At 43.5% G+C, this 115463-nt stretch overlaps 5 protein-coding genes across 6 annotated transcripts; 1 reads left to right on the plus strand and 4 right to left on the minus strand.

Moving 5' to 3' along the window:
- Positions 1-16514: 16514 nt before the first annotated feature.
- ATP5MG (ATP synthase membrane subunit g) lies at positions 16515-23791 on the minus strand. The gene is made up of 3 exons (XM_045894934.3): positions 23481-23791; positions 18003-18163; positions 16515-16717 (listed from the first exon to the last, which is right to left on the minus strand). Exons 1-3 carry the CDS (start codon positions 23530-23532, stop codon positions 16619-16621), a joined length of 312 nt encoding a protein of 103 aa, XP_045750890.1. The 5' UTR covers positions 23533-23791; the 3' UTR covers positions 16515-16618.
- Positions 23792-26418: 2627 nt separating this feature from the next.
- UBE4A (ubiquitination factor E4A) lies at positions 26419-61612 on the minus strand. 2 transcript variants are annotated; one of them, XM_045894920.3, is made up of 20 exons: positions 61466-61612; positions 55983-56146; positions 51646-51819; positions 50943-51055; positions 49791-49943; positions 49112-49271; positions 48245-48447; positions 47858-48049; positions 46627-46960; positions 45545-45665; positions 43226-43530; positions 41790-41922; positions 40579-40766; positions 38642-38742; positions 38413-38526; positions 35739-35913; positions 32239-32419; positions 31651-31798; positions 29831-29988; positions 26419-28659 (listed from the first exon to the last, which is right to left on the minus strand). In XM_045894920.3, the coding sequence occupies exons 2-20, from the start codon at positions 56101-56103 to the stop codon at positions 28530-28532; spliced, it is 3204 nt and encodes a 1067-aa protein (XP_045750876.1). In that variant the 5' UTR covers positions 56104-56146; positions 61466-61612; the 3' UTR covers positions 26419-28529. The 2 variants fall into 2 exon arrangements, with proteins under 2 accessions (XP_045750876.1, XP_054368238.1); XM_054512263.2 differs by lacking the exons at positions 50943-51055; positions 55983-56146; positions 61466-61612 and having other exon boundaries at positions 51646-51783.
- A 2956-nt stretch (positions 61613-64568) lies between these two features.
- On the minus strand, positions 64569-74350 carry LOC123857766 (T-cell surface glycoprotein CD3 gamma chain). Its single transcript, XM_045894932.2, has 7 exons — positions 74262-74350; positions 69823-69846; positions 69106-69333; positions 68379-68510; positions 67714-67757; positions 67233-67316; positions 64569-66592 (listed from the first exon to the last, which is right to left on the minus strand). Exons 1-6 carry the CDS (start codon positions 74314-74316, stop codon positions 67251-67253), a joined length of 549 nt encoding a protein of 182 aa, XP_045750888.1. The 5' UTR covers positions 74317-74350; the 3' UTR covers positions 64569-66592; positions 67233-67250.
- Positions 74351-76061: 1711 nt separating this feature from the next.
- LOC123856581 (T-cell surface glycoprotein CD3 delta chain) lies at positions 76062-79630 on the plus strand. Its single transcript, XM_064577379.1, has 5 exons — positions 76062-76235; positions 78071-78289; positions 78741-78872; positions 79166-79209; positions 79413-79630. The coding sequence occupies exons 1-5, from the start codon at positions 76181-76183 to the stop codon at positions 79476-79478; spliced, it is 516 nt and encodes a 171-aa protein (XP_064433449.1). The 5' UTR covers positions 76062-76180; the 3' UTR covers positions 79479-79630.
- Positions 79631-85395: 5765 nt separating this feature from the next.
- LOC123857765 (T-cell surface glycoprotein CD3 epsilon chain) lies at positions 85396-97370 on the minus strand. Its single transcript, XM_045894931.1, has 9 exons — positions 97300-97370; positions 97077-97188; positions 94987-95007; positions 93305-93322; positions 89511-89540; positions 88878-89093; positions 87533-87700; positions 86934-86980; positions 85396-86047 (listed from the first exon to the last, which is right to left on the minus strand). The coding sequence occupies exons 2-9, from the start codon at positions 97123-97125 to the stop codon at positions 85991-85993; spliced, it is 606 nt and encodes a 201-aa protein (XP_045750887.1). The 5' UTR covers positions 97126-97188; positions 97300-97370; the 3' UTR covers positions 85396-85990.
- Between the last annotated feature and the right edge of the window lie 18093 nt (positions 97371-115463).

Below are 115463 nucleotides of genomic sequence, written 5' to 3' on the forward strand. Positions count from 1 at the left end.
TTGCAGTTCCTGGAACACACCGGGCACACTCACAACTTAAGGCCTCTGCACGTGCTGTTCCCTCTGCCTGGAATGTTCTTCCCCCAGATATCCTCTTGGCTCCCTCTCTCACTTCCTTCAGATCTCTACTTACTTGTCCCCTCCTCCGAGAGGCCACCACCTGTCATTCACGAAGCCTTACCCTACTTCATTTGTCTTCACGGCCCTTATTGTCTGTTTTTATTTTATTATTTTAAAGTACGCTCCACGCCCAGCGTGGGGCTTGAACTCATGACCCTGAGATCAAGAGTGGCGTGCTCCACCAACGAAGCCCGCCAGGACCCCCAAGCGCTTGGTGTCTGTCATGCCTCAGCTGACTTGTTCAGTGGCTGTCTCCCCCCACGAGGATGTGAGCTCCATGAAGAGAGGGACCCTGTCTGCCTTACAACTCTACATCCAGAGCCTAGAATACCTGACGCTTAGTAGGTACTCAGTAAAATAGGAACGAAATAGAGCCAGCCTAGTATGGTACGATGGGTAACCACATAGTGTTGAAGACTGCTTGGGTTCTGATCTTCTTAGTAGGTGTGTGCGCTTGGGCGGGTGAATCCGTTTTCTCAGTAAGATAGGGTCTTACTAGCGCCTCACTCCCCGGGTTTGATGTGTGAATATATGAAACATGCTTTGAGCAGGAGCAGACGCGTAGTGAGTTGTGAGGAACGGTCCTGGCTTGATCATTAGCAGTATTCTGCAAAGTTCTAGAAGCACCAACATCGGGCTCATTCTTCTAGCTCTTCTTCACGGCTTTGATTACTATTATTCCTTCTTGGCCTCCTTTCTCTGACCTTCACCCCTTAAACACCAGTGTCTCCTGAGTGCTTTTCATTTCTTACATTCTCTTCAGGTGAACTCATGGTTTTAACTACTACCCAGGCTGAACAGAGTGCCCCCAACCGCACTGTTCCCCGGGGCCTCAGACTCTCTCGCATCTAACTGCTTTGAGCATTTCCATTCTAATTACTTGTTAGGTTATATGACTCACTGAAGTGTGGGTTCCTCAAGGGCAGGGAGAGTTTTCTTGGTTATCTTTATCTCCACTTCTGCAGAGGAGGTGCTCTTGGAAGGCAGACTTTGTAGGTGTTCATGGTCTAGTGAAGGGAAACAGACAATTAATAAATGACTCTAATAGGTCAGTGGGTGACAAGTGCTACTGAACAGGACAAAGAGAAGAGAGAGCTGGGAGAGGCCGAGGTGCGATCGTTTATAAAGGACGGCCAGGGAAGACCTCTGGATATTTGAGCAGAGTGCTGAAGGACTGATGATGTCTGAGGAAAGAGTGTAAACCAGCAAATGCAGAAGGCCTGAGGTGGAGTGTGTTCAGGGCACAAGGGGGCCGGTGCGGCTGGTGTGAAGGTGGCTGAGGGGAACAGTGGTTGGAGATGAGGTGAGCAAAGTAATGGGGGGAGGGTGTTTCAGATAATACAGGGACTTGAAATGAGATGACAGGTTATTGGAGGGTTCTAAAGAGAAGACTGACAAAATATGACTTAGTATTTGGAAGCGTGATTCAGGCTGCTGGTATAACAATAGGCAAGAGGGAGGAGCGCCTGGCTGGCTCGGTCAGTTGGGCATGCGACTCTTGTTGGGGTTGTGAGTTCAAACCCCGTGTTGGTGTAGAGATTTTGCAAAAATAAAATCTTAAAAAGAAAAAGAAAAAGAATAGACGAGGGAGGCAAAAGGTAAAAGCAGGGACGTCTGTGGAAGGTTACTACACGGGTTCTGGTGACAAGATGATGGGGTCTTGACCTTGGTTGGCAGTGTGGAGGTGATGAGAAATGGTCAGATTCAAGATATATTATGAAGATCAAGTGAGAATTTGCCGATGTATTAAGGGTAGGGCTTGAGAGAAAGAGAAGTGAGGATGAATGGATAAGTAAATGAGTAAGTGAATTGGATGGATATATATATATGCATTAGAGAGTGATGGCTTACAAGGGCTGCCTACGTCAGAAAATAAATAAATGGGAAATATTGCCTAATGACGATGCAGCCAAGTTTCTGAAAAGAATGTCTACATTCACAGCCTCCGGTTCCTTACCATCTTGCCTATATGCTTCAAACCACTGTCATCTGCCTGCCACCCCCATTGAAACTGCTGACACCAAAAACCTCAGTGACTTTCAGGTTGCTAAAACTAATGGAGACTTTTGAGTTCTCTTGTTCTTGGTCTTTTTGCAGCGTTGTTGAACTTCTGGAAGTTCTCCCGCCTCCGTGCTTGTGACCCCACTCTTTCCTTCCTGCTTTTCCTCCTACCTTTCTCAACTTTCTTTCTCAAACCCCTGCACTGGCTTCTTGTCACGTATCCATCCCTCAATGTTGGTGTTTCTCAGAGTTATGTTCTTAGCCCTCTTTTCTTTTGAGTATTTCATTCATTTATTTAAATACTTACTGAATGCCACCTGTCACATTGTGTGTCAACTATACTTAAAAAAAAAAAAAGAAAGAAAAACAACTACTGATTGCTTACTAAATTCCAGGTACAGTTCTAGGTGCTGGGGAAATAGGAATAAATAATGGAAAAGTGCCTGCCTTTTCCCCATGGAGCTCACCCACAAGCAACCTCACCCCCTACTCAAGTCCCCAGCCACCCTCTATGTGCCTGTGACTTCCAAATTTATATCTCCAGCACGATGCTCTTTTAATTTGTATTTATTTATTTTTAAGTTTTTATTTGAATTCCACTTAACATACAGCATAATATTAATTTAATTTTAAAATTTCAGACACACCTTCATTTGTATGTCCTTATTTTTTTAAATGTTCTTTTAAAAAAGATTTTTATTTATTTATTTGACAGAGAGAGAGAGAGAGTACAAGCAGGGGGAGCGGCAGGCAGAGGAAGAGGGATAAGCAGGCTCCCCACTGAGCAGGGAGCCCAACTTAGGATCAATCCCAGGATCCTGGGATCACGACCCAACCGACTGAGCCACCCCGGTGCCCCGTCAGGATTCCTCTTTACAGTGAAGTTTGCCTCTTTCTGTGTCACTTCTAATGGCACCACCATGCACCCTCAATTGCTCATTTTTCTTCAGGATTCCTGCCATAGTTCCCAGTCTAATCATCCTCTGCTACAAGGCTGAACTTCCTAAAATGCAAATTAGACCATACTTTCATAAATAACTAAAATACTTTAATAATTCCTTATCATCTTCAAGATCCTTTATTATTTGGTCCAACTCTTCCTTCACCTCTTACCTCCAAACATACCTCTGATTCCTTGTGTCCTTGCCTTACTGAACTTGAATTTTCTTGTATGGTTGCGCTTTGGTGTATGTCATTCCCTCTGTTTAAAATGTCCTTCTTGGGGCGCCTGGGTGGCTCAGTCGTTAAGCGTCTGCCTTCGGCTCAGGTCATGATCCCAGGGTCCTGGGATCGAGCCCCGCATCGGGCTCCCTGCTCGGCGGGAAGCCTGCTTCTCCCTCTCCCACTCCCCCTGCTTGTGTTCCCTCTCTCGCTGTCTCTCTCTCTCTGTCAAATAAATAAATAAAATCTTTAAAATAAAATAAAATAAAATAAAATGTCCTTCTTTCCCCACTTGTCCTGTTGGCTAACTTCTAGACCCACCTCATGTGTTATGCCCTCCACCCCAGCCTTCTTCCACCTCTCCCGTGTATACCACTGTAGCATAATATGCAGACTTCTGTTGTGGATATTTACATGCTGTATCGTCATTGTGTGGTTTGTGATCATTTATTCTGCAACCTCTTCTACTAGACTACGAGTCCTGTGAAGGTAGGTAAGATGTCTTTTACTTCAGTGTCCCAAGAACTTAATATGACCTATAACAAGAGTATAATAAATGTTTGTTGAACCAATACATGAACACATAAAAAATGGAGAATGGATAGGGAGAGATGACTGAAGAGTAGAAAGGAAGAGAATCAAGAGCAAATATAGAAGGATAGTTTTGGAAAAAACATCCTAAATGTCTGCCTCTAGGACAGGAGAATGGACGGAAAGGGATAGTTAGAAGCAGATCAGTTTGAGGTGAAGGGTAAGAAATTGAAGGAGTCTATGCTGGACAGTTTCTACTTTCTCCTTAACGTAGTAGGTAAGGCGTAGCTCTTACCTGGAAGACTTGTGTGTGTGTGAAGCATCGTGACAGCTTCTTTGAATCTCACCTTTCACACCTGCAAAACACTCGATTCTATTCTCTATTCGTAAACCTTATCTCTTGCAAAGTTGTAAGAACCAAGGAGATCATATAGGATTGGGCTTTGAGCTCTTTAGATAAGTAGCAACGGACCTACTGATGATCATTACTTAAATATGACTTTAAGTCCATGCAGGTGAAACCTGCTAAATTCCAAAGCCCCTCCCATTTGATCACCCCTTTTCATTCTTTCTATGTATTGTCAATGCTGCAGTTCCTAGAATTGGAGATATTGCTTGCCTCCAAATTACTCTGAAAAAATTCACTAGACCTAACATTACCAAGCGATTTCTTTTTCTTCTTTCTCTTTGTTTCTTTCTTTTTCTTTCTTTCTTCTTTCTCTTTCTTTCTTTCTTTCTTTCTTTCTTTCTTTCTTTCTTTCTTTCTTTCTTTCTTTTTCTTTCCTTCTTTCTCTCTTCCTTTCTTTCTTTCTTTTTTACTAAAGGGAGAAAAAGGGTAATATTATCCTCTCACTGAGATGTCTAGCTTTTTTTTGAGTTATGCTTAGAGTCTAACTAAATGGTCTAAAATTGGTTTAGGATTCCTTTCAGCCACCAATGCCAACTTATCTTAGGCTAACAGGACTAGAGTTCAGTTGATCTAATTTAGAACAAATTTTTATCCGTAGACGATGGAAAATCTAGGTGAGGATTAAGGTCATGGCCAAGGTACAAAAGGAGGAGGAAGTCTGAGTTAATTATAACCTAGGTTCTGCAGTCTTAATTCCAGGAAGCTGTCCCTTAGCTAGGTGGACAACTTGTTGATTGAGAATATTCTCAGAGGAACTAGATGCTACCAGCTCCTGCATTCTGAGATGAAATTTCCCACAAGTGAGGGTGTTAGTATTGAAAGACTAGAACTCCTTGTCAGTTGAAGAAGCCCTTTGAGTAATGAGCAACCATGACTGGCCTGGAAGATTTCCCAAAGGTTATCTTTTTCAAGGCCAGTTGGGTACGATTGCTTTGACATGTTTTTGAATCTACATTACAATGCACGCATTGTGTTTCGTTGTTTATTCCTATACTCTTTTGGTAGATAACTAAAGTAAAAAAACAAAACCCCCAAAACCCATGAGAATATGACCATAAATGCACATGGCAAATGCCTTATAATCTCTGATGCAAAACGCAAGCCTGAATTAAAAGCTACATTTATTTATTTATTTATTTATTTATTTATTTATTTATTTATTTTAAGATTTTATTTATGGGGCACCTGGGTGGCTCACTCAGTTGGGCGTCTGCCTTCTGCTGGGGTCATGATCTCAGGGTCCTGGGATCGAGCCCAGCATTGGGTTCCCTGCTCAGTGGGGAGTCTGTTTCTTCCTCTCCCTCTGCTCCCACCCAGCTTATGCTTGCTCTCTCTCTCTCACTTGCTTTCTCTCAAATAAATAAATAAATAAATAAAATCTTAAAAAGAGAGAGAGTGCACCACACTTGCACATCACGAGCTGGGGGAGGGGCAGAGAGGGAGGGAGAGGGAATCTCAAGTGGACTCCTCACTGAGCGTGGAGCTCTACCCGGGGCTCGATCCCATGACCCCAGCCGAAATCAAGAGTTGGATGCTCAACTGACTGAGCCACCCAGGCACCCCTACAAGCTACATTTATTAAGGTCTCTCATATTTGAAGTCATCTGAGCTTCTGAGATCAAGTTTAAAAACTGAGAACTTATTTTGAAACATTATGGGGTAGAGACTGGGTGATTAATTATGATCACTGGTTAATTTAACTTTTAAGGTGTTTAGGATTAGGTTTTAGCCTCTCCTCTTTAACCTTATTCTTCTCTATTTTGAGCCTTATTCACACCTAGCCAATTCTATTGCTTAAGACACAGGAAAAATCGTCCTGTCCGACGCAAATTATACATTAGGAATCATCACTGACTCCTGCTAGAGTGTGTCTTACATGTGGGTTAGAGGTCAGATGTCAGTAAGTTTCTAAATAAAAACATAAAAAGCAAACCATCCCCTTCCCACCCCTGCCCCTCACAGTGCAAAAAGCAACTTAAATATCCCAGTGTAGGGAGGATGTAGTTAGGGTTAGGAAACCAGAAATCAAGTCCTGCATTCCAGTCCTCTGCTCCTGACTCACTCACCTCAGGCAAATGGTTCTATTTCATCTCATTTTGGGGGGTGGAAAGTGAGGAGAGTAACATTTTGTTTCAAATCTTCTAGGACGGGTGGCTTCTGTTAACCTGCAGGAGGTCTTTGCTGTCTCCGAGATGGATAAATAAGGAAAACGTGCAGCGACAGATACCGTCTTTTTTTTTAATTTTTATTTATTTATTTGAGAGAGGGACAGAGAGAGTGAGCGAGCGAGAGAGAGAGAGCACGAGCAGGGTGAGGGGCAGAGGGAGAAGCAGACTCCCCCCTGAGCGGGGAGCCCGATGCAGGACTCGATCCCAGGACTCCGGGATCATGACCTGAGCTGAAGGCAGATGCTTAACCCACTGAGCCACCCAGGGGCCCCTGATAGATATCGTCTTAAGAGAGATAAGAGATGGGTTTTGTCGCCAATTTGTGTTCTTTGCACCGATAACTTTGCGAGGTTATTACTGAGTCTTTATTGGCAGCTTTCTTCTGGGATGGAGAGTCAGATGGTGATGGTAGAGCAAACAAAGTCCCAAATCAAGGGCCATTTGGCTTCGGTATGTAGCCTCAGTGCAGTGGGGGTGAAATCTGGAGCCTTGGGTGAAGTGGATAATAGTTTCCCCCACGTAGTAGTAACGCGGGCGTCCCGTAATAAAGCATGCTTCTTTCTACTGGCATAGTCAGGCAGACAAAACCCTCACAGGGTCCAAGGTCAAGCAGTGATGACCAAAACACCACTTCTGACTTAATATGCATTTGGCTGATATGACTTGTTTGTTTGTTTAACCCATCCTGGGCTTACGTGGCTTTCATTCCGTTACTCCACTGGAAGGTCACTAAAATTGGTAACTAATTTCCTATCATCACCTTAGAATTCACTGTTATCTCAGAACTATATTTATTCACTTGTTCTATTAAGTTCCCTACCCCCTTGAGACCCAGAGTGAGATGACATCAAGGTAAAAATGCAGGCTGTCCTTAGGGGAAACAATAGCTATTTTAACAAGTAGGTTATAATTCAAAACCACACAACAGCGTTTTAATTGCTTTTGGATTTGACAACATTGGAATGCATTAAAACTGAGAGCTGTAAAGATCACCTTTCCTACTTTGTGTAAGCATCCAACATATAATTCTTTTTTTTTTTTTTTAAGATTTTATTTATCCACTTGAGAGAGGGAATGAGAGACAGACAGCAGGAGAGGGAGAAGGGTCAGAGGGAGAAGCAGACCCCCCGCTGAGCAGGGAGCCCGATGCGGGACTCGATCCCAGGACTCCAGGATCATGACCCGAGCCGAAGGCAGTCGCTTAACCAACTGAGCCACCCAGGCGCCCCCAACATATAATTCTTACAAAAACCCATCCATAGGTCGCATGTGTAAATCCAAGGAGGAAAAGTGTGGGGTTATAAACCTGCATATGATGTGCTTCTTTCAGTTCTACTACAGATATAAATCCTGAAATGCAGGCTTGGCAAAGGAAGAGGGAGTTAAGATGGTCAGTTCCTAAGGAATTTCTGGGGTTTTCAGATTTCAAGCGAGGTCTTCTACAAAAGCTCGTCTGCTGCCCACCGGCTCATTCTTCCCTCCCAGGCCTTATGCAGTGGCAGCCCCACACTCACTTTGTACAGGAAAGGGCTGTTAATCAGGGATCCCAATCTCTATTTCAGAGTTTCAGGCTGAGCTGTCGGAGTGACTCAGCTGCCATGAGCTCTGGAGCAGTCCCAGCCTGCAGGCCTCCAGGAAATGAGTCCCCCAGGCCTGCATCTCCCTCTGTGGCAAACTGCCACCAGACTCTGCTGTGTACCAACCCCGTACCAAACACAGTAAGGGCAGTTGGTTGCTTTATTGTTTGAAAACCTACTATATACAAGCTGGATAGATTATGTGATAGGCTAGGATTGCCAAGGTGAGTTAGGTATTGTCCCTTCCTTAAAAAGCTTACAGTTTAGTAAGGGAAAGAAACAAATGTAAATGTATCATTAGAGTACAATGAGAGGTGTTAGAAGAGGCCCAACAGAAGGGCAAAAGAAAGCAGTTTAGGAAAATCGCAAGAGTCTTCTCCAAAGGAACAGGGGTGTGCCAGGTAGATGCAGCTAGCCAGGATGAAGGCAGAGGGAACAGCAGTTTATAAAGGTATGAAATCATTAAAGGGCAGTTTATTCATCATATCTGTACTGAGTAACTTCTAGGTGCTTGGAGCTTGGAATATATCAGGGAACAAAACAGATTTTTTAAAAACTATTTTATTTATTTATTTGTCAGAGAGAGAGAGAGAGCACATGTAGGAGCGCGGCAGGCAGAGGGAGAGGGAGAAGCAGGCTCCCCGCTGAACAAGGAGCCTGATGCAGGACTCGATCCCAGGACCCTGGGATCATGACCTGAGCCGAAGACAGACACTTAACCAACTGAGCCACCCAGGCATCCCACAAAACAGATTTTAAGACATTTCTGCCTTTGGGGGCATTGCGTTTATTTTAGTAAGGTAAAACGATTAAACAATAATCAGTAAATCATATAGAATGTTAGAAGTTGATTTTGGGAAATTTGGGGGGAAAAAGCAGAAAAAAAAAAAGTATTTGGAGAGAGGTTTCTTGGAATTGCAGTTAGGGTGGTTCGGGAAGCCCACAGTGAAAACCCTGAATGAAGGGAGGCACCAGCCCCGGGGATGTGGCAGGGAAGAGCATTTCAAGCCTAGGGACCAGCCAGTGCTGAGGCAGGGGGGTTTGAAGAAGAGTAAGGGGAACCATGAAGCAGGAGGAGAAAGGGAGGGGAAGAGTGTGGGAAGGTGATGTCACACATAAAATAGAAAGCCAGATCTTGTTGGGCCTTGTAGTCCACTGTAAAGATTTTAGCTTTGAATTTGAGTAAGGTGAGAGCCACTGAAGGCTTCTGAGCAGAGGACTGACATGGTCTGACTTAAATTTTGATGGGATCGCTCTGAAGGACTGTAGACAGGCAAGCTTGTTTTTTGTTTTTTGTTTTTTTTAAGATTTTATTTATTTATTTGACCAGCGAGCGAGAGAGAGAGACAGTGAGAGAGGGAACACAAGCAGGGGGAGTGGGAGAAGGAGAAGCAGGCTTCCAGCCAAACAGGGAGCCCGATGTGGGGCTCGATCCCAGGACCCTGGGATCATGACCTGAGCTGAAGGCAGACGCTTAACGACTGAGCCACCCAGGCGCCCCGACAGGCAAGCTTGTAAGCAGGAGGCCATTTAAGAGATCATTCCAGCAATCCCGGTGAGAGATGGTAGTGCCTTGGTGTTAGGGGAGGTGATAAAAAAAAAAAAAAAGGGTCAGATTCTGGATATATTTTGAAGGTAGAACCAACAGGACTTCTTGATGGATTGATATAGGAGACTAGGAGTCAAGAATGACTCCAAAGGTTTTTAGCTTGAGCAATTGGAAGGATGGAGTTGCCAACAGCTGAGAGGGAGAAAGCTGTGGAATGGGTTTCTGGTGGGGTTGTGGAAGAAAATCAAGGGTTCGATCTTGGACGTGTTAAGTCTGAGATGTCTATTAAAGAAGTGCAGGAGGGGCGCCTGGGTGGCCCAGTCAGTGAAGTGACTGCCTTTGGCTCAGGTCTCAATACCAGGGTCCTGGGATTGAGCCCCGCATCGGGCTCCCTGCTCAGCCGGGGGTCTGCTTCTCCCTCTGCCCTTCCCCCTGCTCATGATCACTAGCTCTCTCTCAAATAAATAAATAAAATCTTAAGAAAAAAAAAAAGAAGGGACACCTGGGTGGCTCAGTCAGTTAAGCGTCTGCCTTCGGCTTAGGTCGTGATCCCAGAGTCCTGGGATCGAGTCCCTCATCAGGCTCCCTGCTCCGCGGGGAGCCTACTTCTCCCTCTGCCTCTGTCTCTCTCTCTCTGTCTCTCATGAATAAATAAATAAAATCTTAAAAAAAAAAAAAAGAAGTGCAGGTTGTGGAGATATCAAAGGGGAAGTTGCATATATGTTTAGAGTTCAGGGGTGAGGTAGGAACTGGAGATAAATTTGAGAGTCATCAGTGCATCGATATTATTTAAAACCACGAGGCTGGATGAGATCACCCATGGAATGAATACAGATAGAGGAAGGACTGAGCCTTATCTCTGATATTCCAAAGATAGGAAGCCAGAGAAAGGAGGAACCAGAACAGGAATCTGAGAAGTGAAAAAAACTAAGGAAGAAGGAAGGCCACAGGAAAGCTCTGGAAGTCAAGTGTATCATAAAGCGCATCAAGCAGGAAGAGATATTCAGGGGAGTCAGATACTGCTGAAAAGTTCACACAAAATGAGGATTGAGAACGGACTCTTGCATTTCATGTGCAAGGAGAGCAGTTCCAGTGAAGTAGTAGGAATGAGCACCTGACTCGAGTGGGTTCAAGAGAGAACAGGAATTGCAGACAGTGAGTATTGGTAACTTCTTAAAATTTTATTTTATTAGTTTTTAAAAAGATTTTTATTTATTTATTTGAGAGAGAGAGAGCGTGTGCACACAAGTGGGGGAGGGGCAGAGGGAGAGTCTTTTAAAACATTTAAAAAATTTACTATTATTATTTTTTAAGATTTTATTTACTTATCTAAGAGAGAAGAGGGGGGCAGAGGGGGAGGGAGAGGGAAAGGGAGAGAATCCGAAGCAGACTGTGCTGAGTGGGGAGCCCAACTTGGGGCTCCATCTCAGAACCCTGAGATCACAACCTGAGCCAAAACCACTACCCAGGTGTCCCGAGTATTGGTAACTTTTTTTTTTTTTTAAAGATTTTATTTATTTGACAGAGAGAGACGCAGCGAGAGAGGGAACACAAGCAGGGGGGAGTGGGAGAGGGAGAAGCAGGCTTCCCGCTGAGCAGGGAGCCCAATGTGGGGCTTGATCCCAGGACCCTGGGACCATGACCTGAGCTGAAGGCAGACGCTTAACGACTGAGCCACCCAGGCGCCCCCTGAGTATTGGTAACTTTTGAGGTGTTTTGCTGCAAAAGGGAACTGGTTTAGTAAAAGATGGGCTAGGTAATAGCAGGTGCATACACTCATAGGAACAATAGAGTAGGGAAGAAAAGTAATGGTGTAGGAAAGGGGAGAAATCATGGCACAAAGACACTGAGTGGAGAGAATGGCTTTAAAAAGGAGAATGAACAGGGTGACTGGCCGGCTCAGTCCACGGAGCATGCAAGTCATGATCTTGGAGTTGTGAGTTCGAGCTCCATGTGGGGTGTAGAGATAACTTGAAAATAAAATCTTTAAAGTGTAGAGATTACTTGAAAAGAAAATATTTAAATAAATAAATAAATAAAAAGGAGCAATGAACAACCCAGTATTGGCAAGATGGAGTATACACGTGGGTGCAGATAGTGGTGAGTAGATGATGTTGTGGGAGTCAATGGAAGTTCTCCAAAAGTAGGAGGAAAGGTCATCTGTTGACAGAAATAATCATGGCTCGAAGAAATAAAAATATGCTTGTCAGGTAGCATTAAATGCTTTCTTAAGGTTCTGATCAAGAATTTCTATTATTGCAGTGAGACTAACCAACTTATTCTTTTTTTTTTTTTTAAAGATTTTATTTTTATTATTTATTTGACAGAGAGACACAGCGAGAGAGGGAACACAAGCAGGGGGAGTGGGAGAGGGAGAAGCAGGCTCCCCGCAGAGTGGGGAGCCCGACGCGGGACTCGATCCCAGGACCCCGGGATCATGACCTGAGCCGAAGGCAGTCGCTTAACCGACTGAGCCACCCAGGCGCCCCCAACTTATTCTGTCCAACTACACGGGTCCAAGTGCAGAGCACGTAGACTTAGCCAAGGATGTGGTTTGGCAAATGAGCACAACAAAGTGAGTGAGAGGCAAGGATGTTGGGGCTATATTCACAAGAGTGAATGACTGAACATGGAATATAAGTAAGTCGGGTAAGGAAGGAAAGGAGGACATCAGGGTGGTGAGGGAGATGGTAGAGTCCATTTATTGATGGTCACAGTGACTCCAAATTAATGTATTAGAGGAAATGGGTGGGCAAGATATAGGCAGTCAGAGAGAGGGAGGCATGAAATTCGATCTATGGAGTGGTTGAAAAGACTGGTAATGAATGGGAATGAGTGCCCAAGGAAGGTGAAAGATCTAATCAATGGACTTTAACAGGAACCAAGAGGTTCATTTGTTGGATCATTTGTGTCAGTGGTTTTCAAACTTTAGCATGTGTCAGAATCACATGGAGAGCCAGTTAAAACACAGATTGCCGGATCCTACCTCCAGAGTTTGTAGCTCTGAGTCTGCGAATTTTCATTTCTAAGTTTCCTAGTGATGCTGCTGCTGTGGTCCAGGAACCACACTTGGAAAACCACTGATCCATGTGTATGTTGAAATTGCCAATTATTAAGATGTAAGTAGTTTTGTAGAGTGACAGTGAGCTGGGAGAAAAAAATTGTCAAGAAATAAAAGAATGGTGACGCCTGGGTGGCTCAGTCGGTTAAGCATCTTGCCTTCGGCTCGAGTCACGATCCCAGGGTCCTGGGATCGAGCCCCGCATCGGGATCCCTGCTCAGTGGGGAGCCTGCTTCTCCCTCTCCCACTCCCCCTGCTTGTGTTCCCTCTCTGTCAAATGAATAAATAAAATCTTAAAAAAAGAAAGAAAGAAAGAATGGTTGGGGCGCCTGGGTGGCTCAGTTTGATAAAGTGTCCAACTCTTGTTCTTGGCTCAGGTCATGGTCTCAGGGGTCCTGAGATTGAGCCCTGACAGGGAGTCGGGCTCTGCTCTCAGCGGAGAGTCTGCTTGAAGATTCCCTCCCTCTGCCGTGCCCCCTCCCCCACTGCCTATGTGAGCTCGCTCAAATAAATCTTTTTTTGTTTTAAAGATTTTAGTTATTTATTTGACAGAGAGAGACACAGCAAGAGAGGGAACACAAGCAGGGCGAGCGGGAGAGGGAGAAGCAGGCTTCCCACCGAGCAGGGAGCCCAACGCGGGGCTCGATCCCAGGACCCCCGGACCATGACCTGAGCCGAAGGCAGACGCTCAATGACTGAGCCACCCAGGCGCCCCTCAAATAAATAAAATCTTAAGAAAAAACGAAATAAAGAATGCTTTGGTGACTGATGAACTGCAACAATCAGGGATAGTGGGTAATAATGCGATGAGTTTAAAGCTGGCTTTTATGGGGACTGGTTGGAAATTGTGTGTCTGGAGCAAAGGCTGATAGCAGCATGAGGTGAAGGCAAGGCTGCAGGCAGATCGTCAAGGGTCTTCCATGGCAATATTTTCGTAGTAGTAGCTACGAGGGTCAGTGTGAGTTCCCTGCTACAGGAATCTCTGGTGGAACTGCACTGTGGTTATCTTGGGTGATCACAACCGGGCCCATTCATTTCTGGTAGAAGTAAAAACTACACTACTTAGGAAACACTAAGTCTCACAGAGCTAGATACCACTTTACGAAAGATTAGGTGGGATGACATCGGATGCAACAATAAAGCTTTAGTAGCTTGGTAGTAGGGCAAAATAGGCGTGAGAATAGACAGAACATTAATATAGAAACTATGAAAATGCAATAGAGGATCTAGCATACAGTCAGGGCACAGACTACAACATGGGGTCATTACCTGGGCCCAATTTGGGGTGCCACTTATTACTCATGGGATCCTCGCCAAATCATTTAATGTTTCTTGCTGCTTAATTCCTGTTAAATGGGTCTATCATTTACACCACATACCTCAGGGGAGTCGAGGGCGAAATGAGATAGTGCAAGTGCTTTGAAGATGTGAAGTGCCATACAAATATGAAATATGAAGAAAGTAAATTGCATTGAGCTATCCTTAGAAATCAGGGCAGAAGAAACTTAGGTAAGAAAGGAGTGGAAAAGAAAGGAGAAACTGTTATCCAAGGAGTGTGGTGTATAGAATAATTAAGTGTACAATGTGGACAGTTTCACATTCAATGTGATCTTAAAATGAAAGCCTCATAAAAACTCTGAATGTTTATTTTAAAAAAGATTTTATTTATTTGAGGGAGAAAGAGCAAGCTCAACCGGGGGGATCAGCAGAGGCAGAGGGAGAAGCAGGCTCCCCGCTGAGCAGGGAGCCTGACGTGGGGCTCAATCCGAGGATCCTGGGCTCATGACCTGAGCCGAAGGCAGACGCTTAACCGACTGAGCCTCAGGTGCCCGAGTAACAGCCTTTACACAGGCTGTTCTACCTGCCCAGTGTACCATGTCCCATTCTTGGCTACCCCTTACTTTTCTGGTTTACTTTGGATATTGGTTCCTCTGACAGCCTCCCCCCTTGAACCCCCTTCTCAAGTCTGGGTTAGACTCTTTCAAGCATACCTTCCACTTCCCTCATTGTAACACTTCTCACGGTGTTTTAACTGCATGCTTAATTATGTGTCTCAGCAGACCAAACCCCGGAACAGGTAGCGTTCAGTCTGTTCACGAGTGTGTCTAATATTTAGCGTAGTGCCTGGTTTTAGGAGGCACGCAGAGTATCTGAGGGATGCTGAAGTTGTCACTGGCAGACACTTGGTACCCACAAATTCAGTGAAAGCCAGTCTCAACAGTTCTTCACTAGGAGACAAAGACATTTGGGGGTCAGGAGGGCAAAAGGTAACTGGCTAGTGAGCCAGTTGCCACTTCAAGAAGCCCACTGCTCTTTTAACCTAAGAAAATACTGTACATGCACTATGAGGCACCACACATTGGAGGTGTGCTGGATGGCCGAGAAGGAAGTTGCAGTGAAGTGAGTAGTAAATGTTTATTTTGAGGACCTTCTGGGGGTGACCAGATGGTTACAAAAAAAAAATTTACATGTCATGAATCAACTAGGCCTCATAGGTTATTAGTGCTAGCTGATCTCATACCTTTAAATTTGTTAATTTTATTTATTTTTTTAAAGATTTTATTTATTTTGACAGAGAGACAGAGAGAGGGAATACAAGCAGGGGGAGTGGGAGAGGGAGAAGCAGGCTTCGCATGGAGCAGGGAGCCCGATGCGGGGCTCGATCCCAGGACCCTGGGACCATGACCCGAGCCAAAGGCAGACGCTTAATGACTGAGCCACCCAGGCGCCCCTAAATTTAATTTTAATACTCACTGTATGAAATGGAAAAACTCCCAAAGATCACCATTACTGTAGTAGTCAGTAATTTTCAGTCTTTTTCTATGCGTATTTTAAGTTACCAAATGCCTTTTGAAGGGGTAGTTTCAGTTTTGACCACCTGTGATTACTGCGAGAAGCAGTAAGTTAGGCATGACTTCATTTCAGAAGAGCAGCAGTCTCTGTGGAGACTTTCCTGCTGATCATGTAGGAAAACTGCCCTTGACTAAGCTAAAGCAGTGGTTTTCCAAGTGCAGTGGATAAATTTGGGACTGACCGGATAAATATTCAGTTCTACTGAAGGATTAATACTCTACTGTGAGCCATGACGCTTTTCCAATATGCAGTTAGCTTCTGGTTATCATCAGCTGGTAATGCATGTTTTGCAATAGCTGCAGGAGCTACAATGTATCTAGAAATATACCAATAAACCATTCAAAGATGGTAAAATCCCCAGAAAAGCCAACGAATGATTAAGTCTCTCCTACATCCTCAATAAAACAGCTCAAGAAGACAGACTGATCACAAGCATTTCTGTTTATTTCAGGACATAAAGGTACTATTTAGAACCACGGAGGATACTAAATTTATAACTATTTAAATATCCATAGGGTATTTTATTTTTGTAAAGATAGGCTCTAAAAATCATAAACTGAATAGATTAATAATATAACACACATCAAAATTATATTTAAAAAGGAGGTGGTGGCTCTCAGTAGCTCTGTCCTGGTGTTAAAGACAGTATAAAGATATTTACTTAGAATACCACCAAGTACTCTAACATTTGTAAATGCAGGTGTTACCAAAGTCTATCTCTGATTCTAGCAAAGAGAAACCATCCAAATTTTATTCTTTATATTACGGACATGACTTAACCGTATCATTTTGGCATGTGGTATTACTATTTTTTCCTACTGTAGCAAATCCTAGTTTTCCTAAGACCTTTCCCCTGACTATTCTGGAAATCAAATAAATTTATCATGTATTTCAAATCTTCAAATGAGAATGTTATCCTCATAAATGTATTTGCCAGGTTGGTATATTCACATATATCCTTTCCAGTTTTAGGCTAAGCAAAAAACATGCCCTTAGAGCTTTATTAATGTATTAAAGGAAGACAACCCATCTTATTATCAAGAGAAACTGTGATCCATGTAGTGTCTGATAGAGAAAACATTGATTTTGATACATTATCTTCTTTTATTCAAATACCAGTCTGATCACACATGGTCCAAGAACACTCAAATAATAAGTCACATATAAACAGATGTTAAAGATTGGTCTTCAAACATTATAGCCAATGAGGCCACGCTTGCCTATGATCTCGCCGACATAAAACCACATCCACACCTCGGTGGCCACCAAACCATTCAGCAGAGCTTCCTGAAAAAAGCAGCACAAATTTTAATGTACATTTTTTTTTCTTACATATTTAAAAGTATTCTTCTCCAGGATTAAGTAACAGAGAATATAAGGATGCTATTCATTTAGAGAGCAGTTTTAGCCAAAGTCAAGATTTACTGATGTTAACTTTGTTCAACTGCTGAGAACACTTGAACTTTCAATTATGTAAGCTAAGTAGTCCAGAGCTTATAAATTCTTTCAAAGCATTCTTTAAAGACCTGAACTGACTTAACCCTTTCATTATTAGTTTATGAGACACTTTAGGAGCCTGACAACAACCCACATCCTGGAAAGAGCTGACACATTTGGACAGGGCATTCATGTGAAAGGATAGCTATAGGAAGGTAAGTCTCTGAATAGACATTTCTGTCTGACCAAAGAGAATTTGTTGAGAGATGAAGAGCTCTGTCTTCCCCTTTATTCATTTATTATGTGGTTTAACTCTTTCCAAGTATTCAATAATGACTCAGTTTCACAGATCAATATTTTATTGCCCTGAGAGAAAAAGCACATGATTGGTTCCAAAAAAGCAATGTTGCATCCAAGTGCAACTATGGATCTTGAAACTCTAGTTGAAAACAGTACCCCTCTACAACAAAACTGGGCCTTTTCCTTTTAGCACCTGGATGTGAATTTTAATTTTCCCCTTTAAACTAGAATAACTATATTTTCCAGGGTGTAGATTCTAAAGTCAGCAACAATTTAGTTTATTTAGGCTTTTTGTATCCTGTGTTTGACTCAAGCAAGCAAACATAAAATCCAAGTTCCAATTCTTACAGTCTTTAGATTTTATCTTAATGCGATTCAGTAACCCTTCATATTACATGATATGCTTGCTAGATTTTGGTATTTTTATCTTCATGTGTTAGCCGCCTGATAGTCCAAGAGATCTTTTGGCTAAACTGGGAGTATTTCCAGGCCTACAGATGAAAAAAAGTATAGAATCAGCAAAGTAAGCCATCCTCTTTTAGTATACTAACCAAAATAGGAGAGGAAAAAAAAAAAAAGCTGCCCAGTAAAAATGCTCCTTTCTTTGTTATAAGACTAATAGGAAATGAAGACATAAAATAGCTGAATTATTTCAACCTCGATGACAAAATTAGAAAGGTAAATATTTTTCTCAGCAGTCAAGAAAGAGATGATCTCTCATTATGTAGGTTTCAGCCTCACTGGAAAATACATATATTAATCAAAACAATCAGAAAAATCCCAAGGGAAGACATTTTCTGTTATGCACATACGTTTTCATTTAGCCCATAGTTACCTTAACTGTGAGCTGTTTGAAGCTACCGGTTTGAGCACTCTTGACTATTTTTTTCAAGCTCTGAATAGCTGTAGGGATCTCAGCAGGGGTTGGCGGAACCAGCTCAACCTTGGCATAGTGCCAAAATGTGGCCAGTCGAGGCTTTGAGTAAGTCACAGCAGCTGGAAAACAAAACAAAACAAAACAAAACAAAACAAAAAACCAGGATGAACTCACTAGAGACCGAAAGAAGCAGATGTGTGGGCTGGACACAAATATTTATTCATGCATCACATTCATTCACTGCTTGTACCAAATGTGCACCCGGTGTGAAAAGTCAAAGCTGCTCCCTGGTAACAAGAGGCTTTTAAAGATGCAGAACACCTGTGTCACAGGGCGGTTCAATCAGGCAGGAAGCTATAAGCACATTCAATTATGTCAGGACTTCACTAGTGGCCAGCTAGTACTGTTACTTCATTTATGAATGGCAAATCTAGTTAACTGCTAAAGTTGCGAGAAGTTGGATTCAGAAGCAAGAAAACAGCAGCAATGTAACCAAATTTTCTTGGTACAGAGAGCAGAAAATTTGGAGGCAAAGAGTGCAGAAGGGGAGGGAAGGAGCTACATAGAAAGGCATCCTTAAGAATAAGATTAAAACTTGTCACATTGTTGGCTACAAATCCAGATGGAATTATACCAATTAAGGGCCCATTTTTGGTATCCTCATCAATATGTGAATTAAATCTTTCTTTAACAAAAGCCCAGCTGCTCCTCCTTCAAAACAACACAAATAATAATAATAAAACCTACATGTATTGTTCAGAGCAGCCAAACTCAAATCTATTCCTATGCTGAAATTCCTCAACGTAGTTACTATTTCAGAGAAAAAAAAAATTCTTAATAACCAGGGTAGATGTAAGATTATGGTAGTGATTTCAGCAAGAGAAAAGCATTTTATTTTTTTTAATTTTTAAAAAAGATTTTATTTATTTATTTGACAGAGAGCAAGAGAGCACAAGCAGGGGGAGCAGCAGAGGGAGAGGGAGAAGCAGATTCCCTGCTGAGCAAGGAGCCAGATGTGGGACTTGATCCCAGGACCCTGGGATCATGACCTGAGCTGAAGGCAGATGGCTTAACCGACTGAGCCACCCAGGCATCCTGAGAAAGGCATTTTATAAAAAAAGCTACAAGACAAACATAATAAAAACAGCACACTTGCATGAACATCCATAAACCGCCTACTATTCGAAGATGGGGGGTACCTGGGTGGCTCATGCGGCTAAGCGTCTGCCTCCGGCTCAGGTGGTTCTGGGATCCTGCATTGGGCTCCCTGCTCAGCGGGGAGTCTGCTTCTCCCTCTGCCCCTCCCCCCTGCTCATGCTTGTGCCCGCTCTCTCTGACTACTCTTAGAATTACTATCTGCATCATCCTTTGTGCTTAGGGCCATGGGTAAATCTTTAAGCAGACACAAGGCTTTCACAGATAGTTCTACATAGAACTGACAGTGCCTGTAAGATGGGGCTATCACAGAGTACAAAATCTTGTGTAACTGTCTTTACAATTATCTTCAACACAGATATTTCATCCTTTTTTTTAAAAAAAATCAGTACACTGTACACAAACACTATACTTTAGTTGGCAAATTTGTTTTCCAGGGAGTACAGGCTAAAAAGTTTGAAACTGCTTTACATATATACAAGGGATGAATAAAACATAAGTAAATGAATGGTGGATGATGGGAGCCAGGTTTCTCACTGTAGGAGAGGGAAGTTACAAACAGGCAAGAAAAGAAGCAAAAATAAATCCCATGGTACTGGATTAGAGTTGGAGACATTCATATGAACTCATGTGTAGTTTACTATATATACAGATGGATAAAAAACCCACCATGTATATGCATATATACACAAGGGTTACTATATACACACCCCCCCCTTTTTTTAAAAGATTTTATTTATTTATTTGAGAGAGAGAGAGAGCACATGAGAGGGGGGGAGGGTCAGAGGGAGAAGCAGACTCCCTGCCGAGCAGGGAGCCCGATGCTGGACTCGATCCCAGGACTCCAGGATCATGACCTGAGCCGAAGGCAGTCGCTTAACCAACTGAGCCACCCAGGCGCCCCAACACGCACACCCTTTTTAAAAAAAGATTTTATTTATTTACTTCAGAGACAAAGTGAGGGAGAGAGAGTACAGGAGCAGGGGCAGAGGGAGAGGGAGAAGCAGACTCCACTGCTGAGCAGGGAGCCTGATGCGGGGCTCGACCTCCGGACCCTGGGATCATGACCTGAGCCGAGGGCAAATGCCCAACCAACTGAGCCACCCAGGTGCCCCCCCCCCCCCCCTTAAGAGAGCCTAGAAGCAATGATATTCTAGCAGTCTAGTAGCAGGAAAGATATTCAGTGCCTAGATCTTAGTTTCAAAGTACCACTGTCCACCAAAAGAAACTAGGGCTCCTTGGAGAAATGGCTGATTCTAAGGCTGGGGCAGGGAAAATGTAACATGAGTTTGAAGATTTTGTAGTACAAGAAAGGGGGTAGGTCAATGGACAGAGGCGCCAACCTGAAAGAGTTCTCAATGGCCAAGGCTGCAACGATCTGAACAAAATAAGTAACATACTATTGGAGGTAAGAAGTAGGAAATAAATGTCCATGAATCCATACAATACATGACTGAATAAACAAACAGGGAAGAACTAATCTTTCTCATAGAATCCCATTTAATTATATGTAAATACTCCTTCCTACAGGAGATGGAATCCCTGCTGTGGGCAGCTGCTCCCCGCCCCCTCAACACACAGGGCAGACTAGACTTAGGTACTTGCGTCTGGAGAACAGATGATGCGAAGGGACAAACAGTAACTTTACAGTGAGCAACCTACCAACACTACCATAACCAAATGATGAAAGCTAATTTCACCAGTGATGTTATATGGGTATCATGTACATCCTGATATGTAATTATAGCACTTCACTTTTGTGGTATTCTTTCTCAAATCCCATAGCTCCAGACTAATCTTGAGAAAAACACCAGACAAATCCAGACTGGAGAACATCTTTATAGGATACCTAGAGAGGTACCTACATAGATACTTTAAAAACTGACAAAGTCGTGGAAAGTAAGAAAAACTGCCACTGAAGTGTTACACATCAGAGGAAACTAGGGAGATTAACAACTCAATACAATGTGGAACCTGGATGGGCTCCTGGAACAGAAAGAGATTAATGGAAAGACTGGTAAAATCCCAATAATGTCTCAAGTTTAGTAAACAGGAAAAAAATTAGACTCTGTGACTTCTCTGGGGAAATCTAATGATAAAGTTACTTATTTCTTTAACCTTCTTTGTGCCCCCAGGGGAATGAACAGACACAGTAATTTTTGTTTAAAGTAAACTCTATATTAAAAAAAAACAAAACAAAAAACCTCTATGCCGAACATGGGGCTCGAAATCACGACCCAGAGATCAAGAGTCATGCTCTACAGACTGAGCCAGCCAGGTGCTCCTATAGCCAGTTTTTAAGAGATTTATTTATTTGACACAGAGAGAGAGAGAGAGAGAGCACACGAGCACACAGGCAGGGGGAGCAGCAGGGAGAGGGAGAAGCCAGCTTCCCGCGGAGCAGGGAGCCCGATACGGGCCTCATCGATCCCAGGACCCTGAGATCATGACCTGAGCCGAAGGCAGATGCTTAACTGACTGAGCCACCCAGGTGCCCCATTAGTAATTTTTTAAAAAAGAATTTATTTTTAAGTAATCTCTACACCCAATGTGGGGCTTAAACCCACAACCCAAGATCAAGAGTTGCATGTTCCATTGACTGAGCTAGCCAGGTGTCCCAATTTTTATTAGATACTTAACATTCACATTTAATACACTGAATTATGTTACAAAGCAAAATATATTTCACATTTAACAGTCTGGCCCTAGCTGAGATCTTTTTTGAGTAGTTTTGGAAGAATAACAACTGTTATGTTTTAATAACTCAAAATAATATAGGAAAGAGTTTGTTTCTTAATAAAATTTTCTTTTAGTATTACTCTTCTTTTTGGATTTTATTACTAAAATTAGTTTGCAATCCCACCACCTGAAAGATGTGAAAGCCATGCTCAGGGCAAAAAAAAAATCCACCTCTAACTTAGAAAGTTGCTTCAAGTCACCCACAAAGTCCAAAGGATGAAGCCACGATTCCGTCTCTTTTTATTCATGTAAAATTGTAGAGCTTTACCACAACAGGTACCGTGATGCTCTTACTAACACTGCAAACTTAAGCTCTTTGGGAAAATGTGTAAATTAGTTGACTGTGGGGTTGTATAGGAGAGACTCAAGCATTACTGTATTTATTGTAACTCACTGGCTGCTGATGGGAGCAAAGGAAGGAGATGAATAAACCAATCACAGTAAAACAGGTTCAAAAATATTACACGTATTTAGCAAATTCTTTGCATCCCCATTTCAGAATCAAACCTGGGTGAAAGCTATCTAGAGATCTGTGCTTCAACCGCTCACGAGAATATCGCACATCCAGTGAAGCCGCTTCCCTCACTTTATTTCATCTCACTCGGGAAACAAAATGGAATAGCTTGCTACCTAGCAGACAACCGCAATATTTCCTGACAGAAGAGGCCACTACTCAGGGCTGTGACTATTCAGGGTTGTTCTGAGGTACAGCGGTCTGCCAGTAAGACTTCGGTTTTTTCAAACTGAAAAGCTCCATGAATATCAAGCTAGAATGATAAAGATCAGTTTACATACATCCCTTTCTATGTTTGTGGGAGCAGGCATACTCGTCCACAAAGTCCAATTCCACCGGGCGCCTGGGTGGCTCAGTCGGTTAAGCGACTGCCTTCGGCTCAGGTCATGATCCTGGAGTCCCGGGATCGGGTCCCGCATCGGGCTCCCTGCTCGGCGGGGAGTCTGCTTCTCCCTCTGCCCTTCCCCCCTCGCATGCTCTCTCTCTAATAAATAAATAAATAAATAAATCTTAAAAAAAAAAAAAAGGTCCAATTCCACCTAAAACTTCCATTAGATAATCTGGCCAGGCCAGAAGGCAAAGTCAACGTTCAAAAGCACCCCCCCCCCAAAAATGCATGTAGACTTCCAGATACCCCGTTTGCGACCCAGACAACCTGATGCGGCCGAATTGACGGTACTTTCACTCGCCTCTGCCCTCCCTTTCCCTCGCTCGGCCGCAAGGCCATACCCTCCACATCCCCACTCCTCGACATCTGAGGGGGCGTCATGGCGGGCGACCGCAGCCTTCCCGCACATCCCTCCCTTCCTTCGCTGTCGCGGTCCGAATTCCGAGCTTCTAGGGTGTACAGAGAAGCCAAGCTGCAGGCCAGGCGGGCGGAACGGCTAGCGAACAGTCGCAGACCGGCCCCTCCTCCCCCTAACCCCCCACCGGCCGTCCCGCCCCGGCTCCCGCGGGGCCCTCGAGGTGCCACCGCCCGCGTCCTCCTCTCAGGCCCTCCCGCCCCGGCAGTCCGCCGCCGCACTCACCGTTCACCAGCGCCGGGGCCCTCTCCGCGAGGTTACGGACAAACTGGGCCATGGTTCCAAGCTGCCAGGTCCGCCGCCCCGGACGGCCGCTGAATGTCACCCCCCGGAAGGACCCGCCGCAGGACCCCGTTCCCCGCCCAAGGTCAGGCCTCCTCTTTCCGCGCCGGTCCAAGGTATTTAGGTGTCCTGTTATCTTTCCGGAATCTAGCAGGCCGAATTATTCTCTTCAGTCGCAGAGGAGAAAGTGGAGATGAAAAGGTGAGGTCAGAGAACACGCGGAGAGCGGTGGGCTTCGGCGGAGGCACAGGCATCTCTTGGGGCAGCCGCTCACGGAGGTCCGGAAGGCCGACGGGCGGTGGATGGGCGCATGCGCTCTGGGCCTCCCGTGCTTGCAGCGGCGCGGACCCGCTGTTCTGCGACAGGTGTTGGCGATTTTCTGAGAGAACGTGGGAAGTTAGGACTGGAAGGCATCTCTAAGGTGTTATAGACATACTCTGTAGATACTTAACATTAGGTCAGGACGATCGTCTTATAAAGGCAGACAGGAGCCTAGGCTAAACATGAAAAGTTATGGGCAGAGCAGGCGCCACATAACCTGTCATGTGATCCAGTCCTTTGCCTCTCTTTAGCTGATCTTTCCTAATTCCGATCTCCCCCGCATCTTGTAGCGGGATCGGAGTCCAGTTCCCCTAATACCCTGTGAGTCGCAAGGAATTACGCAGATGGGAGCAACAAATAATTTACGGAGGGCCTCCAGTATGCCAGGCATTTTGGAATTTAAAGAAAGCCTGTGTTAGGCAGTGTCCCCCATTTAAGAATGGGATTGATAAATGGTCTCCTAGCTAGTGAGTGGCAGAGTTGGGATCTGAAGATGTTGCAGTGTAAACAGGGAAGGGGCCTATGGGATTAGGAGTGGTGGTGATCTGGAAAGATTTCTAGAGAAGATGTGTAACAGAACACCTCTGTACTACAGGGTTGAAACTTTAATATGACTGGAAGAAAAGATTTATCGAGGGAAGTGGCATTTGATGTGAAAAACATAATTACAAGTAATGTACCCTGGAGAAGCCTGAGCAAATCTGATGGGATAGTCAGGTGGAAAGAAAAATTAGGGGTGATATCAAGGATCCAAGAGCATCGTTTCAGTGGAATGATTCAGCTGCCAAGTACTCCAGAGAAGTCAAATTAAGGCTGGGAAAGTTAACTTACCAATATGGAAATATTAGCTGCAGCAGTTTCAGAAAATTAGGATAGAAGCCAGAGTAAGTGAGTATGTTTATAAAGGAATGTGTCAGAAAACCAAATAAGGGGTCGCTCGTGTGGCTCAGTCCTTAGGCATTTGACTTGATTTCACCCCAGGTTATGATCTCAGGGTTGTGAAATGAGCCCAGCATTGGGCTCCACCTGGGTGGAGCCTGCTTAAGATTCTTTCCTTCTCCCTCTGCGCGCCCCCTTGCCCCCCATAAAATAAAACCAAATAAGGGTGTGGAACTTAAGGTAGACACTGAAGATAGAGAAGGGGGATTGATAAAATATCTGAAGAGACAGGAAAGAAGATTGGGGGGATTAGCCTTGGAACCTTGGGGCCTTTTCACGGATGGGATGATGGGAGAGAAGTTTCAAAGTGGAAATTCTGAAGTCTCTATTATCTTTCCAGTAAAGTGGAAGGCAAGATCTTCAGTGAAGGTTAAGTGGGAGGGTCAGAAAGATTGGTGGAAAAAGGATAAAGTTTGGATTGGTGTTGAATTTCTGGACACACAGAAAGGTTGTTGGGCACTGTTAGCAACCACTGATTTGTGGTCACAGCACTCTAAAGTTTGTGTCATTTTTCTCCAGCAGTGGTCTGTAGCTTGGATACTGGAACAGAGAGGAATGACTGGGTCAGTCTACACTGAGGTCTTACAGGGCAGGGGTATAGAAACTAGGGGCAAGACAGGAATGTGACAGTGAATGATTAAAATGAAAGATCTGGGGTTTAGGCCAGATAAAGAAAAGTGAAGTCGGAAGTGAACTGATGAGGAAAAAACATGCCCTAAGACTCCTCTGGATGACTCCAGGGTCCAGAAGTCTGGTAAGGGGGTTAGCTTAGCCAGGTGACCCACATCTGATACCATCTTAAAGAGAAGTGAAGGTCAGAGTCCTCTAAAATTTCAGAGGGATTTCTAAACTGCCACTAGCTTTTCATACTGTAATGAAGGAAGTGATAACAAAGGTTGTAACTCAGGTGTTCATTTATTAAATACAAGCTTTGAACAAACACCCCCAGGCAAGTTTGACAAGAAGTAACCTTCCTGGAATGTTTCAAAATACAGTTATGTAGATCAAATTTTATTTCAATCAATCTTTTTGTTTTTATTTTTTACTTTTTATTTATTTACTTTGTCTAGGTTTTCCTGTGTAGCAGTTAGAGCATGTGCATTATTTCCTCACATGACATCAAGAGTGCAGCATCAGCCTCTCTGGCTTGTAAAGGCACCCAGTAGACTTATGCTCTGGGCATCGGCTGCTTAGCAACCAGCATCAAATAAAGTAATGAAGCTTTTGTAGACTGTGATACCAAATAGCAACTGGCACCTTCACCTGCACCATTAAAAAACCTTTAATGTTTCTTTGTTTTTACATATCCATTACAAACTATATTAAAAAAAAAAACAAACCAAGATTGCTTGATAAACCCTACTTAAATAATTTTCCAAGTTTAGTTATTACCCTCTTGGTAAGCAATACTAGAGCTGATAAAGAGTCTTCATTTTCCTATCATACTCCAGCAAAGCCAACACACAAAACTAGGTATATCAGAAAGTCTGCTCTAATAGATTTAGAGCTGTTTCTGAGTTCCAGATAACAAAACACCTCTTTAAGCTTCCAAGCACATATACACACCATGGTGTACACCAAGATGATAATTTTTTAGTCTCATTTTTGGGATGTTATTAAATTACTTCAAGGAAAGAAAAAAAGGCACAGAGGACACTTGGTTTCCTTACCAACAGTGGCCTTAAGCTATACACTTGCCTTTGTGATGAGTTTAAAGATACTCAGCAGCATTAATGGTGCCGTAGCTGTTCATAAAAAGTTTCAGGAAAAGAAAAAAAAAAAAAAGCTTGCCAGAAGAGGCTCACAATCTGAAGACCACAGAAGTAGAATACAGACACAGATACAAGAGGCAGCATAGAGGTTGTTAACTAGAAAGCTGCTGGGAACAGCTGCCTTCTGAGGTTTTGTGCCCATTTTTCCTCCAATTTTCTCCTAAAAACTCTGGTCTTTTCCCCACTTTTTAAGAAAATGAAAACATCCCATTAGATTGGGTTTGGAAGATAACTGCGAGTAGGTAGCTTATTTTATACACAGTTCATTCTCAGAGAAGTAAAGGAGGATAATAAATATGAAATGAAGCTCATTTTAAGAAAATAAACAAATCCTGTTAACCCAAGCCTTAAAGGCCCAGGTTGCACACTGAATTAATATCTTACATTCTGGCATTTCTAAGAGTCCTAGACTCCTTTTTTCATTTATAAGCACAGCAGTAGGCAACATCTACTTTATACCTAGTGTGGGATGCCCTCTGATGTGAGGTTTTCCAAGTGATGTCATCAAAAGCACATTAAGGACTGCTTATAGCAACTCGTGCTGGAATACCCTAAAACTACCATCTTACTTGAAAGAGGCCATGGTTAAAAATGAAACAGCAACGCCTGTTTCTAGATCATATCACTTGTCACTTACGGTATCTTCAGGCTCACCTAGTGACATAGTCCATAGGAGAATGTACCTCACTTAGCATGTTAAGCTGCGCAACTGAGTAGGGAGCACAAGCTCAACTTGCAAAAGTGGGGCTCGTCCGCCTACTAACTACATGGGGCTATGTGGATATTTAAAATGGCTGTGGACAAGGTTGTGCTCAAATTCCTACTCTGTTAATTGATGACCTAAGGCTGAATTAGAAGCAGCTCTTGGAGGTTAGGTCACAAGCCCAAACAAACATTAACTATATACATGTTATAGTCTCAGAATTTTGTCTAGAGTGTCAGTAAACATGGCCACACACTGCATACATCTTACCGTGGAAGAGACAATATAAAGTGGACTCAGTTTACACTAGACCAATATAAAAATGCACATGGTGTCTATATATACTGAAATATACTGTTGATAATAGTGTCTTAAAATGGCATCTTTTATGGTTATAATATTTGTTCCCTAACTTTTCCTCTCAAGCCTAGTCCTTGTAGCAACAGATTTCCATAAGATAAAGAGGGCCTAACAGCCTCCTTTTTTCTTTCACCTCAGAATTTTCTAAATAAAGTTTAAAAATTCACGTTTGTCCTACCAATCCTCCTAACAAAATATTATGAGGCTGTTTTTTGTGGTGATGATAGCCCCAGGGGAGAGTGTCCTCCATCAGATCTCTGAGTGACAAGATAATGCAAAATTAAGAACTACCAACAGAAACTGCACAAGATTCCTTTTTGAAAATCTCATCTATTCTATTCAAAAGCCCACTCAAACATCAAGGTATCTGTTTTTGTGTGAAAGGTTATTCTGTAGTATAGCAGAACTGTAACAAGAAAAGGGCTGACATCTGCGTCATGAAGACCAGTAAATACCTCAATGACACAGGACTTTCTGATGGTGTCAGCTGTCACTTAAATATGTGACATCATATATTTAAAAGCTGGGCTCACCAAAGGTATTTGAGCAGTTCTTGACAGAGCAACAGTAAGGTGGCAGGAAGTTTTAGTAGTTGAAGTTAATATAACTTAAGGTAGGAAAAGGATGAAGTGTAGGAAAAGAGAACAAAGGGTACAAATGAATGATCATTTCTAAACTTGGTGCTGCTATAATAAGCATAATTTCCTGCAAGCCAAGAGAGCATTGTAAAATTCTTAGGAATAAATCTAAATTGTCATAATTTCAGCAAGAATAGTTCTCTAATTTAGTGAAAGAAAGAAAGAAAGAAAGAGGAACAGAATCAAAAAGAGAAACCACAAACAATTGTTTATCTACATTCTGGAGTTGGTTGTTTTTGGTTTGTTTAGTTCACAGTATTTATTCAAGTTGCTCCTTTTGTTGTTGTTTCCTCTCTGCGAGCCACCGTTGGATTTTTTCTTTTAGTTCTGTGTTTGGCCGGATCTGGTCCATGGTGAGGGGACTACGGTTAAAGGGATCGGTTTGGTCACTGGGACAAAGAGAGAAAGGGAAAGTGGTTATTTCTGTAAGTTCTAACAGCCAAAGCCCAAGCTAGAAAAGCGGGCCCATCTCCCTCTGAGAGTGAAGCCAGACACACTGTAAGTCTGAGTCAGGCGCTGACGTGAGGTTAGAAAGGAGGAGATGAGAGAAAGAGTGATTCAGGAGGTTTCTGGGTTTTCTGCAGATTATTTAGCTACTTGGTCTCTCTGCTCCTTAATAAACCTTATTTCCACATTTCTATTCAGATGATACTTGATTTGATTTTCCTAAGGCAGATAGCCTGCACACTCACGTCAGCATACAGAGCTGCTGGTCGTTTTAGTGACAGGCTCTCGAAATAGTCTAAGGTGTTAGGGGATAAAGCCTTATAGATTGACACCTGATTTAGTTAGCTGTGTGCTACATAAGTAAACGCAGATTATGGATTCCTGACAGGTAAGAAGGTTTATAATATACTTTAAGGGCTGATATACCTTCTGTCTGTATCCTGAGGCCACAATAAAATATAAATTTTCACTGACACTTTGGAAAAGACAGACTGCCTACTACAGCATTATGTGTATAGTGAATGCTTAATACCAGATAGCACAAAGTAGAAAATCCCCTTTTGCAGTGTTTAATAAATAGTATTCCCTTAAATCTGGGTCAACTTATAGAACTTCATTTTAAACAGGAAGAGTTACTCAGTACCCATTTCTGACTAATGCAGCAGGTCCTGCCTGCAGGTTCGGCGGGACCCGTGGCCACCGTGGCCGAGTACGACAGCAGGAGCGGACGGTGGCTGAACCTATATGCGATGGCTACAGCGTCAAACCAGACTTAAACAAACAAAACAAACTTGTCATTTATGTTTTTACAACTTAATACAATTAGAACACGTTCAAGTCTTCAGGTTGACATTATTTATAACATCTGGTAGAAATGATTTCCTCAAGGAAGGAACAGGTAAGGGGTTAGAGCCAGCATTTCTCAACGGAGTGTTTTGTTTTGGATGTTTAAATCCTTAACAATCAAGTGATACACCTCTCTTGAAATCTTATTTCATAAACCAACAATATAGAGCACCTACTGGGTGCATAGTACTGTATTAGGAAACTGGGGGAAAAGGACAGCAAACACACACACATCTGTTGTTTGGCTGCTCTCTGGGGCTAGCATACCTGAGCAAATGTCTGGCAATGGTGGATCTATCCACAGTGACTCTGGAGGATGGCAGCACCACAGGGTCAGACATGAGTGTGCTCATGATGGGATCCAGGAACTCATCACAGGCATCTGCATAGGTCTCTTCCTCCTGTTGTTGGAGGTCTGCTAGAGACTAAGCACAAACACCTGGTTGTTAAGGTGAATTCACAGAGCAGCTGAATCCCAAATATTCAGTGACTATAATCTTAAAAGGTCACTGAGGACCCTTTAGAGCGACAGTGACAATCTCAGCTTTATTTTCTAAACGAGCCAAGAAGGATCTTATAAAAGTGAGTTTAGCATTCAACCCCAACTCCCAAACTTCAGTGTGGCCCAGCTGCCGGCAGTCATGACTAAAGATGGGCTTAAGTGTTAACAAAAAAAGAAACGCATCACATATAAGATCCTCCTGGCAGCAGTCCTACTGTAAATGTCATCACTGAAAAGGGGACGGTGGTAGGAGAGTTATTTGCAGAGTCACTCATGTAGTCAGTGTATGAAAAGCAGTTTCTGATTTTATGTACAAACAGGTATAGGAGGAGTTTAAAAGTAGCTTCAACATTTGATCCCTAACTATGACTCTAGTTCCTCAGGAACCTATCTGGCTAAGCTCTAGGCAAGATGGAGCCCAACTCAATAAAAAAAGTAGTTCAATGAAGGGAACATGCATGTCAACAAGGAAGGTTTTCTTTTCTTTTTTTAAATGAGGAAGGTTTTCTATTAGAGTCTGTGCCATGATTTTTCCTTCTTTGTAACTAACGGAGCTCTGTCAAACTCCAACCAAAGGGATTAGCTAAATATAAGATAGTATTTTCATCTACAAATATAGGACTATGCCCATATAAGCCAACTACTAACTACAAATATAATGAACAGAGAAAATCTATACAAATCAAATGACTAAAAACGACTGATCTTGAATCCTATTTGAAAAAGTTCTGCGTTAGCAATGTAGGTTTTCAAGTCTATTGGTAACACTGTGCAGAAAAGATTTCATAGAAAGTCTACAGAAGTCTGTGCATTCTTCTCTTCCAGTAGAAGCTTCTTTCTTCCTTCCTTCCTTCCTTCCTTCCTTCTTTCTTTCTTTGAGAGAGAGAGACAGCGAGAGAGGGAACACAAGCAGAGGGAGTGGGAGAGGGAGAAGCTGGCTTCCCACAGAGCAGGGAGCCTGATGCAGGGCTAGATCCCAGAACCCTGGGATCATGACCTGAGCCGAAGGCAGATGCTTAACGACGGAGCCACCCAGGCACCCCTAGTAGAAGCTGTTTTTTTTTTTTTTTTAAAGATTTTATTTATTTGAGAGAGAGAGTGAGAGACAGCACAAGAGGGAAGAGGGTCAGAGGGAGAAGCAGACCCCCTGCTGAGCAGGGAGCCCGATGCGGGACTCCAGGATCATGACCTGAGCCGAAGGCAGTCGCTTAACCAACTGAGCCACCCAGGCGCCCCCTAGTAGAAGCTTCTTAAATCAATTTTCTGTTCTTCCCTCTTATGTTGAAAAGAGAATTAAGGATATGGTAGTGATGATAAGATGATATGATATGGTGCTGTATGGAATTCTTTACTGTATTGTATACCCGAAACTAACACTGTATGTTAGCTAATTGGAATAAAAATAAAAACTTAAAAACAAAAACACCCAAAAAAGGCAGTTCTAGTTATTCACTGACCAGGAAGAATCATCTGTTTATATTTTCTCAAGGCAATACCCTTGAAATTAGGGTAACCAGCAGAACAGTTGAGTCAACACAGTGACTTCTATTGAATATGTTAATAAACAAGTCCTCCTCCCCCTCACCTTGATTCTCTCTGCTAAGTTGCTGAAAGCCACAATCATATTCCCGGGCTTATTTATTTTCTTCAGGACTCGGACTGTCTGTGCAAAGAGAGTTGGGGAATAGGAACGTCCATCCTTCGGCACCGTGGCACAGAAGTTCTCCTCGTCCCTGGAAGGTCAGCATCAGAAAGAAACTGAGCATCAGAGGGCAGGTCAGTGAGGGAGAGAACAGCTGGGTTGAGGAACAAGGTTCCCCATCACTTACATGCCATCAATGTTCTTTGGATATAGAAAGATTTCTTCTAATTTTTAGGGAGAAGATCTATCAAGTATCCTGTAACCTTAAAAAGAATACTGCTTTTCTAAACATTGGTTACAACTAGTAAAGTTTATCTTTGCACAGATGAAGGCAGAATGTTGAAAATTTTAAACAGTGTCCCGAAGGTCGGACAAAATTTCATGATTAAAACTACGTAAAATTCCTTCATCAACCAATAGAAATGAACCATTTCTTTTCTATTTCCACGTAATTACCAGTCATTCCATTATCAAAACCCCAAATTAAAACATCAGCATTCCCTCTGGCTTGCCCAATTAAATCTCAGGTACCCAAGATTTAAGTAGATTGTGCAGATATCTGATACGAGTTGCTGGGGTTTGAAGTCAAATTCACTGAAGTCCTTGACTTTTAAGGCCCCCATCTTGGGGCCAACCAGGTGCTGCAGGAAGTAGTTCAACATGGAGATGATGCGCTCAGCCAGGAAAGGATGCACAAAGAGTGATTTGATCTCTAGAAGAAAAGGCAGTCTGTGAAAACTCAACCCGTAAGCCATCTTTTACTTATTATGTCTTAAGAGTTTCACTTGGAGACCTCTGGGGAGTATTTTAAAAATTATATAAGTAATACATTTTCATTGCAGGAATGTTAGAAAACACTGGTAAGCAAAACAAAATATAAAACTACCACCCAGAAATAAACACTGTTAACATTTTGAAATACATCCTTCTAGCTTTTCTGTCCATATTTACAAACATACACATTTTTAAAACGAAATGATGATCATGTGTACCTATTCTGTAACTTACTTTTTCAGTAACTATATCATAACTATCTCACCATTTTGGTAAATATATGTCCCTGTGTTGTCCAACATGGTAGCCACTGGCTGGCCTGATGTGTCTATTTAAATTAGTTTAAAAATTCAGTTCCTCAGTCACACTGACCTCACATCTCAAGTGTTCAATAGCCACACGTGGCTAGTATCTATAGTACGAGTCCAGATTTATAGAGCATTTCCATCAGAGAAAGTTCTGTAGGATAGTGATGATTTGCACTCTTTTTAATGGCCACATAATTTTCCAGTGTGTGACTGTACCTGAAGTTATTTATCCTTATTGCTAGACATTATTTTTACTGCCAGACATTCTATTACAAACATTTCGTATCTATCTATTTAAAAAAAAAAGACTTTAGGGGCACCTGGGTGGCTAGTTGGTTAAGCGACTGCCTTCGGCTCAGGTCATGATCCTGTGAGTCCTGGGATCGAGTCCCGCATCGGGCTCCCTGCTTGGCAGGGAGCCTGCTTCTGCCTCTGACCCTCCCCCCTCTCATTCTGTCTGTCTCAAATAAATAAATAAAATCTTTAAAAAAAGAAAAAAAAGACTTTAAGTAATCTCCACACCCAGCATGGGGCTCAAACTCACAACCCTGAGGCCAAGAATCGCATGTTTCACTGACTGAACCAGCCAGGTGCCCCACCATTTCACTTATTAACTTCACTGTTTCAGTAAGTTATATTTTTAGTCAGTCTATTGACTCCACGACTGATGAGAGTTTAGCTCTTACTTCCTATCCTTCTCTTCCAAATACAAATCCCAGTATATAATCAAATCTTTATGTCACGAAGATTGTAAAAATCATTCACAGCAGAGCCATATAGTGTCCTAATGATTACATACATAAAGTAATATATATACTTAAAAAAAAAGGTATATCTATTTGAGAGAGAGAGAGAGAGCGGGTGCGTGAGTGGGGGGAGGGACAGAGGCAGAGACTCTTCAAGCCGGCTCCCCACTGAGCACTGAACCCAATGTGGGGCTCGATCCCACAACCCTGAGATCATGACTTGAGCCGAAACCAGAGTTGGACACTCAACCGATTGAGCCATCCAGGTGTCCCAGTGATATATATAGTTTTTAATATAACTTTGTAAAAATTAGTTTGCTTATTTTCAGAGTACCAATCACTAAATCTTTCTAAACTCTCCACCAGAAATGTAAAACTCTCGATAGGATCATTTCTAGCAGTTCTGTATTTTTTGGAAATGCTCCTTCTGGAAGCTCCCATCTGTCACTCCAATCTGGACTCCTTGCTCTATAAGCCTGCTGCGTGGTGGTCACACAAGCTCCTTTTACCACAATCCTGGACACTTCCTTTGTCTCCCTCTTATGGGATTCCACCTTCCTCCTCTGGATTTACTCTTTCACTTTGATGGAGTAAATCTTTTTGTAGCTTCTCAAGAAACGGTACACTGGAAGTAAATCTGATACCTTCACCCTCAAACAGAAATGACAGTGTGGCTGGCTATAGCATTCTGGGCTGAAAAGCTATTTTCCACGAGGAGTGTGCTCCAGCTTCCAATGTCACTGTTGTGAAAATCAAAGACATTTTATACTTAAACCACTGTAGATCACCTGACTTTCCTCTGGGACCTTTGAGGGTCTTCTCTTTACCTTGATCTCCTGAAATGTCACAATGTCACCTTAGTGTGAGAATTTAAAAGGTCCTTGTGCTGGGCACATTGTGGCCCTTTCAAGTTAGAGGCTTTTAGTCTTTGAGAATTTTTGGTATTATTTCTCTGATAATTTCCTCTACTCCATTTTTCTCTTTTGAGACTTTTTGGATTGATCCTTTGTTTTCTTATCCTTTTCATTCTAATTTCCATCTCTTTTTCTTTCTGTTCTACTTTCATGGAAGAGCTCCTTAATGTGATCTTCTAACCCTTCTGACAAGTAAAAATTACTTGTATTTTCAATATCCAAGTGCTCTTTCTTGTTCTTTGAATAATACTTATTGCCTCTTTGTTCTTGTTTTATGGATGCTATCTTCTCTTATTCCTCTGAGATTATAAAGATTTTTTAAAAAGTTTTCATCCAATATCTCTGTTTCATGTTGGAGGATTTCCTCAAATGTTTGGTGATCCTTGGTTATCGTTTCGTATGTAATCAGTATAAAATTATTAATAAAATATTTTACTTTAAAAAAAATACTAAGTTTTGAGATGTGTATTTTATAGTTCTAGCACATCTCAATTCAGACTAGTCACATTTAAAATGCCTGATAGCTATTATGTGGCAAATGGCTACTGAATTGGACACTTAGCTTGAGAGGGAGTGGAGATAAGTGTCTTTGATCTACCACATTTAACCAGAGTTCAAAAATGGTTTTCAGGTTAACATATACACAAACTCGGGGCGCCTGGGTGGCTCAGTTGGTTAAGCGACTGCCTTCGGCTCAGGTCATGATCCTGGAGTCCCGGGATCGAGTCCCGCATCGGGCTCCCTGCTCAGCGGGGAGTCTGCTTCTCCCTCTAACCCTCCTCCCTCTCATGCTCTCTGTCTCTCATTCTCTCTCTCAAATAAATAAATAAAATCTTTAAAAAAAAAACAACAAAAAACATATACACAAACTCCCCAGATACATTTATATGGCTAACTTGTTCTCCAGAAAAATTATACCAACTTACGTTTTCTGGCAGCCGTGTGAGGGTGAATGTTTCCCACATCAACAATAGGCATCATTTTTTTTTTAAGGAGGTTCCATGCCCAGTGTGGAGCCCAACGCGGCACCTAACACGGGGCTTGAACTCCCGACCCTGAGATCAAGACCTGAGCTGTGTGATCAAGAGTTGGATGCCTAACTGACTGAGCCACCTAGGTGCCCTGGGCATCATCCTTCTTGAAGCTTCTCTAGTAATTCATTTCCCTCTCAGACTGTGGAGGGTACTATTGCCAGAGTCTGAGTTCATAGTTTCAACTGGGCTGACCCCTCAAATGAAGCAGATCTTGACCACTGGAATTTTTGGGAATATGGTGCTTTGTGTCCTTACCTGATGTCAGAAAGGCAAGGGTACCAATTGTTTCATTGGACATGATGTTATGGAAACGTGCTAGCTGTCCAAACATCTGTAGGCCAGCCTCCTTCTCTCGGCGGGCTTCTGGAGTCAGACTATCCCATTCACCTCGGTCTTTCTCAATCTGTTGAATCTTTATCTTGCTCAAATACTACAGAAACCAGAGGTGAAATGTATCAGAGAAGAAAGTGCAGTTGAAGGGAAGATGATAATTAAGCGGTTCTATTTATTTTTAAAATTTATTTATTTGAGAGAGCGTGAGAACAGGTGGAGGGACAGAGGCAGAGGGAGAAAGGATCTCAAAGATTCTGTGCTGAATGCAGAGCCTGATGCGGGGCTTGATCCTACCACCTTGAGATCACAACCTGAGACGAAATCAAGAGTTGGATGCTCAACCAACTAAGTCACCTAGGTGCCCCTTAAGCGGTTCTATTTAAAATCTAGTTTGTTTTTATTTTATTTTTCTAAAAAAGATTTTATTTGTCAGAGAGAGAGAGAGAGAGCGCGCGCGCAAGCATGCACAAACAGGGGAGCGGCAGGCAGAGGGAGAGGCAAGCTCCCTGCTGAGCAAGGAGCCCGATGTGGGACTCCATCCCAGGACCCTGGGATCATGACTTGAGCTGAAGGCAGATGCTAAACCAACTGAACCACCCAAGCGTCCCTAAAATCTAGTTTAGTAACCCGGGAAAACCAGGGACTATGTAAGAAACGTGAGCCTTTATTTCTCAGCATAGGGCTGAAGCTCCATAGATTTGTTTTAGCCTGGGAGGACTTGTGGGTAGTTCCCATATGTGTATTATAGTCTCTGAAATAGAAAGGAGAATAAGTAGTATCATGTTTGAAACCTAGGCAAAAATAAATAGGCTAAAGTGAAAAAAGGGACAAATCCTTCTTAAAAAATGAAAACAAAACAAAAACAAAAACAAAACCCCAAAAAACAAAAAACAAAACCAAACCCAAAACTGCCTATCAAAAAACAAAGCTCTATCAAATATGCAAGATGTCTGGAAGGAGAAGCATAAATATTAAAAACCGTCTACTTCTCATCATTCTTGCAGTCCTATGACAATGCCATCTGGTGTCATTCTTTGTATCACAGAGCTCTTGCATAGAAGGGTCTGTTTATTACAGGACTTGTTCTTGTTTTCTACGAAAACCTATCTAAAATCTAAAAGTACGGGATTATGAAAAAAGCAGGAACTCTCCTCACAGATTAAATACAAGTTACTGGGGGACTGCTAATCAATATGAGGAGCGTGTGGCTGTCTAACAGGCCGCCTTCACGACTTACCTGCCTCATCTCCCCTTGGGCCCCAGCCTTAGCTTTCTTACACTTGTCACAGATAAGGGAAGGTTGTTTTTTTTTTTTTTAAGATTTTATTTCTTTATTTGACAGACACACAGCGAGAGAGGGAACACAAGCAAGGGGAGAGGGAGAGGGAGAAGCAGGCTTCCCGCTGAGCAGGGAGCCCGATGTGGGGCTCAATCCCAGGACTCTGGGACCCTGACCTGAGCCGAAGGCAGACGCTTAACGACTGAGCCACCCAGGTGCCCCGATAACGGAAGTTTTTAATAGGAGCAAGAAGCAGCTCCATGAAGGATGAGTAAGGACATGATGATGCACTGAAGTTGCTGACAAGCACCCGGTGTAGACTTTGGGACACTCGTGTTTCAAATGTAAAGATTTGGGAGGCTGCGGATAGGTGGCGAGTACTGGTAACTTGCAGCGTTTATATGAAAAAATAACCCAAACCAGAGATTTTTTTCTTCAAGGAGTGGTGCAAAAATCAGACTCTTTCAGGAAGGGGATAAGAATCATTGCCTTAGTGAGTCACTGTTATTGATGCGTTGGGATGGAAAATGGTTGAAAGTCATTGACCAAATGCGAGGTCCTCGGATTTCTTTCTGTGCTGCTGGCCTGATTAATCCTGCCAGTGTATCTTAGTTTAGCTTCATCACCCTTTCTTTACCACTCTCTGCCAAAATATCATCCTAGTTTATGAGGCTTCAATGACCCTTATCTTGGTCTCTAATGGAATAATACCTATTAAGCTCTGTAATGGCAAGGCTCATGGTATACTACTACTCATAAATTTTTGGTGTCCCAATTGGTACTATGGGCATAAAGACTGCTCTACTGTAATTTGAAGGTAAAAAGTATGTACTTATCATTATTTGATAAGGGCAGTTAAATCTGTTTTTTTTTGAAGATTTTATTTATTTATTTGACAGAGAGAAATACAGTGAGAGCAGGAACACAAGCAGGGGGAGTGGGAGAGGGAGAAGCAGGCTTCCCGCCGAGTAGGGAGCCCGATGCGGGGCTCGATCCCAGGACCCTGGGATCATGACCTGAGCCAAAGGCTGACACTTAACGACTGAGCCACCCAGGAGCCCCAGTTACATCTGTTCTAAAAAATTTTTATTTAAAGATTTTTGAGAGAGAGAGAGAGAGAGCGCGCGCACGCACAAGCAGGGGGACTGGCAGGCAGAGGGAAAAAGCAGGCTCCTTGCTGAGCAGGGAGCCCGACGTAGGACTTGATCCCAGGACCTGATCCCAGGACCCTGGGATCATGACCTGAGCTGAAGGCAGACGCTTAACCAACTGAACCACCCAGGCGTCCCCCAAAAATTTTTATATACTTATTCTTACCTGTATGGCTTCATCCAGGAGGAAGATGGCATCGTTCATTAGCAGGTTAAGAAAGCGGAGGAAAAGTGGGGGATTCATGGCTTCTAAATTCTTAGAGGCATAGTCAGCCAAATCCTGTAAGTCCCAGCCCAAGACAAAACCATTTTAGTCCTGAACCACAACTCACTGGGGCTTATCTGAAGTAAAACTCAAGAGAATTCAGCTTTGGCTTCACCAAAAACTCGCTCACCTTAATGCTCTCTCGATAGGTATCTGTTCCCCACATGTACCTTAGGATGGGATACATGGGACGTCGGTAATTAAACTTCTGTTCAAATTGATGCGGGTCTCCTGGAATAGGGTAAGAGCAAAAACCCAGCAAAGGTGGTGCTACTAGAGGAAGAGTAAGAGCTTCTGCCTGTGGAGCCATTTTCTTGGATTCTGAATGTTGTCAAGACTACTGGCAAGATCTGCCCTGGGAGTTTACAAAGGCCCAGAGTGACAGCCGAGTGTTTATTTATTTTCTTACGGACAGAACAAGAGGGAGATAGACATGAAAGATACTGCCTGCAGAAAAGGACAAGGACCAAGCTGTACCCTAAAAGCCAGGGGAGACAAATGCTTCCATATCCAAACGTAGAGTACTTATCAGACTTTGAATGAGGCCTCTGAACTGGCCATTGTGGCAGTGACAGCCGTGTGCTGAACGGGATACTAAGTAACCTCCATATTCTTCATAGATAACATCCCCGCTGCGAAACGAACTGGTTCTTAGTTACTCTGAAAAATCAGGTCAGGGTCTAAAAACCTGAGGCTTATACTGTTTTGACCCATCAAAGGAACGAACCACAACATCTCTGTAGCTTGGGTCATACAATGAAAGAAGATCATGGGATCTGGAGTCAGAAGATCTAGGTTTTCCTTTTGGCTCCACCTAATTCAAGTCTCTTAACATTTTTTAACTTCTACTTCCTCAGAAATAAAACAGGAATTATAATACATCCTCTACCGCTGCATGTAAAGGGTTGAAATGGTCATATAATAACTGCAGTGACTTATTGTGACTATGTATGTATTATGAAGATGTACATGCACTATCTCATTAGTCGTCACTTCAACCCATTTTATAGATGAGGACACTAAGGCTCAGAGGTATGTGACAAAACCAAAATCCAAATGGGAAAGGCACTCAGTACAATGTTAAATGTCTCTTTGAATATTAACTGTATTTATCACTGGATGGTAGGACAACTTTTATTTTATTTATTTAGAACATCTCTTTTAAAAGGGGTCTTAAATAAGTGCCTAACATATATTGTTTACTGGTTGAGATGGGGTACAGTTTTGATCTCAGGGTGGTGAGTTTGAGCCCCATGTTGGAGATAGAGTTTACTTAAAAAAAAAAAAAGAAAAGAAAAAAGACCTGTCCCACTATTCTGCAGATAAAAATAAATACCTGGGGTTGGGGCGGCTGCGTGACTCAATTGGTTAAGCATCCGACTCTTGATATCGGCTCAGGTCACGATCTCAGGGTTGTGAGCCTGAGCTCTGCATTGGGCTCCACACTGGGCATGGAGCCTGCTTATGATTCACCCTCTACCTCTTCCCCTGCCCCTTCCCCCCACTAAAAAAAAAAAAAAGACCTGGGTTGTAATCGAACAGGCTACTTAGCTGGAGCTTAATTAAATCAAGCATATAATAAGAATGTGTGTGTGTGTGTGTGTGTGTTTTAAGATTTTATTTATTTATTTATTTGGGAGAGGGAGAGAGAAGGAGAGCGCACGAGTGGAGGGAGGGGCAGAAGGAGAGGGAGAAGCTGACATGGGCCTCCATCCCAGGACCCTGAGCCAAAGTCAGCCGCTTAACCAAATGAGCCACCCAGGCGCACCCCCTTGTTTTTCTTTTTGAGGTGAGATAGAATTGACCTGATTCTACCACTTAGTTGTATGACACAGACAAATTATCTTTTCGAGCATTCATGTCCTTATATGTACGACAGGGATAATACAGTAAAACTTGCCAGATGGTGACAAATTAATGAAACAATGTTAGAAAAGCACTTGGCATCAAGGCTGGCACATAGCAGATACTCAATAAATGATGGCTGCTGGTATTTTTCTGACATTAAATACTGATCAAGCTAGGAGACTCCACTAGTATCTGCTTCTCAGTTCTGGACTGCTTTACCTGTAAACTCAATGTCCACAAAGACCTTGATTAGAGCTTCTGCAAGGTGGGGTGCATGGGGAAAGTTGCAGAACACACGTTTCCGGTGGAACACACTGGATACCAAGGGATTTGGAGTCTGGTCCAGGTGGGGCATCACTGCTTCCAACACCTCAGCCAGTTTGGCCCTTAGGTGGGGATTCTTCATCCTGCAAAAAGTGCAGAAAGCAAGCTGAGCAGGTAGAAAACTCAACTCTCAAATTCATGACTATTTTCTCCACAGGAGGAGCCAAAACACCCTATACCACTGTTGGGAGGAGAAAACAGGATTCTGTAGTGTCAAGGCTGTCAATTTCTGGGGGATGATGCAGGGTACAACCTCACTCAACTTTTGAGATCACAGGCTACCAAGTATGAGGATGAATACTCAAGTTTCTATTTAACGCTTAGCCACTCTGTTTACTTCTCTACAATAATCCATTGTTTATTGCTTACATTCCCTGACCGTTTCATTGAGGATAAACTTGCCTTTCTAAGTTTCCTGAGGGCCAGGGTCAGGACGCAGTTCTTCCACGTTACTTACGCTGCACACCACGTGTGCCTAATAAATACCAGTTGACTCATGATTTCCCACTGGGTCTGCTTAGCTCAGTGAAGGATTGGCTTCTACCTACTTCTCACTGACATGGCTCAGGGAATTGTACATCATTCTCTTTGTGCAGCAAATCTTCACTCATGCACACATGGTTTCCTTTGGCCTAGACACCAAAAACACCAGAGAAGGAACTCCAAAGGTCAGTGGGCGTCTTTCTCTGAGAAAGGGAGTAGAAGCTATGAATGACAAGATGAGATTAGAAAGCATTTACCTGTGTTTACTGCTCATGCAACTCAGAACATTAAGGGTAAACTTTGTGACCCTACAACTGTTAGATCATCAGAACTGGCTGCCACTGGTAAGGCTTCTGGCATTAAGGTAACTATTTTAACCAGCCCCTAGCAGTGGAATTCCCATCGGGTCTCTTACGCAGGTTCAAATTGTTTGTGGGCAAAGTCCTTGGCTTATTATGCCTCTGAAGAGGGGGATTTCTGGCTATCCTTAAGGGTGGTCAGGTGATTCATTAGTGTTAACACAACTTCTGAAGGCAAGCCCTTATGAGTCAGGCTTGGTTTAGAAGTCTTCTGAATGCTCTGCACCTCTAAATGGTGTCAGAGCCAAGCTTTCAACACCTCACCTTTCTATGCTTCCAGTGAAAATTGTGATAAAGTGAAGAACATGTTCTAGGGAGTCTGCTGATGTCTCCAAGATGTCATCGGCAAAGCGGCGGAGAAAAATGAGGAAATCACCCAAGTTATCTGCAAAAAATTCTGGAAGACAGACAAACAAACCCATTCACTGCAATTAGTGAAACATCTGACTTTCTGTACTAAGCAATATTGAAATTCCTCCCTTTTGCTCTACCTAATAAAGATTAAAAAATCTGAAATGTCTTGTAGGTACTAGGAATGGTGACAAGTTCATAAATGTAGACTCTCCTTTAAAGGTAAGTCAATTTTTATTTCTATCCAAGTCAATATGAAAACAGCAGACACAAAATACTGTTCACACACTAGTGCAACTTAAGAAGGTACACTGATACACATTCTTTTCACACTCAAGGTTAACTATGCATTAAATAACCCTTTAGACGGATAAAGAATCTTCAACAAAGATGAATACGTTAGATGACTCTGGTCATCAGTCTCCAGGATGGTCCTCCAATTGTCTTTGCTTCCTGGTATTCATGCCCTTGTGTGTCCCTTCCTGCACTCTTCCAGCGTAGAGGCATTCAGAAGCAATGGTATATCATTTCCATGGTGAAGTTATAGAAGCCTATAGCTTCCATTTTGGTTGCTTGCTCTCAAGGAAGCCAGATGCCATACCATGAATAGTACTAAGGTGAGACCTGTGTGGCCTGGGAAAGAGGCCAGTAAGCAACTGAGGTCGACCAACAACCACATGACCTGGCTTGTAAGCAGATCCTCCAGTTCTGGTCAAGTCCTCAGATTCCTGTGGTCCTGACTGACAGCTCGCCTGCAACCGCATGAAAGACCCAGAGGCAGAACCATGCAGCCAAGCCACTCCTGGATTCCTGACCCACAGAAACCGTGTGAGATGACGTTTGTTTTAAGGTGCTACGTTTTAGGATGATCTGTTACTTAACAATAGATGACCAATACAGTGATCAAGAACATATAACCTGATTTTGATGGACAGTATCTGCCAGCTCCTCACTGCCAAACCTACATACACGACCTCCTCAACCAACAGGGGATGATAATTTTTTTCTCCCTAAAGAATAGCACACGGAGAGTTGGACAGATAAATTTAGAAGATGAACAATGAAGACAACATTAATGCAAAACTAACAGCTCTGAAAACCCTGGCTGCACTTACTCCTTTGAAGACTATTTTCTGATACACACAGAAGTGGGGACACAAGGCTGAGGAAAAAGCTGTTGGTTCCCCCATACTCTGAGCGGTAGATACTATCTATAAATTTGAGTTGTTTCTCCAAAAACAGTTGAATGATAACTTAAGGAAGGGTACTCTGAGGATTAAACTTCCAAAGTGACCCAGTTAAACTTAGATAGCTATAAATAGGCAGTTCCCAAGGAAGAGCCTGCTTACCTGGCACGTAAGCCAAAGAGCTGTAGCCGTCTGGCAGAGGAAAAGTTAGCTCAATTGGCTGTGAGCCCTCATTGCCCAAGGCCAGCTGAACGAGTAGAACAGCCATGGACACCTGCAAGTTGAGACAGTTCTGTAGCATCTGGGGCTCCGTCATGGCAGTCTTGGTGGAAAGATAGATGGTCATCAGTCGTTCAAACTGCTCCCGGAGGTTGTCAGCAGCAGGGCTAGAGCTTTGCTGAGCATCCCGCCAAGCAACCTGCAGCCGATGCAGATTTTGGTTGATTTTGACCATCTGATCATGCAACCTGCCCCCAAGAAAGCACAAGAGACTGGGTCAGGAGGCTCATATAGGGCAGTTGAGTACAGATCGTTCCGGAAAAACAAATCTTCATTTATTTATTCTAGTATTCTCTTTTAGGATATAGGGGGCTGCTATTGCTATTGTGGTGACACAGAAGGCACTCACACAACTTATGGACAGGACTGGGGCAGGGGTCAGAGCACCGGGCAAATGTTACCAAGTATTTGACATAAATGACGCTAACTACAAATAGCAGCCTTCAGCTGAAACGCACCATCCAAAGAACAGTAGCTTGGTTAAGCAGGGTGTAGACTGGGCTGTTACCATGTAAAATAAATAACGATTAGACAAATTACAAAAAGAGCCCAGCAGGATAGTTTGACACTGCACAGCTGCAATGTTTGTGCTTGGATGTGGTTATATGGACAGTCTTTCTACGGTTAGTTAAGAACAAAAGCTGGAGAAAAAGGACTCTAGATCAGTAATGACCACATATAAACTGGTAGCCACCTGGGCCACAACCTAAGAAACAGCTTCCAGTCCTCTGTTGTTCAATATAAAATTACATTATTCTTCACAAAGGGCCAGCCAAATGTTCTCTAATGAAAGGAAGCCCTGTAATTCAATGTTATGGATAGTTGTCTCTATGGATACAGTCCAAAGTCATCTTCTTTGGCCCTGTAGACAATGTCTAGGGTTAGCTAGCCAGTATGGGGAGAATAGATGACATTCATTTCTATGTCTGAATGTCAGTGGTTGAACAGGTTAAACATATGCTGCATTATCTATTGTCTCATTTAAAATGTCAATGACCGGGATAGAAAAACTCTCTAATAAAGATATAATTTCATTTTTCTAGAAATTTGCCGAGTTTTAAAAAATGCTCTGTGCCAATGTAAGTATGCTGAGAAGACATTAAAAACTGCTATCCTCAGTACCTCTTCCTAAGGACTGTAACGACTTTATTTATACATGCAGTCATAATCAACTAAACCAGAGGAGGGAAAAATCACAGAATGGTGTGTGACCAGGCAGAACCAGAACCGCTTTTGAAAGTCATACACTCTAGTTCTTAAATGTTCACACTTCCAGAGTCCTTTGGTCCTACTGATCTTACCGGAATCCCTGATAAACACTTCTTTTCTTCTTTTTTTAAAATTTATTCTTTAAAGAGAGAGTGAGAGTGCGTGCACGTGTGTCTCGAGCCCCAAACATTTCTTTAATTTTGTCTCTATACCATAAAGTAGAGGGTCATCTTTTTTTCATCAGGAGTAGTAAGTAATGAAAATTCAAGAGCGGAAAGTGAAAAGTTAAAACAATTCCCCTTTCACAGATCACAACAGGAAGATAGTGATTTAAAAATTTTCAAGTTTAGGGGTGCCTGGCTAGCTTAGTTGGTTAAGTGTCTGCCTTTGGCTCAGGTCATAATCCCAGGGTCCTGGGATTGAGCCCCTCATCAGGCTCCCTACTCAGCGGGGAGCCTGCCTCTCCCTCTCCCACTCCCCCGCTTGTGCTCTCTCTCCCTCTGTCAAGTAAATAAATAAAATCTTCAAAAAAAAATTTTTTTTTTGCAAGTTTAGGGGTGCCTGGGTGGCTCAGTTGGTTAAGAGTCTGACTCTTGATTTTGGCTCCAGTCATGCATGGCTATGGGATCGAGTCCCGAGTCAGGCTCTGTGCTCAGAGGGGAGTCTGCTTGAGGATTCTCTCTCTCCCCCTCTGCCCCTCCCCCTGCACGTGTGCGTGCTCTCTCTCTAAAATAAAGAAATCTTCAAAAAAATCTGTGTGTTTAGAGAACAATACTAGTGTGTTTAATTTTAAGAAGTGTAGCAGGTCAAAAATGAAAAGTAAATTCAGTTATCTGTACAAAGGCAATTCACGTAAACATGATTAAGTGCATACAAAACTCCATTCCCATTAGATCCTAATGGGAGCCTTCAGAATAAAGTGAGACTCACTTTCAACCTTCTGGTTCTTAACCCCACAGAACAGTTCTTTTTGAATGACATCAGAGCAGTTACCTGTGAAATCCCAAGTATAAGGTATACTCGGTCAGGACAAGGTTCTCCGTCACAAGGTTGTAGTTCTGGGGGAACTTTGGCTCCTGCACAGCTGGGATCAAACAAGTCTCTTTGTCCAAACCTCAAAGAAAGTAAAAGGAACAGTGAATGACTCACCACAGACTTCTGTCCTGGGTCTCCAGTGTCCCCTTACTCTAGCTTCACGTCCATACTGCTACCAGTGAGAGGTTTTTTTTTTTTTTTTTTAGTAATTTTCTTTTAAAAACAAATGTAGAAAACACTGTGGATGTTGCCAAGTGATAGACAGTGGATCATCTGTATCTATTCGTGCTTTTCCAGATTTACTTCCTTTTGACCATGTATTGCTTTTAGGATTAAAGAGTCATAAAACGGAGAGGAAATACACCAAAATTAAGAGGGATTCATTTTTTTTTTTTAAAGAGTGATTCATTTTGAATGACTTATTTTCTTCTTTTCACTTCTCTGCATTGTTTGAGTTTTCTCCAAACTGGCCCCAATATTCTTCCTCCCTAGACTCATTTCCTGCCAATTCCCATACCCCTTTCCCACCTAGCTCTCCCCCTCAATTTCCCACTGTTCTCCAATCAAGCCTTCCACAGCTTTGTACCTTTATACTTTAAACCCAACTCATCTCTCAAGACTCGGCCGCAAAGACTTCCAACTTCTGTAGAATTTATTGTTCACTCTCTCCTCTGTGCTCCCATAGTTTGGCCCTACACCATATTATGATTCTCTGTTAACATATCTGCTTTCTTCTGGAGGCTTTGAGTTAAAAGACAAAGCAGGGACTGTGCTTTATTTTTAGAAAGAATGAATCAATCAATACCTAAAGGCGGCTAAATTCAGAAAGAAGATCTCATGAAAGCACATCTAAAAGCTACCAGTTTTTTTTAGACGTCTGTCTTTTTAAAATTTATACTAGCTTTTCTTTTTGCCTCGTCTTCTTTTGAGAAAGAGGCACCTTTGTGAAAAAGGATAAAAGTGAATGCCTCTGATGTTACACACACACATGCAAGCGCGCGCACACACACACCATCTTGAGAAGGCCAGTTCCCCCCTACCTCTCATGTGCACATTTTTAATTTTTCGTTCTTCATCATTCAACTCCTTCAGGGCACAGTAAGTGGGGTTAAAGGTGAGGAGCCGAGAGGATCTGGGTTTGCAAAACGGCTGGCATAGCTTCAGGAGAGCAGCACCCAGATTCAGAAAGAAGGCATCCGAGGCATACATTTGGAAGAAGATTTCTGGCATCTGATTGGCCCAAATCTTGGTGCGGCCTGCGTTTGCATGCAAACAGTTTCCAAGCCAGGACAAGATACAGTGTTTGGTTTCTGGAGAAAGCTGGAGTAAGTTCTTCAGCATCTGGTAGATCTTTTCATGGAACTGAGCCATGAACTGTTTAACCAGAAAACACAACCACAGAACATTCCAGTTTCACAATCCTCATATTTGTTACTCCCAAACCTTAGCCACTGGCAATTTCCAAAAATATTCTCATCCTAATTTTATACCCCAGTTCTGAATAAAAAAAAAAATTTCTGGGCACTTATGAGAGATTCCCTGATGAGCTGCCAAACTACAGATAGCATTTACATAGCTTTAGAGCAGGGGTCAATAAACTGTCTGCAAAGGGCCAGACGATAAATATTTTCAGCTTTGCAAGCTATACGCTGACTGTGGCAACTATTCAACTCTACCACCGCGGCATGAAACCAAGCCAAAAACAACGTGTATGAATGGGCATGGCTGTGTTCAATAGAACTATTTACCAAAATAGGGGGCAGGCCGGATCTGGCCACTGCAGTAATTTGCCAATCCCTGCCTTAAGAGTTGTGATGGTGGGAGATTTAGACCGTCCCCAATTCAACCACTTACTGCCTCACGTGTTGGCCAGACCTCTGCTAGAATTTACACTAAGAAGTCCAAATGGAGGGGACGTTGGTGGAAGGAAGGAAAGGAAAAAAAATTCGGTTTATCAGCTGGAGTTCAGCTGGAAGATTTTAGGAGCCCAGGTTATAAGAAACGGCTTGGTGACGACAGTGAGGACTGAGGGGAAGTGGCTGGCCCAGAGCACAGGGCAGAGAGGAGCAGCAGCTTACTCTGAAACCGTGCACCAGCTTCTCCTCTGCCCTGTGCCTGTGCTGAAAAGAGGACAATTTCTTTACGTGATTATGGTAGAAAGCCAAGCAGATCGATATGCTTCCCCAAAGAGGCTCAAGCAGCCTTATCTGCATCTGCTTCCCGAGGAAACGCGACTTCATCTAAGATTAGGGGGCTGGGAGACAGTTCCACCTGATGGATGTTGGCCTCTTGCACTTTGATCTCCTGGGGACTGGAACGAGATGGATTCAGGAAGTAGCCATGATTTTCTACTACACCTGGAGTCTTTAATAAGCAGGAGATATTCAGGATTACTCCCAGCAAGGTCTTCTGGTACATCTGCCCATTGCTAGGGTCCTTGGGCTGAATGTACTCTACAAAAACCTATAGGAGAAAACAAGTCCTATTTACTCGTCTGTATGAGGAGGGAAAGGTGGTGAGGTGAACGGATTTCAAAGAGTTAAGTCTATACAACAACTAATGTATCTTTCTTTTACTCAACAGGTAATATTAGAGCACCCTCAGGACAGGATATTAAATCACCAGCTCAAATGAATACGTACCACCTTTCAAACCTACCTTTGCCATATCCTTCTGCCTAGTGAAATAGAGAAGAATATCCAGATATGCATAAAACAGGATCTGACAGAGTTCTAGATCTTTTATTCGGCCCAATAAAATATCAAACACTGGAATCATGACTTCTGGAAATGTGCGAACTTCCTCATCCAATATCAAGGCTTCAATGACCTCTTCCAGAAACTCAGTTACATCTTCAAAATCTAACAAATGACAAATGAGAGGAAAAGAAGCCCACAGCAATTTTTTTTTAAATCTTTTTTTTTTTTAATTTGACAGAGAGAGACACAGTGAGAGAGGGAACACAAGCAGGGAGAGTGGGAGAGGGAGAAGCAGGCTTCCCGTGGAGCAGGGAGCCCGATGTGAGGCTCGATCCCAGGACCTGGGATCATGCCCTGAGCCGAAGGCAGACGCTTAATGACTGAGCCACCCAGGAGCCCCGCCCATAGCAATTTTTATATGCTTTTACATACAGGCTACTCTTCTCACATTCTGATAATTCTACTGGTATTCAACCCCAAAGGTCAAGATATGAGCTCTCTTCCTTAATTTTTTTTTTTTTTTAAAGATTTTATTTATTTGACAGAGACACAGCGAGAGAGGAAACACAAGCAGGGGGAGTGGGAGAGGGAGAAGCAGGCTTCCCGCGGAGCAGGGAGCCCGATGCGGGGCTCGATCCCAGGACCTCGGGATCATGACCTGAGCCGAAGGCAAACGCTTAACGACTGAGCCACCCAGGCGCCCCGCTCTCTTCCTTAATTTATACTTCTGGAACCATAGTGGCTCTGAGGTTTCTAATGCAATTAAAGGAATTTTAAATTTAGAAATCAAGATGTAGAAACTCAGAGATCTTGCTTATGTACTCACGGGCTCCTTGGATGGCTTCCAACATCAAATCTACCAGTTGCTCATGGATGTTCTGGTCAATATAGATCTCTGGCGTGAGGAGTACTGTTCGGGTATTGGACACAGTGAGGTTCCTGCATTGAACCGCAAAGGGGAGCAGGTTCTCTGGAACTTTGGTAATCTGGGAACAGAATGAAGAAGAGAGGAGAGAGCCTAGCTCTATGACCTGAACAAGGGTGAACACAGCAAATAGAATGAAAAAGACAATGTACCCCAAAACAGTACTGCTGTCCTGTGGATGCTTAAAAATTCGTAAGAGTTCATTCTTTGGTGTAAGGAGTCACCCACCTGCTAGAATTCTAATCCTGGAAGTGACCAAGCTTAGCTCACTCTTACTTATACTTCAGTGGAAATGAGTTTATCGCACTTTTTTTTCCCCTCCCCTGACCTTTTCTAAGAGTATGACTTTTTAAGGTTTGTAGAACAGGAGGCCCTGGTTAAATGGGGAAAGGAATAGACCCAAGCCACAGAAAGAACAGACGAAAATTTCTGACAACTCATAGTGCCTCTCATATCTAGTTTCTGATGTATTATGATGTATATAAACTGATTTAAAAGACACTCATCCAACTCTCTGGCTTACATGTTAAAGTCAAACCCAAGAGTACTACACAGTTCTCAATGGGGATTAGTCCTTTACCTCTTCCTTAGCTCTTTGGAAGCAGGAATAAAGGTAACAAAAAATGTGCCTCTCCCCTGCATCTCGATCAGCAGAGAGATTCAACGTTGAAGAAGAAGTCATGTTAATCAAGTGGTTGCCTGGGTCCTGAAGTAGTAAGCGAGCGAAGACAGCCTTTAAGAAAAGCAAACAAAACACTAAACCACTGCAAAGTTAATCTTAGGATACCAAGATGTAGAAGGTCATTTTGACACAGGTTACTGCGATAGGCACAGGATGTAGAGTGAAGGGGTAATATAAGACCCCCCCCCTTACTACTTTAGAAAATATTAGGTACATAAATATAACTGTATATGCATTGATTCTTGAACAATATGGGTTTGACGTGGATTTTTTTCAGTAAATACAGAACAGCACTGTAAATGTATTTTCTCTTGCTTCTAATTTTCTTTATAACATTTTCTTTACCCTAGCTGACTTTATTGTTATCCATAAGGCTTCCTGTCAACAGTAGGCTATTAGTTAAGTTTTTGGAGAGTCACAAGGTATGTGTGGATTTTCAACTGCCCCTACCCCCCAAATTGTTCAAGGGTCACCTGTATAGTTATCCCAAATAGAGCTCAAGCCTCTGGTATAGCCCTAGCATAGAGTAAGCATTAAAACAGTATTTACTGAATGGTGTGGAGAATCAGCGATTGAACTTACACATGAAATTTACTCCTCTGTGTGACTGCTGGCCTTACTCAGACTTATAGAATTTACACATAGAGTTAAACTACAAGTTGTCAAGTGTCTGTCCTACCAAAGTTTTATTCCTTTAATGTTAATTAGGCACTTATAAGGTAAAACACACGGTTTTGATTTTGGGGAAAGGTACAAAGACATGGCCTTGCAGAACTTAAGGGTCTGATAGGGGAGATAGGACAGGTATAAAAAAAAGCCAGTACATGTGACAGAAGGTGACAACTGCCATCCGAGAGGCACAGATAGATCACTCCAGGAATTCAGATATGTGGCCATGGTAAATGAGAAGATCTCCAAGGAGGAACACCAAAGACAATGTTAAGAGATGGAATTACGTAAGCAAAGTCATGGTTGGAGAAATGTGAGAAGAGTTCAGCTGTATGGCTAGTTTGTGCTGAAGGCACCTGAAAGGAACATCAGAAATGGTACCTGCTCAACATTGTTCATATCAAGCCAGTCTTGATCTTCCAGGTCTACTGCCATTTCTTCCAAATACACACAACGACTGGGGATGCCATTCCCACTTTTCAAGCTGGGGTCACCTGGGAAATGGTTTTAATCTGGTAGGTTAAGGATAATGCTTCTGTCTTATATAGACAACGGATCTTGACAGCATTTCTCTTGAACTCCAAGTCTGACTCAGGTAGTATCAGGATAGTCTTGACATACAAAGCAGTATCTAAAGACTTAAATCTTTTCAAAGAGTCCAAGAGCATGTCAGGTTTTGTTATAAACATAACATCATGAATCCCAGGCATCAGCATCTATTTTTTTTAACTACAGATAGGACACAGAGGGAAAACACTATCTGACACCTCATGGGGCTTCTGTCTAAATGTTTAGGTCACCTCTGAGAAGAAAAAGGATTTGGCTACCACTCGCATTTCCCTTTTAAGGTGGTAAAGGCAAGGAGCTATATGGTCTAGTGTGTACCAAAATGATAATGAAAGCTGCACCTTGTCTAATTATTTTTAGGTCACATCAAAAGCTTCACTAAACTATCAAACCTGTGTTTTAGGGAGGACAGTGGGTTTGTTTAACCATGAGATATAATAAGTTTCTAAGAACAAGTTCCTAGCCCAAGCAGGAAGGGAAGAGTAATGAATAGACTGGCTCCAAGTTTGTAACTCACTGTTGTCCAGAGTAATGAGGAAGATCCTTTGGATCATGTGATTGATGTTGAGTTGTTCACATATTTCCTGCTGTGAACGGAAGGAGCGGCTAATCTCAGCCACAGAGTAATCAAATTCATCCAGGCTTTCAGACACACTATTATCCGAGTCATCTGGGCTAGCTGGGAGTTCATCTGCCAGAAAATGTAAGCCATTAACAGTTAAACTCCTCTCTTTAAGAGAAAACCAAGTATACTATCAAAAATGATAAATGTGGGGCGCCTGGGTGGCTCAGTCATTAAGCGTCTGCCTTCAGCTCAGGTCATGATCCCAGGGTCGTGGGATCGAGCCCTGCATCGGGCTCCCTGCTCAGCGGGAAGCCTGCTCCTCCCTCTCCCACTCCCCCTGCTTGTGTTCCCTCTCTCACTGTGTCTCTCTCTGTCAAATAAATAAAATCTTTAAAAAAAAAATGATAAATGTTATCAAGAGAAAGATAATTCTGGATGGGAAACAAGTTAATCATCTAATTAGTGAACATCTCAAGTCAGGCAACATCTTTTTTTTTTTAATTGAGGTAAAAATTGAGGTATAACATTTAAAAAATGACGTATAACATCATATTCATTTCAGGTATACAAAATAATGATTTGATATTTATATATATTGCAAAATGGTCAACACAATAATTCTGCTTAACATCTATCACCATACAGTTATAAATATTTTCTCTTGTGAAGAGAACTTTTAAGATCTACTCTCTTAGTAACTTTCAAATATGCAATACAGTATTATTAACTACAGTCACCATGCTATTCATTATAACCCTATGGCTTATTTATTTTATAACTCAAGTTTGATCCTTGTGATCCCCTGTACCTACCCTACTCCAGGCAACCACCAATCTGTTCTCTGTATCTATGAGCTTTCTTTCTTTTTCAGGTATCACCTATAACTGAGAACATTTGTTTGTATTTGTCTTTTTCTGTCTGACCTATTTCATTTCACACAGGTCCGTCCCTGTTGTTGCAAATGGCAGTAATATTCCATTGTGTGTGTGTGTGTGTGTGTGTATGTGTATATCATATTTTCTTCATCCATTCATCCATCAATGGACACAGGTTGTTTCCATGTCTTGGCTATTATAAACAATGCTACAACAAACACAGGGGTGCATAGATCTTTTCAAGTTAGTGTTTTTGTTTTCTTTGTATAAATACCCAGAAGTGGAATTGCTGGATTATATGGTAGTTCTGTTTTTAAATTTTTGAAGAACCTCTATAATGTTTTCCATAGTGGCTGCACCAATTTATATTCTCACCAACAGTGCACCAGGGTTCCCTTTTTTCCACATCCTTGCCAACACTTGTTATTTCTTGTCTTTTTGATAGTAGTCATTCTAACAGGTATGAGGTGATATCTCATCGTGGTTTTGATTTGCATTTATTTGATGATGAGTGATACTGAGCACCTTTTAGTGTACCCGTTAGTCATCTGTATGTCTTCTTTGGAGAAACGTCTATGTAGATCCTTTGCCCATTTCTAAACTGGATAATTTGTGTTTTTTTGCTATTGAATTGTATTAGGCAACATCTTAAGTACAGGATTCTGAAATCCCTGGCTGAAAATCCTACCAAATTTTACAAATCAAAAGTTTTATTCTGTCTACTCATAATTAACTGCACCCCATATTACCAAAAATAGCAACATTATGTTCCCTATAGAATCTTAGTGAACAGAGAATTACCTACAACAGATCAATATGCCTCTAATTATTTTAAATATATGGCTCTTTCCTGATTTTAAAGAATACATATATTTGAATAATCCCAAACTGTATAGGAAAACATTATGTGAAAAGTCTCCTCTGAACCAATTCCTTATGGACAAGCATGTCAGCTAGCAAACTGTTCCAGATTTTTTTTTCCTATTGTGGTGCGAATGCTTATTGCTAGGATTTTAAGTTAAAAAAAAAAAAAAAGAGAGGGAGAGGGATCATACTATATATACTGCTTTTCAGCTTGCTTTTTAAACTTAATCAGCACCAACATCCTTCTCTGTTAGGTCATTTGTAGGCCTACCTCATTCTTTGTAATAGCTGCACTGTACTGCATTTGTATGCACACACTCTGACTTGTGTAGCTACTTCTCAATTGATGAACATTTGGGCTGTTTCCAATTTTTCATGATTTCAAACACTACTGCACCGAATAGTACTCTTTTTGTACACCTGTACGAGATTTCTGTAAGGTAAATTTGTAGAAGCAGAATTGCTGAGTTAAAGAGCTTGCACATTTAAAAGTTAACATATATTACCAAATTATCCTCAGAAAGACTCCTCTCATTTACAAGCCCCTCAGCAGTCTATGAGAGAGTACCTGTTTAAATCATCACAAATTTCGTAAGTAAAAATCTAATTGTTGTTTTAATGGGCAGTGCTCCAACTATTACTGAGACAAGATTTTTAAAATCATTTGATTATTGTATATAAATTGTTCATCTGAATCTTTTCCCCTCTAATTTGTTACTATTTTCTTTATTGATTGAATCCCTTTACTTTTTAAAAAAGCAACCTTGCCTTAGGAGATTGTAGGAGGAAAAGGGGAGTGAGGAATAGGAATTATAAGGAAATGGGAAAATATGATTTATGAGTATGTGGTTGGGGGAAATTTTGCTACATAGGTTCTTAGCTCCTATCGCTCTTGGGGTTCAGAGGAGAACTTAACCATATAGGAGTAGAGTGACAGATGCTTGTCCTTCTGGCTGTCAGCAGACAGAGCTGCCTCTCCGAATGGAATTCAGGCTGAAGGAGTACAAGCGTGGTGTTCACTAGAAGCCACGTGAGTCTGCATCTGCTTCTCTCTATCTACAGTGATTATTCTGAAAGGCCAGGCAAAACTCTCCGAAGTTAAGAGTTGCTTTAGTGTGGTGAGTTTAGTCAATGTGAAGCTCAACATAGGAGGCCGAAAGTTTTGGCAGATTTCTAACTGCTGGTGGAAAACAGGTTAGACCTGGTGGCACGCTAAACTCAGCGTAAACAAACTAAAACGAGGAGAAGCCAAAATAGTAACAGGAGCGCATGTACCTGATTTGTCCCACGGCTTGGTGCCTGCAACGCTCCCAACTCTAGCCAGCCTGAGGTCTGCTGACAGCCAGAAGGACAAACATCTGTCACTCTACTCGTATAAGGTTAAGTTCTCCTCTGAACCCTGAGAGCGATAGGAGCTAAGAACCTATGTAGCAAAATTTCCCCCAACCACATACTCATAAATCATGTTTCCCCATTTTCTTATATTCGTATTCCTCACTCTCCCTTTCCTCCTACAATCTCCTAATGCAAGAATCTGGAAGAGATTTCAGAGACTGAGACCCAGAGCCGCCTCCTTCGATCATGGTAGAAAGTCAGTGTTACATATACTCCCCCCTTGCTTCATCATCACCCTGTCCACTACTCATCTGTCTTGCCCTTACCTCCTTTTTATTCAGTCCTGAACAGAGAGCAAGGCTACAACTCAGCTATGTATACCGACACTTTTGAAATAAACAAAAAGGTAAAATATAAACATTTCTCCTTTCCAAAAAATACTATTATTCTCTTTGCAGGGAGAAGGGGAGTGATTTCTGGCTTGAAAGATTGTGACTACCCTCAGAAGACTAATAAATTTGAGAAACAGCATCCTAATTCTCCTAGACTATATGTCTTCTCAAAGGAGGAAGTTAGACCCGATCTTAATTTTGGTCCTAGATGAGGAAAACCATTTTTCTGATTAGTGAGATATTCTGATTTTTTTTTCACATTAAGGCAAAGGATCAGATTTTCTTACAAGTCTGTTCTAACAGCATTATGCTATGAAAGAGGCCACTCTATGGAATGGAAGAAGTATTTTGCTTGGGATTGACTCTGAAGCACCAGGCTTAAGAACAAATTTCATTTATTTGTCTATCAAAAAGCCAAAAAACTTTTATAATTCTTCCTTTTACACATCTGCTTTCTACAGCTGCACGTAACCTGCTTTCTCCACCTATGTCTGCAATCTCAGTTTCCTATGTTAAAAAGATTTATTTAAGTATCTTCTGCTGGGTGATTTTTAAAATAAACAGCTCGACAGCACTGGGATCACGACTAACATCTGTTACTACGGAACCACCTGCTATCTGGTCTCTCTTTATGCAGCAGGGAGGAGAGGACCCGAAAACAAAACGAAGGAAAATGAACAAAAACCCCAATTTATGCCCTAAATGAACAACAAAATTGACCCCCAGGTCGATTCCAACTGCAATTATGGACCCTAAGAAGACTTCACTTGGGAAGACCCCATTCTAGGTCATCTCCTCCGCTGCTACTGGGTCCCCTACTTACCAGACTGCTGCTTCAGCTGCTCTTTTTGGATTGCTGCAAACTGCTTGGCATCAGCCAGGGAGCCAAAAAGAGCAGCAAAGGGGTTACTTGAGATGTTGTTGTTATTCTCCTGGTCTGTCATTTCACTTTAAAGTATCCTCCATCCAGATCTGGGGGGGGAGGGGCTGCAGAGAGGACAGGTATCAGACACGGAGGGGCAGATAACACAACAGCTGGGATTAGACCCACAGTCGTCGGTTCCTTTCCCATTTCTCGAACACAATACATGTAAAAAGGCTTTGGGTAAGACCTTCCAATTCCTGTTCCAAGATTCAAGGCATTTTTGGCAAAATGGTTATGAACCCACCAACTGGGTAAGTTGGCTTGATTTGGGGGCGGCTAAAACCAAAAAGCTTTAAAAATATTCAAGCTGGAATGCATTTATCTGTTGACACGTTTCTATTTGCCACACCTTTAAAAAATAGGTTAAGCAGAAGGAATTACTGATGAGGAAACTCATCTACTCATTGTAATAACAATGTGGCACTGACTGAAAAATATGACAACAGCTACACATTTTCCATAAATCTGGTTCTCATTCACCATGAACATAAGATGGCGCTTGCTCAGCCTTCCAGGACTTAAAGCTGCAGCCGGGAATTCCTCAGCTACATATAAACTAACTGTAAGCCTGTATCGGACATGGAATGGCAAATAAGGACAGGAACCTGACCAACAGCGTGTTGTGGGTTTCAAATATGTATTAGGCAATTTATCTCTACTCCGAGGCTTAAAACAATTGAGATTTCTTCCACTAAAAACTAAATGGTCTTTGCTTAATTCTATATTTAATTTCCACTACTTATTTGATTTTTTATAATACTGCCAACACACACCAATTCCTAACGTGGAACATGACATCATAGATATATACCTCAAAGGTATTTAGTGGAGCTAACTGAGTCTGCATTTGCACTCTTCTGATTATATTTCCTCATTCAAGCACCAAGGGGACTCAGAGGCACAATGTGATGAGCGGAGCACCCTGAAAGGCTTTCTTCCCTTCCTGAAATTTTAAGGCCACAGCACAGAAGTACAACCCTGAGAAGGGTGGGGAAGAGACAAAGGGTATGAATATTCAGCTCTCAAAGATACTGAGCTGCTAAAAGGACAGAGGCCTTACTTAAAAAGAGTGGGGATGGGGTATGAGGGAAGGAGAAAAAAAATTTTGGGGGTCTACCTTTAATCTCCTGAAGTAAGACTCCTTACAGAAACATATTAACAAAAACTAATATAAGTCGGAAAAGTTACCCTTATTTTCTGGAGGAGGAGAGACTCTAACACTTCTTGACAATTCTGAGACATCTCCACCAATTGCTTCACCCTCTCTGTCAAGTGTTTTCTGCATAAGAGCTAATGGCTAATTATCTGTAATGACTTAGGCACACAGTCTAGTCTCCTCTTAGCATGGTTCTGGGCTTTACTGCTCAAGGAAATGTAGATGTTGCTCTATAAATTTATTTTTTGCAATGTATAGTTTAGTTAAGCTTAATAATCCAAAAATAAAGATAGCACATTTAGTGCTGGAATTCATGATCCTTGAGAGGACTTCCCCCTCATTTAACCACTGCATAAGCTTAATTGTTGCTCCTCATTCATGTAGAGACACTAACAGTTGTCTCATTGTTAGCTGACCACCACCCTACCTCTATCCTAAGGTACCCTCAAGTCCAGAGGCATGCAAAAAGTATAGTGAGCTCTTGTCATTTTCTGTCTTTGAAACATCATCCTCTTTTTTCAACATGACACCCTACATTTTTCCTTTGGGGATCCATCCCATTCTCAGTCCATGTGTTCAGAAGAGGATGGCCTCACCCACTAGCTCCAGGAAGGAGCATATGAATCTGGCTTGGCCAAAAAGAATGCAGCATACTCTGGCCAAAGTGACTGATTGAGGAGTAGGCACAAGACCCTAACAAGGCCTATCAGAATCAATGAACACCCAGCTTCAGGCCTTTGGCTGAATCTACAGAAAAGGGAACTCTTTTTTCCTGCTTGGGTTGTTAGCAGGATAAGAAATAAACCTGGAATTGCCATCTTTCCATCATCTAGAAGAGGCCTACCCCCAAACTAAGGCAAGATATAGGAAAACAGAGTTGAGAGATGCAAAGAGTCTTTCTGTTATAAAAAAGCCAATAGATTTCCCTATATTGTGTAAGCCAGTTTGAATCGGCTTTTAAAAACACAACAGAGGGGCGCCTGGCTGGCTCAGTCAGTACAGCATGCAACTCTTGATGTCAGGGTTCTAAGTTTGAGCTCCACGTTGGGTGTAGAGAATACTTGAAAATAAAATCTTAGGGACGCCTGGGTGGCTCAGTCGGTTAAGTGACTGCCTTCACCTCAGGTCATGATCCCAGGGTCCTGGGATGGAGCCCCGCATCGGGCTCCCTGCTTAGTGGGGGGCCTGCATACCCTGTGCTTGCTGCTCCCCCTGCTTGTGCTCTCTGACAAATAAATAAATAATCTTAAAAAAATTTAAAAAAAAACTTAAAAAACACAACTGAAAAGAGTTTAAATTAATACAAAGGAGAGGGGGACGCCTGGGTGGCTCAGTCAGTTAAGCGTCTGCCTTTGGCTCAGGTCATGATCCCAGGGTCCTGGGATCGAGCCCCGCATCGGGTTCCTTGCTCGGTGGGGAGCCTGCTTCTCCCTCTGCCTGCAGCTCCCCCTGCTTGTGCTTTCTCTCTCTCTGACAAATAAATAAAATCTTTAAAAAAAAAAAAATACAAAGGAGATGCATCATCTGTACCTCTATAAGAGGTAGAAAGGAAGCAAGATGAAAGTGAGGAACACAGAACATATGAAAAGATAGGCTCCTTAGACTATCGAGACAAATAAACAGAATTTATGATAATAAATGGCATTATTTCCTCCTTTCCCAATATTATACTGTCACATTACAAAAAGAAGCTAGGAGCGCCTGGGCGGCACAGTCTGTTAAGTGTCCGATGCTTGGTTTCAGCTCAGGTCATGATCACAGAGTCGTGAGACTGAGTTCCATGTCAGGCTCCACACTCAACTGTAGTCTGCTTAAGACTCCGCCTCTGCCCCTCCCTGCCGCGTGTGCGTGCATTAAGATAAATAAATAAATCTTTTTTAAAAAATATTTCTTTTCTTTTTTCTTTTTAAAGATTTTATTTATTTGACAGAGAGACACAGCCAGAGAGGGAACACAAGCAGGGGGAGTGGGAGAGGGAGAAGCAGGCTTCCCGCAGAGCAGGGAGTGTGATGTGGGGCTCGATCCCAGGACCTCAGGATCATGACCTGAGCCGAAGGTAGACGCTTAACGACTGAGCCACGCAGGTGCCCCTAAATAAATAAATCTTAAAAAAAAAAAGAAGTTAGCTTCCCATTACATTTTATCTATATTAATAAGATGTCTAACTTTCTACATTGTATTCCTAATGCAGACCTTCTACCTTGCTAGACAGTAAGCAATCTGAGTACAATTTCATATCTGATTAGTTTTTCTTCTGTGTCCAGCATTGTACATTACAATCACAGAATCCCAAATAAATATTTACTGAATGATTCAATCTTACATGTCATTACTCCTGACCTCCTTGTAAGCACCCATGATCTTCCTTCAAGGTAAGGGCTTTACTATGTGTCTTGGGTTGCAGTAGCAGGTCAAGCTTCTGGGCCAGACACTTGTGGCTCTTTGGTATCTCAGGATGTGTAGAATAGAGAACGGAAATAAATCTCTTGTCATCTCTGCTATACGTCTTTTTGAAAAACAAAAAAGTTTCTGCCTACCTCACTAAGTTCATCTTTCTCATATGAACTTCAAATCTGTGCACAAACTACTTTCATAGTCCAATACTGTGTAACCACTTTTAAAAAGTTTCACGGGAAACGGGAAGAATGATCACTTGATGGGAACCTTTGTGGAGATGTCAGTATAGATACGTTCAATGGTCTCACAAATATAACAGTACCTAGATATTACCTACTCCCAACAGGTCTGGTAAAATAACCCTGATATTTTGTTTTAATATTCAATGTCACCAATTACTTATAATCTCCTATTTTCAACTGCCATACAGAGATACAGCACCATCCTGTTGTCAGCTTTTGGGATGGTGCCACCATCAATCCTTAGGAGCTTTTGGATTTGATTACTTTTTTAAAAAAGATTTTATTTATTTGAGAGAGAGAGATTGCACGTGAGCAGGAGCGGGGGGTGGGGCATAGGAAGAGGGAGAAGCAGACTCCCCTGAGTAGGGAGCCCGAATTGGGGCTCGATTCCAGGACCCAGGGATCATGACCTGAGCCCGTCTGATGCCTAACCAACTAAGCCACCCAGGCAACCCAGATTTGATTCCATTTTAATATGTCCTACTTACTCCTGCAAGGGTCTACATCTACAACAGCTATTTACTTCCAGTACTACAATCACCCTCCCCACCCCATTCAATCTTTTGTTTATGAACAGTACTGTTAATCCCTAAGGACCATTGTCAGCCCTTAAAGAGGTGAGCACGCAAATGTTTTAACATCAGACTTGTTATTGCTTTTAGGAAAATATGTAGAATACTTCGTAAAATTGGACTGGCAAAAATCAAGCTCTGTTGAACCACACTTTTTAGGGTCTCTGTCCTGGTGAGACATTAAACTAAAAATGAATTAAAATGTTTTCAGTATTAGATGTTCCACCCCAAAATTCTTTCAAGTCCCGCTAAAGTGGCAACAGATCCTAACAACACATCGACAAGCTAGAAGGATCTCCTCAAGTCAAAAAGCCAACAGCATTCTTTCCTGGGTCCCATTTTATCTCAGGAGGGTTCCCATAGGAGACCAAAACAGTGAGACTAAACGAGTCCTTACTCTGGGAGCGAAAAACTGATCCCAAAGAGAAGACCCATCAAATATAAGCTCCAGAACTGCGGTTACTCAATCTTATTAGTGTCTTCTACGCCCTATATTCGTGAGGGAGCACGAAGCAGAGCGCCAGGAGAGTTTTGAGTAGTGAACTGGTCACCTGCCTTAAGAAATGTCAATTATCTTGCCGTGTGTATTCAACTGGTTTGACTGCTGCGACTCGTGCTTAATTTCCCCTTCTTTGGCATCTGGCTATTTGTTGTCTACGCTTTGCATTTCATCTCTCCAGGTTCCGTAAGGGATTCGCCGCGAGGAGGGAGACCCACCCACTCGGCGCTCCTTTCAGAGAAAGGAAGTCAAAGATAATGCAAGGCCAGTATTCTGGCCTTTTCCTGGAGGGGAATGGCAAAAAAGGGTAGAGGTCCCAGAAGCTTGGGCACTATAAAGGGGTCCCAAATCAGACAGGGTCGAAGTTCACGAAGGAGAGGGTCAAGGGTCAGGAAAACACAGGAGAAGGAATTTGGAGGCAAGAGTGCAGAGACCTGCAGTGGCATTCAACTAGGAGAAGAAAATCCCATCGCAGACTCAACGATCCCCTCCCGTCAAGCTATTTCCTCTCTTACCAGAGCCTGAAGGGCCAGCAGCGACGACACGACAAGTCTTAGTGGCCGAAGGATTCCCACTTCCGACTCAGCACAGCAACCGGAACTTACATCATGACCAGGCGCCGGGCCTTGTGGAATCTTATCCCGGCGCCGGAAACAGGGTGTGCCGCTCTGCGCGGGGAACTGGCGCGCAAACAGCTTCACGGCGCACGCGCTAGCGAGCTGGGCGGGGCGGAAGCGGCCGGAAATGGCCTTGGGCTCCGGCCGGGGTGGGTCCGGGGCGGGTCCGGGGCGGGTCCCGGGAGGGTTGGTGGGGCGGGAGCATGGGGATGGTTTGGAGCTTGGTGAAAAACGAGGCGGGTTTTGAAATCTGGTGTATAGCCGGAGGCTATGACTTGGTGATCCTTGGCGCCGCTGGCAACCTCTGTGGGCTTTTGCTTTCTATTTTTCCCGCCAGTGTCATGCCGTTTTAAAGCAGCTTCTGTTACTCTTCATAGATTATTATATGAGGCAACAACAAGAGCAATAACAGCAATAACGATAACAAAGTTTTGAGCTCTTATTAGGTGTCAGGCAGTGTGCTAAGATATGCTAGTGTTGGATTTCAGTTTTATCTGTAAAGTGGTGACAACATGCGTGCTACAAGGTTACTTTGAGGTATACAAAGGCAGTGAAAGCAGCATTCTTTTCCAGAGTGCAAGTGAAGGGGCGCCTGGGTGGCTCAGTCGTTAAGCGTCTGCCCTCCGCTCAGGTCATGATCCCAGGGTCCTGGGGTGGAGCCCCGCGTGGAGCCCTTTGTGTTCCCTCTCTCGCTGTGTCTCTCTGTCAAATAGATAAATATAATCTTTAAAAAAAAAAAAAGTCCAAGTGAAAAGACAATTCATAGAATGAGACAAAATATTTGTAAGTCATATGTCTGATAAAGGATTAATGTCCAAAATATATAAAGAACTGTAACACAACAACAACAACAAAAACACACAGTGATTCAAAAATGGGCAATGGACTTGAATAGACATTCCTCCAAGGAAGATATACAAATGGCCAATAAGCACATGAAAAGATGCTCAATGACACTAATCATTACAGAAATGCAAATCGAAACTGCAATGAAATAATACCTCACATCCTTTAGGAAGTCTATTATCAAAAAAATGGAAAATAAGTGTTGGCGAGGAGGAGAGATAAGGAACCCTTGGGCATTGCTGATGGGATTGTAAAATAGTGCAGCACTTTGGGAAAATTTTGGTGGTTCCTCATATAGTTAAACATAGAATTACCGTATGATACAGCAATTCCGCTTCTGGGTATACACCACAAAGAATTGAAGGCAGGGACTCAAACAGATACTTGTACACCAATGTTCATAACAATATTATTCAAAATAGGCAAAAAGGGGAAACAACCCAAAATGTGCACTGACAAATGAATGGATAAAGAAAATGTGGTATATACATACAATTGACTATTATTTAGCCTTAAAAAGGCTGAAATGCTAATACATGCTACAACATGGATAAACCTTGAAAACATTATGTTATGTGAAAAAAGCCAGACACAAAAGGACAAATACTGTATGATTCCACTTATATGTGGTACCTAGAATAGGCAGATTCATAGGGATAGAAAAGTAGAATAGAGGTTACCAGGGGCTGGGGGAAAGGAAGAATGGGGAATTATTGTTTAATGAGTACAGAGGTTAAGGTGATGAAAAAAGTTCTTGAAATGGTTGGTGGTGATGGTTGCACAGCATTGTGAATGTACTTAATGCCACTGAATAGTACACTTAAAATGTTTAAAATGGTAAATTTCATGTTATGTATACTTCACCACACATACATATACACACACAGAGCTCTGTGCAATCTTTGAATGCCTGTCTTGTTCCAGCATTATACTAGTTTCTGAAGATACATTAGTAAAAAATACACAAGTCTTTTCCTTCCTGGAGCTTACAGTCTGGTGACCGTGTAACACCATTTAAAATCAATGGGAACAAAATGGATCATTCAAAAAATAGTTCTGGAATGGTTGGGTAGCTATGTGGTGTGAAAGTTAGTCAATATGTTAGGCCTTTACATTAAAATTAATCAAGATGGATCATTCATTTAAGTGTATAATATGAAACCATAAAAATGTCAGAGGAATTCATAGGAAAACTTTCTTTTTTTTTTTTTTAAAGATTTTATTTATTTACTGCACAGAGAGACACAGCGAGAGAGGGAACACAAGCTGGGGGAGTGGGAGAGGGAGAAGCAGGCTTCCCGCCGAGCAGGGAGCCCGATGTGGGGCTCGATCCCAAGACCCCGGGATCATGACCTGAGCCAAAGGCAGATGCTCAACGACTGAGCCACCCAGGTGCCCCCATAGGAAAACTTTTTTAAAAGAATAATCTTTTTTAAAGAAGATTTTATTTCTTTATTTGAGAGAGAGAACAAGCAGTCAGGAGTGGCACTCCCCACTGGGCAGGGAGCCCATTGTGGGGCTCAATCCCAGGACCCTGGGATCATGACCTGAGCCAAAGAGAGATGTTTAACTGACTGAGCCACCCAGGCGCCCCTAAAAGGATAATCTTAACTTGGGGAAGACCTTTCTAAATAGGAAACAACCTAGAAGCCACAAAAGACCAGTGAATTCTACTATATGCAGATAAATAAAATGTACATAGAAAACCAATCATCATCGTCAAAGAACAAATACCAAAATTGGAATAATATCTGCAACTAATATCACAAACAAAAGATCTAATTTCCCACATATGTAAAGGGCTGTTGCAAGTCAATAAGAAAAAGATAAAAGGATATGAGCCTATATATCATGAGAAGGAAAAACACATGGTTCACTTCCATTTTTAATAAGGAAAATGTAAATTAAAACGACACTGAGATGCCATTTTTAACTTATCAGATTGGCAAAGTTCAAAAAGTAGGGAGTAAAAGGCACTCTCAATTATTGTTACTGGGTGTAAACACTGGTCCAACCTCCATGAAGTGCAATTTGGCAATATTTAATAAAATTACAAGTGCAAATACATTATGGCTTCCAAATCTCATTTATTGGTATTTGTTATGAATTGTCGTAAGTATGTTCAAAATGACATTTGACAGAAGTAAACCCATGGAACATTAAAAACTACAAAAAGAAGACATAGGAGAAATCATCATGACCTTGAGTTTGTCAAAGATTTCTTAGGCATGACATCAAAAGCACAATCCATAAAAAAAAAAAAAAAGGGTAAAATGCACTTCATCAAAATTAAAAATTTTTGTGCTTCAAAAGTCACCATGAAGAGAATGAAAAGACAAACCACAGACTGGCCGATGTATTTGTAAATCACATATGTAATAAAGGACTTGTATTCAAAATATAGAAGAACTCTTTCAATTCAACAGTAAGACAAAGAAACAACCCAAATTTAAAAAAAAGATTTGAAATAGACGTTTCACTAAAGATATGGCAGACAAGCCCATGGAAAGATGTTCAACAACATTAATCATTAGGGAAATGCAAATTAAAGGTACAATAAGATGGTACAAAAGGTACAAAAGAATGGCAGACAAGCCCATGGAAAGATGTTCAACAACATTAATCATTAGGGAAATGCAAATTAAAGGTACAATAAGATGCCATTTTATACCTAGAAGAATCGGCTATACTAAAAAAACAAAGTAACAAATATTGGTGAGGATAATAGAGAAACAGAAACCCTCATCCATTGCTAGTGGGAACGTAAAAAGGTACAGGGAATTTCTTAAAAAGTTAAACATAAATTTGCCATACAACACAGCAATTCTTCACTCCCAGGTGTCAGTCCCGGAGAAATGTAGACATGGGGTGCACACAAAGATTAGCGTGATCTTTTTTTTTTTTTTTTAAAGATTTTATTTATTTATATGACAGAGAGAGACAGCGAGAACAGGAACACAAGCAGGGGGAGTGGGAGAGGGAGAAGCAGGCTTCCCGCCGAGCAGGGAGCCCGATGCGGGGCTCGATCCCAGGACCCTGGGATCATGACCTGAGTCGAAGGCAGACGCTTAACGACTGAGCCACCCAGGCGCCCACGATTAGCGTGATCTTTGACATGAGATTGTCCAGCACATTTTATAATTAACAGCATATTGTATAATTCCATTTATATGAAATGTGTAGAAAAGGCAACTCTGACAGAAAAGAGATTAGTGGTTGCCTGGGGCTGAGAGTGGGAACAGGGAATGACTGCAAACAGCAGAAGAAATCTTAAGAGGGTAATGGAAATGTTCTAATGATTGTGTTGATTGCACAGCTGGGTAAATTTTGTAAAACTTACTGAGAACAGGAGAAATTGCTTAAAATGAGTGAATTTTCTAGCATATAATTTATACCTCAATACAATTATTTTTAAAATGACATTTATACAGTGTTAGTCATTGCAGTATTTTAAGAGCAAAATATTGGCAGTAATATTTTGTCCATTAATAGAGGACTGATTAAATAAATCATAGTGAGTCTGTGCAATGTGGTTGCATTTAAAAAAAAAAAGGCGCTCCTTTACTTGCTGGTATGAAATAATCTTAAATTTTATTAGGTGAAAAGTGCAAGATGTATAGTATGGTACCATTTGTGTGAAAAATAGGGAAGGGAAGAATAATGTGTACTTAAGAGTTTGCTTATGAAAAAAAAAAAGAGAGTTTGCTTACGTATGCCTAGAATACCTCTGATTTATAATACCTTATAGACCTAATAAAGATATATAAGAAACTAGTATATTGTTTGTCTCTGGAAAGGACAGCTGAATGGCTGGGGATGGAGGTGGAGGGAGACCTTCATTATATATTTGAACCATGTAAATTATGACTTATACAGAAGGTAAATCAAAATTAGAACTTTAAAAAAGTAACATTCAAATAGAGGGGGTTATTTGACCTTTTCAGTTTTCTTTTACAGAAAAATTACCTCCCAATAGGTGGCGCTCCTGCAACACCATACATATTTTTACTTTACTTTTAGTTTATTTTGAGAAAAATCCAAATTTGCCCTGATGGGCTTTTTTTCTCCATTTGTCACCTTTGGGAGACTTGAATCTAGATTTAGGGCTGACCGTCTCTTTGCTAGGAGTGCTGCAAACCGTATTGCCATGTTTCTGAGAACTATTCAAAGGGAGAACACCTGGATCGAAAAAAGACAAAATTGGAATTGGTTCAGAAAACCAAATAATGCTTGGGTCCTGTTTTCCTGGGTGAAACTTGATTGATTGAATCAGAACTTCTGATTGATTGACTGGTTGATCAAAAGGTTAATATAGGTCAGTGGTTCGTAACGAATGCTGATTTTGCCCCAGAGGATACACTGGAAATATCTGGAGATATTTTTGATTGTTACAACTGGGGATACTACTGGGATTTGGTGGACTGAGGCCAGGGATGCTGCTAAAAACCCTACAATGCACAGGACAGTCCCCTCATGACAAGGGATTATCAGTCACCCACCCTCTCCTAAGCTTATAGCTGTTTGGAAAAAGGAGATAGACTTGGCAATAGATGGGAAGGCAGGTAAAGGAAAGGTGTTTTTTTTTTTTTTCTTCTTCTAGAGAGTGAGAGAGAGTGAGCGAGCACTGTGGGGGAGAGGGAGAGGGTGAGAGAGAATCTTAAGCAGGTTCTGTGCTGAGCACAGAGCTCAGTGCGGGGCTCGAGCTCACAACCCTGAGATCATGACCTGAGCTGAAATCAAGAATCAGACACTTACCCTACTGAGCCACCCAGGCGCCCCAGGAAAGGTAATTTCTTAGAATTGGTGTAGAAGGACACACCTACTTTGAGTCCTGAGTTCAGTTTTTCCTCAATCGCTTTCCTTCAAGGTGGCCGTATTGGTCATTTTCCCGATCTCTGAGGGGCTAGAAAGGACAGCACGGTCATAAACTCATTTTCCCTCCTCCTCTGTGAATTAATTTGATGCATATTTATTGAATGCTTTTCATGTGCAAGGCTTTGGAGTGGGTGCTTCACTGTCCTGGGGGTGGAAAGAGGACAAGGAGGGTGGAGGCTCTGTATACAGTTTCTTTGTGTGTCCCTCTCTCTGTGTTCTTCAGCTTTTTCTCCCTGGGTCTTGACCTCAATCTCTCTCAACCTTTCTCTTCAATTCATCCATTCTACCCAAAGTGTAACTATGTAATCATCTGGTATGCCTTAAGCAGTTCCTTATCTGTATAGTATCCTCTGAATAACTTGTCCCCCATCCCCCAATTGTACTTCTAACTGTAGCAATGTCTCTTTCATTCCCCCTTCCCTTACCTGGTAAAGCTGGTCATTGGACAACAGAGTCTGCTTGTCTGAAGCTACAAAAAATAAAAATAAAATACGCAAGGTAGAATGGTGAAGAAATTGGGTTATATTCACAGCACTAAATAGCAGTAAGAGTGAAATACATCTATATACAACAAGGCGGAAAGATCTCACAGGCATGTTTTTTTGAGTAACAGAGGCACACACACAAGAACACTTCTGGAGTCCATTGACATAAGGAGTGAAAACAGGCAAAATTAATCAACATTCTTAGAAGTCAGGCTAGTACTCGCTTTGGGGGATAGGTACAGGCTGGAACTGACCACAAGGGGGACGTGTAGGGTGTGGGTAATATTCTCTTTCTTAAACTGGATGTTGGATTCATGGGTGTGTTTGCTTGTTTAGCTGTATGCTTGTCATTCATGCATGTTTCTCTCTGTAGGTTTTGGTTCAGTTAAAGAGTTTTTTTTAAAAATTAGAGGAATCGGAGGAAAATCAGAGGGAGGTGGATCTCGAGACAGGTAATTATGCTGTGGACGCACCAGTGTCCTTTACACCCAATTGGGCTAGATGGCAATACATGCCCACCTCATCTCTTCTATTGGGTCTATCTGGTAGGAAGGAAACTCAGGGTCCCAGGTGGTCTCATCCCTTACTGAGGAACATTCTTTTACCTCTTGACTGGCGAACTCCATCCTGTCCAGCAATGAAGTAAACCCCGACAGCAAGGAAGGAAATGCTGATGATTTCAGCGAAGACAAAGCCAGATACAGTGCCTGCATTCAGGTCAATGCAGTTCTGACACACTGTGGGGAAAGGGAGGGACAATACTCCGTCAGGGTGTGAAAGTGGTTCTTCTGAATCTTTTACTCTTGCCTACAGTGCTAATGCCTCCATTTGGGGTAGCAGATTCCTCTCTCTGTGCAAGCTATGGTAAGGGAATTGCCTGGGAAGATCTCTGGACTAAGAATTCAATACACTTGATATCCCTCTGTCCCCCAGGCACCCTAGGGAAGCCTATATAGTCTGACCACCAGGAACTATGTGAAATAGAAGGAAGATCAGATCCCTTTCTCCGTGGTCAACTGCCTTCTACATTTCGTTGCTGCTCCCCTTATAATCCCCTCTGTCTCCCTGGGCTACCCCAACTCAGTTTATATAAATAGCTGACTGCTCCAATCCATGAAGGCCTATCCAAAATTAAACCAGGCTTTACAGGACTGGTTATGCTTTTCCAAGAAGATGGGGGAACTGTCTTGTTATATTCAAAAAGAGGCACGCTGAGATTAAGAGAACGAGAACCACTGAGTGTCTCTTCCCACACTCACCAGGGATAGGAAGCCCACCAGAACAGCAGTACTGCTTAATTGGACAACAAACAAACCGAAGGGGATTACATACTTCTGTAATATACTTGGAGTGGTTTTGAAATGTTCTTTGATCCTTGACACTGATATATCCCTTGAGGGTCCTTGATACTGCTTCCCAGATCAAACTTGTTTTTATTTTTATGCGACGAAGTTGTTGCCTTCCCGTCTTTAAACCATGTGACATTTGTGTCTTGTGAGTCACAAATCAGAAATACCAAACCATCTTCTCGTTTGTCATCCACTTTTACCACAGGAACTTCTGAAAAGGGAAAAGCCACTGTCCGTTAAGGATCTTTCCTCTGAAATTTTCCCTGCCCCAAGATATCACAACAAGACCATTTGTAGTGGTGGTTCTCAAACTTTAATGTGCACATGGACCACATGGGGAATCTGGTGAGAATTTCAGATTCTATTTAGTAGTTCTGGGAAGGAGATGAAATGGGGCATTTCTAACATGATGCCAATGGTGTTGTTTCATGGGTCCCACTTTGAATAATGCCTAGCTGCTGGGGTCCTGTTTCTACTTGAAGAACTAGAGAGTTAATTGTTTGGCTACAGGAAAGGTGCCCGGAAAGGTGCCCAGAAAGGTCATGACTGGCCACTCATTTGGTTGACAATGAGAGGTTTGCTATTATCACTTATCATCCCATCCCCTCTGTCACTCAGTCTTATAGGACTATTAGCATAGGAACCATATTTCTGTGAATTTTCTCAGTGTTTGAGGATGTAAAGCAGCCATTCAGCCTACCTTGTTTCTTCTGGGCTATAGTACCTGTAGAGACAGAAGAGAGACAGAGGATCAGCTGGGCATAGAGTTGTCCAGATGCCCTGAGGTATCATTTCCTTTGTCATTCGAGGCCAAGATAGATTAGATATCCTAATCTCGGAGAGTGGGTAGTATCTAGACTTACTTCCCTGGGTTGTAGCCTACATCACCAAATTGAATTCAGGGTGTTGTATAATAAAGAATTTGTCTGGTCTTTGTCATGGATTCCTAGGAGGGAGTTTCTAAACCCTTGGAATTTCATGAGTGATAGGGGTGTCTTTTTTATTCTTGGCGGGCTTTTTTTTTTTTTTTTTTTAAGATTTGTTTATTTGAGAGAAAGCACGAGAGAGCACATGAGGGGGAGAGGGCTTGAGGGAGAGGGAGAGAGAGAGAAGCAGACTCCCTGCTGAGTACGGAGCCCCACTCACCCTGAGATCATGATACGAGCCAAAATCAAAAGTTGGACGCTCAATGGACTGAGCCACTCAGATGCCCCTTGGTGGGCTTTTGGACCATACATGAATTTGTTTTACGAGATGACTCAGGATGGGGCTGGTCAAGACCCGTGTAATCTGGGAATTTGAGCCCTGGGAGGGGAAGGGAGCTGGAGATCGAGTCCAGTCACATGGCCAATAATTCAATTATACCTGTGTCATGAAACTCCAATAAAAACTCAGTGGAGGGGCGCCTGGGTGGCTCAGTTGGTTAAGTGTCTGCCTTCAACTCAGGTCATGATCCCAGGGTCCTGGGATCAAGCGTGCATTGGGCCCCCTTCTCAGTGGGAACTCTGCTTCTCCCTCTCCCTCTGCCTGCCACTCCCCCTGCTTGTTCTCTCTCTCTCTCTGTCAAATAAATAAATAAAATCTTAAAAACAAAACAAAACAAAACAAAACTCAGTGGCGGGGTCCCTGGGTGGCTCAGCTGGTTGAATATCTAACTCTTGGTTTTGGCTCAGGTCATGATCTCTGGGTGGTGAGATCAAGCCCCGTATTGGACTTTGTGCTGGGCGCAGAGCCTGCTTGAGATTCTCACCCTCTCTCTCTGCCCCTCCCCCTGCTCCCTCTTTCTCTTAAAAAAAAAAAAGTCAAGAAAAAAAAAAAACCCACCTTAGTGGAGCTTCCTGGTTGGTGAATGCATCAATGTACCAGGAGGGTAATATATTCTGATTCCACAGGGAGAGAGCACAGGAGCTCTGTGTTCAGGGCCCTCTCAGACCTCACCTATGTGTCTCTTCATTTGGAAAATCCTGATTTTATTTTTTATAATTAAACTGCAATAATAAAGGGGTGCCTGGATGGCTCAGTCATTAAGCATCTGCCTTCAGCTCAGGTCGTGGTCCTGAAGTTCTGGGATTGAGCCCCGCGTTGGGCTCCCTGCTCAGCAAAGAGCTTGCCTCTCCTTCTGCCCTTCACCCTGCTCGTGCTCTCTCTCTCTCTCTCAAATAAATAAATAAATAAATAAATAAATAAATAAATAAATCTTAAAAAAAAATCTGAACTGTAATAGTAAATATGGTGCTTTCCCGAGTTTTGTGAGTTGTTCTAACAAATTGTCAAATCTGGGAACCCTCCAGATTTGTACCCAGTTTGTCAGAAGTGTAGGTGGTATAGGAAGCCCTGAACTTGTACCTGGAACTTAAAGTGAGGGCATTCTTGTTGGGCACAGTGCCCTTGACCTGTGGGGTCTGCTGTTAACTCCGGATGGTTAGCATTAGAACTATACTGCAATATACATAAAGGTATTGCCTGTTACAGTCTAGAATGCTCTGTTTTTTTTTTAGCAGCTAAAGCTCTGGCAAAAAGTGGGGTTACACTAACTAAAGACTTCTAAAATCCTCAGCCTTGGTGATCCATTTTTTGTAGGAACCTTGGACATCCTAGGGGAGGTAGCTATTCAGTAGCCCTCAGATCTGTGTCAAAACTCAGAGTAGTAGAGTTGCACTGGTAGATGTACTACAGAGAACTAGCACCGGAATTCCGTTCAATTGGATCGAATGCAAACATTTACCATGCACTATGATGTACCTGGCATGATTAAGCAATGTGAAAAGACAAATGTGGTGATACAAGAACTAACTCGCTGCTTCCAAAGAGTTTACAATGAAGTAGGAAAAATAAATACACATGTAATTAATATAATAGAACTTAGAAATTACCTTTAGTACTCATGTGAATGCATTTGAAAGGGGCTAGAAGCTATTGATTTTGCCCCAGAGTCAGGGACAGGGAAAACTTAACAGAGAAGGTGACATTTGGTTGGGCCTTGAATGATTAGGTATTCACCGGACAGAGAAAGGCATCCTGGAGCAAAGACACAGGTTGGAAAAGGACAGAGAGGTAGTGTGTCTAGAGGTGGAGTGCGTGATGGGGACAGATGAAGCATGAATCAAAGTACGAAGGGAAAAAAAGTATGATGGAAACAGTTGGAAGGAGTCAGTTGTTTTAGAATCTCTTGCAGGACTGAACTGATTATTAATAGTACCTAGCATAGTGTTTGGAACATGGTAGGAGCTTTATATTTGTTGAATGAGTGCATGAATGAATGAATGAGTGAATAAAAGAAAAAAAAGGCAAGGCAAACAGTTATGCAGATTTCTCACCAGCGGTTCTCCCTGACCACCTGATCATCATGGGAGGAACAAAGAGGCCCCTCGTTCTAACTCCGATTCTATAGGAGAGAGGGTCCAACTGATTGCTGACATCCTTTAATTTTGTTTCTCTGAGTCTTCTTTCTTTTTAGGATTTGAGAGCTCTTGTATCCAAATTTCCTAGGTTGACTTGTAAGAGGACAGAGCCCATAGGAAGGAGGCATCCTCCAAGTTCACACAGCTCATAGGTGACTGAGCTGGACCCAGAGCTCAGGTTTCTGTTGCTCTTTCTGCTATATCTATCTGCCTCACACAGGCTTTCAGCCCTGCCCCTCTACCTGTGTGATCTTTTGTGGCTCTTTTCCCATTTCCTGCAGAAATCATTCTAAACTCTCACTATCCTCCTCAAGTCCCTCACTCAGCGATCACCCAGCTCAGTTTCAGCAAGCAACATCGTCTGCCACTTAGGTCGTTGAGAATGTAGATGCTGTAATGATCCTCTCCAGCTTCCTGACCATCTACACACCTACCCATGGCCAAAGCCATTTGCACTTCATTTCTCCTCATCTCAGAGGGTAAGTTTGCCTTCTCCTCTGTGTCCTCGACCCCACTCTTGACTCCATCCTTTCAACATCAACTCCAGGAACTTACTCTCTATGTTTTCCTTTAGCCTAGAAATGTGCTCACATTTCTCTCACACTCAAAAATATTTCATCTTAGATCCTGTTTCCTTTTCTACTTACCCTCAAACTCTCTTCTCTTCTCATCCAAACGTCTTTAAAAATAGTCTGTACTTGGTGTACCAAGTATTAATCACCCGCCCTCACCTTCTACACATTTCTATTCGGTTTCCACTCATACTACCCCATTGAAAGTGTTATAAATCATCCATGGCCTTTATTTTGCCAAATCCCACAGGCTTAAACTTTTAAACATATTCTTCTATCAGCAGGACATCTCTATAATATTTCATTATTGGTGATTCTTTCCTGCTGGAAGCTCTCTACTCCCTTGGTTTCTATGGTATTGCACTCATCTGATTATCCCAGCTCTTTGATCGTCCTCTTATCTCTTTTCTGAGATGTTTTCCTCTAACTACCCTTTAAAGGTTAATATCCTCTCAGTTCCATCCTCAGCCCCTCTTCCTCACATCTCACGTAGTACTTGTATGATTTCAACAACTTTCGTGGTTTTAGCTTCCCCCAGTGTGTGGAGAACCATCTCTAGTCCAGATTCTGGGCATCGACACGGTTCATCCACTTCCTGTTGCTTATTTCCAACAGAATATTCATATAGGCGTCCTATATTGCACCTTTTACTCAGTCTGGTGACACTGAAGCTTATTTCTCCAATTAGACTATAAGCTCACTAGGGCAGAAGCTTTTTATTCATCCTTATATCTTCCTAGCCTATCATGTAATAGGATCTCACTCATATTTGTTGATCAGTTGACCAACTGACCAACTGAGTGAGTGAATGCCTTATAGGTCTCCTCCTAACTCCAGCTCTGAGTTAAGGAACACATTTTCTCTTTTCAGGTTCCTGGCCTGTGTCCCTTTGGGCTACAAGCAACCTAAGATGGCGGCATCCGGGTCCTCCCTCTAGCCAGTAAAGTCCTTTGATTTCATTTCTTAAGAGACAAGGACCCCAGCTCTCCCATGGGACACTGCTTCTCTCTAAGAGAGAACAATAAGAGGCTTCATTTTTGCCCTTCCTTCTCAGAATTCTAGTGCGACAGCTGAGGTAGGCTTGAGGTTAGAGATCCCAATAGCCTTCCTCTCCCTGTAATGATCTCTTCCCCTGAGCCTTTCTCCGGACTGCCAGAACCCCATACCTTGAAGAAGAGTGACAGCCAAGATGAGGCCAGCCAGATACTTCCCCAGCTCCATGTCAGTCTCTGCCTTTCCTCCCGAAGAAGCACTAAGCAACTCCCAGCAGCCAGCCTGCCTTAGAGCAGCTAGTCTGGCCCCGCCCAGCATCATTCAGGCTGGGGCCCCTGAGAGAAGGCACGAATCCGGAGCCACCACCCTCTACTTCAAATGTGGGCAGCGAGGGGCCTCAGCGAGGCTGCAGGTGCATATGTATCTTGCTTTCTGTGAAGGAGTAGAGAATGGAAGGTGGTGGGAGGGAAAGGCAGAGAGTGATGGATCCCCATCTCAGAGACAGCTTGCACAGAAAAACCCCTTGGGTTCTGGGTAGGAGATGGCTTGGGCCCATTTCCTCATGAGAGGGGTAAACATCTCTGCCACCGCTGGTTGCTAGGACGTCAGCTGGTTGTTGCTTCTTGCTAGAACTAATGAATTTAAGTGAGAACACTCATGTGTGCAAGGCTGGAGCTCTGAGCAGAAAACCACCACGGTCCAGGCCCTTGTTCAGGAATTTTTCACTGCTTTTTTGAGACAAGATCATCAAAAAGGTGCCTGCCTGGACAAGAATAGGCAGGACAATTGCAATGAGATAAGCCCTACATTTCCAGGGGCCAGAGCCTGAGCTGAGTTTCCAGGATCTTAGGCCCCTGTCTTCCTCAGCCGGTCCATCAGTGAGTCAACAAAAATCTGTAGACCTCTCGTTACGTGCCAGGCACAAGCCAGGTGGTGGAGCTACAGAAGGCAGCAAGACATATGCTATCTCTGGACTGAGCCCCACTTGAAAGTCCTTCTCAATGCTAGCTTTACTTCACCAGGCAGAGTTGTCAAGGAGGGCAGGGTTGGGATGTAGCACAGGGTTTGGGCTTGGGAAACAGGCTCTTGGCTTTGACTGAGTCCAGCTAGGTGAACATGTTGGCCTTGAATGTCTCTCTAAAGGCCTTAGGCCAGAGATCTGCAGGAAATGTGCAGTCTGCGGGGGCCTGAGCCTAGGGCTGGTAAGGGAGCACTGTTCAGGTAAATTACAGTCCAACTCCAGGGGTGTACAGAGTTTGGATCCCCATAGGCCACAGGGGAGAAAAGTCCACTTGTCTCCTGGGGAGGCTCAATCATACTCTGCCTGTGAGTCAATCATACTGTTATTAATAACTATCTCTTATTGAGCAAATGTGATATATCTCACGCACCAGGCAAACTTTTTGTCCAAATCCTTATTGGGGTACTGAGGAAATTAGGCTCTGAAAAATTCCATAATGGGCCCAGGGCCAGTGGGTAGGCAGTATTGGAGCTGGGATTCAAATGTCTGGTTTGGGAGGCTCTAAAGCCCAACCTCTCACTGGTAAGAAGCTGCTTAGTCTGGTGTCCAGGCTGCCCAAGGAGGACCTTGGGCAGGGTCCCAAGAAAGACCAGAACTGGGAGGAACCTTGCTGGTATGGCTTATGGGATGGGGCTCACACTTTCTCTCAAGGGTTTTGAGCTGGCAGTTTTCAGGGGGTGACTAAATGTAGTTACACTGTTGACAAAAACTCTGAAATTACTGGTTTTCATCCGTGACTCGGGAAAGAACATCCTAAATCTTCTTTTACTTCCTAGAGGTCTAGGCAATCTTTTCCACATTCTCTGCTCTCTCTTCCACCTCATCCCCAAGCTCAGTGCTCGGAGAAAGAGCAATTTGCACCTGCTTCCTTCCTACCCCACCCCCAGTCTACCCCTACCCTGACAGTCTCCCATGATCAACGGCAGAGAGCAGAGAAACAGGCGTCTTCTGGTTCCTCCCCGCCCCTTTACTTTTTCCGGGTACCCGTGAGTCCGTTGGGGGAGGGCATCTCTCACCCTGGCTGATAGTTCTGTGACCTGGGTCTACCTACTGAAGGAATTCTGCTGGAAAATGGAACACTGTACGTTTCTGGCTGGCGTGATACTGGCTGTCCTTCTCTCCCAAGGTAAGGCTTCTCCAGGTGGTGGGGGCATCTTGGAGAAGGGACCTGAGAGGGACATTAGCACCTGGACTGAGCCCCACTTGAAAGTCCTTCTCAATGCTAGCTTTACTTCACCAGGCAGAGTTGTCAAGGAGGGCAGGGTTGGGATGTAGCACAGGGTTTGGGCTTGGGAAACAGGCTCTTGGCTTTGACTGAGTCCAGCTAGGTGAACATGTTGGCCTTGAATGTCTCTCTAAAGGCCTTAGGCCAGAGATCTGCAGGAAATGTGCAGTCTGCGGGGGCCTGAGCCTAGGGTTGGTAAGGGAGCACTATTCCTTCTAAGACAGAGAGTCTCTGGGATCTAGGACTCTTAGTCATTTGGCCATCATTTGTCACCACCAGGAGCCATGGCCCAGTACTCGGGGATGTTTTAAGAGAAAGTTAACTTGAGGTGGAGAAGGAAGGAGGGTAGATCTGGAGCGGTAGGATGATCAACTCATCTTGGTTTGCCTGGTGTTAAAACTGATAGTGCTTTGTCCCAGAAACCCCTCAATCTCAGGCAAACTGGGATAAATGCTTCGGGATATTCAGGATTTCCAATGGAAAGAGATCCCCATGGAAAGCGTGGCTGTAGGATGTGAAGCATCTAATGTACATGTATCTTCCTGAGATATACTCATATAATCTTGGCCTGCTTGAGACACATGAGAAACAGCTCTTTTGGGGATTTTCCAGAGGATGTTCTTGTATTCAAATTGGTAACTGAATATGAATTCAGGGAAAATCTGGATTCCACTTTTCCCTGGGATTGGAGACACAGATCCCCTCTGTGGGCTATGGAGATGCTCTCAGTCAAAAAAATCCAGTGGATCTAGAGAGGTGCTGTGCATACCTCCAGCCCTTAAGCTCCCTATAAGTCTTGACTTGTATGGAGCCCCAAGAATGAATTTGATAAAAAAATTTTTTCTACCTCCCTCCCCTTAAGCAAGGGTAGAACAACTAAAAATCTTTACATGAGATTTGCCCTGGGTCTCCTTCTGGAATAATTCATACCAGCTTCTCTCCTACTCCAACCATCACCGGTCCTGGGAAAGACTTTAGTAGTGAGAGTCCCATTCTCTTGGTAGTTGGGGCAGGGGCAAAGAAGGAGGGAAAAGGGTGAGAAGTTGAAGTGGGAGGGTTGTAGATGGCTGGGAAGTAGAATTAGAAGTTTTGTTGGAGGGGCACCTGGGTGGCTTAGTCAGTTCAACGTCTGCCTTCGGCTCAGGTCATGATCTCAGGGTAAAGGGATTGAGCTCCTCGTGGAACCCCTCGTCGAGCCGCTCCTTGGGCTCCCTGCTCAGCAGGGAGGCTGCTTCTCCCTCTGCCCCCCCCTCCTCCCCTGCTCCTTTTCTCTCCGTCTCAAATAAATAAATAAAATCTTAAAAAAAAATAGTTTTGTTGGAGAACAAATGTGGCCATCTCCAACCAAGGAACGTTCTTCTGCCTTTCCATATCTCTTGGGTGCTTCAGCAGTCTACACTCCCCTTCTACTTCTAATCAGTGGTCTGAACTCATTTCCAGGAAGGTTCTTGGATCCGCCCGGCTCTACGATTTCCTCTTTTGCTCCATGTCCATCAGGGTCTGTGCTCTGCTCGGACTGAATCCTTGCATCCTTCCTGGCCCCGGCATTTCATGGGGAGCCTCCCAAAGCCTTTTTCTTGTGACTTCTGTCTCTCTCACTAAACCATAAATTGTCCTAGACTTAGAAAGTGGTCCTTTTTAAGTATAAACCTCAGCAGCATAAGGCATCTGCTGCAGACCAAACAGCTGGCTGCAATCATGGTTGGGTTTTGTTGTTGTTGTTGTTTGCCCTGTAGTGAGCCCCTACAACATAATCGTGGAGGAACTTGAGGACAAGGTGTTCCTGAATTGCAATACCAGTATCATTCTGGTAGAGGGAACGAGGGGAACACCATTCCCACATGATAAAATGTGGAACTTGGGAAAACGCATCCTGGACCCACGAGGAGTGTATCGGTGCAAGGGGACAGATGAACAAGACGACAAAACACCTTATATGCAAGTATATTATCGAAGTATGTGCCTTCTGGACCCTTTGGGTTGAAATGAATGGGACCTCTGGATATGAGAACCTTATAGCCAGAGGGGACTGTGGTGGACCAACCTGTTCTCTAAACAAAGTGGGGGTCACTCTTGTAATGGGAGGAGCCAGACTTTGGAGCTTAACTAATGGAAAAAACAGCAGGGGCCTTATGACTCAAGCAGTAGAGCCTTGGTTGGGAGAGTGGCTTGGCCTTGCTGCCTTGTCTACATTCTTACAAAGCTGATACTGCTTCTTGACCCTTCTCAGGGATTCCTTGGGATTAAGGGCAGAGGGGGATGTAGCCAGGGCATCAGCAGGCCTTTCTCCAGGTATCTTACTGCAGTTTAGGTCTTGGTATGAGGTCCTAGGGTTGCCCTAGGAGACAGAAATGGTTGCTGGTCTTGAAGGCTCTCCAGCTCTCCTCTGGCCCCTCTTCCCCTCAGTGTGTCAGAACTGTGTGGAGCTGGACTCAGCCACCCTGGCTGGTATCGTCATCACTGACATAATCGCCACTCTGCTCTTTGCTTTGGGAGCTTATTGCTTTGCTGGACATGAGACTGGAAGGCTCTCTAAGGGTAAGTGGACGGGACAGAGTGTGTGTGCGTGTGTGCATGCACATGTATGTTGTGGGTGTGGGTATGAGTGTGCACCTGCTAAGACCGGGGCTGGCAGTGGGTTGTGTCTCATGTGGGAGTCACTCTCGCATCTCCTAACAACTCCTAAAACTGGTTATTGGAAGACTTGTGCCCATATTGCCCATGCAGACTTCTGAGGGTACAACAAGCTGTAGTCCTCCTGCAGTGGTCATGGGGTCTCAATGTCCCATCCTCCTAGGCCCTTGATGACTCTTTCCCCCTGTTTCTTCTAGCTGCTGACTCTCAAGTTCTGTTGGAAAATGACCAGCTCTATCAGGTGAGCCCTAAAGGGAAAGAGACATGAATGGGAGGGGGTGAAGAGCCTGACGTTAGGTGTTATGTGTACGGATGAAGGGTCCTAGTGGGGAACTCATCACTGGCGGGGCTGGAAAACTCAGGCATGGGCTCTCATCTCTGGGGCCTACTGGGGTCTTCCCTGGAGAAACTGACCCTACCTCACTGTTCCCTCTCACCTCCTAGCCCCTTCGAGATCGGAATGATGCTCAGTACAGTCATCTTGGTGAAAACTGGCCTCGGAAGAAGTGAACCTGAGACCGGTGGTTTATGGGAGTATCGACTGTACCTTCTTCCCTTGCTCAGCCAATAAAGATGTCTTCTTCCACTCAGCAGGTGCCTGGACTTTTCAAGGCTCTTGGGCAAGGCATGGGAGTTGTTCTGCCTTGGCTGGACCCTTGCCTTCCCTGTCCACCTGTGTCCTTCCTTCATTGCTTCCATTCCTCTGCCCCAGATGGACAGTGTGATGGGCAGTCTCTCACCCCATTCTGGCCCACTGGTGTTTCTGGCCCGGTGGGCTCCCTGGGGATGGGGTCTGCTCCACCACTCTCCCTCAGATACTTGTTGCCTCCAGCCCCCTATTACAGCCCCTGAAGGGCTTTGGTTTCCTTACCACAGTTGAGGGCAGGCTGCTATGTTTACAGACCCAGCCACACAGAAGTTTCCATGACATCATGAGCAGAGGAGGTGGAAACATCAAGGGCCCAGGAGATCACTCCTTTTTTTTTTTTTTTTTTTTTAAGATTTTATTTATTTATTTGACAGAGAGAGACACAGCGAGAGAGGGAACACAAGCAGGGAGAGTGGGAGAGGGAGAAGCGGGCTTCCCGCCAAGCAGGGAGCCCGATGTGGGGCTCGATCCCAGGACCCTGGGATCATGACCTGAGCTGAAGGCAGACACTTAACGACTGAGACACCCAGGCGCCCCCCAGGAGGTCACTTCTTATCAAGACTTGGAGAGCATGTGTGACAAAGTCCCACTTCTGCTAAGGGGCTGGCCTTGGCTTTATGACCCCCATGGAGTGGTAGCCACTAGCTGTGAGGAGGTTTCAATGTAGAGGCCCGTTCAGGAACCTTTACTCCTGTAGAGAAGGTACCATTCACCTTTCTCTCCTCGGAATCTGCCCTGTCCCGCCCCTGTCTTCTGCATGGTAAACTAATACCAGAAACTCATTACCCTTCCTCATCCGCTTAGAAAGCTGGAATTGGGGAGTGGACAGGGGCTTGGGATATTTTCAATGGATGTCATCTTCAGCTAGTGGGTTGGTGGTGGTTCTGAAACCTTGGGAGCCTGAAGGATTTATTAAAAACATAGACACTTGGGCTCCACTCTAGGCATGTAGCCCCCAGGTGATTCTGAAGCAGCCCCAATATAGAGAGTCTCCGGTTTAGAGGAAGAACTGAGGCCATTGAAGCTTTCGTGTCCTTTATGCTCGTTCCTGTCTACCACAGGGGCAACCCCTCCTTTTGTTCTCTGAGTTATGGTAACTGAAAGAACTTCGGGACAGTTTTGTGTTTTTTTTTAAATTTATTTTTTTTTAAAGATTTTATTTATTTATTTGACAGAGAGAGAGAGAGCGACAGCAGGAACACAAGCAGGGGGAGTGCGAGAGGGAGAAGCAGGCTTCCTGCCGAGCAGGGAGCCCGATGTGGGACTCGATCCCAGGACCCTGGGATCATGACCTGAGCCGAAGGCAGACGCTTAACGACTGAGCCACCCAGGCGCCCTTTGGGACAGTTTAATAAGAGTGGGAGTTTCCAAGACCAAGGTTCCCAAAGTGGGAAAGAAAGAATGAACAACCACACAGCCAGAGATCTGGATGATTCTGCCCACTATTTTCCTGAGCTATACACAGATGCTGATTTTGTTAGAGACAGAATGAACTTCCAATGTACACAGGCTTCATTCGTGGTTATGGCTTTATACCGTTTACATCCCTAGGACTGTAGTCCTTTGCAGCCTGCCTCCCACTTTCCACATTGGATCCCTCCGCCTTGGGGAACTTTCCGGTGACTTCTACTGCACCCAGTACTTGTCTCCTTCCAACACCCTGCACACTTCCCTTCACCTTGTAGTCCTTGTAGGCTCTTATATCCCCCCATACCTCTCACTAGTTCTCAACATTGCATGCACTTGGGAATCTCCAGAGCTTCTGATTATCTTGGGCAAAGGCATCAGGACTTTCAAAATGGCTTAAGGTGATTCCATGGTGAAGCCAAGGTTGAGAAAACTGCCCTCCACCTAAGCCCTTCTGGAAACTTGTGTCCTTTGGTTCTCTTTTTTGTTTTTAAAGTTATTTATTTATTTATTTATTTATTTATCAGAGAGAGAAAGAGAGAGCAAGAGAGCACAAGCAGGGGGAGTGGCAAAGGAAGAAGCAGGCTCCCCGCTGAGCAAGGAGCCCATTGCAGGACTCGATCCCAGGACCCTGCAATGATGACCTGAGCCGAAGGCAGACGCTTAACTGACTGAGCCACCCGGGTGTCCCTCTTTTTCTGTGCTTTTAATAAACAGCTTTACTGGGGCGCATGGGTGGCTCTGACATTTGAGTGTGCGACTCTTAATTTTGGCTCAGGTCATGATCTCAGGGTTGTGAGATCAAGACCCGTGTTGGGCTCTGCACTCAGTGGGGAGTCTGCTTGAGATTCTCTCTCTTCCTCTCCCTCTGCCTCTCTCCCTACACACACACTCTCTCTCTCAAATAAATAAATCAATCTTAAAAAAAAAATAGCTTTACTGAGGTAAATTGACAGGAATAAATACATATATTTAAAGTATAAAATGTGATGTTTTGTCATATGTATACACTCGTGAGACATCAACACAATAAAGGTAATGAAGATATCCAACACCCTGAACAGTTTCCTTGTGCCCCTTTGCCTGCAATCCCTCCCTTATCCCTCTACCCTCCAGGCAACCACTGATCTGCTCTGTCATTATAGATTAGTTTTTGTTTTTCTAGATTTTTATATACATAAGTATACTAATGTAACATGTACCCTTTTTTGGTCTGGCTTCTTACACCTCAGCATAATTATTTTGAGATTCATACATCTTGGTACATCTACAATATTTTATTCCTTTATACTGTCCAGTAGTATTCCATTGTATATACCACAGGATATTTATCTATTCACTTGTTGATATTCTTTTGGATTATTTCCTGGTTTGGGCTATTACAAATAAAGCTGTCATGAACATTCACATGTAAGTTATTGTGTGGACATATGCTTTTATTTCTGTTGGATAAATACTCAGGAGTGGATAGGCTGAGATGCAACTTCAAAAGAAAGTAGTTTGGCTGTTCTAGGTCTTTTGTAATTCCATGTGAATTAGCTTCTCAGTTACTACAAAATGCCTGCTGGGATTTTGATCAGGACTGTGTTGAATTTATAGATCTGCTTGGGGAGACTCAACATCTTAATGATATTGACTCTGCCAATCCACAAACACATCTTTTGTCAGATTTATCCCTTAAGTATTTTATATTTTTTTATGCTCTTTTATATGGTATTTCTAAACTTTCAATCTCCAATTGTTCATTGATAGTATCTAGAAATATAGTTGTTTTGTATATTGATCCTGTACCCTGAAAACTTCCTAAATTCACATATTAATTATAGTACCACTTTTTTTTTTTTTTTTGTAAAGCCCATCAGAATTTCTACATAATGATCATGTTGCTTGCGAATAAAGACAGTTTAACTTTTCCATTTCCAATCTGGATGTATTTTACTTCTGTTCTTTGGCTTATTGCAGTGGCTAGAAACCTCCAGTACAATGTTGAATAGAAGTGAGGATGTTTTTGCCTTATTTGTGATCTTAGGGGGAAACATTGTCTTTCATCATTAAGGATGATATTCGCCATAGGTTTTTCTTAGATGCTCTTTAACAGATTGAGGATATTCCGTTCTCTTTCTAGTTTGCTGGGGATTTTTAGTAAAAATAGTTGAGTATTGTCAAATGCTTTTTCTGCATCCGCTGAGATGATTATATGGTTTTACTTCTTTAGTCGGTTAATATGATAAATTACGTTGGGGGCATGATTTGTTGCACCGAACCTACATTCCTGAAATAAACTGTTCTTGGTCATTATGTATTATTCTTTATTATATATATATATATTTTTTTTTTTTTTTAAAAGATTTATTTATTTATTTATTTGACAGAGAGAGAGAATGAGAGAGGGAACACAAGGAGGGGGAGTGGGAGACGGAGAAGCAGGCTACCTGCTGAGCAGGGAGCCTGATGCGGGGCTTGATCCCAGGACCTGAGTCGAAGGCAAAGGCTTAATGACTGAGCCACCCAGGCGCACCACCCCCTTTCTTAAGTAAAGTCTACTCCCAACGTGGGGCTTGAACTCACGACCCCAAGATCAAGAGTTGCATGCTCCACTGACTGAGCCAGCTGGGTGGCCCTATTCTTTTTTTTTCTTTTTATATATTATTAGATTAAATTTGTTAAAATTTAGTGAAGAATTTTTGCATCTATTCATAAGGAATATTTGTCTGCAGTTTTTTTTTCTTGTAATGTTTTTGCCTGTTTTATTTTACTTTTTAAATTTTATTTATTTGACAGAGAGAGACACAGCAAGAGAGGGAACACAAGCAGGGAGAGTGGGAGGGGGAGAAGCAGGTTTCCCCGCGGAGCAGGGAGCCTGATGCGGGGCTCGATCCCAGGACCCTGGGATCATGACCTGAGCTGAAGGCAGATGCTTAACGACTGAGCCATCCAGGCGCCCCTGTTTTTGCCTGGTTTTGACATCAGGCTTTGTCATTAGGGTTCTCTAGAGAAACAGAACCAACACAATGTGTATGTAGGAGATGGAAGAGAGAGAAGGAAGGGAGGGAAGAGAGGAGAGAGAGAGAGAGTTTTATTTTATTTTATTTTTGTCTCCCCTGAGCACTTAGCACAGTGCTGGTCTGCGACATGAGTGATGAGAAAAGCACTCGCTGCAGGAGTGCCTAAGTGATTAAATACAGAACTTGAAAGCCAGGAAACCCGAGGGCATTCTTTATGATCACTGTCAGCACCGGCACTGGGTAGATGTTCAGAGCGTTGGAGTTGGACAGTCCTGCCTGTTCATTCCTGCTCCCTCACTCACTAGCTGTGCAACTTGGGCAAATAACTTAACCTCTCTGAGTCTCTGTAGCCTCATCTGTAAAAGGAGGACACCATCCATCTTGTCTACTTCGTTGCGCTAAGGATTAAATGAGATAAGGCATGGAAAGTGCTGAGGGTGATTTCAAGAGCCTAGTCAGTGCTCACTAGCCCTTAGCTGTTACTGCTTTTCTCACCCTGAGCCATACGTCCCCTTCCTGGAACATGATCAGGTGCACCTGGGACAAGAGCGCCAGCCTGCTGGTCAGCAGCTAGTGAGTGAGCATCTGGTGTTGTGCACAGAGGGCAAGAAGCACCGACAGGGGCCAACAGACCTGTAGCTGCAAGCCTGAGGCTGAGTGTGCACGGCACGTGGCAGGCTGCTAACCACGAATGGCCTTTTCGTGGTGGCCACACGCATCAATAGCCCTGTGGTCAGCCGGGGAGGTTTCTGGGTGCAGTGAGGGTGAAGGGGGCCTGCTGGGGCTTCTCACAGCTCCGGCCTCTGCTCTGTGCTGGAGGAGCACAGGGAGCCGGGTGGGGGCCCGGCCCTCCTACCGGCCCCCGCAGCCCACATCCGGGCCTGCCAAACCTCAGCCACCTTCTGGCTGCCTCGCAGGGGGCGGGAGGGTGCTTCTCGGCAGCACCTCCTTCTCCACGGCCCCGCCGGGGGCTCAGCCCTGGCTTCCTCTCCCAGCAGCTTGTGGAAGTCTGGGTCCTGCCCCGAAGCCTCCAAGCTCCCCATCCACCGCCCCCACCTGCCTTTGAAGGCTTCTGCTTCTGTGCCTCTGTTTTCTCAATTGACCACTCCACCGGGGACCCATCAGTCACTCTCTGACATCCTTGGTGCTTTTCTCCAAGAGAAGTGAGTCAGAGGACTATTTGTTTACTTCTTTCTCTGTCTCTTTTTTATTTATTCCCTAACACCCTCTCCAAAGACAGCGGCAGCACCTGTTTTGGGGATTATAGTTGGGGGGGGGCGGCATTGAGGCAAAGGTAGAGAGGACGTGAGGAAACAAGGCAGCCTCTGAGGGCCTCCCAGAAAAGAGGGACAGCAATTCTTTCGGCCAAATACACTTTATTTCTTTTCTCTCTCAGCTGTCGGGGAGCCTAGCATATTCATTGGAGGGGCCTGCAGGGAAGACCTGGGGTAGGGAGTAACGGGCTGGCTCTGGGCCAGGGTCTGTGCATGGGGCAGGCCCCCTGCTGGAGTTACCCAGTCCATCCCCACAAAGCGTTGCCAAAGAGAGAGCTGGAAGAAAAGAAAGGTAGACAGATGCAATAGTTAGGGATGGGGGCAAGTTCTTCCCAGGAAAGGGGGGAAGGGAAGGGAGCAGGGACATCTCCTGCAGGGTAGGAAGGAACTGGTTATGGTGGGGGTGAATAACAGAAATAAATAGCCTGACCAGAGGGCAGCCCGGGGCGTGAGGGCGTGAGGAGCTGTGATGTTTCACAAGATAATGAGGCAGAGATAGTCTAGGGCTGAGGGCCAGCAGAGAAGGCAGAATGGAGGGAGCTGGGGACAAGGCTGCAGGGTGTGAGTTCTCCAGCAGGCAGAGGAACAATTCTCTTCTGGAGTCCAGGATTTACCCAGGGTACAGGGAGTAGCAGGCCTTGGAGAAGCCAGAGCTGGGCCTGGAGGAGGCAGCGTCCTCAGGAGCCGTCAGATGCCTCTCTGATTCAGGCCAGAGTACAGGTCCTGCTGGCCTTTCCGGATGGGCTGGGGGGCGGGGGGTGAATAGAGAGGTTGTGGTCGGCAGGATGGGAGGAAGTAGTTCCTAACAAAGAAGGGCCCCTGAAGATCTAGCTTTAGTGCCACGGAAAGAACCTTGCACTAGGAACCAGGAGACAGGCTCCAATCCTAACCTGGTGCCCCCTGGTAACAGATTTGAACCTATCACCTTCTGGGAGCCTCAGCCTTCCCATCTCCAAAATGGGAATCTAAAGACCCACCTCTCAGGGCATTTGTCAGGATTAAATGGAGTCACTTACATGGAAGTGAATACCACCTGCTTGCCTGGTGCTCGAGAAATACCTGTGGCCCTTGTTCAGGTGTGATATTCCCGATACTGAACAACTGGTAGGACACGCACACCAAGCAATCGAAACAATCCTGGCAGTTCTCTGCCATGCCAGGCATTAACTCTTCAGTTGTCAGATTGAGAGGCAGTCTAGTGGGGGGAGAGGCTGTGATGTCTGGCAGTGTGTGTGCTGGGAGAGCGGGGCAGGAAGCTGGCGGCTATTTACCAATGAAGTACTTTCATATTTCAACGGCCGATGTGGCTGCACAGTGCGTGCAGGTGGAACCTCAGTGCTGAATTTGTCATGTGGGCGTGTGTGGATATGGTATTCCCCATGCTGTATCCCAGCTAGTGAATAAGCCACCGAAAGAGGGTGTCACCGCCCCCCCCCCCCCCGACCCAACGCCATGGTTGTAGAAGCCATGCAGCCTTGGAAACAGCCCAGCTCGGCAGAGGCCAGCACAAGGCGGGCTGTCTGGCAAGCCTGAGTGAGGGGCTTCGAAGTGTCTGGCAGGCCGGATGGACAGGCCCACCTGTCCCCTTCTCCCCTAGAAAGCTCCCCTCCCCGACTCCATCCCTTGGTACCTCGTAGTCCGGATTGGGAACAGGTGGTGGCCTCTCCTTGTTTTGTCCTGCAGAGGAGGGAGGGGGAAAGGGTTAGCTCCCACGAGGGAACACCCATCTCGGGGCCATGAGACCGAGATCCGGGAGGGACGGCAAACCCCTTCTTTCTCTCCTCTAGGCCTCCCTTTCTCCATCTTGGCCACTCTGTCTCCTGTTTCCTTTAATCCCATCCCTAATGACCTCCATACTCTTCGTATCACTTTATGATTTTCCTCAGCTCAAAGTCCTTCCATGTCTCCTTTTCTATGGGTAAGGGAAGGGAAAAGGCAGGAACGAAGATCCCAAAGTCTCTCTCCCCACAGATTGGAGGGAGGAGGTGTGGAATCTGGTTACTCCAGAATACTCCACAGCCATCCTGTTAATACACTTTTTGTATTTCTCTAGGGCAGGACAGAGAGAAGCCATCTGAGACGTGATACCCTCTGTCCAGATGTTGGCCACACGGGGAATGTTCTATAGAAGCTGTCTTGAGCTGGCTGTGGACTTGCCACCCATCCTGGCCCAGGCTGGACATCCCCCCCTTGGTGGGACTCTCTTCCGATGTAACTCCATGGTCTTACCCCTAGTCTTGCCGCCGGCACCTCTTGCTCTCATCACAGGCATGGCATTGGCCTTTCTGTTCTTGCTGTAGTAATACACCAGCAGCCCCAAGCCCAGAGTGATGCAGATGTCAGCTATGATGATTGCAACCACTGCCATCACGTCCACCTCCATGCAGTTCCTACACACTGTGGGGGACAGAGATATGGGGAGGGGAAGAGAAATTACCGAGAAAAGAAGACACAAGGACAGTAGAGACCACCAAGGAACAAATAAGGGCGATTCTCCCTTTACTACTCACATGCTTGCCATGGCCAGAGCCAGACCTTTCAATGTGTGTAACACCAAGCAAAGAGTGAAGGTTATGGGTAGAGGCTCTGGAGTCAGAGAGTCCTGGGTTCAAGTCCCAGCTCCTTTACTCACTAGCTGTGAGAATTGTGTGAAGTGTTTTCAACTCACAAAGTCCCTGTTTCCCCTTGTATAAAATGGGAATAAAACAGGGGTGCCTGGGTGGTTAAGCATCTGCCTTTGGCTCAGGTCATGATCCCGGGGTCCTGCGATTGAGCCTGCTTCCCCCTCTCCCTGCCCCGTGCTTGTGCTCTCTCTCTCTCAAATAAATAAACAAATAAATAAATAAATAAAATCTTTTAAAAAAATGGGAACTAAGGGGTGCCTGGGTGGCTCAGATGGTTGAGCACCTGCCTTCTGTTCTGGTCATGATCCCAGGGTCCTGGGATCCAGCCCCGCATCGGGCTCCCTCCTCAGCGGGAAGCCTGCTTCTCCCTCTCCCACTCCCCTTGCTTGTGTTCCCTCTCTCGCTGTCTGTCTCTCTGTCAAATAAATAAGTAAAAAATCTTTAAAAAAATAAATAAAAAATGGGAACTAAATAGTACTTAACTCATGGTTGTTGAGAGGATTATATGAAAAAAAATCCATGCAAGTGCTTGAAACACCTAATGTTAGCTATCATTATTATGCCTTAGTTTATGACACTTTCTTATAGCAGCTTTGCAAATTCTTCTGAAGAATTGATCTCTGGATAAAGCACCAGATAAACCCCTATCTATGTGCCATAATTCCAGATTCGACATAACGCAAATGACGTGATCCTGTCTCTTGGAAAGTTGTTATTTTAGATCTAAGTGCTGACTGAGCTTTCCCAGATAACCCCCATATTGGTGTTTAATCCATATTTCAGAAAACACTGATGCTGTGTGGCCCCTGAGAGTCTCAGGATTGAGTAGAAGAGAAGCACAAAGATACCAGGGGACTGTGAGGTGCATTGGAAGAAATGATTGAAAATGCGCTCTTGAAATGGCCCTGTCTAAGGTGTCCCATGGTGTCTGCTCCGGGGACCTGTATTACCTCTTGCCTTCAGGTAGAGATAGTTCTTCTTCGAGACGTCTGCATAGCAGGCATAATAACCACTGTGCTCCACTTCTGAAAACTCAGCCAGAGATAGCTGCTTTTCATTAGCCTCTGGTATTTTTTCACCATTCATTTCCCATTGTAGATTTTCACCTTCAACTTCCTCAGGGCATATCAGCACTACCGTGGTTCCAGAGATGGAAACTTTATACCCTGGGAAACGGGAGAGAAGAGAAGAGAAATTGGAGGGAGAAACCATTAAGATTTTGGCAAAGGTAAATTAGGAATAGAAGAACCAACCAGACGCAGAAGGTCACCCGTCATCCAGGTCTTGGATTTTCTCATCAAAGGGGAGCTCTACTGGCTAGAGGGCATGAAAGAGGGGATCTGATGGAGAAGGGGAACTGGAGAACGTTTTGAGCATGACTTCAGAGTTTAGGCATGGACATGGGGGCTTGGGAAGGGGAGGAGGGAAGTAAAGGAAAGCCTAGAAAAGTCCCTTTGGGACTATTTCCAAAACAGGAGTTGGAATGACCTCAGTTCTTGGGGATAATCTCTCCCAACCAATTCCCTCTCCTCTAACCACCCACCTGCATCCTCAAGGCATCCATGAAAGACAGAGAAACTTACCTTTCTCTGGAGGTGAACCTGTTGATTCACCTGAACATGAGAAAAGGAAAGCACTGTAAGAAAATAACCTTGGATTAAGTTTAAATTGTAGACAAAAATTTTCAAGTGGGACTAGACATTATCCCCAAGAACCTCCAAAGAAGGCCCATCCTTTAGGGAGCCCCAAGCCTGGAAGGTGAGGTATGCTTGTTGATGCAGCTCAGATGCATCACATTGAGACTATACCAGCATGTGCCCCTAGATCCAGATCCACTGAAGCTCAGAAAGTCTTTTTTTTAAAGATTTTTTTTTTTTTTTTTAATCATGAGAGACAGAGCGAGAGAGAAAGGCAGAGGGAGAAGCAGGCTCCCAAGGAGCAGGGAGCCCGATGCGGGACTCGATCCCAGGACCCTGAGATCATGACCTGAGCCGAAGGCAGACGCTTAACCATCTGAGCTACCCAGGCGCCCAAAGCTCAGAAAGTCTTAAAACCCTAAAGCTGAAAAATTCTAGAAGTCTTCAAGCTCAGCCTCCTACATTAGCACAAACTGTATTCTGGATAGACATGAAAGAGTCTTCTCAGAGATAAAGACCTTCACTCATCTTCACAAGATCTTTGAGCCACTGATTCTTGGTCTTACCTATTTTTCACCATTCAGAAGTTCTCTCTTATAATGAACAGAATCCCTCATAGTAGAGATCAAGCATCTTTCTCCTTATTTTATACCACTTTTCTTTCATTGCCCTTAAATTATGTAAAGGACTGTACTCATTTTAAAGGAATGGTTCTTCCAATAAAAAGTGGCTTTATGTTGAACCATCTCCTGAGTATAATCAACTCTCAATAATTTTTGTTAGAGGGAGGCACTCTTGCTGTGGACAACTGAAATCCGCTAAGATAATTTAGGGGCCCGCACATTCCCCACAGCAGGCAATGCTATCCTGGGAGGTGCGGCTAGGGTGCATCCTTGCTTTTTGGAAGACTTGTGGCCGGGACACAGGGCGGCACTAGGTTATGCTCAAGCCTGGATGTGGCAGCTGGAATACAGGAGAGGTGGTGGTGCTCAGAGACAGCCCTCTCCCTGTTGGGGGCTTTTTGCTACAGTATGCTGTTGGGGAAAGAGCACTGGACTGCATCAGCCCTGTGTTTGGATCCCAGATCTGCCTTAGGCTGTGTGCTTGAGGACAAGTCATTGAATTTCTCTGAGCCTCAGTTTACTCATCTGGGAAATGGAGATGAAACACCCACCTCACAGGGTATTTGTGAGTATTAAATGGATTGTGCTGGTTAAAATGAATGGTACACAGCGGATGCTTAAAGAAAAATATTAGTTACTTTCTTCCTTTCCTTCTTGGAGTCCTGCTACAATGGAGAACAGAACTGAGTTCTGACCCAGTTGCTCAGGCACCTCTCTGGCTGAGATCATACGGAATGGTAAACAAGTCATTCTCCAAATTTATCTATCTGCTAATAATTGGGGGTTGAGTATAATGATGTAGATAGTTGATGTTATTTTGACTTAGAAATAATTTTTCAATACTGCTATTTCTTAGCAATGTTAAATAAGCTAGAAATCATAAATAAAACCATTTAAAAGTAAATAGACACTTCACTCTGCGTGGTGTGTTTGTTTGAAAAGAAATGTAAAGAAAGTAAAGAAAATTGCTCAGGAGTTTTATCAGCGCAGATTTGGTAGCAGAGCTTAGACATACATGCTCATACAAGGGCCTGGACGTCTGTGCCTAGAAATAGTTAGAATGCTCACAAAGATTTAATATACATCCATCCAGAGACAGTGTTTCATGATGGTTAAGAAAATGAGCATCAGTATCAACTAGATCTGCATTTCTATTTATCTCAGTGTTCGGGCTATTTATTTTCTAAACCTTGGTTTCCTTATCTGTAGAATAGGGAGATTAGAAGAATTAAATGAGAAATTCAGGTAAAATATTTAGGGCAATACCTAGAATACGCATGCTCAATAAACTCTAATGCTTATTATCTAGTCTGCATGTTTCCCATAGAATAATAACTAAAATTCACCCATTGCTTCTATATGTCAGATAATGTTCTAAGTGAATCACTTATTCCATCCTTAAAACAAACTTACAAGCTAGGTATCATTATTATTTCCATTTTATACACGATGATGCTATAGCATAGAAGAGTGAAGTAAATTATTCAGACACTCAACGAATAAGAAGTTGATCCAGGGTTCAAATATGGCACTCTAAGCTTCTTAACCTCACACCACACAGCCTTAACTCCTCTGACTAAAATATTCTTCTTTCTAGGGCGCCTGGGTGGCTCAGTCGTCAAGCGTCTGCCTTCGGCTCAGGTCATGATCCCAGGGTCCTGGGATCGAGTCCCACATCGGGCTCCCTGCTCGGCAGGAAGCCTGCTTCTCCCTCTCCCACTCCCCCTGCTTGTGTTCCTGCTCTCGCTATCTCTCTCTCTGTCAAATAAATAAATAAATAAAAATCTTTAAAAAAAAATATTCTTCTTTCTAAAATACAAGGTCATTGGGGCGCCTGAGTGGCTCAGTCGTTAAGCGTCTGCCTTCGGCTCAGGTCATGATCTCAGGGTCCTGGGAACCAGCCCTGCATCGGGCTCCCTGCTCAGCAGGAAGCCTGTTTCTCCCTCTCTCACTCCCTCTGCTTGTGTTCCCTCTCTCTCTGTGTCTCTCTCTGTCAAATAAATAAATAAAATCTAAAAAAAAAAAATACAAAGTCATCCTTTATTTTACTACTTTTTTTTTTAAGAGAGAGAGAGAGTGCATGTGAGCGGGAGGGGCAGAGAGAGAAAGAGAGAGACAGAATCTTAAGCAGGCTCCATGCTCAGCACAAACCCTGATACAGGGCTCGATCTCATGACCCTGAAATCATGACCTGAGCCAAAATCACGAGTCAGACATTTAACTGACTGAGCCATCCCAGCGTCCCAAAGCTCATCCTTTAAAACTCAGCTCAAGAATCACCTCTGGGAAGAAAACAAAACAAAACAAAACAAAACAAAAAAACAAAACAAAACAACAACAAAAAACAAAACAAAAAAACAAAAAACAAAACAAAACAAAACAAAAAGAAAACAAAAAAAACAAAAAACAAAACAAAACAAAACAAAAAAGAATCACCTCTGGGGAAGCTTCCCTACTATCTTCTGTAGAGTTGACCACTACTGTTTTTTTTTTTTTAAAGATTTTATTTATTTATTTCAGACAGAGAGAATGAGAGGGAGGAGGGTCAGAGGGAGAAGCAGACTCCCTGCGGAGCAGGGAGCCCGATGCGGGACTCGATCCCGGGACTCCAGGATCATGACCTGAGCCAAAGGCAGTCGCTTAACCAACTGAGCCACCCAGGCGCCCCGACCACTACTGTTTTTATAGTTCATTTTAGCTGGTACTTACCCATATCACAGCACACAACGCACTGTACTATCAGTTATTTATCTTTTACAGAAAACCATCAGCTTCTTGAAGAAAGGGAATTAGTGATCATTTACTCATTTAAAAAATATTTGCTGGGCACCTACTATGTGCCAGGCACTGGGCCAGGTGAATAAGACGCCATCTGTGCCTTCAAAGAACTTGTGATTCACATAAAAATTCAGTGGTGGCTCCCACCCACACCCACATGTGTATGCTTCCCTGAATGCATGCTCAGGGATACATGTCAGCCACAGACGTAGGCGCATTTCTTACAAATCCTACCGATGGACAATTGTATTTTTCTTCTGGTAGTTCTGGTTCTCAGTGTTTATTACTACGATTGTCCTTAATACCATTTTGTTCCACATAGAGTGAAAATCCTCTTACCTGTAGGTTCCTCAGTCTCTGAAAAGGAAATGATAAAGCAACTATTAGCTATACTTCTTTTTTTTTAAAAATTTTTAAAAAGATTTTATTTATTTATTTGAAGAGAGACACAGCGAGAGAGGGAACACAAGCAGGGGGAGTGGGAGAGGGAGAAGCAGGCTTCCCGCTGAGCAGGGAGCCCGATGCGGGGCTCGATGCGGGGCTCGATGCGGGGCTCGATGCGGGGCTCGATCCCAGGACCCTGGGATCATGACCTGAGCCGAAGGCAGACGCTTAACGACTGAGCCACCCAGGCGCCCCTATTAGCTATACTTCTATCAGCTACTCAGAACAGACCCTGCTCCCCTGGGTCAGGACCTTCTGAAACTAATGTAACATTGTATGTCAACTCAATTCCAAGAAAAAAAGAAAAAGAAAAGGAAAAAAAAGACTGCATCATGGAATTGCATCAGCCTGTCAGCAATGTTTATGACTGGTGAAAAAATTATGGGCAAGTTTATATTTATCTTTCCACTTCTCTACAGTATTAAAATGTGATTTTCTGGGGCGCCTGGCTGGCTCGGTTGATGGAATGTGCAACTCTTGATCTTGGGGTTGTAAGTTTGAGCCCCACATTGGGTGTGGAGATTTTTTTTAAATCTTAAAAAAATAAAATATAATTTTCTAAATTAAAAAGAAGACAACAATGGGTCTTCAAATTCCTCACGACTGTATAGGAAAAGCTGTTTGGGGCCCTACATCCTACATTAACACCTGATGGCAATTTACAAACACGGATCCTAAGTAGTGATTTTGCAATATCAATTACCACATTATACACCTTAAACTTACATTGTGTTATACATTAATTATATCTCAATAAAGCTGGGGAAAAAAGAAGATAGGTATTGCACATAAATCAACGATGAAGAAAAATCAACTTTAACTGGCAGTAGCTTGCAGAAGAGATTAGTTACCCTGAAGCACATGAGTGCTTTCGACACATTCCATCTGTCAATAAGGTAATATTAAAGCATGCTGCAGGGTAAAAAAGAAAAAAAAAGAAAGGATTCTAAAAACATTGCAAAGGGGGCAGTGTCACAGAATGTAGATGGGCCCAGTGGCCGCCTTAAAACACAAAATGGGTCACTCAGCACAGAGAAGCTGATTGAATAGAAAGCCTTCCAATACAGGGACACTCCTGACTCTGCCACTGTGATCGGGAAGTAAGTCCAGGCCAGGTGTACTCACATTCGTGTGCACACATGAATGCAATGCACACGCATTCAGAGTATTTGGACATGTGACTCTAAGGTGCACCCACATGATGCTCCAGAGGCTTATTCACCGCATCCCCGTGCATACATTCATACCTTCTACAAAATCCCACACCAAATATGAAATGCAAACAAATGAAAATTTTTGGCACATTCAACTCAACAGTCTCAATTTTTTTCTTTTGAATGGTTAAGACTTGTATTTCCTATGATGTCCATTGCTTTTCCTCTTCTGGGCTGGAACTATCTTTAGACTGACCAGGAAAAGGCAAAGGAGAAGGTGGTAGAAACCTCTTTTATGGGTCTCTGGGGAAGCTCTGTTGGTGGGGGTGGGGGTGGGGGTGGGGAGAGTCTAGAGAAAGCTCCATTCATAAAAACAAAGAATGCCAGGTTGATTTCATAACGAGGAAAGAAAGCATATCTTACCTTCCTGCCCCCAAGCGCCAACTAGAAAATAAAATAATAAAAAAAAAAAGAGTTAGTAAATGTTGTGGGTCCCTGAAATTCCAAGCCGAGAAAGTAATGTGGTCTGGTCTGACCATTTCTGAACATCTAAAGTCTTTCCCAACCACCCCTGGGTCATATTCATTGCTGTACCCCAGGTAAGGGATGCGTATTGCTGGGTATGGACCAGGGGTTCCTGATCAGTTTGGATGAAACAAAGCAAAGAAGCGTCTAGCATTGAACATGAACACTCAGTATTTGACAAACAGGAGGTAGAAAAAGTTCAGGCTACTTTTTGGGCCACTGGAGAAATAGCAAAAGAATTTTGCCACCAAGCCTCCATTTTGAAAATCAGACTGTAGAAGAAAAGCAAGCTCTCGGTTAGGTACAAATGTTGAGAATCTTGTTCTGTCTCTGGCTCTGGCTTGTCTGTTCAGTTTTTCCATTTGTTTTCTGCTTGAGATGGAGATATTTGACACTCCCCTTACTCATCACGTAGAGCCGTTGTGCCTGGTCACATTTCCAATGGGCTCCTCACTTAGCACTAACTTGGACTCATTATGGATGACCAGTTTCCCTGATGTTGCCTGAAAGTTTTCCGTATACCTGGACCTCTCTTTTACCAACAGCCTCTACATGGAGTGAGACCCCCTCCACCTGCCCACCGCCCATCCATTTCCAGAGCAGATGGGGCACAGTCTCATGATGTCAAATCTTGAGGGGTGCTTGGGACATTGATATCCAGTCTCTTTCTCTCTCTCCATCCCCCCTGCCCCCTCCGCCCTGGGAAAACATAGTTGATATTATAAGCCTCTAAGAAAATGCCTGATCCCTCCTTGCAGGAGTCACACCCTGCCCCTTGACAACCTCAAAATGTTTTCCTTGGACCAGTCGCAGATTTAAAAGCCCAAGAGCTTATTAGCAATGCAGAATGGCAATCGCTACTCCAGTCCCGCCGAAGCAGAAGCTGCAGAATACCAGGTGATTTGTGTGAGCCTTCAAGCCTGAGAAACTCTGGGGCGCCTGGGAGGCTCAGTCGTTAAGCGTCTACCTTCAGCTCAGGTCATGATCCCAGGGTCCTGGGATCGAGCCCCGCATCGGGCTCCCTGCTCAGCGGGAAGCCTGCTTCTCCCTCTCCCGCTCCCCCCGCTTGTGTTCCCTCTCTCGCTGTGTCTCTCTCTGTCAAATAAATAAATAAAATCTTAAAAAAAAAGCCTGAGACCCTTACAGCGAAGCAGGAAGTGGAGACATCATGGCTCTGGCTCTGCGGAGCCCCAGCCTTTTCTAGGCCGCTGAAATAAAGCCATCCAGAGCCATTTTACACCATGTAGCCATGAAGCGCATAGGCCTTGTAGGCAGACAGTCGCGTTCCCCAGGTCTGCTTTCGCACTTACTAGCTGCGTGGCTTTAAACAAGTTATTTACTACCTTCGCGTATCAGTTTCTTTGTCTGTAAAATAGAGGATGTAACGTTTACCTTCCAAGATGGAGGTAAGAATTAAATTAGGTAACACGTGTAAAGAATTTTTTCTTTATACAGTGTCTGGCACTTAAACAGCAACCTTTATTTTATTTTTTTTTATCTTATCTCCTTTGGGATGTGGAATTGCTTTTGGTTATTTATCAATTTATATTCTCCCTTGCTTCAAAAAGGACTAAATTAATTGAAAGCTCTTGGTCACCAGCGTGTATTGTCTTGGGGATTAATTTTGAGATTCCTGGCTGGAGGAGGGGTGGAGATTAGCTCTAATCTCTTTTGTGTTCGTTCTTCGAGGCTGGGTAGTTTACTGATGAACCAGCTTTTGTTCTTGGAGGCAGAGAAAGTTCTCTGCTTTCAAAAGCAATGATCCCAAATGCTTTTCTTTGGCTGTTCCCTGAAAATTCTCCCGTGCATGGAGCGTATTCTTTCCCACTAGCTTGCAGTCTTAGATCCCTGCCTTCATGTAGCACAAAACATTCCTTCCGTCTTCTGGTAAATGAGGCTCCTTGGGACCACTGGGCAGCACAAAGGTAGGCTGGGAGCCTTCCCATAGTCTGGAGAAATACCACCCTTTCTCATTTCATCCTACTTACCTGATAAGAGACAGAGTCCCAGAATTCTCCAGAGGTTCCCCGACTGCATCCTTCTCTCACTGGATGGACCCTTATTCTACCTAAGATGGCGGAGGCCGGTGGCTTATTACTTCTGAAAAAGAAACCAGAGGACTTTCCCAAAACCCCTGCTGAAGGTGAGGACCCTGAGGTCATCGTTCCCAATGCCGGGATGAAAAAGGGGACCCGTGAGAGGAAGACTCACCATTTTCCGAAGCAGGCACCTAAGGCTGGGAGGGGAGGCGAGTTTCTGAACCCCACACAGGAAGTGTGGAGGGGCCTCTGGGCCTGTAGGGTTCTACGTCACTTGGAAACGTTGGAGGCAGAGGCAGCCACCTGGGTTGGCTGGGGAGAGATGGGCCCCCTATCTTCCCATAGCACAAGCAACAGCGCTGTGGCAAAACCTGAAGGGAAGATGAGAAATACCTGCAATTTCACTGCGCGGGGCCTTGCATGGTAATAATGCCATGGCTGGGACTCCCTTCTCAAATACCCCGTCCCCCCAAATAAGCTGTGACAAGGAGGGGAGCACTGAATATTTGCTTTTTTTTTAAAAAAAAGATTTTATTTTATTTATTTATTTTTAAAGGTTTTATTTATTTATTTGAGAGAGTGAGAGAGCGTGAGAGGGAGAGCATGGCAGGGGAAAGGGGCAGAGGGAGAGGGAGAAGCTGACTCCTCGCTGAGCAGGGAGCCCACCTCTGGGCTCTAAACCAGGACGTCAGATCATGACCTGAGCCGAAGGCAGACACTTAACTGACTGAGCCACCCAGGCACCCCTAAAGATTTTTTTTTTTTTTAAAGATTTTATTTATTTATTTGAGAGAGAGAAAGAGCATGAGAGGGGGAGGGTCAGAGGGAGAAGCAGACTCCCTGCCGAGCAGGGAGCCCGATGTGGGACTCCATCCCGGGACTCCAGGATCATGACCTGAGCCGAAGGCAGTCGCTTAACCAACTGAGCCACCCAGGCGCCCCATGAGATCTTTTTTTTTTTTTTTTTTTTGAGATCTTATTTTTAAGTAATCTCTACACTCAACGTGGGGCTTGAACATACAACCCTGAGATCAAGATTTGCATGCTCTGTGGACTGAGCCAGCCGGGCACCCTTTGCTTTCTTTATGGTGTGCCCGTCATGGGATAGCAGGGACATCTCATTAACAAAGCCTCTTGACTTGAAAATACACGTTGGCTTAAAACCATGAGGTACCCCCCCCCCCCTTTTTTTTTGCCTATGAATTTACAAAAATATACATGTATTTTTACAAAATTATTTGAAAACACAGCATTCAGTGTTGGAAAGGGTAAAAAGTGAGTCTCAAAATTTGCTGATGTCGGGCGCCTGGGTGGCTCAGTTGGTTAAGCGACTGCCTTCGGCTCAGGTCATGATCCTGGAGTCCTGGGATGGAGTCCCGCATCGGGCTCCCTGCTCCGCAGGGAGTCTGCTTCTCCCTCTGACCCTCCCCCCTCTCATGCTCTCTCTATCTCATTCTCTCTCTCAAATAAATAAATAAAATTAAAAAAAATTTGCTGATGTCATTGTATATTGATACGGCCTTTCTTCATTTTAAGCATACATTAATCAAATGCTTACTATATGCCAGGCACTGTGCTCAGGGTTTTTTTTTAAAGATTTTATTTATTTATTTGACAGAGAGAGAGCACAAGTAGACAGAGGGAGAGGGAGAAGCAGGCTCTCCGCTGAGCAGGGAGCCGGATGTGGGGCTCGATCCCAGGACCCTGGGATCATGACCTGAGCCAAGGCAGACACTTAACCGACTGAGCCACCCAGGCACCCCTGTGCTCAGGGTTTTGCCAAGATATCTCAGTTAATTCTCAAAACAACCCGCCAAGGTAGGTGTTATTTTTATCCCCATCTTATACTTGAGCAAACTGCAGCTCGGACAGGTTACCTAACTTGTTGTTAGGTACAGAGCTGAGACTCTAGAAAACGTTTTGGCAAAACTCAGTGAATATATAACATCTACTATGCTGTGGTTATGTGCCAGGCGGTGGTAATGACAGGTGTAGCAAGACGGTCCTTGTGGACGGTAAACGGATGACTTCGGGAGACTGACATTATTATTATTATTTTTTGAAACTTTCTCAGTTGAGTTTATTAACAAATATTCCCAGTGCTATTAGCCAACCCCTCATTATTTTCAGTACCCTCCGACTTCGCAAAATATTTTAAGATATACTGGATCTAGTGACAGGTGCATTCCTACAGATGCTGTGGGAATGATAAAGGGGTGACTAATATAGTTTGAGGGGCAGTGAAGGTCTCCCTGAGAAAGTGACATCCAAGCAGAAGTCTGATGGATGGAATAGCAGAAAACCAGGTGGAGGGGAGGACAGGTAAAGTATTCCAGACAGAGCAGGCATGTTTGAAGCTCCGGTTAGGAAGAGAGGCTCATTTGAGAAACTCTGAGTCCAGAAGGCAGCCAACAGAGAGAGTGAGGTAGGAAACTCAGCAGGGACCAGTCAGGGAGGGATTTATAAGCCATGTTAACAATTCTCAAGGATTATTCTAAATGCAACGGGAAGCAATGGAAAGTTTTAAAACAAGAGAGCCACAGTATCAAATTCTTTAAATTAAAAAAGTTTAAGTGAACAAAAGTTTTAATGACGGAATTAATACATGTGTGTTAAAAAGCAGGAAGGGCACAGAGGGGGATATAACGACAGTCTCCTGCCCCCCTCGCCTCAGCCCTGTTCCTCTCCCTAGAGAAAACCACTTTTAACTTTGTGAACTGGTTTCTTCTGCTGGTTGCCTTCTTATCTCTGAACATGCACTGTCATCATTTGGGTTCTCTGGGAAAAAAACTTTGAGATCTGTGTGCAGGAGGCCCACTGAGGGGGCGAGGGAACAGCACCTGGAAGGGAAGGAAGCAGGATTGGGGGCTGCGGGGGGCGGGAGGGGGAGGTGAACTAAGTCAGGGTAGCCAATCCCACAGGGATTTCTCAGGCTGGGACGACCTCCCAGGATGGTCTGGAATTGAGGTAACTGGCACATCATCTAGTCTTGGATGTGAGCTGTTCCCAGAAAGGGGGTAAGGGCTTGGGCAAGGCAGCTGCTTCTGCTGAGAACAATGTGAAAGAGCTCAGCTGAGAGCCCCCAGGGGACACAGCGCCCCAGCAGCAGTGAGCAGTCCTCAAGGGGAAGCCTGGGCAGCACCACGTGGCACCCATGTAGTTCACTCCTTGCCCTGCCTGGATCTACTTGCTCTATCATCCTTTCACTCTACCCTTAAACAGCCTTTTCAGGACCCTGCTTGATTTCTTCCCTGAGAATCTTATAAATGGAAAGTTAGTGGGACTAATTACGGTCCCACTATACAGCGGTTCTGGAGTCCCATCTGGTAGTCCTCTCCCTCCGTTGTTACCCATTCTAGATTGTTCCCAGCCTTGGCTAGCACTTCTGCTAACCTAGGGGAAGACATAGCTTGGGAGTCTGAGCCCCAAGAGCCTGGTCGCATGGCCTTTTCAGGCTGTGAACCCTTGGGTTTTGTATGTATTCTCCTTGTTCCTTACAGCCCTGACTCCTCCTGATGATAAGGAAGGATTCCTTCTGCTGGGAGAGTGAATCTTTCTTTTCAAGTTTATTTATTTATTTATTTGACAGAGAGAGAGAGCAAGAGAGCACAAACAGGGGGAGCAGTAGAGGGAGAGGGAGAAGCAGGCTCCCTGCTGAGCAGGGAGCCCACCTCTGGGCTCTAAACCAGGACGCCAGATTATGACCTGAGCCGAAAGCAGATGCTTAACCGACTGAACCACCCAGGCACCCCCCCCCTCCTTTTTTAAAGTAAGCTCTACACCCAACATGGGGCTTGGACTCACAACCACAACCCAGAGATCAAGAGTCACATGCTCTACAGACTGAGCCAGTCAGGTGCCCTGAAGTGAATCATTTTTTTCTTTTGTCTTCAGGTCTCCATGGTGAGGAGCAAGTGTAGCTTAGTTTAATAGAACTCTTGCTGTGGGGCGCCTGGGTGGCTCAGTTGGTTAAGCGACTGCCTTCGGCTCAGGTCATGATCCCAGGGTCCTGGGATCAAGTCCCACATCGGGCTCCCGGCTCAGCAGGGAGCCTGCTTCTCCCTCTGACTCTCTCCTCTCTCACGCTGTTTCGCTCTCGCTCGCTCTCCAATAAATAAATAAATAAAATCTTAAAAAAAAAATAGAACTCTTGCTGTGTACTGTGGTGGAAACATTCTGCATCTGGAAACCATGACCTCTAGAAACTCGGAGTCTAGAGTTACGGGGACAGGAAGCACGAATTTCCTGAATAGTTCACTGGGAGTAATGGTAAGCATGGATACTCCTATTTCCAACCTTTAGTTCCTGGATGCATGTGTTCTACCTCTTGGGGACACAGTACCATACGCTAGTTATTGACTTAAAATGTAGAAGCATAGTGCCCCAGGCCGCAGGGTGTCATCTCTGAGTTGAAAGCTTAGCTATGTCTTCAAAAGGTTTTTCCATTGATCCATCAGCTGGAGCTTCAGGATGGTGTGATATATGATAGTACCAGTGGATCCCATGGTCATATGTCCATATGCTTTTTTTATAGTGGGTTCCATGGTCCCTAGTGATGCCATGCAAGATCCAACGCCAATGGATCAGACAGTATGTGAACTCTTGGATAGTAGGCTTTGCTGGCAAGAAAGTCAAACCCACACCCAGAATATGTATCAATTCCTACGAAATGAATTAAGCCCTTTCCAGATTTGGTTTGGAGAGGACCCAGTTGTAATTAACTTGCCAAGATGTGGCTGATTGGTTTCCTCTAGGGATGGTCCCAAATTAGAGCCTCAGCACTGGACTGTTTGGGCAGCAACCAGAGCTGATCAGCGTTGGTGGGTGGGAGCCCACACTGTTGTGGCCAGATATAGCCTCCACCACACATTTAGAACCTCGTTGTCCCTGTTTGGGGATGGCCAAGGATGGAGGCTAGTTGGCCCTAGCTGGCTTAGTCATTGTCCTCCACTTTGTGTTACAGTGCCTCTTCCAGGATGGATGTTCTCTGGTGGGTGTTCTATGACACAAAGACCTTCATGTTTTATGATTCCCATAGGTCTGTATACACACACCTCTTCTCCATACTTCCCTGCCCCCAAGCTTCTAATCTTACTCATTCAAGGCCCCTGACCAATACATAAGCCATTCACTGCTGTTCATGAATCTCTATATATTTTAACACCAGGCCACTTCTCTTTCCACTGATGTGGATGACCATGTACAGTGCCAGATGTTCTGCTTTTGGGGAGGATTTCCCCTTACTACTGTCTCTCAAGGCCACTTCTGAGTAGGCATTCAGGGCTGCAACAATTGATGTGGGCTTACATCCCCATACGGAGCTGACATCTGCCCTACCCTACTGTTCCTCTTTTAGCTGTTTCCCTTGTGCCATTAGAATTCCACAGTAAAGAGAGTGCTTGAAATCCTCAACCTCTTCACACAATGCTTTTCCCCATACCTCCTATCTTGCAGAAAGCTTGGCTCCTCTTCTCCTTCCCTCCTCAAGACATTTCTTTTCTTGCTCTTTCTCCAAATGCCCTTATCTCCTAGAGGACAATAATCCAAAGTTTGGCTCCTTGTTCTTCATTGTCTCTTCCAGCGCATTCTATTTCCTCTCCTGTACAAACACAAAACCCTGTGGAGATGCTGTTGGTGTCCTATGCCACGTCCCCTTAGCCCACCTATGACTTCAGCTGCAGCTCTGTGGTCACTTCTGATGCACACTGATGTCCCATCCCAAAAGCCTGTGCAGGCAGGCACAATTCTGAATGGGCAGGAGAGGGTCGGGCTTACTGCCCCCAGAGGCAGCCCTGAACTAATGGGAGAGGAGGTAGTGGATCATGCCCCAGTCTTCTATCAGTTAGAAGATTGATTCATTTCTGAAATACATGGTTCCTCAGAGGGTCTCCTAGGAGACTTGCCCCGCAGGCACCCGGAGTAGTAACTAGCTTATGGAAACACTCTTCATCTGCTGTCTCCTTTCTTGTCTTCCTCTCCCTGCAGCCTCATTTTGACTTGATTGGATCAATTCCATAATAAACTGCCAGTTCTTAAGTCCTGCCTCTGGCTTTCTCCCCCTCCTCTTTTGAGATTTTGTCAACTTACTTCTCCAGCATTCCTTCACATTCACTAGTGACTTATGCTCCTGGTTTGCACCTTTTCTCTCTGCCCTCAACATTTGAGTAATGCCCAATGAGCCATCCTTACCACTCTGGCTTTGCACATTATTGACTTCTTTAGCTTCGATGGCCTCTATCTCCACCCCATCTTACGTACTCCCCAAGACACACTTTTGAGTTTGTCTTCACCTGGGATTTCTCCACATCTGAAATCTCAAACTTTTGAGCTTTTTATTTTTTTCTTTGTACTGTTTGCAAAATATTTCGTTGACTAGAGGTACCGTTATTTATTTGACCAATCCTCTACTGATGGTCATTTAGGTTGTATATACCTTTTATTGTTGTTATTTCAAATAATGCTGCAACAAAATTCATGTACATATATCTCTCAGCAAGTATAACTGTAGGATAGGTCCAAGAAGAGAGATGGCTGGATCAAAGACTATGTGCAGCTAAATTTTGACAGATATTTTCAAATTGCCCTCCCAAAAAGTGTATGAATGTTATTTTTCATTATATCTTTGTTAATGCTTGGACTTTTTCTCTCTTAAAAATTTTATTTATATTTTAAAAATGAATCTATACTTTAATCTAAATAACACAACAGTTAAATTAGTACTGCCAGGCTTATAATGAAAACCAATAATCTCCTGCCTGCCTCTTCCACCACTTCTTAAACCATTTGGAGTTGATTTTTGTATATGGTGTAAACTAGAAATTCAATTTCATTTTTTTCCATGTGGCGTTTTTCCAACCTCCATATTTCGTCTTTCCTTTCCCCACTCTTTTGACAGGCCACCTGTATTATTATTATTACTATTAATTATTATTATTTTGACATCGGTATTATATACCAAAGTTTTATATATGTAAAGCTAATGGACTATGCATTATTTTGTCAGTTAATTTTTCCATCCCTACATCAGTACCATACCATCTTAATTTTTATAGCTTTATAACAAATTCTGGTATTTGGTAGAGTAAGTTCTCTGCCCTGATCTTTCTGGAAGTGTCATGGCTATTCTTGTTTTTACTTCTCCATATATATTTTAGAATCATCTTAACAGTTTCATTAAAAACTCTGCTGAGGGGTGCCTGGGTGCCTTGGTTGAGTGTCTGACTCTTGATTTCTGCTCAGGTCGTGATTTCAGGGTCATGAAATCGAGCCCAGGGTCTGGTTCCATGCTGAGTGTGGAGCCTGCTTGAGATTTTGAGATTCTCTCTCTCCCTCTGCCCTTTCTCTGTGTTGCTCGCATGTGAGAGTGTGCTCTCTCTCCAAAATAAAACAAAACAAACAAAAACAAAAAAACCCCCCTGTTTTTGTTGACATTTTGATAGAAAATGGAATAGACTTATAGATCAATTTGGGGAGAATTGATACCTTTATGATGTTAAGTCTTCAACTACATGAACATGGTATGGCTCTTCATTTACTTAGATAAATAAAAATGTCTCTTACAAATGTTTTATTATTTCCTCCATCTAGGTCACATATATTTTTTGTTAGATTTTTGTTGGATATACCTTCATACTATACTAAGTGGTATATATTTTTTTGTTTTAGCTATGTTTTTAGTTGGTTGTTTTTTGGTATAGATATGTATTAATTTTATATCCACTTTCATTGTTAAATTCTATTATTCTTAGTTTTTTGTTTGGTAATGTAAAAAAAAAATCATGTTATCTGCAAACAATTATAGCTTTATTTCTTCTTTTTGTTCTGTAAGCCTCTAATTTATTATTCTTTTTTTTTTTAAAGAGTTTATTTATTTATTTGAGAGAGAGAGAATGAGAGAGAGCACATGCAGACTCCCCGCCAAGCAGGGAGCCCAATGCAGGACCGATCCAGGGACTCCAGGATCATGACCTGAGCCAAAGGCAGTCGCTCAACCAACTGAGCCACCCAGGCGCCCATTATTCTTTTTTTTTTTTAAGATTTTATTTATTTATTTGACAGAGACAGACACAGCAAGAGAGGGAACACAAGCAGGGGGAGTGGGAGAGGGAGAAGCAGGCTTCCGGCGGAGCAGGGAGCCGGATGCGGGGCTCGATTCCAGGACCCTGGGATCATGACCTGAGCTGAAGGCAGACGCTTAACCAAGTGAGCCACCCAGGCGCCCTGAAAATGCACACAATTTCTTAAGCAGATTGTTGCATAGCAGTGATAGAAATATTTTAGTATTTTTTTTACACATCTACTTTATTTTTTTAAGATTTTATTTATTTATTTGACAGAGAGACACAGCGAGAGAGGGAACACAAGCAGGGGGAGTGGGAGAGGGAGAAGCAGGCTTCCCGCGGAGCAGGGAGCCCGATGCAGGGGCTCTATCCCAGGACCCTGGGATCATGACCCGAACCAAAGGCAGATGCTTAACAACTGAGCCACCCAGGGGCCCCTAATTTATTATTCTTGTTGTACAGATCTATTTAGGGCCTCCCACACAACGCCAAGTAAATTGAGGACATCAGGCATTGTTCTCAATTCTTAATTTGGGAGTGAATCTGCTATTTTCCCATTTAGGATAATATTTGCTGTACAATTTTAATAGTTAACTGTTTATTAGGTTAAGGAACACCCTCTAGTTCCAATTTACAAAGAGTTTTTTTTTTTAGATTTTATTTATTCATTTGACAGAGATAGACACAGCGAGAGAGGGAACACAAGCAGGGGGAGTGGGAGAGGGAGAAGCAGGCCTCCCGCAGAGCGAGGAGCCCGATGCGGGGCTCGATCCCAGGACTCTGAGATCATGACCTGAGCCGACGGCAGACGCTTAATGACTGAGCCACCCAGGCACCCCTACAGAGAGTTTTTTATCCTTAATCAGCATGGGACTTTATCCAAGGCTTTTTCTGTTTCTATTGAGATGTTCGTATGGTTTTTCTCTTAATCTGCTTATGTGGTCAATTACATTTATACATTTTTAAATATTAAACATTGTTGCATAACTGGATAAATCCTACTTTGTAGCGGTGGGGTTTCTTTCTTTCTTCCTTTCTTTCACCTGGTTGGATTCAATTTGCTAATATTTGGTGTACGATTTTTGCCTCCTGTTTCATGAGTGAAATAAGCTTGATATTTCTGTGTTATAGTGTCTTCATCTTATATATCAGGTTATGCTGGTCTCAGTGAATGAGTTGAATAGTATTTTATTTCTTCAATGTTCTAGGAGAATTTAGCTTTTTTTAGCATGTGAATTTGTTTAGCACTCATTCACTTGTTTTTCAGCTCCTAAAGTTTTGTTGCATTTACTCTCTGCTGTTACCCTCTCGTTTTCCTTGTCTTTTACGGGTATATGCCATTTTAGTAGGCTTTAGAAGTTGGAGATAAATGTTTGTTCGGTTTGTCACGTTTAACCTCAAATCTGGTATCTCTATTTCCTCTCTCATTTATGCATTTATCTGTACAGTCTGACTAATTGAGCGTTGATTATATTAAGGAGTAGGTTCAGGTCTGAGCCTGTATATTTAACTTTATTTATTTAGAGAGGGAGGGAGATGATGAGGGGCAGAGGGAGAGGGAGAGAGAGAATCTTAAGCAGACTCCCCTCGGAGCCCAACACTGGCCTTGATCTCATGACCCTGAGATCATGACCTGAGCTGAAATCAGGAGTCTGGATGCTTAACCAACTGAGCTACCCAGGCGCCCCCTACATATTTAACTTTAAATTATTCATTTTAATGGAAGACCTGAAAAGCCCATAGAACAATATATAATTCAAAAGATACTTTACTGGGACACCTGGGTGGCTCAGTTCGTTGGTTCGGCTCAGGTCATGATCCCAGGGTCCTGGGATCAAGTCCTGCATCCCGCTCCTTGCCCAGTGGGGAGCCTGCTTCTCCCTCTGCCTTCTGCTCTCCCTGCTTGTGCGCTCACTCTCTGTCAAATAAATAAATAAAATCTTTTAAAAAAAGATACTTTGCCAACCCAGGAGCAGTGAGCACCCCCAGTATCCAGACTGTAGCCTCAAATACTCTTTCCCACCAAAAGTAGTCTGGAATCACTGAAGAATTGTGGATGATTTCAGGTCTAGGGCAAGAAGTGTACAAGATGAGCCTGGAACATTTTGTCATGTGTCAAAAGGATTATCATGTGAGAAATTACCTTAATGCTATGGCAGCCTCTTAATGTACTATAGAACAAGCAATCCCACAGATCACAGAACAGAATGGCTCCCAGGCAAAATTAAGATCTGTGAATTATTTGGTTTATTAAACCAATGAAAAACATGCAGTGAAAAGCAGTGGAAAAGAGAATGGGAAGGTTAACCCCCTCAGGACAGGCTGCCAATTTGCAGAAGAACCAGCCCATGTGAACCTGTGTTATGTAATGTTCATCAATCCCATCTTTCTTTTTTTTTTTTTTTTTTAAAGATTTTATTTATTTATTTGACAGAGAGACACAGCGAGAGAGGGAACACAAGCAGGGGGAGTGGGAGAGGGAGAAGCAGACTTCCCGCGGAGCAGGGAGCCCGATGCGGGGCTCGATGCGGGGCTCGATGCGGGGCTCGATGCGGGGCTCGATCCCAGGACCTGGAATCATGACCTGAGCCGAAGGCAGAAGCTTAACGACTGAGCCACCCAGGCGCCCCCATCAGTCCCATCTTTCTGCTGCACCAGCCTCTTACAAGGATGGAGTTGTGGGTGAGCCAGGGGACTCGGCAGATTGATGATGGCTGGGCCCTAAATGCTCTTGCTCTCGATGGGGTTCGGGACACACTACCGCAACTATGACACCTTAGCATTTTGAATACTTCAAGCTGAAGGAATTTGAGAAAATGACAAAAGCAAGATGGTCACTCTGATCTTTCTCTGCCCTTTTCCCCTGAAACAGGTCATAAAATCCTTATGTAAGGGGTGCTCTCCCTATGCCTGGAGGAAAGGAGCATCCTTATCTAAGCCCCAGGAAGAATCTGAACCAAGAGTCCTTGCTGGATTCCCCCAGTTCACTACAATGACCTCAGACTCCTCAACTTATTCCCCCACAACTGCCCACTCTTCATCAAATGTTGCATAAAATACTCAGGTCTGTTTCTTTGAGTTTTGATTTCCTTGTGAAGGCTCCTATGTCACATAAAACTTACATTAAATAAATCTGTAGGATTTTCTCCTGTTGATCTGTCTTTGCCAGTTTAATTATCAGACTCAGCTAGGGACTCTGAGAGGGTCGGGGAAAGCATTCCCTCACCTACACTCTCTTGTAGGTGCACAAGGGTGAGAATTCCAGGCGATAGCTGGAGCTTGCAAATTACCATGATGGGCAGCTATGGGTTTTAGCTGTAAATCTTAGGCAGAGGATGCAGAGTGCCAGAATAGGAGCACAAAGGGATAGCTGATTTAAGATCTTATAAATATTGAGTGTCTCATAAATATTTGGTGTTTCGTGTGCCTCGTGAATATTCAGTGCTGACCTCGTTTGTCCATCTCTTCCCATATCAGCAGACAACTGTTCTACTCATCAAGGTCTAACTTGTTTCACAAGCTATCTGCTTCTCCACTCAATGTCATCTACCCTCTTTATTTGTCTCATTCTCTTATTTTCTATAACAGACTTGAATATTCTCAACATTCTTAAGTAATAACGGCAAACACATATTACAAGTGATGTAGTTTTTGAATGTTGGTGGGGTCTGGAGCCGACAGCCAAGAAGGAATTCTTGAGATGTCTTTGGTGCAAAAAGATGATTTTATTAAAGCACAGGGACAGGACCCATGGGCAGGAAGAGTAGCTGCACTGGGGCTGTGAGGCGTGACTGCTTTTATACTTGGGAGTTGAAGGAGGTAAGGAGAAAGGGAGGTTTTCAAAAGAACTTTCCTATGCTAAAGAGGACATACAAGATATTGGAGGCCTTGCCAGTGTCATGTTAAGGTGGTTTTCTTTCTAGCATTAACATTAAGACAGTTGGCAGTTTCCTTTTGGAAGTCAGGTTATTCAGAAGAATGCTTTTTTCTTGTAAATCACTAAGACATGTGTAAACTGAGGGAGATTCCTGTCCTGTAGGACTGTAATCTCTGTAAGTTAGCCATTTGTTTTTCCTTCCCTTAGCTTTAGGGCAGCCGGGAGTGCCTGAGGAATGTCACCCATATCCCACCTGGGGGGCGGGGGTTTGCGGGGTGTCAGCCTGTGCTTTGCCCTCAGCTTGCCTTTTTTTTTTTTTTTAATTTTATTTATTTATTTTTGAGAGAGAGAGAGGGTGCACGTGCACGCACGCACACACACGTTGGGGGAGGGGCAGAGGGAGAAGTAGGTTCCCCACTGAGCAGGGAGCCCCATGTGGGACTCGATCCCAGGACCCTGAGATCATGACCTGAGCTGAAGGCAGACGCTTAACCGACAGTCACCCAGGTACCCCTCAGCTTGCCTTCAGCTCCTTCAACACAAGGATTCAGAAGCCAATTTGAAGAGGGTCCCACTGGTCAAAGATGGGATAATTTGAGAATCAATAAGGATAATAATTATAATGTTTGAAATGCATCAAACACGTATAATGACATGAGTTTATAATGACCCTACAGATAAACACAAACAAAAACAAATCTGTAGCTGATGCTAGTGAACCAACTCATTATGCTCAAAATGGGTCTTTCCTATATGAACTATCCCACTGGGTAACTATTTAGTAGATGAGGCAGTTTCTCTTCCTAGAAGTAGTCTAGCTAGTAAATGAAACAGGAATGATTGAATATCACCATTTTGCAATACCAAATGAATGAATAGATCCAAGCGCTGAGCATCAAAGACTGTTAATATCACAAAAAAAGGCAACTACACATTATGTACCTCTTTTTTAAAATTGAAAATTAATTAACATATAATGTATTATTAGCTTCAGAGGTAGAGTTCAGTGATTCATCAGTTGTCTATAACACCCAAGGCATTATGTACCCCTTGATGGAAGAACACAGTGCCAGGTGAGGTAGTCTCCCAGAGAAAAAGTTAACTCTGAATCTGAATGAGCCCCAGTGTAGTTTACATCATTGGTTCTTGGGTGTGGTCAACATCACCTGAAATGCAAATTTTCAGGACTGCCCCAGACCAAAATCAGAAACTGAAGGTGGGGCCCAACAATCTGTTTTAACAAGCCATTCAGATGACTCTGATACTCTTGGGAGGGATTGAGAATCACTGCTTTAAATACAATACTTATTTATAGGAAATACAAAGGAACATATCACACAACATCATGCTGATAGAGGCAAAAAAATCCAGACTCTGGAAAACTCTATCAGACAAATGGCCCAGTTCCTTTACATTTAAATTGTATGGAAATGAAAACAGATGAAGGGGAATCTATATATTAAAAAAGACTTGGGGGCTCCTGGGTGACTTAGTCGGTTAAGTGTCTGACTTCGGCTCAGGTCATGATTCTGGGGTCCTGGAATGAAGCCCCACATTGGGCTCCCTGCTCGGTGGGGAGCCTGCTTCTCCCTCTGCCTGCCGCTCCCCCTGTTTGTGTGCGCTCTCTCTCTCTCTCAAATAAATAAATAAAATCTTAGAAAAAAAGAGAGAGACTTGGGGAACATGTGAACCAATGGCAAATTTTGGACCTGATTTGGACCCTAATTCAAATAAACTGTAAATTTTTTTTTTTTTAAAGAAGATGTCTTCTTTTTTTATTTTTATTTTTTATTTTTTTTAAAGATTTTATTTATTTATCTGAGACAGAGAGAATGAGAGAGACAGAGAGCACATGAGAGGGATGAGGGTTAGAGGGAGAAGCAGGCTCCCTGCCGAGCAGGGAGCCCGATGCGGGACTCGATCCCGGGACTCCAGGATCATGACCTGAGCCGAAGGCAGTCGCTTAACCAACTGAGCCACCCAGGCGCCCTAAACTGTAAATTTTTTAAAAAAGATTTTATTTATTTGACAGAGAGAGAGAGAGGAGGAAGGCAGAGGGAGAGGGAGAAGCAGGCTCCCCGCGGAGAAGGGAGCCCTATGCGGGGCTCGATCCCAGGACCCTGGGATCATGACCTGAGCTGAAGGCAGATGCTTAACCAAGTGAGCCACCCAGGCACCCCCAAACTGTAAATTTTTAAATAACATTTATGAGATAATTCGAAATTTTAACACTGGATAATTGATATTTAGGAAATGTTAATTCTTTTCAGGCCTGATGATGGTATTGAAGTTATATTTATGGGTGAAATGATGCCTTCAATTTGTTCAAAATAATATTGGCTGGGTGGGGGAAGGTATACATGGAAAAAGGTTGACCATGGGTTGATGATAAGTGGGCCCAGGTGATAGGTACCTAGGGTTCATTATACTGTTTTGTCTAAATTTGTATATGTTTGAAAATTTACATAGTAAAAACTTAAGGAAAGAATTGCCTTTGACTTTGTCAGTCTTTGTGTGAACCCGTGGGAAGAACTTTGGATTTAGATACAGAATCCCCAGATGAGCCCTAGTTCTACCATTTATTTTGTAGCAAGAGTGGGCTGGGCAGCTGGGTGAATCCTTTCCTGTCTGTTATCCTCATTTTCTTTATTTGTAAAATAGAGTAGTGAGAATTACATGGTACAGTGTGTTCAAATGCTTTGCAAAGAGCTTTGGGAAGGTTCTAGTATTCACTGCCTGAGTTCTTTGAAGCCAGATATGGCATCGTCTACCATTTTTTTTTTTTCAGCACTGTTCATCATGTAACAGGTGCTTTCTAAGTGTTTAGCTTCAGTATTCTTATTCAATTAAATCATTATTAAATGAATGAATATATAGGTCCATTCCAAATTCTAGGTTTCAGACCCCTAGATCATTTATTTAATAATTTTTTAAAAAAGATTTTATTTATTTATTTGAGACAGAGAGAATGAGAGAGAGAGAGCACATGAGAGGGGGTAGGGTCAGAGGGAGAAACAGACTCCCTGCTGAGCAGGGAGCCCGATGCGGGACTCGATCCCGGGACTCCAGGATCATGACCTGAGCCGAAGGCAGTCGCTTAACCAACTGAGCCACCCAGGCGCCCTATTTAATAATTTTTGATCACTCATTCAATAATTAAGATTTTTAATGGATGAATGAAAGTAGGAGACACCTTCTGACTTTTAATTAATGTTACATTACACACATTCCAATAAAATCTACTATATGTATTATAGATTATATTTGCTCCTCTTATTTCATGATGGCTCCTAGGCTGAAAACAGTGGGAGATGGGAAGTTCTTGTGCAGTGTAGATTTTTCTGTTTTGGCGATGATCTTCGGAAAAATAAGCAAAGTTTAAGCTGGGACTGAGATTCGGTCTTTACTCTTGCAGCTTCCTTGGGTTCCACCAGAGGGCGCTCCATACTGCTTAGCTTCAGATGGGACTGTTCATGATTGTCTACTGCGTGCCTATAGCAGTTTTAGGTGCTGGGGTTGCCCAGGTGAGTAAGACCTGGACCCTGCCCTCAAGGAAGTAGAGACAGGGGACGCCTGGGTGGCTCAGTCGGTTAAGCGTCTGGCTCTTGATTTTTGGCTCAGGTCGTGATCTCGGGGTCCTGGGATGTTGGGTTCTGTGCTCAGTGAGAAGTCGGCTTGAGGATTCTCCCTCTCCCTCTGCTCCTCCCCCATCTCGTGAGCTCTCTCTCTCTCAAAAAAATCTTCAAAAAAAAAAAAAAAAAAAAGCAGAGGCAGATGTATAAACAAGTAATCATGGCCAAGTGTAGCAAGGGTTATAATAAAAGTGTCACAAGGTGTCAAGAGAACTATTAACTCTGACTGCAGGGGGCAGGGAAGTCTTCATAGAATGTGAGCTGAATTTTGAAAGGCAAATCAGGGTTCATCAGGTGGGCACAGAATGGATGGATACACATGCGGAGGTAAGAACAACCATGGGATTAGTTTGGCATGGCTAAGAATAAGGTTCAAGGAGACTGGAAAAAGGGGAAGTGGGGCTGGATGGTTGGTGGGGGCCAGACATCAAAGGTTTTTTTTTTTTAAGATTTTATTTATTTATTTGACAGAGAGAGACACAGTGAGAGAGGGAGCACAAGCAGGGGGGAGTGGGAGAGGGAGAAGCAGGCTTCCTGCCCAGCAGGGAGCCCGATGTGGGGCTCGATCCCAGGACCCTGGGATCATGACCTGAGCTGAAGGCAGACGCTTAATGACTGAGCCACCCAGGCGCCCCTCATCAAAGGTTTTAATCCATGAACAGAGAAGAACCACTTAATGTGCACATCAACTCAATAACTGTATGAGAGATCTTAAGCTGTATGAGAGATTATACCCTTATCATACTTAATGCACAAAATAATTGTTTATTCAAAATTTTAAAATTATTTTTAAGTAATCTCTACACCCCACGTGGGGCTCAAACTTATGACCTCAGGATCAAGAGTCGCATGCTCTGGGGCACCTGGGTGGCTCAGTCATTGGGCGTCTGCCTTCGGCTCAGGTCATGATCCCGGGGTCCTGGGATCGAGCCCCACACTCCCTGCTCAGTGGGGAGTCTGCTTCTCCCTCTGCCCCTCCCCCTGCTTGTGCTCTCTCTCTCTCTCTCTCTCTCTCCATCCCTCAAATAAATAAATAAAATCTTAAAAAGAAAAAAAAAGAGTCCCATGCTCCTCCTACTGAGCCAGCCAGGCGCCCCTATATTTTTGTTTCTTAAGGGTTCTCAGGGACCATTTATAAACTTCACAAGATCATCATTCTCATGATTTTATAATCAATGCCCCATTTGGTCACTCACTTTCCCGTCCTTTCTTAAGATTTGATCTGTGTGACTTAAATGTGTCCAAACATCAAACTCGCTCTCAAAAGCACGAAGATTTGCCATGATTTAAGGATCTCAAAAAAACTGTGGTTCAACCTTCTAAGACAATTCCAGAAGAGTCATTCTAGAAACGTTTGGGATGATATCAGCATCATTAGAATAAAAGCTTGCACTGAAGGTGACAGCTTTAATGAATGAATGAATTTTATTTTGAAAATTGAAGTATAGTTGATATATGATGTTACATTTGTTTCAAATGTTTTATTACTTTATTTTATTTAGTTAGTTTTTAAAAAATATTTTTTTTTTTTATTTTTTTAAAGATTTTATTTATTTATTTATTTGAGAGAGAGAATGAGAGACAGCATGAGAGGGAGGAGGGTCAGAGGGAGAAGCAGACTCCCTGCCGAGCAGGGAGCCCGATGCGGGACTCGATTCCGGGACTCCAGGATCATGACCTGAGCCGAAGGCAGTCGCTTAACCAACTGAGCCACCCAGGCGCCCTAAAAAATATTTTATTTCTTTATTTGACAGAGAGAGATATCGAGAGCAGGAACACAAACAGGGGGAGTGGGAGAGGGAGAAGCAGGCTCTCTGCCGAGCAGGGAGCCCGATGCGGGGGTTCGATCCCAGGACCCCGGGACCATGACCTGAGCCGAAGGCAGACGCCTAACGACTGAGCCACCCAGGCACCCCTATTTAGTTTTTTAATTCAAGTATAGCTGATACCCAATGTCAAGGTGACAGCTTTAAATGAAAATTTTTGCTCTTTCTTTAAAAGAAATACCCTTCCTCTGGTTACTTACTAGCTGATACTGGGGTCTAGCACACTGGAACAGACTTTTCCCTCAGCCTTCCCTGTTCTGAAGCTGGGGCAGACCCCCACCAAGAGGGGCAGGAGTGCTCTCCCTCTCTCGCTCTGACTCACCTGAGAAGACTCACATCCTGTTTGCCCGGGCAAGTGGCTGGCTGCCCTTTCCACCCAGAAACACCCTGAACCGACAAGTCCAACCTGTTTCTTCCCTTCAAGGCATCAGGCCTCAGTGGGAAGAGGAGGAGAGGGCAGAGGCTAAAATGCCTTAGCTAACTCAGCACCTTTGCTGCTTCTCTGTATTCAACAGGTCCGTGATAGAAAACAGTGGTCCTGAGGCCTGGGGCAGGTTATCAGTGAAAGAACAACCTGATTTTAATTTTGTTTCTGAGTACGACTGAGCTCGAAGGCTGAAGCACTTTAAATCAGAACAGTAGACTCTTCGAATGGAAAGGGCTGGAAGGTTCTTGGAAGTCACCTGGTTACTCCCCTCATCTTATAAATGTGGCAACTGTGGACCCAAGTGTTTAAAATAGGGTGACCCTGGGCGCCTGGGTGGCTCAGTTGGTTAAGTGTCTGCCTTCGGCTCAGGTCATGATCCTGGTTCCTGGGATCGATTCCCACATGGGGCTCCCTGCTCAGTGGGGAGCCTGCTTCTCCCTCTGCCCCTCCCCCTGCTTGTGTTCCCTCTCTCACTGTGTCTCTCTCTGTCAAATAAATAAATAAAATCTTAAAA

This window comes from Mirounga angustirostris, unplaced genomic scaffold (genome assembly GCF_029215605.1).
Source record: "Mirounga angustirostris isolate CCGP_5_RB_7025 unplaced genomic scaffold, mMirAng1.0.hap1 SCAF_13, whole genome shotgun sequence".
Taxonomy (NCBI): Eukaryota; Metazoa; Chordata; class Mammalia; order Carnivora; family Phocidae; genus Mirounga; species Mirounga angustirostris.

Excerpts from the sequence above, each read along its gene's own strand:
- LOC123856581 (XM_064577379.1), top strand. The coding sequence starts at position 76,181 with ATGGAACACTGTACGTTTCTGGCTGGCGTGATACTGGCTGTCCTTCTC. Across the intron at positions 78,290-78,740 it reads TATGCAAGTATATTATCGAA|TGTGTCAGAACTGTGTGGAG; the intron begins GTATGTGCCTTC and ends TCTTCCCCTCAG. Across the intron at positions 79,210-79,412 it reads AAAATGACCAGCTCTATCAG|CCCCTTCGAGATCGGAATGA; the intron begins GTGAGCCCTAAA and ends CTCACCTCCTAG.
- LOC123857765 (XM_045894931.1), bottom strand. The coding sequence starts at position 97,125 with ATGCAGTCGGGGAACCTCTGGAGAATTCTGGGACTCTGTCTCTTATCA. Across the intron at positions 89,094-89,510 it reads AGGTTCACCTCCAGAGAAAG|GGTATAAAGTTTCCATCTCT; the intron begins GTAAGTTTCTCT and ends CCCGTTTCCCAG. Across the intron at positions 86,048-86,933 it reads TTCCCAATCCGGACTACGAG|CCCATCCGGAAAGGCCAGCA; the intron begins GTACCAAGGGAT and ends CCCGCCCCCCAG.
- LOC123857766 (XM_045894932.2), bottom strand. The coding sequence starts at position 74,316 with ATGGAGCTGGGGAAGTATCTGGCTGGCCTCATCTTGGCTGTCACTCTT. Across the intron at positions 69,847-74,261 it reads GGCTGTCACTCTTCTTCAAG|GTACTATAGCCCAGAAGAAA; the intron begins GTATGGGGTTCT and ends CTGTCTCTACAG. Across the intron at positions 67,758-68,378 it reads TGGAGTTCGCCAGTCAAGAG|CTTCAGACAAGCAGACTCTG; the intron begins GTAAAAGAATGT and ends TATTTTTTGTAG.
- UBE4A (XM_045894920.3), bottom strand. The coding sequence starts at position 56,103 with ATGACAGACCAGGAGAATAACAACAACATCTCAAGTAACCCCTTTGCT. Across the intron at positions 48,050-48,244 it reads GGCAGAAGGATATGGCAAAG|GTTTTTGTAGAGTACATTCA; the intron begins GTAGGTTTGAAA and ends TTTCTCCTATAG. Across the intron at positions 35,914-38,412 it reads TCCTGGATGAAGCCATACAG|TATTTGAGCAAGATAAAGAT; the intron begins GTAAGAATAAGT and ends TGGTTTCTGTAG.
- ATP5MG (XM_045894934.3), bottom strand. The coding sequence starts at position 23,532 with ATGGCCCAGTTTGTCCGTAACCTCGCGGAGAGGGCCCCGGCGCTGGTG. Across the intron at positions 18,164-23,480 it reads GGCCCCGGCGCTGGTGAACG|CTGCTGTGACTTACTCAAAG; the intron begins GTGAGTGCGGCG and ends TTTGTTTTCCAG. Across the intron at positions 16,718-18,002 it reads TCAAACAGCTCACAGTTAAG|GAAGCTCTGCTGAATGGTTT; the intron begins GTAACTATGGGC and ends TGCTTTTTTCAG.